Source organism: Cryptomeria japonica, chromosome 8, assembly GCF_030272615.1.
Source record: "Cryptomeria japonica chromosome 8, Sugi_1.0, whole genome shotgun sequence".
Taxonomy (NCBI): domain Eukaryota; kingdom Viridiplantae; phylum Streptophyta; class Pinopsida; order Cupressales; family Cupressaceae; genus Cryptomeria; species Cryptomeria japonica.
The window spans coordinates 30,290,440-30,434,618 of NC_081412.1; the positions used below are offsets into that span (position 1 = coordinate 30,290,440).

The window sequence follows — 144,179 nt, forward strand, 5'->3', positions numbered from 1 at the left end:
CGTGTGCTTCTAAGAGGAGAAATTATGTGTAGGGTTCTTGGATGAATTGCCTACAAAAAATTTCACTTTATTGTTTGTCCTAATATAACTTTGGACCTCCCACTCCTGCTTGTTTGAGCCTTGCATCATCATATGAGCATCTTTTCATTTTTGAACTATGAAATAAATTTTGGAGGTTGAGACCAAGAGAAGGTGGGAAATAAATAAGAATCAACACAAACTAGAAAGGGTGACCAAGACCTAAAAGGGAATTACAAAGTGAAGGGGAGAGAGAAAGGCATAAGTAAAGTGGGAGGGATACAATGAGATATAGGTAGAGACCTAAGTATTCATACACCAAGTAGAAAAATGTGCATGGTATGAAAATATTTTATTGTACCATGTGATGAGGATTTCCCTTTTCTTTGATTTTCAACCCCTACTTCAAACTCAAGGGTATTTTCCTCATTGAAAATGTATGATATAAAAAGATCCCATTTATTAATTGTCTATGGTGAGCACAATACAAAAGCCTATAAAAAGAAAGTGAGATTAGGAGAAGGTGAGAAAGAAATAAGAATCAAGGGAAACTAGAAAGGGTGACTAAGGCCTGAGTAGTCATACTCCAAGTAGTGAAGGAGGGAGAGAGGGAGTGATAGAGAGTTATCTAGGTAGAGTGGGAAGGATAGAGGGAGCCATGGAGGGAGGAAGCGAGAGAGAGAGAGAGAGAGAATGGTTGCGATGGAAAGAGAGAGGGGGGGTGGAAGGCATTAAGGGATGAAGCGAGAGATATCTAGGTAGGATAGGAGAGATAGAGGGAGGGAAAGAGATAGGGGGGAGGGATGGTGATATATTAGAGATTAGGAGGTTGACTAAAGGGGATGAGGATAGGGAGTTAGAGATAGACATAAGGTTGGAGGGAGAGAGAGACTCTAGGAGAGAGAGTATGAGGGGAGGGATCTAGAGGAAGATGTATTTATAGAGACCTTGAGTGAGGGGAGAGAGAGAAGTACAGAGGAATGGTGAGAGAGATACATAGGTAATTTAGGAGGGATAAAGTGAGATATAGGTAGAGAGAGGGCATACGGGAATTATCAATAAATATTTAAGTACAATGGGTAAAGAAGAGAGAGAGAGAGAGAGAGAGAGAGAGAGAGAGAGAGAGAGAGAGAGAGAGAGAGAGAGAGAGAGAGAGAGAATGATAGTAGGAGAGGAGGTGGGTTGGTAGGGAGGGAGTTAAAGATAGAGGTACTAAGGGGAGAGAGAGAGAGAGAGAGAGAGAGAGAGAGAGAGAGAGAATCAAGGGGACAAGGAGAGGTGGTTAGAGATAACAATGGGAGGGGTAGAGAGAGAGAGTGGAGGGCATATGCCCATATAGGGAGATGCATTTATAGAGGTCACGAGTGAGTGGAGTGAGAGAAGTACAAATAGAAGGGGAGAGAGATGTAGCTAAGGTGGGAGGATTAAAGTGAGATATAAGTATCTAGAGAGGGAATGAGGGGAGATAAAGATCTAAGAATAGAGGGAAGGGGAGAGGTAGAGAGAAAGGGAGAAGGACAATAGGATATAAGGAGAGGAGGAAAGTTAGGAGGGAGAGAGGTCAAGATAGAGGTACTATGTAGGTATAGAGAGATGATAAGAGTTGAGTACATATAGGTGGGAGGTGGGAAGGATAGCAAAAGAGGTAAATCTATAGAGAGAGGGAGAGAGTGTCCAAGATGGAGAGTATATGATGAATAGAGGGATGCTTTTATAATATAAAATGTTTTGATTATAACAACAATAAAACAATGGGGCTTACCCTATACAAAGACAAGCTAAAAAGGCAACTTACAACAGGTCAAGAACAAACCATTTACAACACACTAGCAAAACAACTAGCAACCCACATCAAGGGTGGTAGAATTTTTTCTCACAACTCAAGGAAGAGTTTGGGAAGAGGAGGAAGAATGATCTTTTCCTAAATCGATGAACAATAGTCTAAACAATACTATTATTTGGAACACCATCACAAAGGGGACCAAGAGAGAAGTTCCCTTAGTGAGACTATCAACACAAGGAGTAGAATGCTAAATGGGCAACATGTTAGCCACCAAAGGGTGAACCAAAACATGAGCTACAGGTGTCTAGTAGGTGGCATAGGGTCCACAGGCTAGAGGGGGCCACAACAATAGAAAGAGGTAGAGTAGTATCCATATGGCCTAAAGGAGCCACACTGGCACTAGAAGGAAAAACATCATCCTAAAAGGAATCATCAAAAGCCTTTGAAGAGTCATCAGAGGAAGAATAGAAAGCTAGGACAATCAGGTGATCACCATTAACATTCTTTCGCCAAGTGGTAACACCTTTACAATGTGAGAGAGAACAATCTGTGGCCAAATGACTAGAAGCGAATCAACAATGACATCAAAAGGGGAGGCCCTCATAATCCATTGATTAAGTCCATGGTCTATCCCCAACTTTGAGAACCTCTTCCCTAGGAAGAGGTATGTAGATGTCAATATTGATGATAATGAGTGAAAAGGTAGAAAAACCCATAAATGTATAATACAAAATGTTATATCAAGCATATATATAATATTTTTAATATATATTATTGTATGCGGGAAAAGTGGGTCGATAGAACTCAATATGTGAATTAAATAGAGGAATGCGGGTAATTTAATTAAATTGGATTTAATTAAATAGGGAAATGAACATAAAATATTCATTTGGGAATATGGTCATTTTTATACGTCTACAATTATATATTAATATCATAAATTATATCATGTATATATATTTATATATTAAATACTATATAAAATTATATAAGAGATTATAATATATTATATATTATAGACTAACAAATTAATTATAATAAATAAACTAACAAACAATTAAAAAACACACAAAAGTAATAGATATCCATTTCTAATGGATATTGTTACTAACAAATATCCATTTTGAATGGATATATGTTAGGAACAGATATCCAGTAGCAATGAATATCCCTTTTTCTGACAAAAATTTGTAGCCTTAGGACTTCCCTCGAGATTGCTTTGGGAATTGGCTTGGACCTGTGAAACTTGGAAAGTCAACAACAAAAACATGTTTAGAAGTTTTCCTTGCTTTCTCAGACTTCACCCATGTGGCTAACAACTTTTTTTTTTATCCAAATTTGATAAAACAAAAAAGGGTTTATTAGGGAAATTGCCAGATTTCCACTAATACAAGTTATGCCTTAATTTGAATTTTATAAATAATTATTATTGATTTTTTACATGCATTATAACTAAATTTCTAATCGAGAGGCTGATTGAAAAATATTTATAACTTTCAAATGGTTTCACAATTTCAAATCTAAAAGATGCACCTCATGACCCTGCACACACCCAAGTCATATACTTTTTTGTCATATGATAAGGTCACATGTCATGATCTATTTTTATCCTCACCTATGCTTTCTCTAGGGGTTTTTATCCTTTTGTAGGATTTGTTATTATATCATTCATATTTAGCGAGGTTTGCACATTCATAATAATTCATTTTTTTTTTATCAATAGCTCTTAGCCTATATAGCTTTAATTTTTCTCTTTTTGTTGTGATGTGTTTGATTGTATGTGATCCTTAGGATTTTTAGAATTGAGGAAACAAATCCAACACTTTTCCTCTCTTTGTGTCTTCTTATATATTCAATCCTTCACTCCTATCCACTTTGAGAGCACACCCATGTTCTTTTCAAGAACTCACCTATCCTCCTGAAGGGGCATACTAACCTCCTTCCTCATCATCACTCCCATCCTTTCAATGATTTCCAGGGCATCACATCACTAGTCTCATCCCTTTCTAGCTAGTGTGATTTATTATTATTTGAATTTAAATTACTTTGTCTAGTAACAACACCATCTTAAAGAGTATAAAATGTAGAAACCTAATATTGTCCACACCTAACCATGCTCAACATTATCTTATCCTAAGAAATATATAAATAATAATTTATTTAAATAATATATATGTTGTCCCTTAATCTTCACCTTTAATTTAAACAAATTTATATTTATTTAATTAAGTTCAATCTTATAGTCTTAACCCACAATAATTAAATAAAGCCATCATTTTAAACTCTATTTTCCAAATCAATTTTGATTAATAGATGAAATGAATTAATTATCTAAGATAATTCCCTGCATATACCTTAGTATAATTAATCACCCCTAATCCTAATTACCCTAAATAGCTACAACAAAATCTTGACCATCCATTTGGTAAAACAATTCTTATTCTCCATTTAGCCTATGTAACTCTCATACATGTGCGAAAAGTCTCATATCTCTATTCCTTATCCCCATGTAATATCTCTCACATGGGAGAGGATTCACATGTCTCCTTTTATCTTCCCAAAATATCCTCATACATGTGAGAGGACACATCCAAACTTTTCTTCCCAAGGTGTACTCACATATGTGTGAGAGGACACTTTTCTAAAATTCTCTTCCCAAGGTGTCCTCACATGTGCGAGAGGACACTTGTCCTTGGTCCCTCTTCCCCATGCACCCTATCATACATGTGTAAGAGGAATCAATCTCCACACTTCAATTTGGTTAGATAAACCTTAACCCTTGATCATTCATGAATCCTCTCCTCTCCCAAATCCATCAATTTTGTGATACCATTTGAAAAAATCTCATCAACCCTAATCTCCCATGAATCCTCCATCATTGATATTTAGATAAAATCTCATACATCCATCTACCATCCAATAAATCTATAAATCCAATCCTCTCCAAGGCAAAATCAAGAATACTCTCCATTGCAAAGTTATGTTATAAGTTTGAGAAACATCCACACTCCACTATCAACACAAATAACACATTAAGATGAGCCTTGGTTCCAATTAAATGTTTCTCAAGCTTATTTGGGTGCACATTCATTCTCCTTTTACTCAAAAATAGATATGATGAAGAGAAAGGTGTGAGATTCATTTCATTGGTCTAGCTCTTTATTTTTTCCTAAATCCTTTTCATTGTGTACAAGTTTGGTAGAGGTTGTTAATTATGTGTGTTATATATATAATCAGGTTCCTCACCAAGCTATGAAAGGGGTAGCTTATTTTCAAGGTTGGATTAGTCTTAAACTGATAGGGGTTCACCTAGTTTGCTCAACACTTCACCTAGTTGGTGTTGCTCAATTCAACCAACTCTCTACACCTAATTGCATTATAGAACTAAAATTCCTTCTCAATCTCTTCTATCTCTTTCTTCTTAACCATTCCAAGGTGTTTTCTTCAAGTGTTTTAGCTAGGAACCCTACCAAGTTACAATGCTTCCCATGTGCTCAATTATGGCTTTCTTGGCTTCAACTTGTCAAATTGACCTCCTATTGTTGTGAGTTGATGAAAAGTTATGGAGGTGGCTACTAACATGTTTTGAATTCCTTTTGGGTCCATTTTAGGTTTTCAATCTTTTCCCTCCTTACCGATTTCACCATTTTGCCTAGAAAAGGGCTACAAGGAATTAGCCCTATTAGGCCTCCAAAATCCAGTTTTCTAGGGCTTGGAGGAAAATAGTCCAAAAGAGACCCTAGAAAGTTTGGATTTTCTTCAAAGATACACCTAAACTCAAGTTATTTTTGTGGTTTTGGCTCCTTACTCCACCATACAATATGCTAACCCCAAAATGAGGGTTTTGAAGGGTTTCTGGGCCTTCTAGCCGGAAGTGACTCGTCAAGTTGGCGTTTGGGAAACAAAGGATTTTTTCAAGTATTCTCCTTGCATTGGAAACTCTGTCCCAATGTCATGGACCCCTCCAAAATCTTGGATGGTGGTTTGGCATTCACCCCTACACTTTGCACATCAATTTCACCATGTTTCCTCTAGCCGGGTTGCTCCTAGACTCACCTAGAACAAGGTGACAGTCATATTGAAAATCATCTCCAGAATTTTTCCCTGCATATGTACACTATACAATTAGTCTCCCTTCATTTCCCAATAGGCTGTGATGGTAGCATGTGTGGAATTCATGCGGCAACCATTTTACATAAAACTGCTATATACAAGCCAAAACTGGTTGTGTGCAAACCAAAACAAGAAAACACTAATGTAAACTATCTAAAAAGATTGAAATGGAACTAACAACTCTGTAAAACACCAAAGAAACTCAATCCATTGTTGGATTAATGGATTCAATCCATTTGCATTTACAAAAATGAACAAAATAAGCCAAAATGTTGCCAACTAGTCTGAAAATGAGTAGTTTCATATTGTTGAACTTACAAAACCAAGTCTCCAACCTTGGTAACCATGAAAGAGAGGTTTATTATAGAATTTCCCATGTGTGGAGTCTTTCTAGGGCGTTGGACAATCCCTAACTCCATCGCTAATCAAATTAGGACAAAAGTTGCCATGACAACTTTTTGCAACTTTGCACTTTTTCACTTTTTGGCCTTCTCAACCTATGAGACCTATTATAAGTCATCACTCATGACTTTCAACACATTTCTAAGACTAATTTAACCCTCACTAATGCCTATACCAAGTTTTGACACTTTTGACCATCAAGAAGGTCAACTACCTACTCAAACCACTATATATGCACAAAATGAAAACCTAAGAAGAATGAACTCAACCTAGGCCTACATTGACTCTAAACATTAACTCTTGGACCCTCTTGGAGTCCTTATTCACTAATTGACTTGGCTAGGGTTAGTACAAGCCAAAATTGAGAAATCAGTACTAGCCTAAGTCCTAGGTACTCCTGCACCATTCTCCCAAACAAAAGAAAACCACTTCACCTCCTTGGAAATCAGATTCTGATCAATTCCTAGCTTCTTAAACTCTGTCTCAAGAACCCATGTAGCTTCAACATCATCCATACCCTTGCATTTGATTAGGTGCTCCCAATAGGCTTGATGCCTTGTCTTCTTGGCGATCCTTGAACTCAACACCTTCTCGGCCTTTGGACTTGGTTTGGATGGTAATTGAAGGTTGTTCACATCATCTAATACCTCTGAGTGACTACAATCTGAACCTTGAATTGGTCCCTTGTAGGAAACTAAGTCTGCTACGTTGAAAACCGGTGACAATCCTATGTCGCTAGGTAGATCCACCTTGTATGCATTTTCTCCATACTTGGCTAGAATGGCACATGGAACTATCCTTCTCATTTGCAACTTGTTAGGAACTCCTTGGTGTAGCCTTGATTTGTTTAGGTGTACCATGAAAAGATCTCCCACTTGAAATTATAGGTTCTTCCTTCTTTCATCAACTTTTTGCTTGAGTTTGCTTCTGTTTTCTATCAATGCTTGCTTGACTGATTCACGAACCTCCTTCATTGATTGAGAAAAGTCTTCTGCATATCCACTTCTTGATGTTGCACTTCCTAAGTCTCTCAACTTAAAAATACCTCTTGGGTGCACACCATAGACCACTTCAAAAGGGATCTTGCCGGTATTCCTATTCATGGTGTCATTATATGCATATTCAGCTTGTGAGAGTACTTGATCCCATGTATGACCATATTCCTTAGTAAGGCACCTTAATAAGTTTCCCAAGCTTCTATTCACCACTTCGGTTTACCCATCTATTTGAGGATGGTAGGCTGATCCAAAAGAGAGGTTGGTGCCAAGCTTTTGCCAAAGTGTCTTCCAAAAATGACTCATGAACTTTGAGTCCCTATCTAAAACAATGCTCATGGGTAAACCATGTATCCTTACTACCTCTTTGAAGAACAAATGAGCTATTTGGCATGCATCATGAGTAGTCTTGCAAGGCACAAAGTGAGCCATTTTGCTAAATCTGTCCACAATGACATAAATTTTGTCATGTCCCTACTTTGTCCTTGGTAAACCTACTACAAAGTCCATACTAATGCATTCCCATGGTCTACTTGGTATGGGAAGAGGTTGGTATAAACCGGCATTTGTAGAAGTACCTTTGGCCTTTTGGCAAACTATGCAAGTCTCCACATACTTTTTCACATCTTGATTCATCCTTGGCCAATAATAATACCTCTGAACCAACTCTTGAGTCTTATTGACCCGAAAATGTCCACTAAGGCTGCCATTATGCTTCTCTTGTATGAGATTTTCTCTCATTGAGCCTCTAGGCACACAAAGTTGCCCACCTTTAAACAATAGTCCATTTTGCAAAGTAAAATCAAAATACTTACTATGGAAGTGATTTGGATACTCCTTACACACCTTGTAGGCATTTGAGAAGTCTTCATCCTTCGGGTACAAGCCTTTAAAACTGTCAACACCTATGCTCCTTAATTGGATTTCTTGGACTATCCAAAGTCTCCTGCTTAATGCATCAACTACCCGGTTTAACTACCCTTTCTTGTGCTTAATTGTGAATGTGTAGGCCTGCATGTACTCCACCCATTTCATGTGTTTATGACTGAGTTTTTCCTGTGAGTTTAGGAAACTCAATGTTTGGTTGTCCGTATAGACTACAAATTCTTTAGGGAGGAGATAGTGTCTCCACTTCCTCAAAGCCCGCACTAAAGCATATAACTCAAGATCATAAGAGGAGTATTTCCTCTTTGCATCACTTAGCTTCTCACTATGGAAGGTTTCTAGTCTTTCTTCTTGGCTTAGGATAACACCTACTGCAACATTGCTTGCATCACATTCCACTATGAAAAGTTTTTCAAAACTAGGCAACACTAGCACTAGTTGAGTAGCTATCTTCTCCTTCAAGGTTTCAAAACCTTTTTTTGCTTCTTCACCCCACTGAAAATTTTCCTTCATTCCACCTCTAATGGTGTCTAACATTGGTGCACATATTGCACTGAATTTCCTAATGAACTTCTTGTAGTACTGAGCTAGTTCATGGAAGCTTCTCACCTTTGTTACTGACTTAGGAGTAGGCCAATTTACTATGGCTTCAACCTTGCTGGGATCCACCTTGAGGCTCCCTTGGGATAACACAAATCCAAGGTAAACCAACTCCTTAACAAATTCACACTTGTCCAAGTTCATGGTTAGATTTTCATCATACAATCTTTGTAATACATCTTGCAAATGACTAATATGATCAGCCCTATCCTTACTGAAAATGAGAATATCATCTAGGTATACCACCACAAATTTACCTATGAAGTCCTTCATCACCTCATTCATGAGTCTCATGAAGGTGCTTGGAGCATTGGATAAGCCAAATGGCATTACAAGCCACTCATAAAGATCCTCAGTAGTCTTAAATGCAGTTTTGCACACATCACCTTCCTTAATCCTAATTTGGTGATATCCACTTTTCAGGTCAATCTTGGTAAAGTACTTGGCTTCCCCTAAACAATCCATTAGGTCTTCTATTATAGGAACATGGAACCTATATCTGATGGTGATCCTATTTATGGCTCTAGAATCTCCAAGTACACAATCTCCAAGTACCACCTTTCTTTGGGGCTAATACAGTAGGGACAACACAAGGGCTAATGCTTTTCCTAATTAGGCCTTGGTCTAAGAGCTCTTGGATTTGCTTGGCAATCTGAACATTTTGTTGGTGAGTCATCTTATAAGCTGCCTTATTAGGCAAGGATGCTCCGGGAATGAAGTCTATTGTCTTTTCCTCTACTTTAAGGGCAAGTTGATAGGTTTGATGGACTATTTTTGGGCTCATTAAACTAATTTCTTCTTGGATGTTCCACTGTAGACCATTTAGGTACCTAGCAACCTTGAGACTCTCCTCTTCCACTGCATGAGATCTAAGGCTAAGTTTGTGAAACTCTTCCATATAGCTACCAACATCAAGGTCTTTTTGTCTTAAGTTTTGCCTCTTCCTATGAATTTTCACTTCATAGTCATCAGGGAGATAGACTTCTTTGATTTTGACTAACATCCCTTTCCAAGAAGAGATGGGTGCTTTGCCCATTTCCTTCCTCTCATCTTGCACAAATTTCCACCATGTGAGAGCAACTCCTCTCACCCTTGACTTGGCCACTTTGACTCTCTGGACTTTAGTTATGCCTTCACATTCAAAATAGTTCTCCATACCTTCTATCCATTATAGGACTACTTTTGCCTCCATATTACCAGTGAACAATGGCAATCCTTCTAGTGATTTACCACTTAAGGCCTTCAATGCCTTCAGGAAAGCTTCTTGTTCTAGGACAGGGTCAGGTTCAGGTACTTTGTCAATCTCTGATAGCTCTTTACCCTTCCCTTCTACTCCTTCAACCTTTGCCAACACTTCATCTGCCTTGGTTTCAATCTCACCAAGCTTACTCTCCAATTCAAGCAATTTCTCCTTCAGGAGTCTATTTTCTTCCTCCCAATCATCCACTTTCTTTTCCAGCTCTGCATTGGTCACCATTTTGTTATCTCCTACAGATTCCACTGAGGACATCTACTCACCTAGCCCAAATCTTATAGGCTCTGATACCAATTTGATAGGGGTTCACCTAGTTTGCTCAACACTTCACCTAGTTGGTGTTGCTCAATTCCACCAACTCTCGAGGCCTAATTGCATTCTAGACCTCCAAGTCCTTCTCAATATCTTCTGGGGCTTTCTTCTTAACCATTCCAAGGTGTTTTCTTCAAGTGTTTTAGCTAGGAACCCTACCAAGTTACAATGCTTCCCATGTGCTCAATTATGGCTTTCTTGGCTTCAACTTGTCAAATTGACCTCCTACTATTGTGAGTTGATGTAGAGGTGTGGAGGTGGCTAGTAACATGTTTTTAATGCCTTTTGGGTCCATTTGAGATTTGTAATCTTTTCCCTCCTTACCGATTTCACCATTTTGCCTAGAAAAGGGCTACAAGGAATTAGCCCTATTCGGCCTCCAAAATCCGATTTTCTAGGGCTTGGAGGAAAATGGTCCAAAAGACCCCATAGAAAGTTTGGATTTTCTTCAAAGATACACCTATCCTCAAGTGATTTTTGTGGTTTTTTCTCTTTACTCCACCGTACAATATGCTAACCCCAAAATGAGGGTTTTGAAGGGTTTCTAGGCCTTCTAGCCGACAGTGACTGGTCAAGTTGGTGTTTAGGAAACAAATGATTTTGTCAAGGCTTCTCCTTGCATTGAAAACTCTTTCCCAAATTCATGGACCCATCCAAAATCTTGGATGGTGTTTTGGCATTCACCCCTACACTTTGCACATCAATTTCACCATGTTTCCTCTAGCCGGGTTGCTCCTAGACTCGCCTAGAACAAGGTGACAGTCATATTGAAAATAATCTCCAGCACTTGTCCCTGCATATGTACATTGTACAAGTGGTTTCCCTTCATGTCCCAACAGGCCATGATGGTAGCACGTGTGGAATTCATGGGGCAACCATTTTACATAAAATTGCTATATACAAGCCAAAACTGGCTGTGTGCAAACCAAAACAAGAAAACACTAATGTAAACTATCTACAAAGATTGAAATGGAACTAACAAATCTGTAACACACCTAAGAAACTCAATCCATTTATGGATTAATGCATTCAATCCATTTGCATTTACAAAAATGAACAAAACAAGCCAAAATGCTGCTAACTAGTCTGAAAATGAGTAGTTTCAGATTGTTGAACTTACAAAACCAAGTCTCCAACCTTGGTAACCATGCAAGAGAGGGTTATTATAGCATTTACCATGTGTGGATTCTTTCTAGGGCGTTGGCCAATCCCCAACTCCATCGCTAATCAAATTAGGACAAAAGTTGTCATGACAACTTTTTGCAACTTTGCACTTTTCACTTTTTGGCCTTCTCAACCTATGAGGCCTATTCTAAGTCATCACTCATGAATTTTAACACATGTCTAAGACTAATTTAACCCTCACTAATTCCTATACCAAGTTTTGACACTTTTGACCATCAAGAAGGTCAACTACCTACTCAAACCACTATTTATGCACAAAATGTAAACCTAAGAAGAATGAACTCAACCTAGGCCTACATCGACTCTAAACACTAACTCTTGGACCCTCCTAGAGTCCTTATTCACTAACTGACTTGGCTAGGGTCAGTACAAGCCAAAATTGAGAAATCGGTACTAGCCTAGGTCCTAGGTGCTCCTGCACCATAAAGTCATAGATCCATAGAGCAAGCCTTGCAAATTTATTGGATACCTAGATGGTGTCAAAGGCCACATATTTCTCTATCTCACCACTCATGAGTTTTTCATAAAGAGGAGTGTTTGTTTTGAAAATAAATCTTCAAGTTTTTATTCTCTATCCTTCATAACTTTGGAGAACTTCAACATGATGGTATTTCTTTAAATGATTTTAATCCTCCTAGTCTTGAGGAAGAGTCTGGTTCCCCCACTTTTGATGATAACAACAATGATAAAGTGTTATCACTTTCCACACCAAGTCATCATTTAGAGTATATTCTAAATACTCCAAATTCCACAACCACTTGACCATTTTGGGCTAACCAAAAATTACAATTAGTAGGTGATTGCACTGGGGATGTTTTAGAAACTAGATAACACAACCACAATTTTAGCAAGCTCCACATCTCTTCATTGCCTCATATTTTGATTCATAATCATTTCAGGAAGCTTTTGGGATCCTTAATTAGGATATTACTATGCATGAACAATTCAATTCTTATGAAAAAATTGCACTTGGTATTTAGTTCCCCTTCCAAAGGGAAGAGAAACTTTCTCATTGCAAGTGGATTTATTGAAATTTTTTTATAGCAAATGAGATAGTTGATAGGCATAAGGCTTTCTTGGTTGCTAAAGGATTCCCCCAAGTTCCTAGGATTTTCGTCTAAAAATTGTGCACTAGTTTTCACAATGAATTCCATTTGACTTCTTCTTATTATAGCTTCAACCCACCATCGAGAAGTTCATTATATGGATGCGAAAAGTGCATTTTTTCATAATGATTTTTAGGAGAAAATTGACATGGAGGAACCATAGGGGTTCATTTATGATTCCTCACTTCTTTACTAAATTTAGAAGTCTCTCCATGGTCCCAAATAGGTCCCTTAAGCCTAGTATTCGACCCCTTCCTTCTATCATTTGGGTTCATTCGATGTCACTCGAATCTAAATGTTCATATTTTGCAATAGGTTGAGACTCACATTTCCAGTTCTATATGTTGATAACTTGTTGATCATATGGAGTCACTCATCCATCATTCAAGCAAAAAAAAAATTCTTCATGATTTTTTTACTGTTAGACTTGTGTCTTTTACATTACTTCTTGGGGACTGAAATTATCCAATCATCTCTATACTATCTTCATTGCACTACCAAACTATGCACATTATATGCTCTCTATATTTCACACGGCTCATAGTAAGCCAAATTTGACTCCATTTTTGTCAACTATTAAACCTAAGGCTTATTGGACTTCATTGTGGGGGACACTACTTTGTGTTGCCAATTAGTTGGGAGTCTCATACACTTTACTTATACTAGGTCTGGCATTATATATGTCATGGGCATAGTCTCTTGGAGTCTTAACGAGCCATTAATGCTACTATTAATGCCATTTGCTTCATCATATTTTAATTGAGTTTAGCATTCTATTTCAAAATTGTATAGTCATTTTTCTCATAACTATAGTGTAATAAAAATATCATAGAATCTAATTAATCACCAATAGACCAACAACATTGAGATACATATGCACTATATCCTGAAGTTGAATCATATTCACATCATTGATCTTCAACAATGTTTGACATTAAAGTAGATTGAAAGTATCTACACCAAAATCTTCATCAAAAGCAAGTTTCCTTCATTTGGAGCTTTCTTGGGATGTGGTAGGTGTCTTCGTTTGAGTTTCTTCTTAGTCCCCCTTTTCTCTCTTTTGGGAGGAGTTTTATTCCTTTCATTTCTCTGCTTTTCCTTATTTATGAGAGTTTGTTTGTACATGGATATCCAACGCGATTTTCTTGCTAGGACCCATCCTTCTATCTTTGCTTGTTTTATCATCTCCTTAAGTTTCACTCAAGAGCGTTATTAACATTGCACATGCTATTTAAGGTCATTCAATTAATTATTTTTTAATCACTTAAGTTAAGCGAGGAAGGTGAGTTGCACATTCATGGGATTACAAGTTTTTTCCTCATTCTCACAAATATGGATGCTTAGATAAGCAATCCCTCACTTTTTGGTTTTATACCTTATCCTTATCTGCATTGGATTTAGAAACTATAAGACTATAAATTTGTCTCTCCTTCTTACATTTGCTAATAACTAAACACACATTTGTGAACTATTTTGTTTTTCAGAAACTTAATTAAATATGGTAATATAATTTCTATTAAATTAATTTAACCTATTTTCTAAACAAAAGATCCTTCTTAGATTTGTTCATAAAAAATTTGAATCTCACCCTAAAAACAACAATTACAAATTTGAAAATGTAATATTTAAAATTCCAATTATCCTTAAAAATTTATTCCCCTCTCAAAATAAAAAAATAAATAATAAAAATCAAACATTATAAAAATCTAAATAAACTAAATCTGCTGAAATTAAAATCCTTATATTCTATTCTATTCTTATCAAAACTTCCGTCCCATAAAATAGATTCCAAGCCACGTGGGTGGCCTAACGGTTAAAAAATTTTCTCCACGTAAAAGGTATAAAAAGGTTAAAGGAAAAAAAGCTAAAGTTCAGATAACGTTTCCCATAGGATCTGATGAGCACAGTCGATAGAGGATAACAAAAAATAATTAATTCAATCGCGTTGTTTCTCTGTTCTTGTCCACACACTCCTTTACAATCAGAAAATTATCACCTTCAAATTCGAAATCCAGAGTCACTGTGAAATGAGACTTCCTTGTAATGGCCTTTATCAGAAGCAATATTTCCTCGGTAATACCCACATCTGCAATTCTTCTCATATCTAATGCCTCTCCCAGATCCGCAGCTACCTACAAAACCTTAAAATTCTCAATACTGTATAAAACCCCAAAGTTACGAGCTGCCGGGAAAGAGAGCTATGAAAGCAAGGAGACCGAGGTTCGAATCTCGCAAGAATCGAACACCCTTTCCAAGCAGTCTGTATTGCAGAATGAGGACGATTTTTTGAGAAAAGTGTCGGTGGCCAAAGATGCTGAAGAAGTTCTGCATATTTTTGAGGAGAAATTTGAGGGAATTGGCGGCGGGGTTATTAGCGGCGAGGACTGTGCGGCCATCATTAGTGCGGCGCTCGCGCGGAATAATGTGGATTTGGCCTTCTCTATATTGCAGGCCATGCGCTGCAATTTGATTCAGAAGACGCTGGAGAGAAAATTAGGAGGTATTAAAAAAATAATTAAGCAAACTCGTTAATGCTTTGTTTTATGTTGAGTGTCACACGAATATTTTATCCCATGGGTAATTGGGAAATCACCGAGTCCAGACCGGTTATGGCGACTCTCAATGCTCGTATTTATTGGTTTTTCCTACAGCAAAGAGTAATTGGGACATCAACCGGCCCAAGCTGGTTTCTGTTTTATTTTTGAGGCTCATTAGCTTTTTTCCTTGGGACATCACCTTGTGTACACCTGTTACGGTACGAGGACTACCAATCCTCACATTTGATTTTTTTCGCGCAGAGTAATTGAGACATTACCCGGCCCAATGTGGTTTGTATTTCATTATTGAGGATCATTAGCCTTGTTTTTACTTCCCGTACTTGGAACATCACCAGGCCCAGACCGATTATGGACAAACCCAATTCTTACATGTCTTTCAGTCTATTTTTCCTGCGAAGAGTAATTAGGACATCACAAAGGGCACATGACTGCATTAATTGTGAATTAACATCTGTGCTTGGGTGTCCTGCCTCTGTAAGCCACCTTAACGTGATATGAGTACTAGGCTATTAGTGCTTGGGTGTCCTTCCACTGTAAGCCACCTTCACATAGTGTAGGTGCTAGGGGATTTGAATGATCTTTGTGAAAATAAATGTAAAGTTTCTTTCCCTCAATAATTTTGTCAGTTTCAGGAATGCTCCTAAGAAAGTGCCCTGCAATTCTATTAAACTACTTCCCTATTTCATTATAAATCTTTTATTATGAATTCTTTAAGAGTGTGGATTGCCAACACTTTTTATCAAACCTAACTACAGTCAAGGTCCTAGTGTCTCCGAAGGTAAATATCAACCTTTACTTTGATACTATTTTGGAAGATTAGATAGGATATGATTTGAAAGGAAGATCTTACATTGGCTGGTGGGTTTTTGCACTACCATGGATCTTTGACAAAGTAGCTTCATTTAATATTGTTTTTATATTACAAGTTCTGTGTATACTGAATTAATTAGGATGTACCTTCAATTTATTTGATTTTATCGCTTTTCTAGTTCTAATTTAACTTTCATTATTTTTGGTTGTTGGACTTTCCTTTCAGTATTGCTGTTTAGCCATGGTAAGCTACCTCTTTTGAGTCAAGTTGGCCTAATCTCGTTGTTCATGGACATTTATATAGTATTTTTCCTAATTCTCCTTCCCTTCTCTGGAAGTGTGCAGTGCCAATTTGAATAAGAAATACGGGTTTTACATATTGAAGGTCTCACTATGACTGGTCTTTTGTGAGAATGTGCTTGGTATATAAGTGCATAAACATGGACATTGTGTTTTTGGAACTAAAGGCTAGTTTGAACTGTAAAGAGATCGGGACAGAACTGAATTTTTTTTTAATACTTGGTAAGCTGAGTTGAAGGAATATTTTTGAGGAGGCCTCAAAAACATTTAAACCAAAATCTTTGATGTGTTGGGGTAACTGATATTTTAAAAATTTCTTTGTAATTTGAGTAGGACAGAATGTGCTTCAAAGGTTGATAGGCACAAGTTTCCAACACATTTTTTGAGTAGTGTTTCAGTGGTTATTTTGTGAAATTCTGGGATGAAACACACAGTGTGCTTAGCTTCTAAGGTGCTTGCGTTCTAGCATGGCCTGGAAGTAATGCACGTGCTCATAGAATCTCGTGCTTGATACCATGTGATTCCTAGCAGTTCAGAAAACTTTCTTATTTATGGTGCTTGGTGGATGTACCCTTAAGGATGTAAAATGTAGAGAAGGATAGAGGCTCAAAAGAACTACCTCTGTATACACACGTTAGAGGACAGGGTAGTGTCACATTAATGACATTTGTTTGGTACAAAATTTAAGATTTTCTTCACCAGCTGGTCAAGTATTGTTTTGATAAATTAAAATATAAAATTATCAAAAAGGTAAAGGTGCCACTGATTGAACATGAGTATGAGTCACCTCAGACAAATAACAAAGATGCCAATGTCTAATCTATCATTGATGAGAGTTACTGTGTTTAGTCTCTGGGCTATTTGAAAAACTCTATTATAATGGCGGTATTGACACAGATTTAGATTAGAACCAGACAACACCACCACCTTAAACAATGTGCAAGATGATCTGTGATAACTATTGATTGGCATGCAGCTTGACTCAACTGATTTTTTCATTATACATTTTTTATAAGTGGAAAGATGACACTACTGTTAGTTTTAGTGGGTATATAATTAGATGCCAGGACATCATAGGTGTTGACTACAGTTTGTTCATTATATCATCAAGTTTATCACTCTTTGAGGCACTCCTGTCAACCTTACTACCAATAGATTGATGGGACAGAATCCATCAATCTCCTATAGCATTAATGCCCTGCATGACTTCATCCAAAGTGATTATCTTCATTTGGCCCTATTAAAACTTCATTCTTCTTGGTATTCAAATTGGGTGTAAGTGGGTTATGATCGATGCGTTTAAACTTTTAATGAGTAGGTGCTGCTTCTACCACCCAGGGGAAGTTTAAGTCAAATTCAATGCAGCTCTTTGGGGTTTTGCCTTTTAAATTGTTCACTGTCAGTCATGGGCCGCTAATCAACCCTGATGGAACTGCCAACAGTATTGGTGGCTCTCAAACTCTAGAATCCTTTCTAATACCTTTGCTAAATTCATTGTTACACAGAGGCTTATACCCTAATTTCTTGTACACGTATCATATCAGATATTGAACCCTCTCTTGGAGACGTTTATGGTGACGTCTCTAGTAATTAGGAGACTTAAATTGGGAATTGTCTTTCCAAAGTTTATAAGATATATAATATAAATTACATTTTTTTTTCACTATGTTTTACAGGGTTTCCACGACAGGGCAGTAGGAAACACAAGAACATGTTTTCGGGATGGAAGGGGATGGGAGGTCTTTTTTTTTTCTGGGACAGAAGGGGATGACAATTAATGTCATGGGAAAATTTAAAAATTCAAGAAATTTAAATTATTCATATTACAAGGCATACATCATATTCGCTATAGAACCATATTATTATAAGGCATACATCATATTCACTATAGAACCATATCACAAGGCATACATGATTACAACATGTTCACTATAGAACCATATTACATAACATTAGAATTGTATTGAGAATTCACTTGAGACTGAACACACAAATTAACAAAGTCTTATTGTTTTCATTGCCAATGTGCATCTATAATGAGTGAAGCAAAATGCTCAAAGGCAACAACTACAGAATGGGCACATATCTATTTTAAGGGTGGGGGGTAGCCGTAGCAGCTGAAAGGGTGCTTGGCTGCACTTTTATACAGTTGAGCGCCAAATATACTAAACCTGATAAATTTAAATAACATATTATAATTAAGTATGCTATCTTACTGAAAAGATGTTATCAGGGGTTGCAACCATTAATGGTAACCTTTCATGTAAGTAAACTCATTCCCTGTTAGGAGAGCATCAAGCAAGATCAAACTATGTCAATCGATTGCTATTTATTTCTGTTATTTAGATGCATAGCCAATTTGTCGTTGCTATTATATTCTATTATAAAATTATGTTCTGCTGAAACTGCTGTACTTTACTTTGTAAACTAAGTTGTAAAGGAAATACTACGCTATATGTACATTTACAATGAAGATAATGCTCTGGAATCAAGACAAATAAGTTCTCAGATATATCAGATGTACCTTTAATTTGGACAATTATTTGAGAAGAAAAATGATTTTAAGTTGAATGGTTACACAAGTGTGGATTAAGCAGGTTCAGAGAATTATTCGATATCTACTTAAGATATGCTTTCAGGCTACAATTTAGAATGACTTTTTGGATCTACAATGGTATTATGATCTGTTAACCACAGAAACTAATTTACATTTGAAGATGAAAATCTCAGACAATCTGTACCAACAGCATTGAAATGTGACGTCAAAGCACCATCAAACAGATAAAGAATCCAGTCTGTGCTTAGTCCATGCAATTGCAAAGCATATTCAGAACAAAGAGATCAAGTTAGTTTCTTCCCAACTGCCTGGCCATCTAGAGATGTCTGGCCGTCCTTTGGACAGTTGAGGGACGCAAAAGATGTCTCTGGCTGTCTTGGAGATGGCCTCACCTCTTGCCTCCTGGTTGTTTCTGTTCTGGCCAGGGACCTAGGACATTTCCAAAGGGTCCCTGTGTCCACAAAACATGTCGGGGACAGGGATGCCTGGAAAAGACCTTGGGAAGTGTCCTCATGTAACATAGAGTTTTCCTCAAATGCTGATAACTGGTTGAAAATAGATAAGACAACAAAAGAAAAACACTAGTAAACATGTCATTGTCTAATTTTTTGCATGAAAATTTATGAGTCTATTTAGCAGAAAATTTGCTTGTCAAATCCCAGTTGGTACTAATAAGAAGGATTAAGATGTATATTTGTACAGAAGTTTTATCAATAGATTAAGAGATAAGCCATGGTAGTAACTTTGCTAGTAAACTGTATGAAATATATATGAAACATGAACTTGAAAATTCTGAAATTAATATATATAGGGTATTTATATAAGTGTAGTTCATTCAAAACCTAGTTGAACTCTCGTCTCTTATCTCCAAGTTACTATGCCTATAATAATATAGATATAAGGCAATAAAGGATCCTCTTGTCAAAGCATTGATGACATTAGGAATCCTTGTGGAGAGTCAATGGCAAGGATAGAAAACATACAAGTAGCATAGCATTTGTTAAACCATTGGCACCATTTCATAGAGAATTACAACTTCCTATTTAGCTATTATTTTTTCTTTTTCTTCACAAGACATGAATTTAGGAATCCTACAGTCCCCAGAAATTTATCTTGAATCTAATCATGGTTTCTCTGTTCTGCTTATGTTAATGGCTATTTATTATGGCTTTTGTAGAAGTATAATTTTATTGATCTAAGTTTGAATATACTTTTCCAAGGGTTTGTTGTGTAATGATAATGTGGGGAACTCATAAGAGTGTAACCTGGGTTCAATTTTTCTTTACTGCAATAAGTCATCCCATAACTGCAGTAGACATGTGGTGATTATGAGGTACATTCTCGCATGACACAGGTTTGATGAAGTACATTTGAGATGGTCAAGATTTAATGGGTGCATTTGAGTTTGACAGGTAAACACTGCAACATAAATGGGTTCTGTATTCTATGGCATGCAGTTCTTTTTATGTTGCAGTTGTTCTATACATTGTTGTTTAACTTGTTTTATTTGTATTTTTTGTTAATGCATAGAAACTTGACAATATATCCTGCTAATTTTATGAATATGTAGGCCTCAAAGTAGATTACTTTTTTCTTGTTCTTTATTCAAGTTGATAATCACCTTGTGGAGCAGAATGAAACTTTTTCTCAAGCAGGTGCTTAGTATCGTTTTTCTGGGATCAATGTACCAATTTGATCTGTATAAATTTCTTTGTGGCATTTCACCTGTAACAGAAGATTCGATGATGCATTGAGGTTGTTGACTTCAGATTAATAATTAGTATCAAAAGAGTAGTTTGATATATGCAGTTTCATGAAAACCTTGTCATTCGAGCATGCGATTGTGATTTGCTACCTTTCATTCATGCACTGACACAATCATTTTCAAACGTGAATTTTCTGAAGATTTGTGGAATATGGCAACTGCTAGGAAGATTAGTGGGCATAATTAGGAATACGGAACATGATACATTGAAGCTTGATGTGGTTAACCTTGTCATTCGACAGTGCAATTGTGATTGCTAGGTTTCATTCTTGCATTGACACAATCATTTTCAAATTTGAATTTTCTGAAGATGTGTGGAATATGGCAACTTCTAGGAAGTTTGGCCAGCATTATTAGGAATATAAAACACAATATACTGAAGCATTACGTGATTAAGCTGCTGTAGAAATTGTGCTATAACTTGTTAATGCTTTTAATTTTTTAATTGATTAATTGAGGCTGTCACACAATATTTTCTTTGGGCATAAATTTAACTCATTCATATAGTTGGCATGTTTTCTGTAGAAGGCAATCTTAGAGATTCTTCCACTCAGAGATGGAGATGGGCGCAGCCTGACGTGACTACTTATACAACGCTAGTGCGAGGACTGGCTGCATCTTTACGGGTTTCAGATGCCATTCAAACTATTAAAGATATCTCCCGTATTGGTGCTCCTCCAGGAAATGAGGTATCTATGAAGATTTTTATTTTAGGAAATTACTAAAATGTTTTAGGTTTCTTTTAGTGCGTAACATTGAAGAATTTCTCATGACATAACTTGGTTGTTATATCCTTAGTTTTGTACATTGGCAGGTATCAAGGCTTTCTTGAATGAGGAAAAATATATTGTTTGTTGTTTAATCTTATATTTAATGGCCATATTACTCTTTATAGCCTATTTGTGTGTGCCACTTCCTGTGCTTTTTGTTTGTCTCTTAAAAAGATGAACTTATGGGTGATTCAGAGCAGTGCTAGCTAGTGCTGTGGGGCCCTTGACATTATTTAACTTTTGAAGTTCATTGGAGTTGGTCTTCTTGGAGCCATGCAACTACACTTTTATAATAATCTCTTTTTTTTTTCCTGGTACTAATGACATCAGTTAAGATTGCTTTATTAAATAGAACATCTTTTTGTTGTGTTTTAAAATTTATGGGAGTGACAGTCCGAGAAGAGTTAAAAACTTAAATGTGTAGTTCAGCATTAACAGTAAGCCAAAGTACTTTCACAATCAAATATAATCTCCCCGAAATACTTAGAAAAAGCATAATATAGATTCAAGGTATTTTACTTAATAAGGAAATGTGTTGCAGGTACCTTTTGGAAAGGTTGTGAAGTGTCCAAACTGTATGATAGCCTTGGCTGTTGTACAACCACAGCATGGAATCCAGGTTAGGGCTGGGGATTTCATTTTGTAATGTTTTTGTTGAGATAGACAATGTGCATTGGCAAGTTGTATCTAGGCTTGGGAAGTTAGAATGATGTGACAGAATTTATGGATTATCATTTTATTCAGAGGATGATTGATTTTTCTTTGTTGAAGGATTTATGTAAATAGAAGATAATTAATAATAGTTAAGGGCTAGAATTTTAGCCTTCTTTCTTGTTTGACTATTGGAACTATTTGGTTGTGAGGTCCCACATGATACCTTTATATTTGAATAAAATTAGATAGTACTTGCGGGTCCCACATGATACCTTTATATTTGAATAAAATTAGATAGTACTTGCATGCTAATTATGGTCCTAAATGTTGCCAAATCCAGTTTGGTCCTAATTTTTTTTGGACCGACTGGACTGATCTGGTTCTGTCTAGATCACTTTACTTTTACAAGTTTTTTTTTTTAAATGTAACACTGACTATGTTTATAAAACTTTCTATAATCGAACGTTGACTGGAAAATCCTAATGTTGATGAAAAAAATTAAAAAACCTAATAATGATTAATAAAAGCAAGACAAAATGGGTTTTTTCCCATAGTGTGTTGGTTATGTGGTGTTGTTGTTGTGGTCACCAAGGTTCAAGCCCCTGCTGGGCCATTGTGATTTCAGGCTTGTGCTTTTGCTGATCTAATGTGCTTGCGGGTTTGAACCTCAGCTTTGATAAATGGGGATGAGGTCCCCTGTTTGTGACCTCATTGGTTCATAACTCTGGGTCAAAAGCCTTTCACATGAGGCTGGAGGGTGTGTCGTGCCAGAATCACCGGTCAAGTTAAAAAGTTTACCAGGAACTTGAAGCAAGACAAAATCTTGCATGTCTGTGAGAAAGAAGAGAAATAGGAAAAACAGCAATGGTTCTTGACATTGTAGGATACTGTGTAAGTGATACTACTGTAGATGATGCTGGTGTAAATCTGTATGCTGCTGTAAACCTATGTATGCCATTGTAGTTGCTGATCTAAAACTGTATGCTGATGTAGTTGCTGTCCGGTGGGAGTGAAGCACAAAGCAACAGCCATTAACACCTATATGGTGAAGATTAACCTAGTTTTGATTTATAATATGCTTCAAAGTTTTATAAATTATAAATTCAAATATAAATCTATATGGAATTAAATAAAATATGTTCAAATAATACATAGAACATAAACCTATATTTATAGTGTTTCAAAATTAATTCATAAAAGAATTCAATGATCTTTAAATATTTGGTAGTATAAATATAATAATTCTTTATAATTAATTTCATTTATTTATATGATTCAATTCTTTTTTGGTGGTAAATGCTTTTGACTGGAGCTATGAAACGTTGAGGCCACAAACAGGGAACCTCATCCTCAATTTAAACACTAAGCAATAACACCCCAGTAGGGATTTGAACCTTGGTGGCAAGAACCACAAGCCATGATTTAACCATAGTAGCAAAAATCTTTTGGACGAAAAAATCGACAAACCAAAAGTATTAGATTTTATCAAAAAATTGGACAAAATAAGCAAACAGTTTTTTAAAAAATGTTAAAAGGAGAGAACCTACTATTTTTTAATTTAAAGTCATTTTAATAGCGTAGAGTTATAGAGAAAATAAAAATGAGAGTAGGGATCTGTTGTGACCATTTCACACATTGCCCCATTTAAATGGGGACCCCCTCTTTTTGCTTGGTTTTGCCTGTTCTTCTCTTTGCTTTTAGGGTTTTGGGTAAGTGAGTGAGTCGTCTGGACTAGGGTTAAGCCTTAGGGTTTTCATTTTTTGATGTTTTTAAGCCGGAGTCTAGTCCAATTTTGAATGATTATTGAGCATCCTCCTGTGGATTGCAATTTTGAAGTAGGGTGAATTTGTCAAGATGTCAGGTTTGTCCGTCTAGGTCCAGTCGGAATTGTGAAAGCAAGTCCAAGTTTTGCCTAAGTGTTAATGATGGAATTATGAGATTTTGTCCGGGTGAATTTTGACCAAATTTTGGAAATTCTGATAATTGATTCCTGGCCTTGGGGATAACCTAATTTTGCCTTGTGAAGTGACTGAGAGCCTAAATTCTCGATATTTTGGCCTATAAAGGTAAAATCGCTCCTGTCCCTCTGTCAGGGACCAGGGCGAAATTGGTATTTTTATGCATCTTGGTTATTAACTTGTTTCATTTGTCTTGTGCAGGATCGCCAGGAGATGCAGTTGAACATGGATTGAGGATTTTGAAGATTTTTGAACTCAAAAATGACAAGTTTTTCAAGGTTTAAGGTCAAATCGCTCCTGTCCCTCAGCCAGGGACCAGGGCGAAATGGCTTACTTAGGGCATTTTTGGTCTTAGTTGATCAAATTAAAGCATCAAGGACGCAATAAGGGATGAAATCAACATGATGAAGCACCCACACTTAGTCGTTTGCAATGAAAAGTTGAACATTTGGCCTTAAGGACAAAAATCGCTCCTGTCCCTCACTGAAGGACCGGAGCTTGTTTCTTAAAATTGCAGTGTCTTTGCAGGACCAAGATAATTTTTGGATTGGAAGAGATCAAGGAGGACACGTTTTGTCCATTGAATATAATTTGAAGTAATTTGCAAACAAGGAAATATGCCAGAATGACAAAATCGCTCCTGTCCCTCACTGAAGGACCGGAGCTTGAAATCCCAGATCGCCTTATCCTTGCAAGATTTGAACGATTTCATGATTCGAGAAGAACAAGGAAAGTGTGTTTTATCCATTGAATATAACTTGAATGGGCCACCATGGAAAAATCGACCCAAGAAGTCAAGGCGCTCCTGTCCCTCTCCCAGGGACCAGAGCGATTTTCTTAAAGGACAAGTTTTTGGCAAAGGTGAAGTGAGTTTTAAGTTTGAGGCAAATAAAGGAAGGCGTAACCACTCTATTGAAGATAATTTCGAAGATTGCAAAGAGCAAGTGAAACCTATTTTGTCCTAGACGCTCCTGTCCGTCTCCAAGGGACCAGAGCGATTTCCTCATGAGGCAAAATTTCCCACAAAGTTAGAACAAGTTCCATGTTAGAGATGAGTGGGGGAAGCATAATGAATCCATTGAAGATAGTTTTAAACGCTGGCAAAGAATGATTGAGCCTATAATTGCCAAATCGCTCCTGTCCCTCTCCCAGGGACCAGGGCGAAATATAGATTATCAAGACTTCCCTTCCAAGTTTGGTGAATCCAAGCCAAGGCACAAGGTGGCGAAGATGTTGGAGATGCTTCGAAGAAAAGTGAAGTTACAAAGACCACGAAAAAGTGATGGAAATGGTCAAGACGCTCCTGTCCCTCTCCAAGGGACCAGAGCGAAATATCCAAGTGTGCCTAATTCTAAGAAGCCACTTTCGTTTTATACATTCAAGATGGGGCAAGTGATAACATTTTACGCCTTGAAGACAATTTGATATCAATATGATTGAGGATTTGCGCCATGGACTAAAGTTCGCTCCTGTCCTTCAGTCAAGGACCAAAGCGATTTTAAGAGAATCAGTCATTTCCTTCAAAAATCATATCAAGGCAAGGTTACACAAGGTCGAATATGTCTTTAGAAAGATGATGAACAAGGAGCTAACGTCGAAAGTCAACAATTTTGAGCTCAAATACAAAGTTCACTCCTGTCCCTCACCAAGGGACCAGGGCGAAAATCAATTGAATATCGAGTTTGTTTTACAAAGGACGAGTTAAACATGCGCAAGACAAACAAGGATGATCATTCCTTACCTCGCAAATTGATTTGATGATGTAAAAAACGAAGACCAAGGAAGAAAAGCAAAAATCGCTCCTGTCCCTCTGTCAGGGACCAGGGCGAAAATGGCTCAAAGAGGCATTCATTCAAAAATTGAATAGATCAAGCTCAAGGTTCCCAATTAAAATGCTAGTTTGGACGTGAAGGAAGTGACTTTGAACGTAAGAAGCGAAAAATACAAGACCAAAATGCTAAGGCGCTCCTGTCCCTCTCCCAGGGACCAGAGCGATATTGTTAATGTTCCAAAATCCTCCCATGATTAGGCGCCAATATTTTCGAAATGCATTAAATGCTAAAAATCGATAAAACTTGAAATATTTAATTGAATTAGCATTTAAAAATAGCGCATGAGGCATTTAATGATTAATTTAGCCTTTTAAAAAATCGAAATTATTAATTGCAAAGGCATTTAATTAATTAATCATTAAATTAAATAAAAGAGAGCGCTTGGGATTTTATTTTATAGAAGTCGGCCTCCTTTTTGTTTAAATTTTGTTATTATTTGCTTATTTTCAGAAGTCAGCCTATGGGCAAGTAAAGAGGTGAGCGCCTATATAATGAAGGTATGTGAGCATGTTTAAACCATCATTTAATCATTGTTATATGCGATTTGGGGAGGCGAATAAGGAAGTGCGAATTTTAATCCAAGAGAGAGTGCGAATTTGGTTAGAAGTGGAGTGAATTTGCCCTCAAGGTGGTGAAGTTAATAAAAGAGACGTATTTTGCTAGAGGACCACGTTGAAGACTTCAATATTCATTTTACCTAGGCAAATTTCCTTAATTTTGCGTCTTCTCTTAGAGTTAGCTCTCAAAGTGAGGTATGGCGAAGTCTTCCTTGTCTAAATTTTGAATTTTAAAATCGTCCTAGTCTCAGTCTTGAATTTTGAATTTTGAAAATTTGAATTTCCAGTAAGCTCAATCGTATTTAGGAAATGATAACTCAAAGACTTATCATGAAGTTTCCTAAATTCAATCTTTAATCTAATCTATATTTCTACATTGCAAAATCTATTACTTATTATGAAATGTTGTGTAGGTGTTACAATGGCGACCCCGAAAGCAGGAGCATCCACCAGTCGTCCAGCTCTCATGAAGGAAGATCAAAAGAATGAAGAATTGGAGACCAAGATCGTGTCGAAGTGGAGCAACATTGGAGATACCAACTTGGGAAACTTCAGTGTGAAGAAGTTTCGAGAGGTCCCTTACATTGGCAAGCCATCACCTGTCGCCAGGAGGATAATTGAAAGTGGCATCATTAAGGCAGCCGGCTTCCCTCCCGCAATCCAGTGCCATGACTTGATGATTGAGTGTGCTCGCCATTATGATCCACAGTCCAGATCGATCGTGTCTAAGGAGGGAAACACTTTGGCTTACCTTTCAGAGGAGGCTATAAGTGAGGCTTTCCATCTTTCGGAGCACAGGGATATGATCTACAAGAGCCTAGAAGGAGCTAGGTCCATGTACGAAGATGATCCAGACACTTGCCTAAACATCATCAATAAGAACTGGTTACTCAAGAGTCGTCCTCGCTTGAGCAAGATTCCAAACACACCACATAGGATCGACTTCCAGGAGGAGTACAGAGATTTGATAACACTATTCAACCGAGTCACAGGAGCTCCTCAAGCCTTCTATTTTGAGAAGTGGATGTTCTACTTCATCCAAGTGATAGTTCAGGGAAAAGGAACAATTCATTGGGCTAGAATGATTAGCCATTGCTTGGACGTACAGTTAAGGAGACTGAAGGCTACCAAGTCCTTCCACATGAGTTCATACATCATATATGCCTTGATTAGGAGCTTTGAATATGCAGGACTACCTCACAGAGGAGTGATCGGAAGAGGGCCCGGCAAGGTCAGAGTTTGTGATTCCTATGTTCACTTGCATCATCCGCCAGGAAGTAACTACAAGTTAGTCAATGATACCTTCACGATGAACATCACCAGGACATTGCAAGGAGGGATTCACAATAGGCTATCTCAGGATGCACAAGAGCTTGTAAAGAGGTACGGTGCTTGGTTTATCCAATTTCCGAAATTTACATATATTAGAGTTCATGGATGTCCTTCACCTCCCTACATGTTGCCAAGATATCTGACAGACAGAATAGTGTTACTTGAGGTAACTAGACAGTTGGCAGCTTATGCGAAGGCATTCAGACACGGACATGGAAATGGAGTTCCTGTGCCTATCATATTAGGGAATTCAGTTGAGGTATGTCCTAATGCTCTAGCCATGGATGATGCAGAGAAGGAGTTAGCTTTATATTCATTTTCATTCTTTGCCTTGAGAGAGAGATTTGATCCTTATGGGTATATAGAGGAGACAGTCGGTAGGAAATATAAGCATGAGTTTTAGATAGAAGACTTTGTGATGAATCTCTCAGATGCTCTTGAAGTAAAAAGAAAGATGCATTCCAGATTGCCTTTAGACTTCATCAGGAAATGCAAGATTTACAGAGTGGCCGACCAAGCTCGGGACAGTGGTAGACATCTCCAATCATCTTATGATCGAGAAAGCAAATTAGTGAGGCTAGATTGGAATGAACTCGAGATTGTGGATCTAGATGCTTTGATGGCTCCAGTTTTGTCTTGTACTCGCAGATGGGTTGATGTGCAACATCAAAAGTTGAGAGAGCAAGGCATATCTATGACTTTTACTTTGGAGGAAAGACCAGCTGAAGGAGGAGCAACTGTAAGTGAAGGTAATCCTAATCCTAGAAGCACAAGCGAAGGCAACCTTCGAAGCGTAAGTGAGGGCAATCCTCATCCTAGAGGTTCAAAGAGGAAAGAGAGACCTGAGAAAAGAGAATCCTCCAAGAAGAAGCAAGAGGCCAACCGAGATTGTTCATCCGGCACATCTTCTCGACGAGAGAAGAGGACACTTGAAATGGAGGAGTCTATGGAATCAATGGTACAAAACGATAAACAGGAAGAAGGAGAGGCACCTCAAAGATCACCAAGTCAATCTCTCAAAATTAATGAGCTACATGAAGACAAGAACGATAACGAAGTGATATCTCCTCTCAGAGAAGAAGAAACGTTGCCTAAGGAGATACAGGTTAAAGAAACAAGATCTGCCATCTCAGATTGGTTAAAGGAGAGACTAACAAGGGTGATTGTGATCGAGGATGAAGATAATGTGATTGATTTAGAGAGCCTTGTTGGAAATTCTCAGGAAGTAACAGAAAAGAGGAAGGCTACTAAGATGTCCAAGATGATCAGAGATGAGACCGGATCTAGGAAATTGCAGATAGCTACACCGGCAGTGGACAAATATGAAGGTGAGATCCTTGCAGAGGAATATGATGTAGAGACATTTGAGCTCGGTCCACTCACAGTCGAACAGACACTGGATGAGGCCACCGATTCATTTGAAGCACTAAAAGACAAGCTTAGGGAAGAAATGGAGAAAAATAGAAAGCTTGAGAGAGAGGTCGGTGCATGGAAAGGCTATTTTAGCCATCTCAATCAACCTTTGGGACGTCAGGATCCTGCAGTATCACCCGTGCAGGCACTTCCCCTTAAATCAGTTGGTGAGGCAGAGAGAGTCAGGAGTTTGGTCTAGCTTATGAGCTCTTGGATTGACAAATCCCATATAGTTGCTATTGAATTTGCAACAAGGATGATGCAGACCATTCACCGAGCTATCCAGGTTCTTGAGATCATCCACAACCTAATGATAACAGTAGCCGCCTTTGCTCATACTAAAGATGTTATCATTCCTGTCCTGCAAGTAATCAGACAAACATCAAGGAAGGTCCTAGTACAAGAAAAAAATAATGGATGGAGGACCTCATAGTTTACTTCAGTGGTCAACTTTACTCCAGATGAAGGAAGTTCTCTTCGAGGACATCAGTACCAAATGCAATCATGTTGAGGAGGTCATCCACCCAATCCAGGACAGAGTGTTTGAGGTATTATGTACTATTCTTGGCAGGAGGATCGTAGTTGAGACAGATGTGGATTTACAAGAATTGGAAGAAAGAGTCAAGGTCATCTTTTGCAAAGATGCGAATGTTATCACAGATGAGCAACGGGACCAGATGTTTGCTACCATGCTCCTGATTGAGAAGACCAAAGAACTTGAACCTGCATGGGACGCTGCTCTTCTCAAGGCTTTCGATCAGGTCATCCACTTGGAAGAACGAATGAGGAATCTTCCCGAGATTCCAATTGCTGAGATCGAAGGAATCGTGTCCAGGTTCATTGCATATGCTAAAAAGGAGCATTGGAAAGGGAATAAGATTCTAGAAGAAAGGTTGTTATAGATGACATGGCACTTTAATTGTCATTGGTCTATGTCTCCTAGATTTTTGTGCCAAATTTAATATTTGGCTATGCATTTAATTTTGTTCAATAAAAAGGGGACTATTTGTAATAAACCCTAATTAGGGTTTAGGTGTCATAATCTTGGCCATTGATCTTCTTTTGATCTGGACCGTTCATTGTAATTGAGGATGCTATATATACCCTCATTTCTTTTCATTTTGTAATCAGATATTAATAAGAAATTAGAGCATTAGACATTAGTGATTAGAGATTAGAAGTTAAAAGAGAGAGCAAGTTACTTTGTAGCAAGATTGAGCTTTGAAGAAGGAATTTCAAACAATTGTTGTTTATGATGGCTTTGAGATCAATAAAATATTGAAGTTATGGTGTTTTATTGCAATTCTTGTGGCTATTTTCATGGTTGTTCGTTTTCTTGAATCATTCTCAATCAAGGTAGTATTTTAGTTTGAAGGACAAAGTGTTGGACTTGATCTTTGGTGAGATTCACTTTCCAAACCACTAGCTTCTTGCTGATTGTAGGGACGCCTTGTGTGGTCAACTGGAGAAACTTGAATCACTTAAACCTTCAATCGTCATTGAACTTTAGACAGGTGCCTTTGTGGTAGTGTCTATGATCTTTGATGAATTGAAAGATCGTTTATTACCTTAGAAGATCGCATCAATTTTAGTTGAGTTGTTGTTTTATGGCAATATTGAAGTTGGTAGAATCTTACCAAATCTTGTCCGCATTAAGTCATTCTTAGGATTAGACTAGAATTAATCTCTTGCAAGCCCTACTCTTTTGATCTTTTTTGAGAATTTGTTAGTATAGGAAATTCTATTTCGGAACGTAAGGCCCCTTGATGAAACAACAATCACAACGACCACTGGTGCTTATCCACACGTAGAGACCCTACATAAAAGAACATTGGAGTCACCCTGATTGATCCTTTCTTTGCGATATCTTCAGCAATCAGAGACTTTATTCAAGAGAGGATAAGGTACCTTTGGGTATTTTATTCTGTGTATGATTGTGTACAAAATACACGTCAACAGGATCTAGGTTGGCAACCTCTAGCATGGTTGAGGGGCAATGCCTCTCATGGTGGTCTAGGAATAGTGACCACCAACAAGATTGAGGGGTAGTGCTCTTCATGAGTTTTCATGGGTAATGGCCCCTAGTGGGGTCAAGGGGTAGCGCTCTTCATGGGGTTTCATGGGTAATGGCCTCTAGTGGGGTCTGTTGACGTGTTTTTTATGACAGCGTCGAACATAGAATAAAGTTACCAACGGTCACCTTACTCTCTCTTGATCAAAATTAGTCTGTATGCTAAGATTGCACAAAAAGTTCAAACGGCTAACTCCAAGGTTCCTTCAGTGCGTGGATGTGACTAAGTTGATTGATGGGTTTGCTGTTAACCCAAGGGGCCTTACATATTCAATTAAAGAGGATAACAAACTCATGCAAGTTCAAGGATTTCTATGTGAATGATTTGCAATGAAAGCCCTATTTTTGGATTTTCGAAATATGCAGAAGTAAATGAGAATAGGGTAGAGAGAGCTATGCTGACTCTAATCTAATCCTAAGAACAAGAGACATGATCACTCATGCAAAATCAAACCATGCTTCACTTTGCCAATAGAGCACAACTACGTGCAGGCGGTGCAATCTTCAAAGGGGGTGTGTAGAGGTTTTTCAGATCACCAACGTAGACCATCAAATCGAACAATCTCCACTGATAATCGAAGTTAAGCATACACACATAACAAAGGGCTTAGGCTAACTTTGCACAGTATGCAATAATCAACTGCACACCAAAAGTATGAGCTCGGACTTTGCAACAAGTAATCCTATCAAATCCAATTCTTCAAACAACATGAAAGCAAATCTAATCTATAAAGAGAGCAAGACCATGCAGATTGCTAAAATAGAACAAGAATACACCATTGAAATCGAACAATGTATTAAGTAGGCTACTTCATCAATCCCGATGCAACAATCTCAGACAATAATCTCTCCTCTCTTCCAAATGAGGGGGGTCACCCCTTTATATAGGCCTCAGGCCATGATTACACTCGCAAACCCTAATTAGGGTTTCACCCTAGAAGATTCCCCACTCAAGATGCAACAAGGTGGGAATCAGTAATAAATACCCCATTAAGCCCATATACAATTATTCCAAAAACCCCCAAAATGGCGCCCATTAGTGCATTAAATGCACCCCATTACATCGAACATGCCCAAAATACAATAAACATTCCCATGCAAGAAATAAATGCCCATCATTCCTCATGCGACGACGACATGCGCAGAGAATCCTTCATAGAATCATTAATAAGGCGGTTGCATGCAAGAAGATTCCTCATGCATTCAACATGCATTGACCGGACGACCACTTAGTCAAAAATATTCCAGCAGTAAATATGCCACCACTATTCGACTAAAAGATTCTCGTCCAAGAATGGACGACCATTTGCTGATGACTACTTCCAGCTCTCCGATGGAGACACTTGGCACATTTTCGATATCAAATTCCAACAAGGCAATTTCTTCCTCGCTCTTGGAAAATAAGCTTTCCCATTCCGTCATGATTTCCTGTGTCTTCTTCATTATACTGGAAAATGGAGAAACATTTGCAAAATGTTCCTTAGGGAATGAGCCTACAAAGAAGAACTTGTGCAACTGAGATTTCAGGGAGTTCACTGTTATTCCACTATCATTGAGTTTCCTTGTGAACAGTGCCTCAATTGCTTTGATGATTTCCTCCCGCACCCCTCTGATTGAGTCCTTCAAAGTTAAGGACTCCACGTTGAATTTATCGAAGGTGTTCTTTCTTGAACAAACAACGCAGATACATCGAGGAAAGTCATAAACCTTGTTCTCCTGAATTACTTTCCCATTAATTAGAATTTGACTTGGAATCTTTGTCAGAGCCCTAAGCCGCGGAATGGTTAAGTCCTAGTATATGTGCACATCTTCCCACAATCCTTCTGTTGTCTCCAATCTGCTCAGGAGGGCTACAAACTTTGAATGAAGTTGAGCCAGGTCTTCGATGAATTTTCCTGCTTCAGTGTAAACATCCTCTATCCATTCCTTGGAATTCTGTGCCATTTCTCTAATTACTTCCGCATCATCAAGAACTTCCTTAGGAAGGGAAGGAGGAGGAATGAATGAAGGACCTGCCTCCTTGAGTGGCCTTTTAAAACTTTTGATGTACTCGCATAGAGCTCTATTTTCTTCCCTTAGCCTCTTACACTTCGCCTTTGATTTCAGCATCTTTTCCTTCATGGCCAAGGAAGATTCTTCGAAGTCTCCAATTACTTGTCCTGTGGAAGCAGGACCAAGATCAACTTGTCTGATAACATAATCTTCTTTCTTGATTTCGTTCCTGTCTTTACCCACTGCAGGCTCAGCAATGTGTAGGGTCCGGGATCCAGACTCATCCCTCACAACCTTAGAAAATTTCCAGGGAGCCTTCCTTTCTGCTGGCTGTTCCATCTTTTTCAACAATTCTTCTAATTCTCTAGCTGGATCAATTTCTTTTTCTGGTTCCTTCCTTAGCCTTCCTATCAACCAATCTGGAGCGGGAATGGAGTGACCATGGACTTCCATGTGCCGCGGAATGGTTAAGTCCTGGTATATGTGCACATCTTCCCACAATCCTTCCGCTGTCTCCAATCTGCTCAGGAGGGCTACGAACTTTGAATGAAGCTGAGCTAGGTCTTCGATGAATTTTCCTGCTTCAGTGTAAACATCCTCTATCCATTCCTTGGAATTTTGTGCCATTGCTCTAATTACTTCCGCATCATCAACAACTTCCTTAGGAAGGGAAGGAGGAGGAATGAATGAAGGACCTGCCTCCTTGAGTGGCCTTTTAAAACTTTTGATGTACTCGCATAGAGCTCTATTTTCTTCCCTCAGCCTCTTACACTTCACCTTTGATTTCAGCATCTTTTCCTTCATGGCCAAGGAATATTCTTCGAAGTCTCCAATTACTTGTCCTATGGAAGCAGGACCAAGATCAACCTGTTTGATAACATAATCTTCCTGCTTGATTTCGTTCCTGTCTTTACCCACTGTAGGCTCAACAATGTGCAGGGTCCGGTATCCAAACTCATCCCTCACAACCTTAGAAAATTTCCAGGGAGCCTTCCTTTCTGTTGGCTGATCCATCTTTTTCAACAATTCTCTTAATTCTCTAACTGGATCAATTTCTTTTTCTGGTTCCTTCCTCAGCCTTCCTATCAACCAATCTGGAGCAGGAATGGAGTGACCATGGACTTCCATGTGCTCCTGCTCCTGTGATTCTTCTTCCATTTCGCCAAGGATGACTTCCACGAAGCTATCTTGACGAGTCTCTTCCTGGTGTGGAGAACTTTCTTGTCTTTGACCTCTTCGCTGATTGGGTCCGTGTGAAGCATTAATGTTGAGTATATCTGGTGTTGGAGTATTTTCTGGAGGTGGACCTGCTGGATGTGCAAACATCTCTACTTCTTGTACACTTGAGGAACTTGCCGGTGAATGCTCCCTCTCTATCCTTGCTCTCTTTTGCGGAGGTTCTTCCTGTTGCACCTCTTGTTGAACTTCCTACTGGATATCTTTCTTCCTTGCCATCCTTGGTCTCTTTGGGGCACTTTTCCCTTTATCAATCTGGACTTCCCCTTTTGCCTAGGCCTGTGAAGAACCTTCGGTTGCTTCACTATGGCAATCTAGACTTCCCATTAGCTGATATGTCAAATGAACATTTCCTTCCGCCAACTTCCTTATCTGCCGGTCAACCTAGTGCTTAGTGAATTTCAGCATCGGTCTAGCCAAGACATTCAAATCATCGATTTCGAACTCTGACCAGTCTGGCAACTAAATGGGTTGATCTTTCACTTTCTCAAATTCAGGTTGCACCAAATCTGAATCCTCTTTCACCTGATCCGGCACTTGGTAAATTTCACTTATCCTGATGGTGTCAAGGGGCAATCTGGAATGCATTTTCCTCCGGACCTCAAGGTCATCCTCGACACCTACCCAATAATCTGCTAAGTGAAATTTGTGTATGAATTTCACGTCAGCAACCTTCCTGATTTGGCAGCAAGGATCATACTGGGGCCTGAATGTATAAAATGGTAGGCGATAGAATGCCAACTCCTTTGTTGCACTCTCAGCTGCTTCCAAACCTGGGCACATTTCCACGAAGTCACCCAGGACAACTGGGAATTCAATAGACTGCTTCTTCTTCTTCTTCTTCTGTAATTGATCATAAGCTGTCAACTGCCTCATGAGTTCCAGCAATATGAGCTTGTTTGATGGATACCTCGGCAACTTGTATCACTAGAATGAAAATCCCTGTATCCTGATGTAGGTGAATTTAGGAAACTGTAAGAACGTGGCTCCATACCTCTGGACCAAGTCTCTTGCTTGTGGCAACACCCTTACGTGCAATTGCTTCTGCATAAGCTGCGTCAAGTACATAGTGAAGGTGTCATTCGCTAGCCTGTAAGAACTAACATTGTGAAGATGTAGTTGGGGATAACACTCATGCACTTTCAGCTGTGCTGGTCTGCAACCCATGATTCCACTTGCTGGCAGACCATGAAATCCTCCCCTTTGCGCAAGCATATAGATTACGTAGGAGCTCATAAAGAAGGACTGAGACTTTCTTTCTTTTAAGTTCTTTAGCTGTTAGTGCAAGTAATGACTAATCAATCTGGCCCAGTCAACTAGCCCATTTGCATTCATGATCTCACCTATGTAGAAGAACATCCATGTTTCAATGTTCACAGAATGTGAACACCCCATTACTCTACTCAACATCATTATCAGGTCCACATATTCCTGCTTGAACTCAAAGATGGTGAGAGTCTTTGGCATTTTGGAGGCATGCAGCCTAGGCTTCAACAACCACTGTTTATTAATCAAGTCAGCACACCTGGCAAGACCTGCTTCATATATTGCTTTAGCTCTGCTGCTGGTCCTGTACGTCATGGAATGGTGTGAAGGAATTCCAAAAGCCTCACCAATTGACTCCGGAGTCAATGTCGCCAACAGCTTGTCATCTAACGTTGAAATTGTCTTCCGCTCTGGATTATAATGCTTTGCACACTCTAGAATCAAATCTGGACACTGATAGTAGGAGGAAAACCAGCTGCCGCAACAATTCCACTCTTGACAAATTTGGCAGCTGTTGGTGACGGACTATGCCCTGTTGTCCTGAACATTCTGATCTTGAATGCAGCCAGATTGAATGTGCCCAAATTTGTATTGCTGATTTCCTTCCATTTGGAATTCATCTGGGAACGAGGAAGGAAACCTTTCATCTCCGCCTTGATCAATGCTTGCTTGGTGAGGGTAGCTGACTTGCTTGATTCCGCCATCCTGAAAAGCACCCTGGAAATGATGAAAAAAAAGACTAAGTATGACCTCTCTTCACTCCTCCAATTCTTCTTTCTCAAATCCTACACGTGAGAAATGAAATGCCTCTCCATGCTTATATAGAATTCTTCAAATGGTACTGCTAAGTTAGGAGGCATTAATTTGGCAACCGAATTTATTATGCGTCATACTTTCCCAATCATTGCGCCATGCAAAAGAAACTTCCCTTGTGATTGAGTTCGAATTTAGAAGTTTCACTTAATGCACTGTTATGCGTCATACTTGGAAGATTCCCTTCGCCAACTCATTAATTTTCCATTCTTTCAGATTTCAGAGGGAAATTGAAAGATTCTTCAAGATTCGCTTGATTTTCCATTCTTTCAGATTTTGGAGGGAAATTGAAAGATTCTTCAAGATTTGCTTGATTTTCCATTCTAACTTGTCTTTTTCTGCTTCAGAGGGAATTTTCATGCTTCTTCAACATCCCCTATTTTTTAGGGATCCTCCTAAAATTTAGGAGCTAGGTCCATTGGATAGAGAAATTCCTCACGATTCCAAATCTATAAAAATTTTCAGATTCTGATAAGATTCTAAAAATGGAAAATTCAGAATTTTTATTGAGGGGATTTTTACTTCTCATTCCTCCTTGACCCCTTGGACTTTCATGCCTTAGACAAATTTCTTTAGTTTTCAATCCTGAGCATGGAATTCATTTTGCATGGTGGAATTCATCATTTCCATGCCTTAACCATTTTGATATCCCTTTCATTAACCAAGGTGTTGATCCCTCCATTCCTTGGAATCTTGAATTTTCTCCATCTCCATGCCTTGTGTGTTTTGGCGCCTTAATGAACCCTTGGGCGCAAATCCTCCATGGAGGAGGAATTCATGAGTTTGGGCATTCTCCAAGGCATATCAACTTTAGTGCGCTCCCTTAGCTTGGGGAGGATTTTTGCACTGGCCAAGGAATTCAATGATTTTGCATTCCTCCATGACCTCTTGACTTTGGCGCCTTCATGGGGAGTAGGGCGGCACTTTGCTAGGAGGAAGGAATTTTGACCCCTTTTATGAATTCCATGACAGAGTAGTTTTGGCGCCCTTTGACTTCCTAGGGCGTAATTTTGCACTGGAGAGGGAATTCCTTGAATTTTGAATTTTCCATGACTTGCTGACTTTGGCGCCATCCTGAGTGCTTGGGTGGATTTTCACCATGGAGGAGGAATTCAACTAAGGTCAAATTGGAACATAACCAGTTATCTTTCTACTTTATCATTCCTTTTTGACTTCTGTTAATGAGTTTGACAACAAAACATGCAATCTTGAAGGCTTCGGGAAAACTTCAACAATAAAGCCCTCACTTGAATATACATATCAGTCAGGTATGTCTTTATAGACTTTGGCAAGCTGTGCAACATTAACATCTATGTCGACACAATTAGGAGTTACATCCCAATTCCTTGTCATCCCCATGTTGTAATTGGGTTTCTCATGTAACAATAAAATTTCTCACTTGAATGTACTAATGGTCATATGTTTATATAAAGAAGATCATAATTCCTATTCAATTACCTATGCTCACAAAGGTTCTATAATCTCTATGATGAATGCTTTATCAATGCATTTGAATATTTGAAATTTCCTAATTGTTTTAATAGCTGTCCCTTGTCCCATAAAAAGGACAAAAAAAATCCCTGTATAGAAAACATGTCTTGCCCTCCCCTATGAGTATCTTGGAAACTTGGGGGAGCATAGGTTCGAGGTTCAAGTATGTTGGTATGACATTGTTTCCTAACTTGGTTGTGGGTATGGGTTCGTATCTGTATAAAACTATAATTTATAATTTTATATATATTAGAAATATGAAATCATTGATGCTTGTAATTGCCAATAACAAAATTTAATACCCCATAATTTGTAAAAAGAAAAATACTCATAAATTCATAATTTAGTGATTTGTCTAGTGTCAATGCACAATGAATTTTTTTTATATTGCTCTTCATTGAGAGCATCAAAGTCAAAATTTGGTTCAATTTCTAGCTACAATGCCTCTTCCACTAGCCATGTAATATGTAGAAGCTGTTCTTATCTATAGAGACTTCGGCAAGCTGTGCAACATTAACATCTATGTCGACACAATTAGGAGTTAGATCCCAATTCCTTGTCGACCCCACGTTGTGATTGAGTTTCTTATGTGACAAGAGATGCAAGTTGGAGTGCACAAAGACTAAATCCACAACTTATTTTGCACCTAATTTGCTGAGCTTAATTTAGTAGATAAAGGAATGTGTGTGAGTTGTAAGGATGGGGGGATCAAGGGTATATATTTGGGGACGCCAACTAGTGGGGAGCGGAAACACTAGTGGGGTTGATGGGCAATGCCCCTCATTGGGTCTAAGTGTAGTGCCTTCGTTGCGTTTCTTATTGCAATACAAGGTGGGGTTGAGGGGTAGAGCCCTTGTCATCAATCCCAAATTAAGGCCTTTGGAAGCACACAAAAATCTTCATGGTGCATACGATCTTCAAACTTTTATCACTTTAGGTTAAAATTAGGTATTTTGGCACTTTTTTGTTTTTAAAAATGTTAAAAGTAATTATTTCTTTGCTTTTTCTTTTGAGTTGTTTGTGGGTCCACTTGGTTTCAGCTTTGGGTTTTTTGCTATGTTACCTCGAGTTTCCGGGATGGGGGGGATGGGGAGATGGGTTTCCGGGACAGATTTTTTTTTCCCAAAGTAGGGGATGGCAGTGGGGACAGCTATATAAAAAATAGGGAAAATTTAAAATATATAGGGAAATTTGAAATATTCGTATAAAAACATGGATAAAGCATGCTTATATACACTATAAAACCTTAACATATGACGTTTGTGTTAATTAATTTAAATTGAGAGTTTGCATGAGAGTGGAAGTCAAACAAATAATCAAAATTCAATCATTAATTTTATGGGACAGCCGAGTACAGGTTTCCGAAAGTTTCCGAGTTTTCGGGAGGGGTCAAATTATGCCGGAAACGCGTCCCCGGGTAACACTGGTTTTTTGTGGGTCACCATGGGAACTCAAGGTGCAAAAGAATGCCTAGGGAACTGGAGGTTCCTAGGGGGGGGGATCTTGGGAAAACCTCAGGCCATCCCACCCCCGAACTCGACCCATATTGGTTCTTGGGCTTACTGAACCCTACAACATAGACATTAAAATTAAAAATATTTAAATATCCTTTTATTAATTTAAATTATATTTAGTTAAATAAAGCATGCTTTAATAATGGATGTATGAGTAAGCTTTAAAATTCCATAAGTTATAATATATTGAAAGCATATATTTATAAAATTATAATATTAAAATTTACAATATATTTCAATATTTTAATAATGGGTGTTTGACTATGCTTTAAAGTTCCATAAGTTATAATATATTTATTAGATAGTAACCCTTCTCTTCATCCTTTTCACAAAATTTCCAGAAAATTGAGGCTTAATGACCTTCTGATTTTGCCTTCAATATTCTGGAAATGGCACCTTTAAGCTGGGAATTCTTCTGAAATGATGTTTCAAATCTGTAAATGCATAAAATGACGGAAAAATGGCTCAGATCTGTATGTGATTAACTTGTATTTCTTTCCAAATTTACCTCCTTTTTGCTCCCAGCAGCAACACTTAGCTTGGAATCTAATATTCTTGAACAAAATCACACCTCTTCTCATTCAACACTTCTTTCCTTCTTGCTCAACACTAAGGTGCCTTTCGTTTGAATCAAGATCATGAGCCAGAAGAGTTGGGCTTACTGCAGTGGAAAGTGTGAGTTTTTTTTACCGTGTTCACACTAAGGGGGGAATGTTGGAAATCTATTATTAGTGCTCAGATTTGTTATGGTTACGAGTTGTTTTAACAACTCACTAATCTTGGAAGTAGTTAAAACTGTAGAAGGATTATTTAGTCCTTTATATATGTACTGTTCCAAATGTTTTTATAGTGGATAAAATCTATTCTTTTGTGTGCTGCTCTGAAATTTAATAATCACAGCTTGATCATAAATCAACCAAAGAAAAACATAAAGGGTAACAAGTAACTTATTACCCATTAAAGTTCCATAAGTTCCATATGGGTTTGTTCACAGATTATCCATGCATACTCGCAAATCACCTAAAAGGTTAGTGGGTCCACCTAGCCTACCATGTGACCTAGGCATCATGCCCATCTTGTGACATCATGCTTAATAGCACAAAAGTTGACACAATTGACTTTTATTTATGCAGAACATCAATAAATTGAAGTCAAGATATAAGAACACTCCATTTAATATCAACCACATAGAGCATTTACATCATCTCATGACTGTCCATGCAATGCATCTCACAACATCAAACATTTGCAACAACGTACATGCTACTCTGCATCTATCATTTCAAAAGAGTAAAGATAGATCAATCATGCTATCAATACAAGTATAGGATTGGTATGTTCTCCGCAATATATTCCCTTGAACATTCTATCAGTGTTCATCATAAACATGATAGAGGACATCAATATCATATCTTAGGACTAGCAACATAAATCACATAGCTTAGTCAGCACAAGAACGAAAAGAAATATCAAATGGAAAATATCAAATTTATAATTTAAAGTTGCAAAATGTGCACATGGTCAATAGTAAGTAAAAGTGTTTTGAGAGTCACAAATTAAATAAGTGAAAAGCATTGGTGACTAGATTTCCACAAAAAAATTAAAATATTACAGCTAGCCCTTGCAACAATTTGAAATTCATCAATAGTCAAAATAAATTATTTAATTTGAAAAACACTTCAACATAAAATACACGATTGAGGGAGTAAAAGCTACACAATAATTTGGGAGTACCACACTCAAGGTGCATTAGAGAACATGCCCAAGCATATCACAAGACAAGTCTTGAAGACTTCAATGCTATGCGGAGATAAGCATCAATCATTCTAAATCATGAATCCAAACTTGATTTTTGTACACACTTATAAACTTGAATACATTATGATAATACTACTATACAAAGATTCAAATGTACTTTATTTCCATTCTAGGATTAGTCTCATCTCAATCACCACATTTATAGAAAAAATTACAATCATCAAGTCATGATGCACGCATTCAATTAAACTTTCACCTAAAGGGATAAGTAAAGGCATATTCAAGCTCAAAACCATGTTACTTTACTCACTCATTATTTAATAGACAACCATTAATTGTTCATGTAAAGTCAAACTTCATTTGATTAGACAACCAATTTCCATTTGTAGGCACTTTGAGCAACTTATTATGCAAGATGAGATATGTAATGATTGTTTATAATGCCTAAATGAATTTTCATTTCATGCATCGTATTTATGGAAGAATTTAGTCACAATATTATGATATACCCATTTATTTTCAACAATTTTTCACTAATGCAAAGAACGATTATCATTCAATTATGCAATCATAAGAGACATGCATTTTCTCACATCATTCAACACTGTTTCATGCATGTTGGTTGAAAATTTTGTACACTTGGGGAAATATACAAAATTATGGTTTCAACCACAGCACACGAGTAAAAACTCTCCTAATTAAGGGAAGGCTCCCCCTATCTAACTAAAATTGAAATAAAAATAGGATGGTACAACAGTCTTCCTTCTTTCTTCAAGAAAGACAATATCCTTTTCTCTTCACAGAAAAGGATAGCGATTGAATATGAACAACAGTAACTACTTTCAAGTGAAATGAGAGAAAAGAAATGAAGATTCCTGAAAGCGCAAAGACTTCCGTCACTTCCTTCGGGACGGGACAGCAATATCATGCTCAAAGACTTGACTATTGGAAGTCCTATCTACCCTTTGCTATACTAAATTTTACAACGAATAAAAGATAACAGCTCAAAGATTGGAATAATCTTTTCTTTCAACACAAAGACAAGAACTAATGCAAGCTCAAAGACTTGCTGCTATTTCTTATCAAACAGTAATTTTTCCTCAAGAATAGACGCAAGCTCAAAGACTTGTTGCTATTTCTTATCAAACAGTAATTTTTCCTCAAGAATAGATGCAAGCTCAAAGACTTGCTGCTCCTTCAAGGGAGTTTCCTATTTTAATTAATTTTCTCTACTTGCAGCTCAAAGACTTCAAATCAGATTGGACTAAGCTCCTTTAGAAATACTTAGCATAGAAGAAATAAAAAGATTCAAACTCAAACATGTAGCTCAAAGACTCAAAACTTGAGTAACCCTTCTTTATTATTCTTCAAAACCTTCAATTCACATACATAAGCTCAAAGACTTCTTGCTGTAAATTTGGCAGAGTTTTTGCTTGCTTTCCCGAAAGATGATAATTACAATGGATCCTCAAGTATTTATAGAAGAGGAGCCTTGAGAAAAAGGTGGGAGGATCTAACTAACTTGAGAGATTCTCTCAACCACCAAGACTCATTCAATAAATAACTGAGACTTTATTAACTAACTAAGAGTTACTCCAACTAATTAAGACTTATTCCAATTATAGTCTTAATCGGACACAACTTGTAGTTGATTTACATGTAATTACAAAAGTGCAAGTAATGTGTAACTTGCATTTTACAAAAAATACTTTTACATTCAACTTGTCAAAACTAAATTACAACTAAAGATTACAAAAAGGAAAAATCAACTAAGTGTTAAAAAACACTTAAGTTGCATTTCGTGAAGACACAAATCCTTGAAATTTCCGGATGCTCGCTTGTAGTTCCTCGAGATTTGGTTCATGGGTGTTCTTGGCAACAACCATAGTCTTCACAATAGTGTTGTGACAACGGAGGAGCGCGGAATTGTTTTTATCCAAGATAGATTGGATTTCATGCAGAAAGGCTTGGTGTTTCATCAATGCTTGAATCGAAGCTGCCGAGAATTTTTCGCTCCTCCATTCATTATGAATCTTCATCTATAAATCAGCAAGAACTTCTTCTCATGGAATCAGCTCTCCATCCTGACTTACTATGTTGCAAGAGGCCCTTTCACAATGTGAGACAATACCTCAGTAAACTTCACCCCGAAATCTCCTTGCATCACCGATCTCCTCAATGAGGGATTTAAGAACAAGGGTTTTGTTTTCGAGGAGTTCTTCAAATTCCAAGTACATGACCCTGGAAGAGATGATGGCATGCTTCTGCAAAATACTCAGCTGTTGTTGGGGCATGGTACGTCAGATTGTCAGACTTTTCTCAACACTTTCCAGATTCTTTTTGAAAGTGTTAGAAGTCTGATCCAGTTTCTCCTCAATGGTTTCCAACTTAGACATTATTTGAAAAATGTCTTTCATTACTTGTACACATTGATCATGAAGCTGATCAACCCAGGAATCCAGTGCTTGTACTTTCTGAGCAGCCCTTTCCACTCCACGAATTGATTCTTGGGAACCAGAAGAACCTATGGAGTTACTCCCTTCAGCAGCAGGTTTTGTGATTTTATGAATGGCTGCCATAAGCTGTCAGTTTTCCTCTTCTAGCTTGTCTTTCTTCGCAAGAAGATCATCACACCTTTGTACCAATGAAGCAACAAAAAACTGAGCATCATGTTTAATGACCTCATGCATTTGCTTGCCCAACTCTATCCTCGTAACCTTATAATCAGCAGCTAACATTTCATGAAGTGGCTTATCTGCAATAGGTTCCACAATTTCAGCTACTTTCATCTTGTTGCTATCAACAGTTACCCTAGAGATAGTCTTGGCCTTCTTAGCAACTTTGGATCTAGACTGTTTGAGTTGTTGGTAATCAAAGGCATCAGGTGAGATTTCTTGCTTCTTCTTTTTCGGGGTAAAAGAACTAAGCCATGGAGGCAAAGTCATCAACTCCCCTCCAGTCATGGCCGTAGGCAAAGGAGAAGCAGTTTCTGTTTGAATCACCGTGGTCATCCTGGGAGGAATATCTGTTTGGACAGCGACCACGGTTTGCTCAGTTACCAATGGGCATGAAGATTGCCTCATGAATTCTTCAAAACCAGAAGTGGAAGTATCAATTTCTGATAACTAAATGCAAGTAGGAATATTCTCAGGAACTTTCAACACACTCTCTTGTTGATGATTAGGAGATGGCTCGTATGCTGAAATGGGAATTGCATTCTGAGGAGACTCATCCGCAAGCAAATCAAGAGGAGAAAGAGGCGTCTCGATGGAAACTGGAAGGATGACCTTATGAGGCGAGTCTGAAACTGGAGACTTAGGAGCATCATCAGATTGCTGCCCCTCTTCTGGATTATCCAGATCTATCACCTGAACATGGAATCGTGATTTTTCCTTCCCACGAAGAGTCGTCTCCTCAGGAGGGAGCACTACTACACGACTGACTCATAACTTGATCCTTGTGCCCGAAGATGAAGCATCCTCCTTGTTGTCAATCTGAATCTCAGATTTCTGTCCAAGAGCCCCGTAGAATCATCTTCTTTACCAACCTTGATTTTTATAAGTCTAACAGCTTTACTTTTCAGCCATGCGTTAGTGTTGGCCAAGATAGGCTGAAATCTGTCAAGGATGGAGATGCACTCCTTGTGTGACCATTGGATCAAAGGAAGTGGAGCTTCCTCAACCCTCCGTGAAATGTACTCAGGATCAAGTATATGCCATCAATCATCCCTTGTGGGATATCCACCAAGTTCAAATCAACAATTTGCTCAACAGTGAGCCTGCAGTAATCCATCTTCAGAACTTCGGCTTCTGTGCGGAGATCTACCCAAATGTCTTCAATGCGATGAACATGCACAAAGGATTTCTTGATCTTCTCCTTCATACCTCTATAATCATAATCAGCTCTAGGTTTGAACCTTTTAAGCTTGATTTCTTGCAATTCAGCCTCCATGGCCTTAGCCTTCACAGATGTGACAAGGGAGTATCGACCAATTTTCAATGGGTTTGTGGTAGAGATCCCCATTCCAACCTTGTGCTTAGCAGACTGAAAAGTGTGAACAGCCATGATCTGTCTTCCTAACTCCATAAGAATTATCTTATTGGTTGGATATCTTGGAAGCATGTATGGCTGACCATCATAGCATCCTATCCTCATATAGGTGAAGGTGGGAAATTGCAGGAACAAACACCCATACTCAGACACCTTGACCCATGCCTCATGATACTCTTTTGTTCTTGAGATCTCTGTCAAACTGACACATGAAATATCCGAAGAATGCATCTTGGACCCTTCTAAAATGCAGTCTGCTGGGTTTCAATGGCAACTGGTCATAATATTCCCAAACTGGTATAAGCGAGCTATCACCCTTGGTAGAAAGACCTAGAAAGTGTCTAAGTGATGCTGCTAAATATACCAAATAAGAATTCATGAAGAAGGTCATGGTGGTAGGAACTGCTGCAAGTTGTTCGCACAAGGCATCGCTGATGACTTCCCCCCATGAAATGTGATGTGACTGCTGTATGAACATAATGAACTGATACATCCATGGCTCAAAGACATTGGAATGCTCAAGGCCCATCATCCTGCTGAGAAGAGTGATAGTGTCTCCTATCTCCCATTTGAAATCACAACGGTACAACTTTGCCCACCTTGAGAAGGAAGGACGTGGCTCTTGGATCCACCTATTAATGTGCCACTTGCAATCTTTTTCCCTCTTCACGTAATATTCCACTGCACTTTCTTTGGTGATTTCCATATAAACAGGTGCAGGAGGTATTTTGAAGACCTTCTCGATTGTATCTGCATCAAGACGAATTATAGCTTCACCATCATCATTTTTGATGACTCTTGATTCCTTGTCAAAATGATGGGCGCATGCAAGAACAAACTCAAGTTCTAGGGCAGCCATTGGGAAGGAAGATGCATGATGGATATGGCTGTCCAACAGCCGCTGCAAGTTATTATCTTGTGGATCTTCTACCCTGTTGATGAATTCTGCCATATCAACGTGCCCTATCTCTGTCTCTGATGCGATCCAAAGGAGAAGAAACCTGGGAAGGTGCAACCTCATTCTGATATTTGTCATATTTGTATTTCATTTTCTTTGGAGTTGGAGATGCCGACAAATCTGACATTGATTGTGAACCTGGAATGCTGTGATGAAGACTTGAAAGAGTTAAGGCAACATCATAGTCAGCTGCAAATATCATTCTTCCTTCTCCAAATGGGTAAAACTTTGATTCTCGAATTTCATGATTTTGTGAGAGGAAGAGGGGAAATATGTAGAAATGGGAAAATCTTGACTTTGACCAATTTCGGATCTTGGGAGAATTTTCGCAAGTATACAAGTTGGAAAGGACATACATGCAATCGGGGTTTTAAAACCCGAATACAAGTACACTTGTAAATTCGAAAATGGAGAAATGGACGAAAAATGAGATTTTGACTTGCGGGAAATGATGGAAATGGAAAGTACGGATATGGGGAACATGAATGGATGGAAATGGGAAAATTTGGGAAAGTCATTTTCATGAAAATGAGAAGAACTCTTCAACATATAATCCGGTTTTCAAAACCCGAATTTGCAAGGGAGGGGTATTTCACACTTTTTAACTTGGAATTTTAACCAAAAATGGTTAAATTCCTTAACCGTAGGGGAAGAACAAGAATTTCCTGCGAACTTGTAATCGAGATTAAATATCCTGAATACAAGTAAAGAGGGAGTTTTGGGAAGAACAATGCAATTCGAAAATTGCATACAAAGGGGAAAAATCCTCTCACAAAAACCGATTTTTGGGGGAAGAACAACACATATTTACAAAGAAAGCAAGAAAATAGTAAAAAAAAGGAGAGAAAGGAAAGAAGCCATACCTTTCTTGAAAATGCAAATGCTTCTCCAAAAATGCAACAATCCTTGGAATGAAGAAGCAAAATCAATCAATAAACCCAAACCGTAATGCCAAACCTTTTACACGTTTTTGCAAGAATGTCTTATATGAAAAACGTGGCAGCAAGATGCAAACTTGGAGAGGCACAAGAAGAGGTCAAATCTTCCTCAAATCCCAACGCCTTAGCATGGAAAGCAAAAACGATTCATCTTGTCAAAGATTCGTGGCATTAAACCCTTCCAATTTGCAGCCAAAGGGATCACGTTTTTGCAAAAACGTGATATTCAATGCATCATTGATGGATCATTAAATAGCTTAAATCTTATCCCAAACTCCACGCCTAGGTGAGAGAAGGGAAAACGATTTAGGAGAATGCAGATTTGTGGAGTAAAAAATGCCCAAAATGTGGATTGAAGGAACCACGTGTTAGCTGATTTAGCTCAAAAAACCAGTAACAATAAACCCTAAATGGCGAAAAATGTGTTTGTAAATGCATGAGAATAGGATAGAATCCTAAACGCCTTGCATCTCCAACAAATCTCCACAAAAAATCGCTTTGACATCTTCAACAAATCTGTTTTTCTTGCAAATCGGGTTTTGGGAGACAAACAACAAGTTCGAATTGCCATGAAACAATGAAAATCGGGTTTTGGGGAGGAAATAACAAGTTCGAAATTCACTTTTTCCACTTACAAGGCAAAATCGGGATTTTTTAGACAAATGACAAGTTTTATTTTTTACTTTTTCACTTGCCAAGCCAAAATCGGTTTTTTTTGGACAAATGACAAGTTTAAAATTGTCAAAAATGCACTTGCAAGGCAAAATCAGGTTTTTTGGAGCAAACTGCAAGTTTTAATTACTTGCAAAAGGGAAATAAAATCCCTACAACAAGTTAGAAATACTTGCACATATGTAATGGGGATTTAAAATCCCTATTACATGCAAAAACCATTAAAGTAGGGGTTTTTTTACCAAACTGCAAGTTTACTTGTAATTGAGTCAAAAAATCCCTATTTTAACTAAAAAAGACAAAAAAAAAAAAAAAAAGACAAAAACAAGAAAGGGAAATTTAAAACAAATTGCAAGTAACATCTTTTAATAAAGATGCACATGTAATAAGCTAAAAATTCCCCTACAACAACCAAAACAATGAATATCATTAAAACTTGTAGTTTGAAGAAAATTTTCCACCTACAGTCGGGGTTTTAAAACCCGAAATTGAAGGAAAGACATAGCAAACGAACCCAAAATTTGACGAAATTCGAAACGTAGTTCGAGGATAGACTGAGGATTAAGCCAGTCCAAGGATTCGTCAAAATTTTGCCTCGGGAAGCATGCCACAGAGTAAATTTTTTCATTTTTTCACAAAAATTTTAACGTAGTGGTCCTTCATTTTTGGAAACAAAAATAAGGACAACAATGCAACACATAACTCGCATCATCTATGTTTTCCTCCAATATATTGATATGCACACTATGCAAAAGTTGGGTCAACTCTCAACCATGGTCATCAATGCAAAGAATTCTAATGCATTTTCTAATTCACCAAACACGGATTACTTTAATCATGCATATGAGCTCTTTTACAAAGAATCTAATGTCAATTTGGAATCATACTCCTTTTTTCAAATGATCTATCATAAAAGTTCACCTTATTTCTCACATCACACATGCAAAATGCATCCCTACAAGGATTAATACAAGCATTAATCAAAACATCTTAATCTGCATATCATGCATAAGAACTTTTTACTTCAATTGCATCATTCACACATTATAGTTCATATTTTTCATTCAAAAGCTATGAAAATGCAAATTCACTCAAAAGTTGCATAGTCATACAAATAAATAGAGTTCACAAGAATAATCAAGCCAATTCAAGGTTAATCACACTTTACACTTGGTATGTTATAAAATATCAAAAGGTCATTTGAATACAAAAGCACTTCAAGGTTCTAACTAGCTTTAGCAACCCACTTCTATCAAATGAATCAAGCAAGGGCAACTAAGAAATTACACATTCACACGTATATGCTCAAAGTCTCAACCATAACTTATATGCTAGAAGTATTTCCCTGAAAGTGGTTATTTTCATTTCTAAAGGTTCTGAAGCAAAAGACACCTTCCCTTTCCTGTCAGGTGTATCGTGTAACAATATTTAGGAGGTTCACTTCCTCACTACTCAAGTGGACCCACGTTGATTCAACTTCTAACTCAATCTATGAGTACTTAACAAACATGTGCTGAGCACTAGTTGACTGGAGGATTATGTGATCAAGTGTCGCAACTTAGCATAGTGAACTCAAGGCCCTAGTGTGGAAACAGGAGCTTTGATACCATACGTAAGGAATCATTAAATTATTTCACATTAAGCATTAACTACATAGGTATAAAATTGGAAAAATCATTAAAATAGTAATAGATAAGAAGTATGATTGTGACATTATCACACATTTTTGTAGATGTTTTAGAATTTTAACCCATGAGATTTGCTCTAACTTGATTTACATATCATAGTTAAAGATGCATTTTCAATCTTCAGCTTTTAGAGATACTGATTTTTTGTATTCATTTTTTAAATGATTGCTACACCATCTTCTTGACACTATTTGCAACAAATTTTCCCCTTAACTGTGCCAGCAACTGATTTTTCTAACTTGTTTCTCTCCTTCAAAATAAATGTGTATAAATAGAATTAATGGGAACTTGTATTGTATGCAAAATGTTTGTCATACAACCAATAAATACTTACGAGGATTAATTAGAAACAGATTAATCCAAAATTTGTTCTTGTCTTTTGTTTGTGGTTCAATTAATTTATTGTATCATGTGCACATTTTAATGCTAAATTTTCTCCTATGGCAGCTTGTATCCTGTTCAAAGTGCCGTTACCAATATGAGCTTATGTCCGGTGACATTGTTAGTCTTGAGTCAGAATCAATCAGGTAAATCTCATTCTGCACATTTGGTACTAATATTATTAAAATGCTTTCATTTACTTCAATGCAACATATATATTAGAAATTTGATTCATTCCACCGCATTTATATTTTTATGTAGATCACACATGCACACTCACAGAGACATGTAAAAGATAAAGTTCCCTTGGTGCGAGGGAGTTTCATACAGTAAATAGAAAACTTAAAAAGTTATGCCTATTCTATGTATGATTATAATTATGAATTTTTGGTAGGTGATCTTGGCTAAGTTTCCGACTAATGCAAATCTACAGAGGCTAATGCTATAGCATGCATTTATGTAATCTTGTGCTCATTGTAAGCCACAGATATATAGAAAATAACGAATTAGGATAATAAATGTGATTTATGGTTCGGTGTTTCACTTATGAATCTTCAACACTAATATGTTACCATATGCTGTAGCTTTCAATCATATTACTCTGGGGATCTATATGTGGGGCCCCAGCCCAGCAACATTAGAAACAACTGTTATATCAAACAATCCATCATCTGTTAATATATTGAAAGTGTATAAAATAGCTAACATACTAACAAAGCAACCCAAGCTAGAATTAACAGAATATTAAAGCCTATACAGCCGTTCACATACGATAACAAAAATTATGCAGACCTAAAATGCAGTATTAACATTCTCCTGCATATCCAAAAAAAACCTGGAAGAGAAAAGTGCAGAGAACCAGCTCAGAAGGAACCATAAACAGCACAGGGGAAAATGCAGAGATAGATACAGCCCACAGCCGAAGACCAAAACATACTGTACTAGGTGACAGGAGAAAACGTAAACTTACATGCCAGTGCGGGGGGCACAGTAGCCTATCACTTTGAATCCCAATTGTAACTGTCATGCTTCACAATTAATCACAGCATTAAAATCACATGAGACTTGGGAATTGCTCTTACCAGAAAATCACAACATTACAAAACTCAAATTCAATGCCTTTGAACTTATGCAAAGGAAATACAAAGGGCAGCAATTCCTAAAAAGCATTTAGTTAAAATTAAATTAAGAATTAACACAGCATTTAAGGATGGAAGATTGTATCCTTTTAAAGGTGAATAGTGGTGAAAGGTTGTGACTTTCTAGAAGGACAGCATTTGCAAGTAGGTGTATCCTTTCAAGACAAAGAGGTATGACCCTATCTATTATGGAGGATATAAAAGGAAGGAAGCCTCATTTGTAAAAGCCATTGAAGAACAGAACTAAGGCAATCGATCAAGAAGAAACAAGCAGCTTCTGATTTAATAAGAATAGTTGGCAGATTTATAGATTTACAAGTATTGGGTATGATGCATAATGCATAGACCCCAACCTTGCTTATTTGTTATCTTGTCTTCCATGTAGGAATGAATGTAATTAACATATTATTTTTAATATACATTTATATATTTCTATTGTTGCTATTGTGATATTGGGCACAATTAATTATATGGTAGATTCTTTAATACTTTATCTGACAAACTGTCTCATTATGGAAGGTAGAATGGAATACATAATAAGGGATGCAAGTAGCACAAAGTTCCATTCAAGTAGAACAACCCTGGGTGGGGCCAGGAGGCTGAATGGTGGGTGTCATTCCGTGCTCCTGGGCTTGATGGGAAGGAATAAGTTCCACGTGCCTTATATGATGTTCTAGGGGACTCCATAATGAGGATAGGTTGTAGGGGAAGTGTTTTTGAATCTCACATGCACATTGTGTAATGATGATTAGGACTCTCTTTATAATATTGCTGGTTATATTTTTCTTCATCATTTCATAATGATGACTAATCTGGTTGCAGGGTCTAAATAAAGACTTGAAGTGGTAAATTGCACGCACTTAATATAATTTATATCCCATTTGATATTGTTTTGTAAAATCTAGTAATATCCCAATAGGGGACATTACAAAATCTCACTCCTAGTTAACCGAGTGATTCCACCAATGGAGCAAATGGGTCCACTGAAGACACAGAACCATTGAGCTTGATCCCATTGATAACCTTTGTTCTTCACAGTGCCCTTAGTCATAATAATACAGCCCAACTGTGTAGTGCTGTTATAGCAGACCCAAATAGTTATCTTAGACTAAGAAACCAGCTATGGCATGCTATTTGAAGGGATATGTATGATTAACTCCATAATTTCCACATTATTCCAATGTTAGAATATTGCGATTGATGTCCAAGTAGTAATGCCATTGATGCCAAAGAATACAAGGTGTAAATTGCTTAAATACAGAATTGGAAATTGTTGTCATTAATGTCAAATAAAGTAATGTTAGAAGCAAGGTCAACTCTTCCTTAATAGCATCTCCATTGAAGAAATTCGTTGAAGGATAGAAGTAATGATAGGCCGAGCGCTTTCTAGAATCAGTTGTAAAGACTTCAAAACAAAAGAAACCAATCTCCATCAAAACTCACTCCTCTATGGGTGATGAAGAATATGGGCTGTCATACTGAAGTTAAATTAAAATATTTACTTATTTGTTTAGGCTGACTTAACTTAAGCACCAAGAATTAAGTTAAATAAACAATTGTTTATGAGGCCAACTAATATAAAAAGAACAGAAACGTCTCAACTAAGAGAAATGTATGAAGACATGTAAGTTAAAAAAAAGACGTTTCCCTTGGCAAGAGATGCATACTTTCATAAATTGTTGAAGATATGAAAAACATTTGACAAGTGAAGAAAAGACGATGTGTGAGGTTTAAAGAAAAATATCATATCTATAGATCTAAATATGAAAGGTATAAATACAGAATTAATAGAAGCAGTTATTAAGAAAGCTGAAAGACAATCAGCTCTTGAAAGCAACTACATAAAACAGCCAAGCTGCTGCAAAACATAAACACAATTAACAATGTTCAATAGTGTATGAACTAGAGGTAAGGCAAATCTTCGGATCTTGCCCTCAGCATTAATGTTGCTGACAACAATGAAAGACAAAACAGCCTCAAGAAAGGCTGAGCGCAAGCCTCAAATAATTTTTGACAGAGCAGATGTGCCTATCAAACAACATTTCACCCAGTCTTATCCTTTGGCATCCAACAAAACAAGACCAGTTAATCATTCATAATTTCACGTATGACAAGCAGAACACCCTTCAAAATTTCATCATCAATGCCAATCAACTGAACTGGGGTTTTGTATAAAGGAATTACTTGTCATAGAGATAATACAGATCCCAACATCACAAGTGACAGTTCAAACTTGAACTGCTAGGATTTACAAAGCCAAGACACTCACCGGACAAGCATTAATAGAAAACAACGCAATTAAGATCATAGATGTGTGACATGCTTCTAATCCTCATCTTAATATGTGAAAAGATAGCCCTTGCTTCAAAGAGATATCCATCCATGATATTGTGCAAAAATAGGGCCAACCAAATCAGTTTCTTGCAAATACCATTGATGCTATTACAAGATGACCTTGTTTCTTCTCTCAAGAAGATGAGAGAAAACTTGTCTTAAATTACGAACCTCACAAATTTTCAATACCTTGGTTAAGGACAGAAGTGAATTGTGAGATAGATTTTCATAAAAAGAAAGTTAGAAGTTGCAAGCCGTTTCCTTTGAGGAATTAACTCAATCATCCCAATTTAAACTTTGCTTGAGGACAAGCAATCTTGGGAAGGGTGGACTGTCATGCCCCACAATTAAACACAGCATTAAAATCACTTGATGATGAGATTTGGGAATTATTCTCACCAGAAAATCACAGCATTACAAAACTCAAATTTGCTGCGTTTGAACTTGTGCAAAGTAAATACAAAAGGTGGCAATCCATTAATATGTTTGATTAATATTAAATTAAGAGTACCATTGTTAGACACAATGCACAATTGAAAGGGGGGTGAATCAGTGGTTCTCAACTTTTTCTCTCTAACTAACTTATGTGTGTATAGTGTATACCGGTTATGGGATCTAACACAATGCAAACATACCGGTTAGTGGGGAGACTAATCACAAATGCAATCACACATAAGGGGACATCACATAACACTAGCATGTACGAGGAAAACCCAAGATGGGAAAAACCTCAGTGAGCAATGTTGCTGGAGTCTACTGCTCCAATCCAGCCTCACAATGAAATCTGTTACAAAGTTTAGGGCACCAACCCAAGGAGCTACAACCCCTGATTTAGGGCACCAACCTGTTGACGTGTATTTTGTACACAATCATACACAGAATAAAATACCCAAGGGTACCTTATCCTCTCTTGAATAAAGTCTCTGACTGCTGAAGATATCGCAAGAAGGATCAATCAGGGTGACTCCAATGTTCTTTTAAGTAGGGTCTCTACGTGTGGATAAGCACCAGTGGTCGTTGTGATTGCTGTGTCATCAAGGGGCCTTACGTTCCGAAATAGAATTTCCTAAACTGAACAAATTCTCAAAAAAGATCAAAAGAGTAGGGCTTGCAAGAGATTAATTCTAATCTAATCCTAACAATGACTCAATGTGGACGACACTTGGCAAGATTCTACCAACTTCAATATTGCCATAAAATAACAACTCGACTGAAATTGATGCGATCTTCTAAGGTAACAAATGATCTTTCAACTCATCAAGGATCATAGACACTACCACAAAGGCACATATCCAAAATTCAAAGACGATTGAAGGTTTAGGTGATTCAAGTTTCTCCAGTTGACCACGCAAGGCGTTCCTACAATCAGCAAAAAGCTAGTGGTTTGGAAAGTGAATCTCACCAAAGATCAAGTCCAACACTTTGTCCTTCAAACTAAAGCACTACTTTGATTGAGAATGATTCGAGAAAGTAAACAACCATGAGGATAACCACAAGAATTGCAATAAAACACCATAACTTCAATATTTTATTGATCTCAAAGCCATCATGAACAACGATTGTTTGAAATTCCTTCCTTAAAGCTCAATCTTGCTACAAAGTAACTTGCTCTTAGCTAATCTCTAATATCTCTCTAATTCTCTAATTTCTCCTTAATCTCTAGTTACAAAATGAAAAGAAATGAGGGTATATATAGCATCCTCAAGTACAATGAACGGTCCAGATCAAAAAGAAGATCAATGGCCAAGATTATGACACCTAAACCCTAATTAGGGTTTATTACAAATAGTCCCCTTTTTACTGAACAATATTAAATGCATAGCCAAATATTAAATTTGGCACAAAAATCTAGGAGACATAGACCAACGACAATTAAGGTGCCATGTCATCTATAACAATCTTTCTTCTAGAATCTTATTCCCTTTCCAATGCTCCTTTTTAGCATATGCAATGAATCTGGATACGATTCCTTCGATCTCAGCAATTGGAATCTCGGGAAGATTCCTCATTTGTTCTTCCAAGTGGATGACCTGATCAAAAGCCTTGAGAAGAGCAGCGTCCCATCCAGGTTCAAGTTCTTTAGTCTTCTCAATCAGGAGCATGGTAGCAAACATCTGGTCCCGTTGCTCATCTGAGATGACATTCGCATCTTTGCAAAAGATGACCTTGACCCTTTCTTCCAATTCCTGCAAATCCACATCTGTCTCAATTTAGATCCTTCTGCCAAGAATAGTACGTAGTACCTCAAACACTCTATCCTGGATCGGGTGGATAACCTCTTCAACATGATTGCATCTAGTACTGATGTCCTCGAAGAGAACTTCCTTCATCTGGAGTAAAGTTGATCACTGAAGTAAACGATGAGGTCCTCCATCCATTATCTTTTCTTGCACTAGGACCTTCCTTGATGTTTGTCTGATTACTTGCAGGACAGGAATGATAACATCTTTAGTATGAGCAAAGGCGGCTACCCTTATCATTAAGTTGTGGGTGATCTCAAGAACCTGGATAGCTCGGTGAATAGCCTGCATCATCCTTGTTGCAAATTCCATAGCAACTGTATGAGATTTGTCAATCCAAGAGCTCATAAGCTGGACCAAACTCCTGACTCTCTCTGCCTCACCAATTGATTGAAGGGGAAGTGCCTGTACGGGTGATACTGCTGGATCCTGACGTCCCAAAGGCTGATTGAGATGGCTGAAGTAGCTTCTCCATGCACCGACCTCTCTCTCAAGCTTTCTATTTTTCTCCATTTCTTCCCTAAGCTTGTCTTTTAATGCTTCAAATGAATCGGTGGCCTCATCTAGTGTCTACTCGACTGTGAGTGGACCAAGCTCAAATGTCTCTACATCATATTCTTCTGCGAGGATCTCACCTTCATACTTGTCCACTGTCGGTGTAGCTATCTGCAATTTCCTGGATCCTGTCTCATCTCTGATCATCTTGGACATCTTAGTAGCCTTCCTCTTCTCTGTCACTTCCTGAGAATTTCCAACAAGGCTCTCTAAATCAATCACATTGTCTTCATCTTCGATCACAATCACCCTTGTTAGTCTTTCCTTTAACCAATCTGGGATGGCAGATCTTGTGTCTTTAACCTGTATCTCCTTAGGCAATGTTTCTTCTTCTCTGAGAGGAGATGTTACTTCATTATCGTTCTTGTCTTCATGTAGTTCATTAGCTTGGAGAGACCCACTTGGTGACCTTCGAGGTGCTTGTCCTTCTTCCTGTTTATCGTTCTGTACCATTGATTCCATAGACTCTTCCATTTCAAATGTCCTCTTCTCTGGTCGAGAAGATGTGCCGGATGAACGATCTCGGTTGGCCTCCTGCTTCTTCTTGGAAGATTCTCTTTTCTCAGGTCTCTCTTTCCTCTTCGAGCCTCTCAGATGAAGATTGCCCTCACTTACGCTTCGAAGGTTGCCTTCGCTTGCATTTCTGGGATTAGGATTACCTTCACTTATACTTGCCCCACCTTCAGCTGGTCTTTCCTCCAAAGTAAAAGTCATAGATATGCCCTGCTCTCTCAACTTCTGATGTTGCACATCAACCCATCTGCGAGTACAAGACAAAACTGGAGCCATCAAAACATCTAGATCTACAATCTCGGGTTCATTCCAATCTAACCTTACTGCTTTGCTTTCTCGATCATAAGATGATTGAAGATGTCTGCCACTGTCCTGAGCTTGGTCGGCCACTCTGTAAATCTTGCATTTCCTGATGAAGTCTAAAGGCAATCTGGAATGCGTCTTTCTTTTTACTTCAAGATCATCTGAGAGATTCATCATAAAGTCTTCTATCTGAAACTCATGCTTATATTTTCTACCGACTGTCTCCTCTATATATCCATAAGGATCAAAGCTCTCTCTCAAGGCAAAGAATGAAAATGAATATAAAGCTAACTCCTTCTTTGCATCATCCATGGCTAGAGCATTAGGACATACCTCAACTGAATTCCCTAATATGATAGGCACAGGAACTCCATTTCCATGTCTGTGTCTGAATGCCTTCGCATAAGCTGCCAACTGTCTAGTTACCTCAAGTAACACAATTTTGTCTGTCGGATATCTCGGCAACATATATGGAGGCGAAGGACATCCATGAACTCTAATATAAGTAAATTTCGGAAATTGGATAAACCAAGAACCGTACCTCTTTACAAGCTCTTGTGCATCCTGAGATAGCCGATTGTGAATCCCGCCTTGCAACGTCCTGGTGATGTTCATCGTGAAGGTATCATTAACTAACTTGTAGTTACTTCCTGATGGATGATGCAAGTGAACATAGGAATCACAAACTCTGACCTCGCCGGGTCCTCTTCCAATCACTCCTCTGTGAGGTAATCCTACATATTCAAAGCTCCTGATCAAGGCATATATGATGTATGAACTCATGTGGAAGGACTTGGTAGCCTTCAGTCTCCTTAATTGTACATCCAAGCAATGGCTAATCATTCTAGCCCAATGAATTGTTCCTTTTCCCTGAACTATCACTTGGATGAAGTAGAACATCCACTTCTCAAAATAGAAGGCTTGAGGAGCTCCTGTAACTCGGTTGAGTAGTGTTATCAAATCTCTGTACTCCTCCTGGAAGTCGATCCTATGTGGTGTGTTCGGAATCTTGCTCAGGCGAGGACGACTCTTGAGTAACTAGTTCTTGTTGATGATGCTTAGGCAAGTGTCTGGATCATCTTCGTACATGGACCTGGCTCCTTCTATGCCTTTGTAGATCATATCTCTGTGCTCTAGAAGATGGAAAGCCTCACTTATAGCCTCCTCTGAAAGGTAAGCCAAAGTGTTTCCCTCCTTGGACACGATCGATCTTGACTGGGGATCATAATGGCGAGCACACTCGATCATTAACTCATGGCACTAGATTGTTGGAGGGAAGCCGGCCGCCTTAATGATGCCACTTTCAATTATCCTCCTAGCGACAGGTGATGGCTTGCCAATGTAAGGGACCTCTCGAAACTTCTTCGTACTGAAGTTTCCCAAGTTGGTATCTCCAAATGTTGCTCCACTTCGACACGATCTTGGTCTCCAATTCTTCATTCTTTTGATCTTCCTTCATGAGAGCTGGACGACTGGTGGATGCTCCCGTCTTCGGAGTCGCCATCGTAACACCTACACAACATTTCATAATAAGAAATAGATTTTGCAATGCATAAACATAGATTAGATTAAAGATTGAATTTAGGAAACTTCATGATAAGTCTTTGATTTATCATTTCCTAAATACGATTGAGCTACTGGAAATTCAAAATTTCAAAATTCAAAATTTCAAGATTGAGGCTAGGATGACTTTAAAATTCAAAATTTAGACAAGGGAACTTCGCCATACCTCACTTTGAGAGTTAACTCTAACAAAAGAATGCAAAATTAAGGAAGTTCGCCTAGGCAAAAATGAAGTTTGAAGTCTTCAACGTGGTCCTCCTCTAGCGAACGCTTTCCTTGTCAACTCCACCACCTTTGGGGTCTTCAACGTGATGATAGAGAATTCGCTCCACTTGCAACAAAATTCGCACTCCTTTCTTGATGAGATTTTGCACTTTCTCCTATTGCTCTCCAAAATCGCATGCAACAATGATTGAATGATGTTTTGAAATGCCATAACATACCTCTCCTTTATAGGCGCTCACCTCTTTAATTACGTCTAGGCCGACTTTTGGAAATAAGGCAAATAAAAACAAAAAATTAAATAAATTTTAAATAAAAATGGAGGCTGACTTTGTAAAAATATGGAAAATAAAACCCAAGCGCTCCAATTTTATTTAATTAATTAATTAATTAAAATGCCTTTGTAATTGATTTTTAAAAGGCAAAATTAATCAATTAAATGCCTTGTGCGCACCCATTAAATGCCAATTTTAATTAAAAATATCAAGGTTTATCGAAATTTAACATTTAATGCAATTTGAAAATGATGTTGGCGCCTAGGTATGGGAAGAAAAATGAATATTAACCTCATCGCTCTGGTCCCTGGGAGAGGGACAGGAGCGCTTTAGCATTTTGTTCTTGAATTTCTCGCCTTTTACGTTCAAAGTCACTTCCCTTACGTCCAAACTGGCATTTTCATTTGTAACTTGGAGCTTGATTGATTCAATTTTTTGAAATGAATGCCTCCTAGACCATTTTCGCCTTGGTCCCTTGGTGAGGGACAGGAGCGATTTTTGCTTTTACTCCTTGGTCCTTGTTTTCCAAGTTGCCAAATCGATTCGTGAGGTAGGCAATGATCACCTTGTTTGTTTCACACATGCTAAACTCCTTCTTTGCAAAGCAAACTTGACATTCAAGTGATTTTCGCCCTGGTCCTTGACTGAAGGATAGGGGCGAACCTTGTATTTTAGCTCAAATTTGTCAACTTTTAACATTAACTCCTTGTTCACCACCTTTCTAATGACATTTCGGACCTTGCATGGCTTCGCCTTGATATGGTTTTTGAAGGAAATGACTGTTTCAATAGAAATCACCCTGGTCCTTGACTGAAGGACAGGAGCGAACTTTAGTCTTTGGCATAAACATTTGATCGTATGAACTTCCAATTGCCTTCAAAGTGTAAAATAGTATCCCTTATTCCTTCTTAAACGTTTGAAACGGAAGTGACAACTCAAAATTGGACACACTTGCATACTTCGCTCTGGTCCCTAGGAGAGGGACAGGAGCGCCTTGGCTATTTCCATCAAATTCTCATGGTCATTGCAACTTTGTTCTTCTTCGAAGCGTTCCAAACATCATCGCCACCTTGTACCTTGGCCTGGATTCATTAAAATTCGAAGGGGAAGGCTAAATAACCAAGATTTCGCCCTGGTCCTTGACTGAAGGACAGGAGCGAACTTGCACTTATAAGCTCATTTGTGTTTTGCCAACTTTCAAATTTGTCTTCAACGGATTCATTATGCTCCCCTTCACTTATCTTTGACATGAAACTTGCTTAAACTTTGTGAAAAATTCGCCTTAGGAGGAAATCGCTCAGGTCCCTTGGAGAGGGACAGGAGCGCTTGGGACAAAATAGGCCTCACTGGCTCTTTGCAATCTTCAAAATTATCTTCAATAGATTCGTTACATCTCCTTTTACTTGCCTCTAACTTAAAACTTTCTTTACCTTCGCCAAAGACTTGTCCTGTGGAAGAATCGCTCTGGTCCCTGGGAGAGGGACAGGAGCTACCTTTGAAATTCGCCTTGGTCCTTGACTGGAGGACAGGAGTGATTTGACCAATTTGGATAGATTTTCACCATGATGACACTTTCAAATTATATTCAACTGATAAAACACACTTTCTATGTTCTCTTCAAATCGCGAAATCATTAAAATCTTGCAAGGACAAAGCAATCTCGGATTTCAAGCTCCGGTCCTTCAGTGAGGGATAGGAGCGATTTTGTCCTTTTGGCACATTTGCTTGTTTGCAAATTTCTTCAAATTATATTCAATGGACAAAAGATGCCCTCCTTTATCTCTTCCAATCCAAAAATTGTCTTGGTCCTGCAAGGACAGTGAAATTTTGAGAAACAAGCTCCGGTCCTTCAGTGAGGGACAGGAGCGATTTTTGTCCTTGAGGGCAAATGTTCAACTTTTTATTGCAAACGACTAAATCCTGGCGCTCTATCATGTTGATTTCACCTTCCATCGCGTCCTTGATGCTTCAATTTGATCAAAATGAGGCCCAAAATGGTCTAAGTAAGTCATTTCGCCCTGGTCCCTGGCTGAGGGACAGGAGCGATTTGACCTTAAACTTTGAAAATCTTGCCAATTTTAAGTGTCAAAATCTTCAAAACTTTCAATTCGTGTACGACTGCATCTCTTGGCGACCCTGCACAAGACAAATGAAACAAGTCAATGACCAAGATGCATAAAAATATGATTTTTCGCCCTGGTCCTTGACTGAGGGACAGGAGCGATTTTACTTCCATAGGCCAAAATATCAAGGTTTTAAGACTTCAGTCACTTCACAAGGCATAATTAGGCTATTTCCAATGCCTAGGATCAATTATCAAAATTTCCAAAATTTGGTCAAAATCACTCAAACAAAATTTCAAAATTCCAACTGAACCTAGACAGACTTACTTGACATCCTGACAGATTCACCCTATTTCAAAATTGCAACCTACGCGAGGATGCCCAACAGTCACTCAAAATTGGACTGGACACCGGCTTGAAAACATCAAAACGGAAACCCTAAGGCTTAACCCCAGTCCAGACGACTGACTCACTAACCCAAAACCCTAAAAGCAGAGAGAAGGACAGGCAAAACTGAGCAAAAAGAGGGGGTCCCCATTTTAATGGGGCGATGTGTGAAATGGTCACAACACAACCCAAGGAGCATCAATCCCTAACTGATTTATGGGCTACAACCCCTACTAGTTTATGGGCACCAACCCAAAGGAGCTACAACCCCTGCACCGAGCTACAACTCAGTGATCACAATGATAGCATCAAATACAAAAGTAATCATTCTGTTACAAGTGAATCTTGTAACCATTTCATATACCTTACACTACTGGTGAGACACCTTCTCTGCTTCACTGGTTCACCTCTCTCTGTTGCTGCTTTTTGGTTTACACTCTACCGGTTCTCTTTGCTGGTCACCTCTTCTCTCAACTGCTTTGCTGCTCTTCACCACCGGTCTTGATAACTCAGTCAGATATCTGTCATCTGATTCTTGCCGGTTCTCAGCTTCCCTTCTCTGCAATCTGCTATGGCTCTTCTATGCCGATTTAGTCACCACCGGTTTCCTCCTCTGTCAGACTTAATGGCCCATTACCGGTTGCCTTGCTCTTACCGGTTGAACTCTTCAACCTGATTCTCTTTGCCACTCTTACTCTCGATGAGCACTTGACTGATTTTCTCTCTTTTGCAGCAGCAACACTCTCAGCCAGCAACACTTAACAATATCTTTAGCTTGCATATTTATAGTCCAATCTTCCCACCAAAAGCCAATTCAAATCACAGGCGGTTAGGGTTTTCTCCATTGATCACGAGGCACATCAAATCCAATCAAATCTAATTTGATCACAATAGAGAGATGACTGCCTACACATATCCCCCATTTTCGTGCCTTCCAGAACACGCCTTCCTATTTCAGCAACCTGCAATCAATCTGTCAGCACACCCCTTGGTCAATCACTATTAATGGCTCGATGGATTGCTTCAACAACTTTGATCTACATCCAAACAAACTGCATCGATCAGTGCACACCATGGATATGGTCAGATCCGTCCTGCCTCGAGCCGCAACCCCTCTGCAATCATCCCTCGAGCTTTGTAGTCACCATTAATGTTGAACCAACTGCCAACTACCTCATCGTCACTCTACACCGACTTGTGCAAGTTCACCACTTCACTTCCACGTGGCATTACTGTCGGTATCCACCTTGGCACACTACTTTGTCGGTTCAGCTTAGTCACCGACCACCCACATAACCGGTACACACATACTGGTTCACTAACCCTACTGGCACAAATCACCTTGCCGGTTATCCTTCCTACCATCACCTTTTCTATACTGCCGTTGTAACCCTTATGCCTGCACTTCATTGCTCTGCCGATGAAACACCTCTGTGAATATGTTCACTTGTCGGCACCATAGCAACTATCGACAACTCTCCTTATTCTTAAGTTTGTTGTACTCCTCTTTATCATGTGAGAACCTTATCTTCCTTATCTCTTCTTTGATGTTTCACCGGTTGACATAACATGTCAACTATCACCAATGCAGATTCTGGTAGATGTGTCCGCCAGTGGACAACATACTTTCCCTCTTGCCGGTGAGACACATTGATGACACCAAGTCATCACATTCCAACTGTTCTTCATCAACCTTCATCGGCATCCTGGTATCACTGTGTATATTCCTGCAGACTCACTAGCGTCCTTCTTCATCAAACCGGTTCTCCTCTCAACTGGTTTGTTAAGATGACAAACACACCATCTCAACATCTCATTCTTCCTTCAATGTCCCAGTAGTACACCTTGTTTCCACATGCTTATCTGGTGTGTATCTCTGATCACACTCTCTGGAGGCATAACTTGTTCTCAGAGTTTGGAAGCTTTCTCATCTTCCGCTTGTACATCCGGTCTTTGCATTCAATCACCTGCCTATCTCAGGGAATCATTCTGCCGGTACAAGTGTGACTTTATCGAGGGAAGGATACATCTTCAACATGACATATTTCCCGGTGGTTTTCCATATGTCATCCTGCACACAGAGGCAACATAGCTTCTTCATCCGGTGGGAGTCCTGCTAGTTATCCTTACACTAGCAATCTGGTGGCCTGCACAAACTTCACCTCTGGTGTTGATGTGATCCAAATAGCATTCCACCTCTTCAGCACAATCAATACCCATCATGTAGTCTCTTCATTCTGATTGTATGCAACACCATATCAACAACCTTTTTACTGAGTGGTCACTTTACTCCACCTCTAGCATACCGGTACACACCGGTTCTTCCTTCTGCATGAAGATGGTCACCCAGTTGTCACCAATGACAACACATCAACTCTTCTCCCATACCGGTCCATCTTCTATTCCGGTTGACATCAAACTCTAATGGCAACAATGTCTTGTTCACTAGTTGACATCAATGTCAGTGATACCGGTAACATCCTATACTGGTTGACATCAATGACAACACAATGCCAACAACGATGGGCAGCAATTCCTAAAAAGCATTTAGTTAAAAATAAATTAAGAATTAAGACTGCAATTAATGATGGAAGATTGCATCCTTTGAAAGGGGAATAATGGTGAAGGGTTGTGACTTTCTAAAAGGACAACATTTGCAAAAAGGTGTATCCTTTCAAGAAGAAGAGGTATGACCCTATCCATTATGTAGGATATAAAAGGAAGGAAGCCTCATTTGTAAAAGGCATCGAAGAAGAGAAATAAGGCAGTCGATCAAGAAGAAACAAGCAGCTTCTGATTTAATAAGAATATATGGCAGAATTATATACTTAAAAGTATTGGGTAATGGCGCATAACGCATAGACCCTGATCTTGCTGATTTCTTATCTTGTCTTCCATGTAGGAATGAATGTAATTAACATATTATTGTTAATATGTATTTATATATTTCTATCATTGCTATTATGATATTGGGCATAATAAATTATATAGTAGATTCCTTAATACTTCATCCGATCAACCGTCTCATTTGGGAAGGTAGATTGGAATGCATAATAAGGGATGCAAGTAGCACAAGGTTCCATTCAAGTAGAGCAACCCTGGGTGGGGCTAGGAGGCTGAATGACGGGTGTCATTCCTCACTCATGGGCTTGATGGAAAGGAATAAGCTCAAGGCACCTTATATTATGTTCCAGGGGACTCCATAATGAGAATAGGTTGTAGGAAAGTGTTATTGAATCCCACATGCACATTATGTAATGATGATTAGGACTCTCTTTATAATATTGCTGGTTATATGTTTCTTCATCATTCATAATGATAACTAATCTGGTTGCAGAGTCTAAATAAAGACTTGAAGTGGTAAGTTGCACTTCCTTAATATAATTTATACCCCATTTGGTGTTCTTTGGTAAAATCTAGTAATTTCCCAATAGGGGACATTACAAAATCTCCCTCCTAGTTAACAGACTAATTCCACCAATGGAGCAAATGGGTCCATTGCAGACACAGAACCATTAAGCTTGATCCCATTGATAACCTCCGTTCTTCACAGTGCCCTCATAAGCATCCATCCTCCAAAAGTGGCATTGTAAATTCACTTGTGAGCTCAGGTGTTCCATTAAATCCATCCTTAAATCCTTACAGAATGCCTCCAACACCAGATTATCTGCCTGTGCAGCTAATGAAAATCTTGCAATATATTTATGACCTCATCCATAGTATCCCTTCGAGGTTTTTTTTTCCTAAACCAGACAATGGTGCTTTTCTTGGCAACTAAATTTCCTCATCCCGGTCATGAACTCCTCCAGAACAAGAACTTGTAGGATACCATCCCTAACCTAATCATTCACAATGACCAGCTTCAACTTATACTTAAAATCTGCCATTGTCATTGCCCTTGAATACAAATGAACATTATCTGCTAAGCTATCCACTCCTAAAATAGCCTTTACTAGACTAAGATTTCTTTCATCAACATTTTTTTTTTTTCTCAAATGATGGTTTGTAACAAGGCCATGTTGCAATGGGTCACTGGAAGATTCCCTCTGCACCATTGTCATAGAGAAATCCAAACAAACTAACATAAAATCAGAAAGAACACCAACCACCCATAAACAGCATTGCACACAAACCGGAGCAATGCCAGGCTTTAGCACCTTGCCACATGATACCTCATAAAAGTTTCCAAGGCAACTGAATATTGCCATTCTATAAATGTGCAATAGATATACATCAATATAATGCGAGCCTCTTGATTCCACAAAGAGCATTTATTCTTACAACATACGACATCAAATAACAATTATGGTGGTCAGTCCATCTCAATTAGGGATTCCAACCCAATGTTTAACCTCCATACTTTCAATAAATGTCAAGTCCATTTGAAGCACCCTTGATTAAGCATGTAATCTGCTACTTCATATAACACCATAATATGACTAAATTTAAGCCCTCCATTCTAGTACTTCTAAGATTGTTATTAGTTTCCAATTAGGTCAATTGCCTTTAGTAACCACATTGATAACCATCTAGGAATCACCTACTATCTCGACATCTCTATATCCTACCTTATAAGTAGCTTTCATACCTTCAAAAGTTTTCCTATTCCACATTTTTATTGGTGTTGACACCTAGATACTTCGATCTTTCAAGCACAAAGTCTCCTTTATTGTTTCTTAAGATGTATTTTACTGCACTTCTCCTGCCACCTTAATTCTGCCCCACTAATTGTCTTAACTATTAACCTTTGAATAAGGGAAAACTTTGGGGCAAATTATTTGGAAATTTTCGCACCAGCCTGAGCTAGTCAAGGGTAGCTCATAGAGGACGTGGGGCTGGGCTTGGTTCCTTAATATGGTTACACTCAGCCTTACCTCAAGTTGCTCCCATGGTTAAACATAAGGGTGGGTAGGCATCGGTCCATGCGTTGCCATAAGTGTGGTCCCTACCTGTAGATATCTCCATGGGCACTACAAGGGAGCCCTTGACTGGTGGGATTTGAACTTGAGACTATAGTGTGAAACTTCTTGCTACTCACAATTAGACCCAAATCCAACGGCAACTTGGGGGTAAGTTCTCAGAAACTTTTTACAGTAGCCTGAGCACTGGTGAGTTGTAGCTGATAGAGGACATGGGGGTGGGCTTGATTACCATATGCTCTCTTACATTTGTGCTTGCCCTTTTTTTATGACAGCTTGGAAATACCTTAGATATTCCTTTGGTTACTGTATATCAAATATTTCATAGTACATTAACTGCTTTTGCTTATCTGTGGACAATCAATATAATTATTTTCTTTGTCACCCATAAACAGTATACACCATTACTATCTTGAGTGTTGGTAAATTCATGCATGCTTATTCTTAATGTCATCCTTTGATTACCTCCTCCTTTGGGAAGCTGCATCTCAACTAGTAAGTAGTTTTGTAATGAACCAGGGTAAAAGAGCACAAATAACTACCATAATATCCTTTGCCATAGTGGCAGAGGATGGTAAGGATTCGGTTGATTGCATGCTCTAGGATTTCAATGGGTTAGTTGCATCACTTTTTGACAATTGTTTGGGAGAAAAATTAAGCTGTCAGTAAGGCGATCAAATTGCTGACATAATCTTGGGATCTCTTGATTTACAATGATGAAGTATACATGATTTGACAAGGGTACTGCCCCTACCCTATGGAAGCATTGGATCCTTAGGTCCTGAACAACAAAACCACACATGCCTTTCATTGAGATCCCGTCATTCCTTGAAGAGTTCCCTTCAGCAGTGTTCCAAACTTTTTTAATTTTATTGCTAGATTATAAAAGTCAATGTGTGCCTCTTGTATACACCATTTTATATTCAGACATAATCTTTTGTTTTTTACTTAAGATTACGATACTTTTCCCGCTCTTTTGCTAATGAAAAATGAAAGAGGATAATCTTTTTATTCATTTTGCAGTGCTTATTATCAAGAAACTTAAATTGTTTTTCTATGTAAGTTTTACTTAGATTGTTGATTATGCTTGATTTCTGTTTGTTTCTAAGGATCTGCTCACTGGCGAACGCAGCACAAACATTTCAGTGATGGAAAAAGGGATGAGATTCCTCCAAATTATGAAGCGAACCCTTCCTGCTGCTGTTCATTCAATTATGGTAATGCCTTTTGCTTTTGTTCCACATATGCCATTTGGATTTTGGTTAAGTTTGCATACAAGCAGGGTTCATTCAAATAGTTTTCTTGAAAAAATTCCTCATAATACAGGCTGAAATGTTATCATGTAGAAATGGGCCAAATATATATTCAAGGATTAAATGAATTATGAAATATAATATTGTTGTTTGAAATGTTGCAAAGATGGTCAAAGTCAATGTTGCTATTATATTGATCCTAATATGTTCATAAAGTCAGTTTTTACATTTTTTGGGTAGTACTGAATGAAGAATTGAATTTAAATGTATTTGGAGAATTTGTGAGTAAATTTTGTCTCTAGTATTCATTTGGTTCCTCTTAAGATTTCTTTCTTTTGTGTTCCATAACATTGTGTGATAATAGTTCTCATTTTATGCAAAGGGAGAGAACACTTTATTGCCACAGTAGCTGGTTATAGTTTGTTTACAGTAGAACTAAGCTTCCCATAAACACCATAATTTTGCTGAAGAGAAGTAATTTTGTGTGAGATTAAGGTTCTTAGTTCATAAAGTTAATAACTTGAAGTTTCTTCATGTTAAAATCAAGAGAATCAAGCATCATATAAATATGATGTTTTTCTTAATCTGCACATCTTGTGGCTTGTGATGTTCAGCTTATATCTGGCCTTTAAAACTTTTTCAGATTCGTGCTCCAAACGGACTTGCTCGTACGCACAGGTTTGCAACAGATTCTGCTGATCTTCCTGTACAGGAAGGGGAAAGAGCAACGGTTGCATTAGCAGCTCCATCAAATGTTGGAAGGAACATGGGCCCTCTCAGATTAAGTGCAAGGACTCCTGGATGGAGACCTGGTGAGCCCATGTCTATAACAAATCATGTAACTGGACTGGAATTCCGGCTTTTACCAGCTCCTCCCAAATCTGGAAGTTCAGCTTCTTTTGAGGCCTCATTTATTATTCCTGCATTAGCTTTACTTGCTGGTGGAGATGCTGCCACTGCATTTATTGATCCTACATTACCTAAACTCATCTCAACTGTTGCTGTTTCGGCCACTGTTGTAGGTGCTGCTGTTAATGCCTTAGTTTTACCACAATTGAATAAGGTATTGATTGAAAATTTGGTTTTTATGGGCCTATGATGTGCTTAGTAAATATTAATTTCATCATATCCTTGTCACTATAGTTCATGGGTGATATTTTCCTTTGTTTTTGGAGTTGAAAATTTTAAGTAGCTTTTTTTTCTTTTGAAGGAGACATTGTCTGAGCTAATATGATTATTTGCAGGAGTCACTGTTTGGTTGCCAACTTGCAGAATAGGTTAAGAGAATATAGATGTTTATCATTATAGATACTAATTCTTTCCCATGTTTCTATTCTTGATGTTTTTAAGGTGTGAAGATCCAATAAGGTTTGAAGATCCAATAAGGTTTTTATTTTTAATCATTTACATGCTTGGAAATTATTAACTCAAAATACCCTTGTAGATGGGATTTTCACTTTAGCTGTTCTAATGCTCATAGATGTTATCTTGTAGATTGTGATATAAATGTGTGTGAAATAGGGTATGATAGGACAAACATTTTGGAAATTGTCAATAATTTTAATTGCAAATAGTAGGATCTCTGTTGTGACTATGTACATGTGAATACATGTATTGCCGCCTAGTTTTCCTGCCCCAAATGCCTCACTCACATCCTCCATTTCCCTCATCAGGTACTCCTTTAGAAGCCGTCTTCAACCATTTTTGTGAAGGGTCTTGTATCATATACAACAAATGTTTGGGGGAACATTATGGAAAAATCACCTAAATCCTAATTCTCCCGAAGTTTTTGGAAATACCTACTGTATTCCTGCAGTTTTTAGAAATCCCTAGCTGTTTCCTACAGTTTCAGGTTTCAGATGTCATTTTATTGTTAGCTATTTGTTTTTCTCACATTTCACTTCATAAGTTCTGATGTTAAATTTTCATACTCTGAGGCTCTGAGCTCATTAGAATAGTTTTTGACATGCTACAATTGTGGTTCTATTTTCTAATATCATGGTGAAAAAATAAAGTTCTTTCCCCTTTGAGCATGACATGGCTTCGGTGTCAATATGGTTTTTGTGATAGGACTAATTTATTATGAAGGCTCACTCCTTGCTCCACAATTCAATTATTGTTGGCCATACTCGGTTCTTGCCTTTTCCTCATCAGATGAAATTGCACTTCTATTTTACCATATTATTAATTGTAAAATGGTTATGGAAGTTTCAAACTTTCATATTTTTGATTTACTGCTAGCCGTTTCCTATAGTTTTTGATTTCAGATTTCATTTGAATTGATAATGTTTGTTATATCAGTTTCAATTTTAAAATGTATGAGTTTTGAATGTTTTGTTTTGAGTATTGAGTTTTGAATGTTTGTTATGAGTTTTTTTATTTTAAAATAGCTATCAAAGTTCAAACTTATACATTTAAAAAGAAATTAAATATATCATATATATATATATATATTTGCCATATCTATATTCCTAAATCTGGGAAATATATTTTGCCATACCAGAAACTCATTCCATTGTCACAACTACCTGCCTTTGTTCCCAAATAACGTGTAACATAATCAGACACACATAACATTCCCATGTTGTGAAGGTTACATTTGAGTTGAAATCCATGTAGTTTAAGTGGAATTTAATCCTCGCATGAATCTTCAAGTTCTCAATAGACATGCAATTAAATATTTCTTGAGAATTAGTAATTATTTGAAAACATTTCTTATGATAGTTTTATGTGTAATGGGGAACAGGAAAGTAGGACAAACCTTACAATGGAAAAAATGCTGAGGCTGCTACAGCTACACTTTATTTTAAACATCTGTTCTGCCTTACATGGAGGCTTTGAGACAATAGCACAACTATACTAATATTTACCATATGGGCATGAATACATGCACCCAGTATTGCTGTACATCAGTCAACATGCCACATAGCTTTGTTGATTTTCTCATGGAGTTGCTTTCAATGTTAGCAACCTTGATGATTGGGACCTACCCCTGACTACTGGCTTTATAGCTTTAGCTGTTTACTCATCACAACAGTTTGTTTATTAGGATAATTTATTAGTGGTTGTTTCCTTTCTGGGGTTGTTTTTATCTTGATACTTTGACCCTTGGGCTCTGCTCAGTTTGTGTTGAATTAGGATGTGATTCCATTCTGTCCATTCTTTTTTGTGAATAGTATGTGGTTATGTTTTAAAGTAATATATAGATTTATTTCATTAGAAAACAAGGTTCACTCCATGTGGTCATAGCACTCGTGCCCTTGACACATATGGTTGCATTGCTTTTGCATTTGATACGAACCTGTTAATTTATCATAGGATCCAATGCCATTAGGCAACATGTCAGATAGTTTTCCAAATTTTGCATGGAGTCACTTTTGATGTTGGTTTTGTTTGCAGTCAACTAAATTTGCATCTTTCTTGCTTCCCGGACCCAAGGTTTTCTTATACCATGTTTTTTGTTTATTTGTGACGATTGTAGAGCAACACGTATGGTTCCTCCAGACCAATCATGATATGCCATGTGTTTTGCTTGCCATGTGGGCAAGTGGGCCCATGGCCAGGTGACTTGGTTCATATTTTAGATTGCTTTATAATAGTTTTAAAAGATTTGTTAGGGGCCTACATCCAAGGAGAAAATATAATGTTCTATGTGGATGAGCATACGGCTTTATTCCATGTTGACGTGGCATATTAATATATTCTAAATCCTTTGAGGGATGAAATAACCAAATATTGGGCCCACACCTCTTTGTCTAGATAGAGGCACCAGTTTACTATACATCTCGTTCAACAATATGTTGCAGTTTGGTGTTATTTTTGTTCCCTGGGTAGGCTTTGAGATGGTGTGGCATTTCATTGTTCAAAGTGGGCATATTTACAAGCCTCTTATTGCTTCTTGCTGCCATCTCATCATGTATTGTCCTTTGCGTGCCTGTCTATTACTGAAAATGCAATGGAAGGCTAATGTTTCCATTTTATAATATTTAATTTGAGTATATATTTTTAAAATTAATTTTGATATTATAAATATTAATATAATTTCTATACTAGTAACAGACTAATAATAGTGATTGCTGTTTCAAAGTGTCTTGTTGTTGTTGCAACCCCTCTTCTAACATTCTCTGGAGCATATCTTGAAAGTTATATATTCCATGATGGGTCATAGGATCGAAAGTTATGCTTAAGGGTCACTAGTCTTGAGATCTAATGTTCTATAATTTGACTTTGTATGGATGGGCAAGCGAATTGAGACATGATATGTATGTGAAACTCAATATCATAGGATGTGATGTGTAGTGGCCTTGATGCCATTGTTCCAGGGCCTAGGATGGTACTTGGTGAATAGACACATTTAGCAGTTATGGCAAAAACATAAAGTTGACTGGCAGAATCTGAAAACTAAATTAGAGTGCAAATGGGGAGGGGAAGAAGGATCAACTGGAACAAGTAGATACTTAGATAAGAATCGTAATGCGAATTTTTATTATGCAGTAGTCCTGTACATGATTTGGGAAGTCAGATATATTGAATGACTAGGTATTGGTGATGTGCTTGGTGGTAATTGAATTTATCTTAGAGATTCAGTCAAAGTCAAATTTATCTTTGATGGGACTATGTAGGGCTGACAAGTTTGACCACCCATATGAGAAAAAATGACAAAATTGTAACGTCATCTAGGAACTTGACACATATCTCCTTCTTTGATGTGTGGACAATATTATTTTCTCTCTTAATGAACTCATGTACTCATGTTCTAGCATAAATACACCCGTTGTGGTATATATTAAGCATTTCATATTTTTGGAGGCCTTCCTCATTGTGGGGAAAAATTGCTAGAGATAGAATTCTCTTGCATAGAGTTATTGGTAATTAAAGTTAAAAGTCCATTGTCATGGTTCTTGAGGTTGTGTGATCGCTTATAGTCATTGGATTCAAACTAAGACACATTTGGTTTGGATAATGGAAACTTTCCATCTCTATTGATTTGAGTTGTCAGTGTTGTGTATTTTTATCATAGATGTAATGAGCAACAAAGTAAATAATGTAGGATTTGTATTGGTGATTCTTGCAATGGACTATCGTTTGATTTTATCACTGTTGAATGTTAATGCTCTTAGGTTCATAGCTCAATAGAATATAAGATTTTTTATTATAAGATAGTTATAGAAATTTCAAACTTTCATATTTAAAAAAATTGAAATATATATTTGTATATAAAATATTTGTCATTCCAATTTCCTAAATCCAAGATAATTTTTGGTGTACTGGAAACCTGTCCCACCATATCCATCCCCAGAACTCCTTATAACAGAGCAAATATACTAGCTGAAGAGTTGCACCATTGACAAAACATAGTACAGACAAAATCACTTCAAGTCAAAATTTCACTACTTAATAAATAATAGCCCAAAATTCTTTATGATTCTAGAGGGTATGAGGAAATTCGTTTGGAGTTGTGTCAATTTCTCCAACTTTTGAAAAGATCAGCTTTTAATAGTATGAAATTTTGAAGTATGGATATTTTGTAGAGAATATTACATCCAAGATACTTTGAAGGGGTACAAGATAAGTATAAAGTGATGATTACATCCATATAAAATTACAATGCAGTGAATCCTTTGGATGAGGACAGTGGATGTGGCAATTGACTACCTATGCTGGATTACTAATGGAAGCTTCTTCAGGTGGCAGTGCTCTTGAATTGGATTGGGAGTTTAAGCATATTAGAAGTTACCTGGCAGTATACTACATGGATTTCATGCCTAGGAGAATGCTGCCAAAGTTGGAGTAATAGATATTTTCCCAGAGACTGTGTTCAAAAATGCCTGCTTATGTTCTAGTTATTCCTTATGCAAATGGACAGCCATCTGTTTTTACCTTAAGCAATATTGTTTGGCTAGAGTTGGAATCTTGGAACTCAAAAGAGAAAAGTTCAAAAGTGTTAAAATGAATCCAGTATTGATTGTTTCGTTGGATTAGTGGCCTCTACAATTGTTTGCTTTCATTCATTGATTATTATTGATTACCTGGTCTGGTAACAATGGTCGTTAGAGATCAATTCAAAGCATGTTCACTTTGAGCAGGAGAACTCATAGGTACTTGAAGACCATATTGTGAAGTATGTTGTGTGATTCAAAGGAAGAACTAATTTGAGGCCTTTCCTCTTTTCTAATTATTTGATGTTTTTATATAATGTGTGGGAACATTGCTTTCATGTTGGTAATAAATTGTTGCTTCTGTATCAATTTGCATGAAAGATCTGCTAAATATTGCTCTTTGAATCTTCAGTCATCTTTCCAAGTCAGTTCAAATCAAAGAATAAGTTCAAGATTGGTTCGATGGGCTAGATTGGGAAGGCATTGTGAAGAGTTCAGTCCAAAGGATTTTGTCTAAATTTTCAGCTATGGATGCCAAAATCTTGTAGCTTCAAGTGCAGGTTGCCAGTTTTGCCCATATGGTTCTTATACACTCACAATATAATTTCAATAATAATAGGCATTCTCTTCACTTTGCACCATACTGAAAGTCTATGTCAGTACATTTGGAACACTAAAATTTTTAGAATACAGAGGTGAAGAGAATCAATACATACTGACGATATTTAGTGTGCACTCTTTTTACAGAAACTATATTATCTGATAGCCATAGTAATCACTTTGTGTTATAGCAGAAGCAACATAATAGATTTTTACACAAGTCTAATAGGTGTTATTCAAACCACATATGAACTGGTCATTCATAACAGTCTCAACTCTGCAATTGCCATCTATATAATGGATCATTGTATCTTCCCAGTGCGTGTTTTTAGTGTTTTCTTATATTGAATCTTTCTTGCATCATCTTGTCCCTGTTTTACCATCCTTGTTTTCTGTTCACCATGTCGGATAAAGAGAACAGTGCAATTGCTCAATCTATATTTGATAAGTACATTTTTTAATCCATCTTGACAACTAACATGATATTTTATGAATTATTTTCACAATTGCATATGCCTGTTCTATGGAATTATTCACATATCCTTTAATGGCTATGGTAGGTTCTTAATATAAGCCACTGTTATGGTTCTTAAAACCTAAAACTCAGAATGAAATTACACACCTGGCTTCTTCCTATTCCCAATGCTATGCTAGTTTTGAAGTGTCTTCCAATCTTACTGCAGCTTCCTCAGAGGATGGTGGATATAGTCGCTCTCAGACAACAGCTTCTATCACAATATGATCTTATGCAATCCCGTCTTAAGGAACTAATTCAAGATGCAGAAGAAGAGGTAAGTGCTTTGTTTATCCAATTCCTGTAACAAAGGCAGATAAGACAACTAATGATTGTAAATTTGTAATGCATTTCCTTTGTATTGTATACAAGCTTAGAGCTGATATTTGCAACCAGTATGGCATTTACAATGGCTTTTGACTTATCATAGTGTGCTGCAAAATATTGTTAATGTGCTTAGGTATTATTTCAATAAAATATAGACAAAGGTTTAAACACTCAGATATTCAGAGTTACAGACACATAAATACATTAATAATATAACTCTGGTGTAATAGAATATGACATAGATCGATAATAAATCATCACGTGTCACTAGACTATTATGCATTTCCTATTAGCTGGGAACCAACCCTGTTTGTAATCTACTTTCCATTTTGACTAAATGTTGGAAAGAAACGAGAATAATGAATCATCATGTGTCACTTACTGGTTTGCATATCCTATTATGTGGGAACCTACCCTAATTTTTGGATCTGCCTTCCAGTTTAGCTATACACTGCAAATATACAAGATAATTACAATAGAAAATTTACAATGACATCAACCACTTGCCACAAGCATTTTTTTAAAATTTTTGTTTACACCCTGACAAAATTAATATTTCAGCCTGATTAAACCTGTGCAGTTCACTTTGGACTTATTCTTATATTGAAAAAATATGGAATTGAGAAAAAAAAATTAAACAGCGTGAACTGTATGCAAACAAATGAAATAATTAAATTATTAAATCTTATTGAAGAATGCAGAATGGATTTTCAAGGGTCGTTGAAGCCATTTTTGGCTTTGAATGTCATTGTATTCCATTGCATACACTATACAGAGTTTCTTGATTTCTACAAATATTTTTTTAAATAGGTGCATAGCTCTTTGTGCTGTTTCTAAATGTGGAATGACTGTGCAGTGTTTTCCCCCAACTTTTTTCATACTGTATTGCACATGACTTTATCCATGTTTGTGGTTGTTTTCAACCACCTATGGTGCCCTTTGGCCTGTTCTGTAGTTCAATCACAATGATGTATGCTATACTTGCAGCTACTTTTCATAACTTTAGATTTAGGTGTATATTAAATAAATTCAATGTTCGATTGACATTGACATGGATATGCATATGGATGGCACATTAACAGGAGTACATGGTGCTGGAGAATGTGTTGTGGCAGCGTCACTGGTCATGTTAAAAATTTTACCCGGTGCACTGCAGTTTATAAGGGGGGCTACCCAATTCGTGCAGTCTTAAAAAAATTAAAAAAAAATTTATTATAATAAATTTAAAAATATTTTAAATAAACTTAAATTTTATATATTAATTATATTAATAATAAAAAATTTAAGTAAATATTTAGAAATACTAAATGTTAATATATAAAAAACAATCGAAACATTTTAAAATTATATGTATTAAAGTTTATAAAAAAACAAAAAATAAAATAAAGACAAAACCTTAAACAAAAATACGGAAGCAAACTATTATCTGGCCTACTTCACCTGTTGAAGGTACTCCTGCCAAAAGGTTTGATGCTTTGATTTAATGCTGATTCCAAGCTTCAACAATGTACACCATTGCCAAATTTGCCCCACAACAAAATGTTCCCAAACTGACATAGCAGCAACAAATGGTTTTTGTCACAATTACCATGTTATAGAGAGCAGTCAATGATCAAAACTTCCTCTTTCCACAGTGTTTTATACTTGTCCCGAGTCTTACAATATAGAAAAAATTTGAAAAACTATATTGAATTTTGTTTTTTAATTTTATATTTTTATGAAAAATCCCAAGCCCTTTCTCTATATGAATTTAGGACAAATTCCAATGATTTTTTTTCTAGGTTTTTTTTAAAAGCTTGCGGGATTCAAACTTTGTGGATTAAATTATGTGAACCTTGTGACACATTGGATCATCAGTTCTGAATCCCCATACACAGGTTTGTGAGAATTTCCTTGGCTGCAAAAAGAAGACCAAACTTGCAACCTGTGAGTTATATAACATTACGGAGGCCTGTTTGAGACTTATGCTAAAGTTTAAAACCATAAGTTTAGGACTAGACCAAAGCACACCACTAGGAGCAGCTATGCTGGAATTAGCTTTCAAGGCACCATCAAAATAGCGTATGGTAATTTTAAATGAATTTGATTTCTGATGCGTGACAACCAACAATAGCAGTATTAGTGAAACCCCAAAAGGTTCCATTTTCCAACATAGCCAGCTGGGTTTTGTAGATCAGAGTGTTCTTTGGGTTAATTGTATCTTTGAATTTTGTTTTGTTTTTGTCAATCCAAATAAACTACAGACAAAAGAAAGGTAAGGCAGACCATAAAATACTTATGAGGGGCTTGCCTTTGTGCAGGATGTTGTAATAGGAATTCCATTGTTGGGTGCAAAAAACACGGCTCAACCTATTTCAAAAGTGGACCCCAAAATAGAGATAGAGAAAAATCAAAATGGAGGAGGCCTCCTTGCAGTCAAAGAGGAGTGATATTGGGATTCACAGGCTCTGAAACATCTTAAATAGATACATGGCTCCATGATACCCCTCTTAATGAGATTTTCACCAGTGAGAATCTTATTTTGCCTGACAAGCCACAAATTTTTCATGCTTTGGGAGTCAGACTGAAGCTCCATATGCTCTACAAATAGCAATCAATAGGTTCCCCAACAAGGAGAGAATAAGTACCAACCTGACGAGCTGATATTTCCCCAAATTAAATCATCTGCACAATGAGGATCAGTAGGAAGGATGGCCCAAACATTTCTTTCTAATTAGCCGCAACTTGTTTTGATGTTCCTTATAAAGACTATTAAGGTGAGACCATTTCAGCAGACTTCAATCTCACTCAATGAGGTGATCAAGTTTTTCCACCCTGAGCTGCTTCATGGATGAAAGGAGGCCACTTGTGATGAGAGAGCGTAAATGTTTGTGGCTCAGAATTGAATCATCCCAGCATTTGATGCTATGAGCGTTTCTTGAATGCCACAAAGTTTTATTTTTTATTAAATCAGTGGCCTTAAGAACAATCAAGGATTAGATTTTAGAGGTGCCAGGCTCTTGAAGGATGGATTGGAGCAAGCACATGCCATCTTTACCATTGCCATATTTATGAACAAAAATCTGCTTCCAAAGAGTCATTGGAGGTTTGAGGACAGTTCAAACATGGTTAGCTCCCAGGGTAGTGCTCATAATGAGTGCAGGCCTAATTCCCAGGCCTCCTTGGTTTCTCTTTAGAGACTTTATGTAATTCAATAAGGTGAATTTTGTTCCTGAAGGTTTGCTTACCCCCTTGGCATAATAAATCTCTAAATTTTTTGTTTAAAGATAAATTACCAGTTGTGGTTGTGGTTCGAATATTATTTCTTATTAAATTAACAACACAACAATTAGGGACTAGATTTTTGAGGTGCGAGGATTTTGAATGATGGAATCGAGCAAGCACATTCCATCTTTACCATTTCCGTATTTATGAACAAGAATCTGTTTCCAAAGAGTTAATCAAGAATTGAGGAAAGTCCAACAAGCCTAGCTCCCATTTGAATGCTCATAACAAGTACACATCTAATTACCAGGCCTACTTGTTTTTCTCTAGGGACTTTATGCCAGGCAGCAAGGTGCAATTTTTTCCTGTGGGTCTGCTTATCTCCTTGCCGTAAGAAATCTCAGAGTTTTTTGATACACACACACACGCATACACACACACCAAATTCTTATTATATCCTTGAAATATCTTCTCCTAATAAATAAATAAATGATAAATACTTTTCATCAATTTAGTAAGTGTCGGATAAAATAAATCTGTCATGATTTAATAATAATATAGTAAAAAATAAACCCTTAACAATTCAACTAACAAATAGCCTTTTCGATTTAAATTAGAATCTCCTAAAGTAGCCCAAATTTCTTGTCAAAACATATTTATTTCTCTAGAATGCATCTGCACCTCACACAAGGACATTTGAGACACTTTATTGAATGCTGGTAAAAAACAGAGGGGAAACTTAGATGACAGTGGGTTATGAATGGAAACCCCAGCTAATGCTATACCAGCAGCCAATGAAATAGATGAAGGGGATGGATCATGACCCTCCTAAGAGTTCTGGGTCTTGGCATTCAATCTCGATCTATGCTATAGAGTTCAAATTGCGCAGAGGCAACATAGTAGACTAAGGGGGAATGCAACAAATTACAATGTCATTTTCAGACACATAATGAAAGTGAATGTAATGATGCTGTTTCGGAACCATTAAATTTCTGTTGAAATATGTCTCTGTTGGACTTTACACTGCGAAGGACACAAGTTTCACTCCAGACAGTAGCAGATTAGATTGCCCTAAAACAAAACAATATCAGGAAGAGCAGCAATAGATGATTAAATTGCAATCTCTGTGACCATTTATGTAACTTTTTAGTAGGTTGCAGGTATATTATCAATAATAAATGTATATGAATGTGTTCACTATGGGAAATGACTGAGTGCATGGTCATGTGATCCTAAGTAAGATTAGCTTTTGAATATTATTTTAGATGAACATCATTGAGGGACTCTTTCTGACCTCTTCATGTATTGCACAGCCTATGTTTACAGGGATCTATTAGTGACGTTCATTAGGAAGATACCACTATCATCTTCTATTGTTTTCAATGGTTTTTTGGTCTTTTATTTTCATATTTCTTATTGCTTATTGCATTGAATCGTCTTGTTGATTTGCCCATGATGTTTGAAAAATGGCATATGTTTAAATCCTTTATAAAGATCGCTTTGGTAAGGTTACAATGGTTAGCATTAAACACTTGCCACTGAATCCCTAATTACATAACTAGTTAATTGGACATCCTATCTTGGCTACAGATATGGCCACTACAACAAGTGTGCAACATCTCATGCCCATTGAAACTTACTGGTTTCTGATCTCTGATTTTGAAGGTGTGGATGCTGGCCCGCATGTGCCACTTAGAGAACAAAATTGAAGTAGTTGGGGAATCCTCTTACAGGTAGAGCCCTTAACAAATATGTTGAGCAGTATGGAACTTTAAAAATTAAAAATGACCAGATTTTCATACCTTTCACTTTCCAAATGGATTATTCTGATGAATAATCAATGCAGCACATCCCTCTTTTTCGGCATTGAATGTAATTTTTTTTTTTGAGTTTTTCCTTTTGATCTTAATCTAAGTTATTTCTTTTCTTGGTCCAATGTTTGCTTGTCTGCTTGCAGTGCTCGGAGGAGCAGGGTCAAGCATGCTCAAGAAAGTTTGGATGAGGCTCTTGTTGCAAAATTGGAGCTTATTGACAGCTATGCAAAAGTTAGTTGTTTTGAAAGTTATATTTTTTTTTATACGGTGAGTGAGGGACGTGGGGCCCTCACCCTTTTTATATAAATTCAAAATTACACAAAGGCCCGTTTTAAACAGTATGACACCCACATTGAATATTGGATTTGAGAATTAAGACTTGAAGACTATGATAATAACAGTTTGTAAATCTATACATCTATAAATAAACTATTAGGCAACATTTATGTCATTCATCATCCATGATCACAAGGATATTTTGGCATCAGCACCCATTCTGGAGACTTCCCCTGCAACTTCAACTAGCCCAGCACATCGTATCAGAAATATAATGTACTGTTTTGCCCTCTCTGCTCTGGCATTGCTCATGTGGGAGGAGGGAGATTGACATGGAGCAGTTAGTCAAGTTAAATCCACATGAGCAGACAAGCCATATGGTGTTGAATGTTATCAATCACAGCCACCATTGAATGAAATCTGCATTCAAGATCCCTGAAGGAAGCCACTGACACTAAACCTGTAATTGCATGACCAACAACTGGTTAATGTTCCACAGGAAGGGGGTCGAAAACCTCAAGGCCTTTCTCCCTTGCATCTGTGTCTAACTTGAGATCAAACTCTTATCGTTAACAAATTCAAGCAGGTTGGAGATGAATGTTAAAAAGGTATCTGTGTCAAGTGTTAACACAGCTTCTTACTTCAACTTCCAAGTATTTTGATCCAATGATTCTTTGATTGCACTCTCGGCTGTCCTAGACTGAATGAGGAAGATGGATTTCAGCCTCTGGCCAGAGATAGGACCCTTGAAGGACATTTCCCACTTAGCAGAGTATTGGTGAACTTTTGGCTCCATATTACAGACCAGAAAAGCCCTCGAAACCCCAAGTGCAATGAACAAGATCTTTGGTGGTAATAACAATGCATGTACATCACCGTAACCATCCACAAGCTTGTGCCGAAATGCAGGGCATCAAAAAGTGAATTATCACGATTCTAAATTAACTTCAATTGTGTGGGAAGTTTGGCAGCTACTCATGAGGTGGATGAGTAGCTACATCATAACTGCCCCATATCTTATTAGAGTCATTCCACCTTTCTAACATATGTCCAATTTTATATCTTCTCAATGTCAATGCCAAAGTTAGCTAGAAAGTCAGAGAAAAATGTCAATGCATCTAGAAGGCCATTGCCACCCTCAAAACTTTGTCTAACTTCCATATCTTGGATCCATGGTTACAAACTGCATGTAAGATGATCATGGAGTTAGCCCCAATGTAGAGAGAAGAGGTTTAGCTGCTAATTGCAATCCTAGGACAGGAGAAACCATCTCAGCTTCTTTGTTAAGTCCTGATGTTAGTTTTTTAGATGCAGTGACAACCAGATTGCGTGAGCAATCTCTGATCACACAAACTGCTCTTGATGCCCCTAGGATCACTTGAGAAGCACCATCAATATTTGATTTATAAAAGCCACATGGAGGAGAAAGCCACTTAGCTTTTTTCTCTGCTGAGGAGAAGACTGGACTCTCCCAGCTCAAGGAACAGGTTGTTTTAGAAGTACTGCAAAATAAGCTTTCCTGCTAAATATTTGTGTGGCTACTTTCAAGTGATTGATTTCTTTTGAATTGAACAGATAGCTTCACTAATCGAAATCGAGGTGGAGATGGACGTAGATGTTTTTGCTGCAGAAACAGCAACTAATACTGTGAGTGTTAATGCATTTTTGTATTACATCATTAGTTCAGGTCTTTAATTAGTTTTTTGGTATGCGTTGACCAATTGGAAACATAATCACATGGCTTTTCTTTTGTTCATAAAACATTTCTGCATATCTTTTTGATAGATATGTATCTGATGACACAGGCAAGTATAGCTGAACAAATTGAGCGCCTTATGGAACTAGAAGATTTGGAGAAGGTACAAATTTTGAAGCAAATCTCTTTACAGTAACTCTAGCTGGCTTACACAAATGATATTATACTTTTTAACTAACTTCTTCTGTTTGACTACATGTTAATTATGAGTTTTGTTCTTACAGCAATGGCAAATTCAGGCCGAGGCGAATGATGAAATTGAAAGGCTTCTAAGATCTGAACCAGTTTTACCTGATTTTTGAAGCATTATTTAATATCAGGCCAGTGTCATAGTTATGAATTTTTTTTTCACATAGATGGATATGTTGCGTCTTTATGGAGCTTTCTTCAGGGGGAGGGGAAAATATTCATCCTTTCTATGAATTTTGTTTCCAGGAGAGTTGAATTAGGAACTTTTTTATTCCCATCTGGTTTCTGTATTCTGCCTTGTCTTCATATGTTTGTACGGTAATGTATTTGTTTGTAATATATTCATATGTTTGTATCCTTGTTACATAATATCTGGTATTCAAATGTTATCAGTTTGGAATTTCAAGAAATGGAGAGAGATGCTCCAAGCACTTACTCAGGGATTTGTTGGAGAATGAAAGAATAGGACGATGGTCAAGAAATACATGTTCTAGGTTTCAACATTCAGATGAGAAAATGAGGAAATCAGGATACCGATAAATTGGAATTTTGCAGACATTGTTTTGGTGAAATAATATAGTTGTCAAACAATAAATTTTTTCACCAAAATGATAATTGCAAAGAGAAATGAAGTCGGTTGGTAAATGTCATCCTGTATGATAATGAAATCTGGATGTCTTATAAGCAAGCTTGACATACTATTATGAGATTGTAGAGCAGCTTATTAAATAGGCATTACTTGTCTATAAAGCGCGAGTAATATTCTACATAACGTTGGATCCTATGCTCGAAAAATGGAATTTGTTGGCAACGATTGGTAAACATTGAATTTACACGGTGAAAAAGTTGATAAAATATTTGGAATTTGTGGTCAAATACCTCAAATTCTTAAATTGTTAAAACAAAATATGGAAAATAATTAGAACAATGACGGATGTACTAAATTTTAGAACTCCAATGGACATGCAAGAAAGGAGGTTGTAAGCTGAAGCCAACATTATATCAGAGAGAGAACATTGAGAACTTTGAAGAATAAAATGGATCCAATATCTGCAGCAATGACGAAATATTAGTGGACGGCAATTTTTGATGCTATGATTGGTAATAAAGGATGCAAGAAGACATTAAGGACAGCTTTGAAAAATGGCGTAAGGAAAAAGATATAGTAGAAAAGCATCACAAATTTGAAAGATATAGAAAGCTAGCAAGTCACAGAAGAAAAAGGTTAAAAGCCTATAAAGTGTATCCGTTAAACGATCAATGAATTCGTGTAGCTTTACACCCTTATCCAGGCGCTCTAAGTACAAATCGCCTAGATCGCCTAGAAATAAGTTGGTTGACGTATATTTGGCATATAACTCCATAGATGACCTGATATTCGAGTCAAACTACACAAAATAAAAATCTGAAATAAAGTTCAATTTAACTAAATAGCTGAATTTCTTGCCACGAAAAGGACATAAAACTGGTCTATTTATATTTGATGATATAACAGAACAGCATGAGTTATCGTTCATGTTCCAATAACCGTTCACTCCTTGCACACCCAACCTTCTAATAACTAATTTTTAAAAAATCAAAAAATAAATAACTAAAAGCTCATTAATTACTTACACGTGTACCAATAGTTGCTCAATTTAAAGCTTTTTTGAACCATAATTGGTCCATTTGTGCACTTTTATTGGTACCCATAGCACACGACTATTGGGGCATTTGTGTGTAAGTATTGGCAATTTTAAGTGCACAGTTATTGGGGCATCTTTAATCAGGTATCGGGCAACACTTTGAAATGTGTACTTTTTGACCCTTGCACGCATAACGGATCCCACAACTCGCATCGTCACTACCCAGAAGCCAAAAAAATAGCTATAAGTAGTTAAGTCGCATGTAGAGACAACAATTTTTTTTTGTTGTTGTCAAAATCCAATGTACCGTTTACAATCTGTGGGTGCATGAAGTTACCTATAACGGCATCTGGTACGCTTCCCCTAGACCACCAATATTTTGTATATTTTTATCAAAGTGCAAATTTTTTTACATTGTTAGGTATAAATATTCAGCTATTGTTTGTTAATAAAGATAAGGGAAAAGATTAAGCCATCTAAGATGCATGTCATAATTATGTTTCAACAAAACTTATTATCATCCTTATTTATGATTACAATAAGAGGATAAATAGAAAAATCTATGATGCTTTCTTTAGAAAGTAAATTAGACCAATATTCTCAATACATATCAATAGGTTGAAATTTGGAATGAAGTCATCTAATGAAAACAACATTTTTTAAGTGTGATAGTATCCAAGTAACTAATAAGAATGAAAATATGTGAAAAATTGAATAAAAGATACTTAGGATTGGATCTAGAAAAAGTGTATGGGTAGTCATGAAGAGCTTGTTAATAGCTTTCCAATGTTGCAAGAACTACAAAATATGAAGAAATTTGTTAGAAAATAATGTGGTAATAATCAATTTGTTTAATCCATTTCGTACATAACCAATTAGAGAAAAGCATGCATACGAGCTTACATGATAACCATTATGCATAAATCAAATAGAAGAGTCACAAGATAACACATGATATACCTTAGGAAAACACTCAAGAGGGAAAAACCTATCCTCCAAAAGCATCCATACTCCATCTTATTATTCAATAACAAAACAATATATGCACTTATAGAATTGTCTTGAATACTTTTGAAACATCAAGCATCTCCCATGAATCCTCCATGTGTTCAAGCATGAATCCACACATTCCATGTCATGTTTCACATATACACTTCTCATAAAGACTAAATGCTATGCCAACCCAATCACCTAGCCAATCTTAACCACTAAACATGTGTTTTCTTATATAGACATAAGTTCACACAAATACAATTAAGTGGTTAAGTAAAACCATGTGAACACAAAAACCATTGACCCCTCATTTAATATTAGGTACTAAGTTTTCACTTTATTAATAGTTTCTCAATAATTATATTCAAATATCTCAATGTTAGATAGAACACATAAAGTGGTCCCAAGAATGTTAGCTCTTAGTGATGCACATACATCTAGGTCCCCCTAGGTGTATAACACACATAATGATAAAATCAAGATTATAAACATTATGCAATGTGTACAACACCTTATTCAAACACACCTTATTCAAACACCCTCTCACTTGTATACATTGCATAAGGGTCAATCAATGAAATACATCATCAGAGACACATGAAACCACATGAATCTCCAACATGCTCTTGTGTTGCATCAAGTTATCTACAATAAAACCAAAATGACCACTATCTCAAGAAATAACTCTCATCCTCCAACATGCCACATATGGAAGAGTAATGAACAAGCCAACATGAAGATGCACCAATCCAAGAACACAATTATAAAATCCAATGTGATAACAAAGGCTCCAAGCGGCCATCATAAGGCAAAAACCCACATGATCAAAAATGGCATCCGCAACAAATGCCAATACATCCAAACATCCATACCTAAAAGGTATCAATAGCATCACTAAACTCATGCCAACATCAAATGAAACCCATGAACCACAATAAAGCTCCCCGTATCAAACTTGTCAATGAATAACATACATATCCAATAACTCCCATTGTATGGGTAATGTTAAATCTGCAAATAAACTCGAGGCATATCCAGTCTACCAATCAACGTCCATATCGTGGTGTGATAAGTAATCAAAACAATGTAGTGCCAAGAACAAATACAATGATCCACATTTGCAACCCAAATAGCTGCATAATCTCTCACAATATGCCATCATCCTCCTAAATCATTTAATTAATCTCATGAAAGAAAGCATAGAACAAAGAGAGAAAACTAGTAAATTATAAATTGTTCTTCTACCAACATCTCAAGGAAGCAATACTGTCTCAAGTATGATCTCCTTACAACCCCAAATGAAAATCCAATACATCATCCAAACCTATTCAATCTCTTAGATCAAACAAACATATGTATCTTGTGTAATGACAACATGGATGTAAGCCTCTTTGACCAAGAAGATCAAACTCATAATAACAATTCCCTATACAAGAAATCAGCCCAATAAATCATCTCTTGAGATCCTCATAATGACATCATAATATCAACTCAAATGCACAAGGATAAAATCAATGCTAAACATCTCTCAAAATGAATCCTCCATAACTAACCATCCATCCATAGCTCAAGATTCATATCTATGAAAGATAAAGCATAAAGTATAAATCACTTGAAAGAATAATTGGTAAGTATCTTTTCAGATGATAACTGCCGAGAAGACCAGGTACCTTTCCAAATGAGTTTGGATAGGTTCTTACTAATCTGAAAGATATTAAAGCTCCGTTTCATAATTTTTATGAAAACTATTTAGGGAGGATTCTAATTGGCATGATATTCAATTAACATTGAAAGACAAAATCAAGGATCTCCTTCCTAGAAAGGTGTAGTTCAATATAATAGATTTCTTTATCAAAGTCTTTCTATAGAGGATTTAGAACATGATGTATTTTTAGTGGGCCCCTAATCCTAGGATTGATGGGCTATCTATTGAATTTTGCCAAACTATGTGACAACATATTAAGAAAGATTTCTACCTTGTTTATTTGGAAGCTTTGAGATAAGGTTCATTAGGTCCTGATTTTAATGAAGGCTTAATTAAGTTTCTTCCAAAAGGTAAAAACGAGGATTCCATTTTTTTGGATGGCATCCTATCACATTACTTAATACATCTTATAAAATCATTACTAAAGTTTTATCCTCAAGAATCAAACTAGTGGTCAAAGGGATAGTTAAACTTTGCACAAATTGGGTTCCTAGGTGGACATTTTGTTCTTAATAATGTAATTCTTGCATGGGAAACTTGTGAGTGGGCTCAACAATAAGGATATAATGTTTTACTTGTGAAGCTTGATAAGGCCTATGACAAAATGAGGTGGAGAGATGGAGATTTACTATCAAAATGCTGCAATGGATGGGGTTTAGCCCCAAAATTCATAAACACATACTAACATTTTATCAACAATTTTCTAACTGTTTCATTCCCTTGACAACGTTGTATTAGCAAGGGTTGTCCTTTAACACCATTTCTACATGTGCTTGTTGTTGATGCCCTTGATTATGTATTGCAGAAATATACTCTCATGAATCTAACTAGGGGTATTCATATTCGTAACAATGAAGTGTTTCTTAATTCTCATTTTGTTGATGACAATTTGCTCTTTATGTAAAATTTTGAAACAAAAATTAATAATGTTTTGCAAGCTCTTGACTTGTATTGCTTTGTTTCGGGATCAAAATTAGTTCATTAGATAGCTGAATATATCATGATCAAATCTGATCTAGTCCCTCATTGGATCCCTAAAGAATGGAAGTGAATTAGGCATGGAAAATTACTAGATATCTCAACATACTCTTTGGCTTGGGGCTCTATCTTTTTGAAATGTGGAATTGGTTCATAGCTAATTGAAAAACAAGATCTTTGATTGTGAAACATATTTTTTTCATTAGTTGGTAAAATTTAGGTGGTTAATCAATTTTCTTAAAAAATGATGTAGTAATTAGAAAGTACATATCCAAAACCTTATAATCAATGAAGGGAAATAACAATTCCTAAGATGCTATCTAGGCTAGTTAAATAAATGTTATCAGTAAATATATAATTAATCTAAATAGTTGAAAAACAAAAGATGGATTATGATTGCTAATGATTTGTTGATTTAATTCACTACAAAAAAATTGATGACCTTGAAATGTAGATTATCCTTAGGCTTAGTGAAAATCTAAAAAACCTTAAAGTTTAATCTTATTGCTCTAGATCAATTTACCCCAATGTTGATATGTTTTTTAATAAGTTTTTATTTGATACAATGTATACTTTTGTAATTGAGTTTGCTTCGATCTTTACTATTTATTTTGGCATAAGGATAAGTGGTTTCGAAAAATACATCGTGAGATTATTAAATTTGTGAGGCTTGCAAAAAGGTTGTAGCTCAATTGGTGATGATGATGGTATGTGATAAAAAACCCATCCACCAAGGTTCAAACCAAGAAAGGTTCATTTAATCCAAGTTCAACTCCCAAATGACTTTGATGAATTGGATCCCCTTGCATGCAACTTCTTAGTTGAAGTTGACTTTTGGTTTAGATGTATTCTTACTCCAGTTATTATAGTTCACTATATAAAGGTAGAGATATCAACATATTGTAATCTAGTTTAATTCCACAAATAAAAACTTGTGAGGGCTATATTCTCCTCAAATAAACCTCTTGAATGATTGGATTTATGATATTTGAAAATGTGGGTGAATGACAATTAAACATGCAACTAATTAAGATACAAAATCTAATGCAAATCCTTTTAGTGAACATAGCCAAAATTTTGTCTATTGAAGTATACTTTAGTTCTCCAATACTTTGGATTATTTCTTGAATTAAAATAATGCTCAAATGAATGTCTTTAAGTACCAAGATGATACACTATTAATCATATATTGTGCATAGGGTTAGACCGTTAATCCTATATTGTGGATAGGGTTATGAGTAATTGCTTGTGGCAAGCTTAACTCTAACTTAAATTATATGATCATTATTATATTTTTATTTATATATTTAGCTCATCCTAGGAGTTTATATAGTTATTTAAGCCAATCTGGGTGTTGTCCAAGGCATAAGTGTTGGAATCACCACTGTCGTTGGACCAAAAGCTCGAGCTATCAACGAACGCCACAGTGGCCAGAGTTAAGGATCCATAGGAAGCGGGAGGAAGCCATGTCATGAAACCCAAGGAGGTGCTGACCAACTGGCCAACAATCCCCCCCTCAACACCAACTGAGGGTTCTGCGAACTTCTTTTAAGGAATCATCGTTGCTCTGATACCTCTTGGAATTCAAACCCATGACCTAGCGCTCTGATACCACTTGTTGGAATCACCGTTGCTGTTATGCCAAAAGCTCGAGCTGTCAATGAACGCCACAATGACCAGAGTTAATGAGGCGGGAGGCGGGAGGAAGCCATGTTGTGAACCCCGAGGAGGTGCTGGCCAACTTTCCAACAATAAGTAGGGTATTAATAGGTGCGATTAGTTAGCTTATTATCATCATATTGTAATTTGTGTTCTTATTGAAGAATTTTGGAGGTTTTCTCCTTGAAGTGGCTAATTATTCTAAAAAATTATCCAGTATTTGGAATTATATTTCATCGTTTATGAAATTTGTTTCATTACAAGTGGCATTGGATCATCACAAAGGCAACAAGCATGGCAATTTTTTTAAATTTTGGAGGTCATTTTGGGAAGCAAGTATCTCTCTTATTTAATATTTTTTTCCTAATTTTAAAGAGTTTTTCAAGTACATATTCAATCTTTTACAATACAAATTTGAGGCTATCTAGTGGAAAATTCAAGGAGTTAATACGAATTAGGATTCTAAAAACAATAACTCCTAGGGTAGTAAGGTTGAATGAGATCAATTTATTCGCTTTTACTCTTGATTTGGAAACAAAAAGAGTGTTTTTTTTAATTACAATTTTTTTCCGTCAAATTTTTAGTTGAGGCTACAAAACAACAAATTTATTAGATATTTTTCTAAAAGGAAAGACCTAGGCCCAACTAGGTTATAGTTAAAATTTTAGATCTTTTGGATTTTTTTTGTGATTTATTACAAGATTTATTTTTTCCATCATGGTAGGGATTGCAATAACTTGGGCAAAAAGAATTTTGTCACACTTGCAAAATCTCTAGGTAATGAGGATATTATTGATGAGGAGATTGGTCCTATAGATAGTAAATCTATAAGGGAAGAAAATAATAGTATGAAGGAAGAAATACTTTCAAAAAATAGGATGGCAAGATAGGTCCCAAGTGATGATTGGACAAATATCTTTTAGACAAGGTTCTAGAGGTTTCAAACATATGAAGCCACAAAACAAGACTTGGGAAGAAAATGGATCACTTAAGGGGGATGAATCTTTTGTATAATTTGAATTAGAAATTAAGATAGTTGGCTACTCAATAAGTTATATGGCTATTAATTTAACACCAAATATGTATATGAGAAAGTTTGATGACAATGGTCTAACTAATTTAATTTGCCAAATGCAGTATCTCTTTGATAATCATGGTCCATATCAACAAATAGTTGCAATGAAATACTTATACTTGGAACCTGACCGATACATTTGGTATCATTGGCTATGTGAGGAGAAGAAAAACAAGAGATGTGTTTTCACATGGTCTATTTTCGAAGAGGAAATTATTACACACTATGGTGGAAATGTTATGGTTAGCTACCTTAGTTAGCTTAACAAATTAAATAAATTAGGTATGGTCAATAATTATATCCATCAATTCCAAAATTTGTATATAAGAATGGAGAATGTTGTAGAGGAAAGTTTGAAGGAATTATTCCTATGGAGTTTATAGGAACACAATAAATATTAGGTACACATGTTTCATCCAATTTTTATGTCTCAAGTGATGATTATTGCAAGACAATAAAGGAGATTTTTATGGCTAATAGAAGGAAAGGTTTGGTAAGTATAAGAGAGAAAATCTCTCCTACATAGTCATTTCCTCAAACTAGGAGGATTACTCCAAAAAAATTGAAGAGAAGAGAGAAAAAGGGTTATTTTTTACTTGTGATAGAAAATACAATCAAGAACATAAATGCACTTAAAATAAATTATTCTATATTGAAGGGTTGATAGAGGGAGAAGAGGAGGAACTATTATAAAAGGGTGAAAATGAGTTATATGAGGAATTAAGAGGTACCCAACCAACCATTTCTTGTTAAATACTTATCGTTGGAGTTAGCATCCCACATAATCTCAAGGTGGTGGATTTCTTGAAGAAAGAGAGTTACAATACCATAGATTTGAGAAGCATTTGCAATTTTATTCATAAGAAATTAGTTACTTGTTTGAATTATTCTATATATCCTAGTCTGTGATGTTAGTCCAAGTTGTAGATGGGGTACTACCAATTGTTTGGAAAATGTAGTAGAATTAAATTGACCATGGATAGAGTATCATCTTGATTGCCCAATGTTTTCTATTCTCGTGGTTTCAATATATAGAATGTTGGGAGTAGAGTAAACCACTGCAATAGGGACGATTGGGATGAAATCCATGAGATTTATTTCAGAAATAAGGATAGTAGAATTAAGAGGGTTGTGTGTAAATCCCCGTAGATTGTAAGCTATCATCACAAAAGATTTTCAATAAAGGGGCTAATTGATTTATGACCTACTTTTTTCATTACAAGGCTACTCATCCAATGCTTCTACCCACCTATATTTGTACAAAATTATAAATAATGACTCAATGATTTTTGAGATATGCCTAAAAGATTTTCCCCTAAAAGGAATTGAGATCATGCCATTCAGTTATTACCAAGGATCTGATGCCTCAACATTTGTCCTTACAAGTATCCATATATACAAAAAAGGAGATTGATAAGATGGTTTTGGAGATACCACATGCATATAATATTAGGAATAGATAGAGTGCTTAGTCCTATCCCATGGTGATAGTGCATAAGATGGATGACACTTGGTGCATGTGTTTAGACTATAGAGAGCTTAACAAGTACACCATCAAAGATAAGTTCCTTAGTTTAGTCATAGATGATATACTAGATGAGTTTAATGAAGCTATATGTTTACAAAAATTCATCTTAGGTTACTAGTGATGCCATTGGTCTTACTAATGTTCCAAATACATTTTAAAGTTTGAAGAATGCTATCTTTAACCCATTTTTTAGGAGCCTTTTTATTAGTATTCTTTGATGATATATTGATTAATAATGAGACATGGGAAGACAATTTGTATCATGTAGATCAAGCATTACAAGTTCTCAACATCACTAGCTTTATGCTTAACCTTCTAAGTGTGCTTTTGATCTCCAAGAGGTGGAATAATTGGGCCACCTAGTGTCTCATGATAGAGTAAAGGTTGAGGATTATAGAATTAAGGCTATGAAATTGAATGTTCTATTCCTAACACCTTTAAGAAATTGAGGGGTTTCCTAGGAATCACTAGATAATATAGGAGATTTATGAAGAACCACGACCACACAATATCACCCTCACAACTCTAGTGAAGAAGGATTCTTTTCAATGGAATAAGTTAGATAATACAAGATTTGAGAGATTGAATGAGTCTTTGTGTATCATTCCATTTATAGCCACTCCAGAATTTACTAAGGATTTATTGTGGAGTGTGATGCTTTAGGAAATGATACAGGAGTAGCTCTAATGTAGGAAGATAGGCCCATTAATTTTAAAAGTAGTAAATTGAGGGGTAAGGATAAAATAAAACCCATTTATGATAAATAAATTCTAGGCATTTTTCATGAAGTGAAATAATAGATGCCATATTTGATGGTTAGATGCTTCAAAGTTAAGACATATCATGATAGTCTAATATTTTTTTGAATCAATGATTTTGTTTTGAAGAGAAAGAAAAATGGGTCACTAAGATGTTGGGGCGTGACTTTGAGATTGTATATAAGAAAGGGAAGGAAAATATTATGTTTGATGTACCATCTAGGAAGGGTGAGAAGGATGTGGCATTATTTTGCACTATTTTAATGTTAGAAGTAGATTGGGTTGAAGCAAACAAAGATGAGTGACATAATGATGTGGATATGAAGAATCTCATTCGATTGTTGTAAAATGGAAGGGAGAATCTTTGTGGTATTAAGAGAAAATATATCTATCCAATAATTCCACCCTCAAACCTAAGATTCTTGAAGAGCCTCATATTTCTCTAATTGGGGTTTGTTTAGGATTTTTGAAAAATTACCATTCAATCAAGTAGGAATTATTTTGGGCAAAGGCTTAAAGGTGATGTTAAAAATTTGTGGTAGAATTTTTGGTATATCAAATAAATAAAGGGGAGACAATATAGATCTTTAGTTATTCTTAGCTGACAATGGAAAGAGGTTTCCATGGATTTCATTATAAGCCTTTCAAGATTTAAGGATAAGAGAGTCATCATTGTAGTGGTGGATCACTTCATCAAATATGAATATTTTATTTTATTATCCCATCCTTTACAATAAGTATAGTGGCAAAATAATTTATGGAGAATGTAAAAAATTTACATTGTATCTTAATGATTATTGTTAGTAATCATGATCTTATCTTCACTAGTAAGCTTTGGAAAAAAATATCCTCTTGTTTGGGTGCTCAATTTTCTCATAGCTCTCCATCCTTAATTAGATGGACAAATTGAGGTCATTAGTAAGTTCTTCGAAGAGTATCTATATTGTTTAACTTCAAACAAGTAGTCTCAATGGATGGATTCTCTACCATTAATAAAACACTGGTATAACACTTCCTTTCATAGTTCTTTAAAAATGTGTCCTTCATGAAATTATATGGATACCATCCTCTATCTATGACATAATCATTGAAGGTAAAACTAAGAGTTCAAGTCGTGGAAGATCACATGAATTATCAACAATAGGTGATTCCTATATGCACTTGTAAGAATCAAGGAAATTTTGATTTTAACATGAAATATAAAAAAATAACAAGTTGACCAACAATGTATTGAAAGAAGTGTTGAAGTAGGTGATAGGGTTTTCATAAGATTGTTGTTGGCATTATATTGTCATTGATGTCAACTGGTAAGTATGTCAACCAGTATGCAAGATATTGTTACTGACATTGGAGATTGTTGGCATGTTGATGTCAACCGGTAAGTCTACCAACCAGTAAGAAAGCAAACCCGGTAAGTGCAGTCCGATATAACATGACCTAACTGACAGAATAGTGAGGTGCACGATATGAAGGTTAATCGGTTAGTGTATATCAGTAGCATGTTAAGTCGGTGACCAAAGTTGAACCGACACAATCAAGTGAGCTGGATGTTGATAGAGATGTTGGGTGGACTCCAAGTGGCAAACATGCATTGGATAGGTGAATGGTGCGTCGATGAGGTAGTTGCCGACTAAGTCCGTATCAAAGTCAACTGCGAAAATCACAGATTAGTTGCAGAGGATGGCGATTCAAAGCAAATCGAAGGGCAAAGATTTGATTCTTTGAAATCATGATCGAAGAAGGATATTTGATCGACTTGCTGATCTGGAGAAGAAAACTGATAAATCATTTATTGATTGACAAAATCAAGACTGATGAATAGAGTCGAGTTTGCTAAATATAGTAAACGTTCATAGGAAGAATAAAAAAGATGACATAGCTTTTTATTGTACTCTTTCAGGCTGTTGATTCAGGAAAGGTGAGATCCGATCTGATTTGGATCGAGGTCGATGAAGAAAATCCTAAGCACGTGAAGTTTGAATTCCTTTTTGGCGAGAAAGCCTGAATATAAATATGTAGATTGAAGATCTAAGTCAGCACTGTTGTTGATGTCGGAAAAGAGAAGGTGATTGTTGAGAGCAAAAGAGTGACCAGTCTGAGTGCAAGAGAGAAGTACAGAAGTGACTAATTGCAAAAGAACCGGTAAGAGAGGTGTAACCGACAAGGGTTTAAGCTACCGATAAACTGTCACAGAACACAACAATCTGTTAAATCAACAGTATCTGAACCGGTAAGACTGAAGCAAAGAAGCAGTGAAGAGATAAACCGACAGAGAGAATTGTTTGTAGGAGTTACAAAACTCATTTGTAACATGTGTTTATCATTGTACTTCACTAAGTAGGTGCTCAGTGCAGGGGTTGGTGGTCCTTGAGTTGGTGCTTAGAATAGATTAGGGGTTGGTGGTCCTTGAGTTGGTGCTCATAATAAAATAGGGGTTGGTTCTCCTTTGGGTAGGTGCCCATAAATTGCTAGGGGTTGGTGCCCTAAACATTGTAAACTGTTATTTCATTGTGAGGCTGAATTGGAGCAGTAGATCTCCAACAACTTTTCTCACCGAGGTTTTTCCCACATTGGGTTCTCCTTGTATTCCAGTGTTATGTGATGTGCTCTCATGTGTGATTTCTTGTTAGTGCTTTCATTATCCTACCGGTTGCACACATTGTTTGAATTTGTTATAATCACTAATTCACCCCCCCTCTCAGTGATATCTTGTGTTCTACAATTGCAGCCTTATAAGAAAATATCCTCAAAGAAACAAACTAATAATAAAGTTCTCACTAAAATATTATGGTCCATACTACATTGTGTAGAAGATAGGTAGTGTAGTATACAATCTTAAGTTACCTCCAACAAAAAGGACACATCCCATTTTCCATGTTTCCTTTTTAAAGAGTTGGTGATTGGTCAACTGATCTCTATATAGATAATAAATTACTAGATCTAGACTTAGTGTGGCTACCTTAACACTTACTTAAGCTACATAATCATTATTATATTCTTAATTAGATATTTAGGTTATTCTAGGTGTTATATTTAGGTATATAAGTTGTCTCAGGTGTCCTCCAACAATATAAGTAGGTTATATATAGGAGCTAGTGGTTAGTTTATTATCATCATATTGCAATGTGTGCGCTTGACGAATTTTAGGTATTCACCCCTCAAAGTGGCTTATTATTCTCAAGTATTACCTAGTATTTATGATATTTTTCCTCTTTTATGCAATTTGCTTCATTATGCAAGACATAACAAATCACCTTACAAACATGCATCGAGTTGATTCTCAACTGCTATAACAAAAGGGTAAGATTCAAATTTTGGTTTAAATTTGTGTTGTACAAGATTCATCCTATACATTAGAAAAATGACCTAGGATATGGGAATGCAAATTTCAAGGTAGAGATTAGGCATGTGAGGATGACTTTTAATAATGATGTAAATCTGTGGGGATTGGTGTAGATAAGGTAGAGATAAATTCAAACTACTAGAAATATGTAAAAAGACTAAATTAGAGTGGACAATGATTAAGGAGTGGGTTGGACTCAACATAAAAGTATGTCGCATATCACTATGTAATCCTATTAAAATATCTTTTCAAAATAAATCCAAAACTAAATTATAATTAACATAAATATACATTTTGTATGTGTCTGTACACACATTGGCACAAATACACATACACATATATAATAAGGAAATGTGTGTGTGTGTGTGCACACGCGCGCGCGTGTGTGTTTTAACTTTGAAACAAAACAAAAGACTACATCTCATAACATATTTCTATACATTACTCAAGAAGTTTCCCACTTGTAGACCCTCATTGAGCATTGCACTAATGCCCCTTGTGTAGTTTCTATTTTGCTACTTTCTCTTTTCATTAGAAATGCTTCACCATAGGCTGTGCCTCTCTACCACATGTATATCATGGTCACAATCATCACTTTGATTGTAGCTTGCATTGTTCTCCCCATCATAGACATCGTGGTTGGTTTCCTTGGCCATGCAAACATTCTTCTACATCTCAACATGGTCATACTGGTTGGTTTGGTAGTGAGAAGTTTTTGTACTTGGACCTTGCAATTTCTCCTATGAATGTTGCTCCTATTCAAGAAGGTAAACAAAAATGATTCCTTTGTGAGTTGGAAACCCATTTTTTATGGTCAAAATCTAGATAGTTGAAGTTGTCCTAACAAGAATCCCACCTTGTCTTGCTCATATCATCTTGATGACTTAACAATTTGACGACTTTAAAATATGATTTCATTCTACTTACTTTTATATAGAAACTTCATTATACTTCTATTTTTATTATATAAAAAATATATATTACTATTCATCATAAAAATATGAATATATGTAAAAGATGCAAGGGAAAAAACCTTAAAATGAAAGACATTAATTATTCCAAAAGGCTTTGGAACAAAACCAAAGTGTACGTTACTTTAGCCCACCACCACACAAACAGAGATCTTTGCTCTTTTAGTGGTTTCGACCAGGCTTGGAATTTGACAGGCAAAATGACCGTTTTTTCACTTTTGAACCGTATTTGACAGCTTAAAGAATTAGTAGAACGAATGCATTGACATGCTATTTTTTTCTAAAACCGCATAGATGACACTTCAAATTATAAATAAACTGTAAAAAAATATAGTAGGTAATATATATATTAGTTTAGAATGTTTATTATAAAAATACAAATTTATTTAGAATATTTTGAAATGGAAGGATTTAGAATATGGAAGGATGTAGTTGTTTCTAATTTTATAATATTTTAATATGATTTTTTATAATAGTTTTATTTTTTCATATGAATTTAGAAACTTGTCATAATTGAAATGATAGAATATATTTGATAAAATATTTTAATATGAATTTTTACAATATATTCTATTTTTTTATATATGAATTTAGAAACTTAGTCAATTTAATTTTTTAAATATATTTAATAAGATTGTTATAGAAACTTGTCATAATATATATAATTTTAAAATTTAAATGTTTATTATTACTAAATTAGTAATTATTAATTGATTATCATTTAATGTTAATATATAATATATATTAGTATATTAATGTATTAATTTAGAAACTTATTTAGTAAATTTAAGATTTTTGCACGTATTACTAATTTATCATTATTTTCTCATTAAGATAATGATTTTCATTTCTTCCCAAGAAAGGTGTGCATTGATTTTATATTTTTTGACAGTTAATATTTTTCTTAAAACGTCAAATGAAAGGCATTGAAATGACTAAAACGTCATCAAAAATTCATATGACAGGTAGGGGTGACTGTCAAATTCCCGGCCTGGTTTCGACCCATTTGCTTCTATCGGTTTGTTCGAATATTTCTTTCAGCAAAAACCCCTTTTTTCATTTTCTCTCTCGCATTTGTCCTCGGTAGATTAACCAACTAAAGAAAGGGAACATCTACTTTTGAATAGCGTGGTCGGCAAAATATAGAAGATAAGTAGAGGTCTCTCTCAATTTTGCCTTGCCCTTATATGCAAGGAATATTTTTTGGTCTGCTTGGATAACTAGATTCTGTGTGAAGTCATCATCACAGAGGAAGGAAGAAGTTTCCTTCAAAGACCGGATTATTATATATAGACCTTAGTTTTCCTTGTTAATTCATCTTCACACTCTACCTCTTATTGCTAAAATCCTTCATAGAAATCATCTTCATACTCTAACTCTTGTTGCTAGAATCTTTCACAGCAAAACTTCAATTTCATACTAGAAAATGAAGGTAACTACTGAATCCTTTTTTCTTTCCTCCTTTCAATTCCTTCTGTAATGTAGAATTCCACTAACAGAGATATGGGTGTTTGCAGAAAATTGTGTTGAAAACAGAAATGAATAGTGAGAAATGCAAGAGAAAGGTGTTGCAAACTATTGCTGGGATCCAAGGTAAGCACACCCACATTGTCATACTTTGTAATGAGTTTTTTTTAACCCCCTTTTTCTTGAAAGGGATGAACTAAATAATGTCTTTATTGATTTGGTGCAGGAGTTGACTCTGTAAGTGTGGATTTAAAGGAGAAAAGGATAACTGTGATAGGAGATGCAGACCCTGTGGTGTTAACAAATAAGCTAAGAAAGTGCAGATTTACAGAACTGGTTAGTGTGAGTGCCTTCAGAGAAGAGCAAGTGAGATATTCTGATGAGATAGGTGGGAGTCATGTCTATGGTAGACGCCCTTATTCAAATTCATATACTCCACCAGGAGGATTCCATGCTCTCACTGATGGAGATCATTATTCTTACTGATTGACAGCTCTGTGCAGAGTACATATTGTATAGAACAACATGATTTGTGATATTGGGTTAAGTGAAAAAAACCCAATTCATGAGATTGCTCTTTGGAGTGAAGTTTTTATGTTTTACTTCGGCCTCCATCTTCTTTTAGTGATCCATGGCTGGAGCATACCAGCTTAGAGTTGAGTTTCTATGTCAAATGTTCATGCTGTTGTAAATATTCAAAATCAATTCATTTTTTTTTGTTCCAATTCATCAATCCATTGAAATGAGAAGGGAAAAAAATACTTTTTTGTTTTAAGGGCTGTTGTATGGTCGGTGGCTCATTCCTGAAGCTGTTTGATTAGAATTTTTAAAAATAAATACACAGTTATTTGGTTTACTCCACACCTTGAGTCCTGATCATATCCCATTTAATATTGGCAGAGTTTAGAAAGCAGAATAACAATCATACCGTAAAGTTCAGAAGGCTAATTAACAATCACATGGACATAGTTCATAAAGTTGATAAACTGATAGTTCGGTTGTGACAATGTCAGAAATAGGCTGAAAATGAGCTATGAGGTACACTAAAACAAGGTTCAAAAAGGAGTGTAAAAATATAAAATAGTTAAAAGTGGCTTTATTTTTAAAGAATCAAAAGGAGTAAAAATTTATTAAAAAGAAAAGAGTTATAAAGCAAAGCCAGCAGGTCAATAGAGAACAATCAATCATCATACTAACATGTACGATCAATCATCATACAAACATGTATCGAGTTGACTCTCAACCTATGTTACCAGAAAAGAGAAACGAGAAACGCAACGACAACGGCAACGTGACGAGAAACGGAAGTTTAAAAGGTTGCGTATAAGAAACAGATTTTTAATATATATATATAAATAATTTTAAAAATAAAAATTATAAAACATATATCTCTATAAAAAATTTAAACATTCTTTGATTTCATTCTTTCATTTTAAAGTAATTTTTATAAAACATTTCACACAATAAGTATAATAAAATGAGGAGGACAAAAATAAATTTGTGTGATACTTAACTGGGCTTACAAAAATTGCAAATTAATGTAAACTCCAGCTTAGACTTTATTGACATTTATAAACTAATGTAAACTCCACCTCGAAATTGGAGAAAAGATAAAAATTTGTAATTTTTTATTTAAATTTTAACTGTAACTGTTAGAAAAATGAAAATCACAGCTGAAACGACCGTCGGCAACGAGAAACCCGTTTCCGCCGTCGAAACGCGAAACGGAAGTCTCCCGTTGCATTTCTGGTAACTAGGCTCTCAACTACTATAACAAAAGGGTAAGATTCAAAATTTGGGTTAAAATTTTGTTGTACAAGATTAGTCTTATACAATACCAAAATGACCTAGGACAAGGTAATGCAAATGTCAGGGCACCAGGGATGTGTAGATCAATTTTAATAATGATGTTCATGGGTAGGGATTGGTGTAGACTAGGTAGATAAATTCAAATGTAGAGAAATATATAAAAATAATAAATTAAAGTGGACAAAGATTAAAGAGTGAGTTGAACTCAACATTAAATTGTGTAAATATTTTTAATTAATATAAATTGATGCATTTATTCATCAAAAATATCTTTTCAAAATAAATCCAAAACTAAATAATAATTTTAATATAAATGTACATAAATATATATGTATGTGTACACACAGACAAGAAGAAAATGTGCGTGTGTGTGTTATAACTTTGAAACAAAACCAAAGACTACATCCCATACCATATTTTTGCACATCACTCTAGAAGTTTCTCACTTGTAGACTCTTATTGAGCATTGGACTAATGCCTCTAGTATAGTTGCTTTTGTGCCACTTTCTCTTTCCATCAAGGAAGCTTCTCCACCATAGGGCGTGCTTCTCTACCACATAAACAGCATGGTTGCAATCATCGTTTTAATTGTAGCTCACATGGTTCTCACCATCACAAACATTATGGTTGGTTTCCCTGTTCATGTGGATGTTCATCCACATCTCAACATGGTCATAGTGGTTGGTTTTATAGAGAGAAATTTTTGTATTTGCGCCTTGCGATTTCTCTTATACATGGTGATCTTATTAAAAAAAAAGATAAATAAAAATGATTTCATTATGAATTGGTACCCTATTTTTGATGGGCCAAAATCTTCAAGATTATTGAAGCTGTCCTAACAAGAACCCCACCTTCTCTTGCTCATATAACCTTGATGGCTTAATAATTTGACCACTTTAAAACCTGATTTCATTCCACTCACTTTTTGTATAGACAGTTCATTATACTTTTATTTTTATAATATAAAAAATATAACAGAGTTCATCTTTTTCCAAGGGAAAAATCCTTTAAAACTTAAAATAAAAGACATTACTTCATCCAAAAGTAAAACTTTGGAACAAAACCAAAGTGTACGTCACTTCAGCCCACCACCACACAGACAGAAATCTTTGTTCTTTTAGTGTTTTCAACCCATTTGCTTCTATCGGTTTGTTCGAGTATTTCTTTCAGCAAAAACCCCTTTTTCATTCTCTCTCTGATTTGTCCTCTGTAGATTGACCAACTAAAGAAAGGGAACATCTACTTTTGAAATTTCAATAGCGTGGTCGGCAAAATATAGAAGATGAGTAAGGGTCTCAATCAATTTTGCCTTGCCCTTATATGCAAGGAATATTTTTGGTCTGCTTGGATAACTAGATTTTGTGTGAAGTCATATCACAGAGGAAGGAAGAAGTTTCATTCAAAGACCAGATTAGTATTTATAGACCTTAGTTTTCCTTGTTAAATCATCTTCATACTCTACCTCTTATTGCTAAAATCCTTCATACACCTTTGTTTTTCTTGTTAAATCATCTTCATACTCTACTTCTTGGTGCTAAAATCCTCCATAGACATTTGTTTTGCTTGTTAATCATCTTCATACTTTACCAGGTACCTCTTGTTGCTAAAATCTTTCACAGCAAAACTTCAATTTCATTCTAGAAAATGAAGGTAACCACTGAATCCTTTTTCTTTTCCACCTTTCAGTTCCTTCTGTAATGTAGAATTCCACTAACAGAGATGTGGGTGTCCTTTGTGTTTGCAGAAAATTGTGTTGAAAACAGAAATGAATAGTGAGAAATGCAAGAGAAAGGTGTTGCAAACTATTGCTGGGATCCAAGGTAAGCGCACCCACATTGTCATACTTTGTAATGAGTTTTTTTTAACCCCCTTTTCTTGAAAGGGATGAACTAAATAATGTCTTCATTGATTTGGTGCAGGGGTTGACTCTGTAAGTGTGGATTTAAAGGAGAAAAGGATAACTGTGATAGGAGATGCAGACCCTGTGATGTTAACAAATAAGCTAAGAAAGTGCAGATTTACAGAACTGGTTAGTGTGAGTGCATTCAGAGAAGAGCAATTGAGATATTCTGATGAGATGGATGGGAGTCATGCGTATAGTCCTCATCATAGAAGCCCTTATTCAAATTCATATACACCACCAGGAGGATTTTATGCTCTCACTGATGGAGATCATTATTCTTACTGATTGACTGTTTTGTGCAGAGTACATATTGTATAGAACAGCAGGATTTGTGTTATTGGGTTAAGGAAAGAAAACCCAATTCATGAGCTTGCTCTTTGGAGTGAAGTTTTTATGTTTTACTCCGACCTCCTTCTTTTAGTGATCCATGGCTGGAGCAGACCAGCTTAGAATTGAGTTTCTATGTCAAATGTTCATGCTGTTGTAAATATTCAAAATCTTTTCTTTTTTGTGCCGATTTATCAATCCATTGAAATCAAAAAGGAAAAAATTACTTGTTTGTTTTAAGGGCTGTCGTATGGTCCGTGGCTCATTCTTGAAGTTGTCTGAATTGATTTTTTTTCTTTAAACATGTCAGCATCTCTGTCTTCATATAGTGAATTTGGTTCGAATACACTTTCAGGGGTTTGAAAACAAGGTGGGTGGCTTCTATATCTCTTTTCATCATCATCATTCTTATCAATTGTGCACAACGAATTGAGCTCCAACCTTTTGACATTTGATTGAAATTCTTAAAAATAAATACATACTGATTTGTTGTACTGGTCATATTCCATTCAATATTCTCATATATTTTCTTAATGTCTCAATGACTCTTGTCTATATTTTTATAATTAAATATTTATTTATTACTTAATTGAAATGCGTCCATCATGAATATCTAGTAATTATGCTTCTTATTATATAATTTTGTAATTATAAAATTTGCATATTCGTGTCTTTATATTTTGGGTTCATCTTGATTATAGTATTTTTATTTATGATAAGTTTACAAGTATATTTTTGTGCGAAATTTGGTTAATGGCTTTATTCTTTCTTGTTCCTATCATCAATCATTCTCAAAAATTAGTTCTAACTCTTAGATTTTTTTCCCACCTTAATTTAAATCTACAAATATAGAATTAACTAAAATAACTTCTTTGTGTGTAGATATGGACCTCGAACACAAACATTCATAATAATCTCCATTGCTTACTTGAAAAAATGATGATTACAACTTGTACACTCAGCCTCCTTATAAGTAGTTACTAGCTAGTAATTTGAATAAATAAATCCACACATGAAAATGTTTACACAATGTACCATTACAATATTATGTTATATGTGTGGGATAAGTCCTTATAATGCAATTTGAATATTCCACATTCGTCCTTACTATGAAATTAGAGGGTTTAGAACATATTTAGTGCAACACAAGTAGCACAAAGACAAAAAAAACCAAAAAAGAAGAGAATTTCATGATAATATTCCCTTCTCATGACAAAAAAAAATTTAAAAGAAGAAAAATTGTGAACTAAAGTGCATTAGCTAAACAAATTTTTACTACTTTGAAATCATAATTGAGTTAGTTTGCTATTGTTTAACAAATTAATGTACAATTTTAAAAATATTTTAAATATATATTTGTAAATTATTAAAGCATGAAAACAAGAAATGACTACTTTATAGAAACTACAAGAATCACGCATAGATTTTTATTATAGAACGAAAAAAAATGGGGAAGAAAGGAACTTGGTGTCAAATTTAGAAGCTCAAACTAGTGTATTACATGTCATACTATCATCCATATGACTAGAATACTAGAGAAATGTCATAATTTAAATTTGTCTTAAACAATGAACTTTGTTTGCACAAAAAGCAAAACAAGGAAATACCAAATACATGACAAATAATAACATGAATGAAAATGATAAATATTTATCTAATTTATTTAACAAAAATAAAGAAATGACAAGGGAAAGAAGAGGAAGAGAAAAATATCACCAATCTCCCAGGTGGTTGGATATGATCTTGACTTAAAGAACCTTATATCTACAAAGAATGATAAAATTGTTGGGACTAGTTAGTGGTTTTCTTTAAGGTCAAATACCTATTTTGGTATTTCTAACTCCAAAACATCTAAAGTAGATAGATAGAAAAATAGCGTGTAAAATTACTCCTATCCCAATTGTGTTTAAGAATGGTTAGAGCTATAATTGCATGATAGTGTAAACTAATAAAATGAAAGAAATATTAGAGATGTGAGAATCTCAAAGTGATTAGGGGCACAACAACACAAGAGTTACAATAATAGTAAAAAGAAACAATATCACTTGAGAGAGCTTGAGGAAGCCAAGAATACAAGAAAGATTAAAAAATAATCTTGTAGGAGTGCCTTAGTGATCTTTCAAGATTAACATATTTGTGTAAGTGCGAGAGAGAGGTAATATGAGAGCCTAAATGTGTGTGTGTGTGTGTGTGTGTGTGTGTGTGTGCGTGTGTGTGCGTGTGTGTGTGTGTGTGTGTGTGTGTGTGTGTGTGTGTGTGAGAGAGAGAGAGAGAGAGAGAGAGAGAGAGAGAGAGAGAGAGAGAGAGAGAGAGAGAGAGAGAGAGAGAGAGATGTCCAAAATGCAAGATAATTTTAGGATGAGAAGAAATTGTAAGAAGAAAAAGGCTAACAAGCCATTTGGATTCATCCAAAGATTTCTTCACTAACTTAGGAAGGTTACAAGTGTTGAAATGCTTAGAAATGACTACCAAATGAGAGATATCATGGGACACTAGTACATTATGTATAATTTTGTGTCTCATGATAGTGTATAGATAATTTAAGATCTAAAGATTAGACACTAGAAAATATTTAAGATAACTCAAATATTCACAAAAAAAAAAATATAATAAACAAGGCCTAAGAACCATGGGAGGGAAAAAGGGTAATTCAAGGAATAAAATGAGCCTAAAAGGAGTATTCAATTTGTGATGTTACATTTTGCCCCTACTTTAGTGCGCTTACGATACTATGTAAATATGCATGCTAAATTAAAAAGGAAATAACATCATAACCCTAAAAGGGATAATATAGAGGACATAGAGATCTATTTGACTTGAGGAACCATGTCACCAAATTGAAAACCTACAAAATAAATATGTTAGACAAAAAACTATTTTATAATATAAGAAACATTAAAAAAACATAAACTTACAAAGCCACACATACACACAAACAAACAACTATATGCAAAGGAGTAAACACTTAATGAACAAACAAACAAAATTTTGTGTTTGTAGAGTGAGACATTAATGTCGGAGGTTGTCTCAATATTATATGTTATCCTCAAAGCATATAAAAGGAAAAAAAAAGGAATTATTACATGAAGAGAAGAATGTAATGACTCAATCAATTTCTGCATAGAGAGACTACACTCAAATAGATAGTGAAGCAATCAACATGAATGGAATAGTACATGACTCGGACACTAGCTTTCTCTATCACTAGGGATCATGCATTGCTCTAGTAGAAATTTAGAATCAATTAGATGGCATTGACACAAGTAGAGATGAAAATATGAAAAATTAAAAATTTTGAAGGCCTTCATAGTGGAATTTGGGGTCAAAACTATCATTGATCCCCAAAAATTATTAGCCAAACACAATTTTTTTAGGGAAAATTGTTGGAGATCTTTTCAACGATGTAAACATATTCAAATTTCATTGATAGAGCTGAAAGTTATGACTACACCAAGTTGGGGTAGTAAAAATGCATGTTCTTCTAAAAAATGAACCTATTATTATTTTATTCACGCTCAACTATCTATTTCAAATTCCAAAGAGATGTGATGACTCGTGGAATTATGTTCAAACTATATAAATTGAGATCTCAAGTATCTTTTTGGAGATGCATACATTTGTTTTGAAGTTTGTTGTTATACAAATTATTTTATAAAATTTTACAATACTACGGGTTGTACACTAGGCATTGTCATTTGAATTCATAGTTCAAATTAGTGGTATCAGAGATAATTTATCTCTTATATGTTCCATCATGTACACGATCATCAATCAAAGGCTCAATTTGAAAACAAGAGATCCATTAGACTACCTTCCTTTGAGATGTACACATTTGTAGATGGCTACAAAATAAAGTGAAGGATCTGGTGATCCTTATAAGGTGTTGGTTGAAGATGCATTGAAAGTAAAATTTGAGGAGATGATGAAACAAATTTCTTAGATGTAAAATCAAGGTTCACAAATAAATCCAACGAATCTATGGTTTGGTGGTCATACCGCATTCAAGGTGCAAGTAAATTTTAACATCCAAACTTTTGAAGGGAAAATTGAACAAATTGTTGTTGATAATTGGTTACCAAAGCTTGAAAGCTATTTTTTTGTGAATCATTTATCAGATGCTAAGAAAATCACTTTTTCTCTTCTTAAAGCCTAGAGTCATGTGAAGCAAGCATGGAAAATCATATAGGAGTAGAGTATTTTCATAATTATAAAAAATTGTATAATCATGTCTTTATATTTTGGGTTCATTTTATTGGAGTATCTTTATGTATAATAAGTTTTTAAAGTATATTCTTGTATGAAATTTGGTTCATGACTTTTTTCTTCTTGTTCCTATCACCACTTATTCTCAAAAATTATTTTTGATTCTTAGATAAATTTTTTTACCACTTTAGATTAAATCTATAAATATAAAATTGACTAGAATTACTTATTTATGCATTATATGAACCTTAAACATTTAAATTCAAAACCTATGTTGTGAGAGGATAGAATGCATGATAGAACACAAACATTCATTATATTTACATTAGGTATCTTCATTGCTTAGTTGATAACATGATGATTACAACTTATACTCCAACCTCCTTATAAATGGTTACTAGCTAGTAATTTCAATAAATACAACCAATGTGAGATAAATCCAAACATGTAAATGTCTACGCAATGTATCATTATAATATTATGTTATATAGGTGGGATAAATCCTCATTATGCAATTTTAACATTCCAACATTCATCCTTACTATGAAATTAGAGGACTTACAACGTATTTAGTTGAACACAAGTAGCACAAAGACAAGAAATAGAATTCCATGATAATAACCCATCTTCACGACAAGCTCCTTGTGTTTAAAAAGAAAAGAAAAAATGTGATTTAGCCAAAGTGCATTAGCTAAACAAATTTTCACTACTTCCAAATTAAAATTGAGTTAGCTTGTTACTATTTAACAAATCAATGCTACAGTTCATACAATATATTAAATGTATTTTTTTAAATGATTAGAGTGTGAAAATAAGAAATGACTCATTTATGGAAACTACAAAAAATATGTTTAGATTTTTAGTACAGGATTAGAAAAAATGGGGAAGAAACAAACTTGGTGACAAATATAGAAGCTCACAATAGTGTGTTGTACGATCATCCATGTGACTAGAATACTAGAGAATTGTCATAATTTTAATTTGTCTTAAAAAATGAACTTTGTTTACACAAAAAAACAAAACAAAGAAATACAAAATAGATGCTAGATAATAACATGAGTGAAAATGATAAATATATATTTAATTTATTTAACAAAAATTAAAAAATGACAAGGGAAGAGAAGAGGAAGATATCAACAATCTCTCAAGTGGTTGGATATCTTCACTTAAAGGACCTTATATCTAAAAAGAAGAATTTTTTTTTGAAGATAGTTAGGGGGTTTCCTTTAGGTCAAATATATATTTTACTATTTCTACCTACAAAATATCCATAATAGATAGATAGAAAAATACTGTGTAAAAGTACTTCTATCCCAAGTGTCTTTGGGAATGGTTAGAGCTATGAATGTGTAGTAATCTAAACTGAAAAAATGAAAGAAATATTAGAGATGTGAGGATCTCAAAGTTCTTAGGGGAAAAACAAAAGAGAGTTACAATAATAATAAAAAACAATATCATTTGAGAGGGCTCAAAGAATTCAAGAAGATAAGAGAGCTTGAAAATAATCTCATATGAGTGCCTTAGAATGTAAGGATTAAAGTATCTCAACTTTTGAGTTCTTGCATTTAATATTTGGATTATATTTTATGGAAATATTGTATTATATTCAAAGGGTTAACTTTAATAGTTGTCATATCACTTTGTTGGACCTGTATAGAAGGTCAATTCTACATGCAATGTGAGGAAATCTCAATGGATTGTCACTTGTCAATTGGGAACTCATTTGGAGAGAGGACTTTGTAAAAACTTCTCAAAGGTGCACTTTGGTGACATGTGTTGCAACATTGTTAAGTTGGCTATTTTAGGATCCTATCATTTATAAAACCCCCTCAAGTACGATAAGCATAAGTTGATCTAAGCTTATCATTTTTTAAATTTATTTTTTAAGTAAAAAGAATGTGTGTAATTTGTTTTTCAAAAAATTAAAAATAGAAAAAATAATCTCATTAAGAAAAATATTACATATTTGAAATCTACATAGTCTCATTTATAATGGGTTTTGAAATCATTATTTTTTTTTGCAAAAAATGTCTTCAGATGTATGTAGCTCAAACCAAGTCCAAAGCTAGGGTCGGCTCGCCAAGCCTCTTTTTGAATTGAAATCCAAAGCAAAAATTGTTGTTGGATTTTAATTTTTTTAAAATGGGATCTCATTTCAAAAACAAAATGGGATCATGTTTCATAAATAATATCCCATTTTTTTTATATTTTTTTTTTTATATATATTGAAAAAGACCTATATACATGAAATATAACATTTAAGTATAAGTCACATTTATACATATTGGCATGTGACTTATGTATTGTAAGTTATATTTCATGTGTATATTGACAAGATGTTTGAGAGTGGTTTTAGATCTCTAGGAGTTATAATGTAGATTTTAGATTTTAAAAGATCTTATAATTTTTTAGACAGTCAAATTTCAATAATAAACAATCTCCTATAAACAGTTTCTCATTCTCTCTCTATATCTCTCTTTATCTCCTTCAATCTCTAGACCTATCTCTCTCTGTATCACTCTTCCTCTAGTCCCTCTCTACCTCTCTCTATCTCACTCTCTCCCAAAATCTAGACTTATATTTGTACCTCTCTGACATCCTTAACTATATACCCTTTGTCTCCTCTCTCTCTCTCTCTCTCTCTCTCTCTCTCTCTCTCTCTCTCTCTCTCTCTCTCTCTCTCTCTCTCTCTCTCTCTCTCTCTCTCTCTACTTATTTATATCTCCCATCTCCATCTCTCTATCCATCTATCTCCCCACTCACTCTCTCTTTAATATCTCCCCTTTACCTACCCCTCCCTTCTTCCCTCTCTACTTTTCCAATTTTCTTGTAGCACATGACTACTTATTTTGAAATTTCTAAATGTGGGCTTGTTGAAATCAACCACCCTCCTCGAATTGGTATTCATTGTTACAACATCCTTCTCTAGCCTTTTAATTCCATCATGTCATTTTGAAATTTACTCCTTTAGTTTTCATACTTCCTAAAAAACATCCTTATCAACTATTAACATTATTATCAACTCATTTTATTTAACACAATAAAGGACCATTTTTTAATCTTATGTTATGTGTTGATATCCTTGCTTATTTCATTGGATTCATTAATCAACAAGTTGATAATAAAAGCCACAACTTCAAGAGAAGAGGAAGGGAAAGAAATATTAGTAAGTAAATCAGAAGGGCTAGGGAAAAGGCCCTTGAGATTTGGGATATTAGCTTAAACATATAGATATCCCATCTCTTTCACTTTCCCTTTACCTTTTTTACCATAAGTAAATTGAATTTGTCTTTATATTGCTAGTTCTACACCATGAGATCCTTTCCCCTCCCCATTCTACTTTTTACCCTAGAAACTATTTTGATTCTTCCTCTATTAGCTCTAGCACCAACAAACAATATCCCATGAGCCTTATGGTTGGAGGGAGTAAAGGCAAGATTGGTAAGATTATCCTAATAAGGAGGGCCAAATTCAAGAAAATAGGAAAATATTGTTCTTGAGAGGGAGAGGGTGGGTGATGTTATTTCTTGTAGTGACATTCTTGTGATGGAAGTGTAGAAATAAGGATTATGTAGGGGTGAATTCACAAAGCTGGTTCCCACTTTTGCCAAAGAAGGAATTTGGCGAAAGTGGGAACTTCGATTTTTCATGTGTTCGAGCGAAATAGGGGTGTTTGCTCGAACTACCCCTTGGAGTTCGCTCTAACCACGTTGCGGACCTGGGTTCGCTCGAACTGTGGGTGACTTTTGGGTTCGAGTGAACCCCCCATTCGCTCGAACCCTTTTTCAGTTAAGGTTTTTAAAAACATTTATAAAAAGCGAAAGTGACAGTTAAAGGGTCATTATCAAAGTTGTATTTTTCTGTCTGGTGGGGGTTAGATCAAACTAGTCGTCAGCATCACGTCACCGAGCTTTGTCTGCAGCAGCTAGCGTCTTTCATATTTCAATTTTCGACCTTTATTATATCAGGTGCACAAAATAACCCTTTGTTTGGTTTAATAATGTCTTTTTTTATTAAATTAATAAATAATTTGTTTGTTAATTTATTTTTTTAATTAAATAATTGTATATAGTTATTTTTTTTTTAACATTTTAGAAAAATGTTTGATAATTTAATTTTTTGACTGAAATGTGTCAATTTGTTTTTAAAATTACATAATTGTATATATGTATATTTTTTTCAACATTTTAAAAAATTGTTATGAAAAACATAGAAAACTAAGGTAGTAAATCAGAACTTAGAAAAACATTAGCAAAAAAAAAAAATTAGAAAAATGTTGCAAACGTAAATATAATAAATTAAACTTTAGAAAAATTAATAAATTTTAATTTAAATAAACATTAGAAAATTTGGATAACAAATTTAAACAAATTAGACAAAATAAATCCTCTACAATGTGACCCATTTTCACATCATATTACACGCACAACATGACCCCTTAAGATCACATATGCTCTGATGACACTATACGTTCCCTTAGGAGGTCATAGAGGATCACATATAACATACTAGTGTACATATGACACTCCCTTTAGGGTCACATAGTGTCCAAGGGGTCATACATGGTCCTAAGAGGTCACACATGTGTTAGAACACATGTGTGACCCCTTAGAACCGCATATGACCCCTTATAAAATTGTAGTGTGAACGACATACCCCTTGGTCCATCAAATAGTGTCTTAACACATGCGTGACCCATTAGAACCGCATATGACCCTTTATAAAATCCTAGTGTGAACGACATACCCCTTCTAGTCCATCACATAGTGTCTTAAGGGGTCGTATGTGGTCCTAAAGGGTCACACATGCATTAACACATGTGTGACCCCTTAGTAGGTCACATAGGACCCCTTATAACATCCTACTGTACATATGACATTCCCGTTAGGATCACATAGTGTCCTAAGGGGTCATATGTGGTCCTGAGGAGTCATACATGTGTTATAACATATGCATGACCCCTTAGAACCGCATATGATGTCATACCCCTTATTCCATACCCCTTAGTGTGAACGTCATACCCCTTAGTCCATCACATAGTTTCTTAAGGGGTCGTATGTGGTCCTAAGGGGTCATGCATGCGTGACCCCTTAGTAAGTCACATATGACCCCTTATAACATCCTACTGTACATATGACATTCCCCCTAGGATCATATAGTGTCCTAAGGGGTCATATGTGGTCCTGACCCATTAGAACCGCATATGACCCCTTATAAAATCCTAGTGTGAACGACATACCCCTTAGTTCATCACATAGTGTCTTAAGGGGTCGTATGTGGTCCTAAGGGGTCACACATGTGTTATAACACATGCGTGACCCCTTAGTAGGTCACATATGACCCCTTATAACATCCTACTATACATATGACATTCCCCTTAGGATCATATAGTGTCCTAAGGGGTCATATGTGGTCCTGGCCCATTAGAACTGCATATGACCCCTTATAAAATCCTAGTGTGAATGACATACCCCTTAGTTCATCACATAGTGTCTTAAGGGGTCGTATGTGGTCCTAAGGGGTCATGCATGCATTGACACATGCGTGACCCCTTAGTAGGTCACATATGACCCCTTTATAACATCCTACTGTACATATGACACTCCCCTTAGGATCATATAGTGTCCTAACATATGCATGATCCCTTAGAACCGCATATGACCCCTTATAAAATCCTAGTGTGAACATAATACCCCTTAGTCCATCACATAGTGTCTTAAGGGGTCGTATGTGGTCCTAAGGGGTCACGCATGTATTGACACATGTGTGACCCCTTAGTAGGTCACATATGACCCCTTATAACATCCTACTATACATATGACATTTCCTATGTGTCCTAAGGGGTCATATGACCCCTTATAACATCCTACTGTACATATGACATTCCCCTTAGGATCATATAGTGTCCTAACATATGCATGACCCCTTAGAACCGCATATGACCCCTTATAAAATCCTAGTGTGAATGAATGTATACCCCTTAGTCCATCACATAGTGTCTTAAGGGGTCGTATTGCATTCCCGTTAAGATCACATATTGCAGATTTAATACTTTTATAATCATATGGGCCCAAATATAATCATATCCAGGCCCAAATGTTATATATCATGTTCTTGAATTTTTTATGTATGTCAAAGATTTATTTATATACACATGTTAGATCTCTCTATCTCTCTGAAATATATGTTATCTCTAGATCTGAAATATATGTTATCTCTCTCTCTCACTGAAATATTTGAAATTTTTACATGTATTTTTTGAAAATGAAAATGATCTCTCTCTCTCTCTCATGAAGATCTATATGTATAATCTCTCTCTCTCTCTCTGCTTACGTATTTATTTTAACTTTATGACATGTACCTAGATACATGGCATCCTAGGATATACCTTCGCAGGCTCCACATCAGGAGCCACACATTGATGATGTTGATCCTCCACAGCAAGATCCCCCCTTGCCCGACATTGCTACTATTTTTCAGTACAGTGATCGGGAGTTGCATAGGTTGAGGGCCATATTAGATGATCCTCGTACTGGTGGCGTGTACAAGAGTACATGCACATCCATTTTTGATAGTTTGCAGACATTGAGGGATCGCTTAGTTTCTCATACCTCATTCTCACCTGAGGCTATAGAGGATATATATAGACAGTTGAGGAGTGAGGTGAGGGGTCCTCATTCTTTTTCTAATGTGGTGGGGGTGGTCTCAAAGGAGACCATCAAGGAGAGATGCTTTCCACAATATCAAGAGAAAAGTAAGGTGAGGGGATATCAAGTTACCAGATGTATCGACCCACAGGTTGCATCACTGATTTACCCACACTTCTTAGCTGCCCATGGTCGTTATCCTAGTAACGATCAAATACCATTATACTTTGCACAGCAGGTATTTGCTAAGGTTCATTGTTAGATGAAACCAAACAACCTTGATATTCCAGGATATTATGGACAGGGGAGGGACAGGATTGTTGATAGAGATGCATATCGTAGGTGTGATAGAGCTCCGCCTAGAAACAGGGACCTTGTTGGCCAGAGATTTCCTGTAGTAGTCCCAGCCATGGCACCCATAGTGGATCACGTTGTGATTGCTTCTCAAAGAGAAGTGATGCTCTGCAAAAAGGATTAGAAAATCTGTTTGATGGCAACACACACAAGAGCACAAGAAACAAACATTAGTGTTAGCAACAAAAGATTATCCTAAACAGGCATATCAAGAGAGATATTAAGCATGAAATAGAAAGCATATAAACATAGAATAAAATAGCTAATCAAGATGCTCATAGTTGCTCCTCCCTTGTTCCTCTCCTCTCCAAGTCCCAAATGAGTGTAGCTCTCAGCAGCTTTTTGCACTATGGATGCTTATGGAGGATTGAGATTTAATATTAAGCTTCAAATATGAAATGAAAAGCTAAATACTATGCTATTGATGCTAAAATGATTGATTTTACCAAAAAGACAAGATTTTAGTTATGCTATGCTAAATGCTCTCTAAAAATGTCTATAGCCTGAATGCATACAAGTTTTCAGGATCTGGATTATGAAGGAATGGGCTCTATTTATAGGAAAAATGGAGCAATGGATGGCCAGGATTGAAAGGTTTAATCAAGGGTCAAGCTTGAAAGTTGGGGATCCATGTGCACAATTTGCACCAATGAAATGGTGACAAGTGTCAACATAAGATTGGGTTGAGAGAAGAGGTTGGAGGCATTAAATGCCTGAGGAGACCTCATGGTTATCTAGAAGGTAAGGGTCAAGCCTAAATTAGGATTACCCACTGGATTAGGAGTTAATGCAAGGATAAACCTTTGTGCAAATGATTAAGAGATAATCATGGTCAAAGCATTAAAGGCTTGATGAGACCCTTGGGTTGGGTAGAGGTTGAGTCAAAACAAATGTTTTAACCATGTAGGAGGGTTTGGGTTAACCATTAATGGTTTTTGAAGACTTTGTGGATTAAGTGGTTGAAGGTTGGAAGCTTTCAAAGGTTATCCAAGACTTTGAGACATTTAGTGGTTGAAGGTTGGAAGCCTTTAATGGTTATCAAAGACTTTTAGGCTTTGAGAAGTGACTCCATTTTGCTTAGGAATGTGACAATAATTAGGGGATGGATTAGGCTAATTAGGAAGGGGTTAGAAGAATCTAGAAGGGGATTAGATTTTGCAAGTGGATTTGGTGGGTGAGGGAAAATAGGATTTTATTTAAAATAAAAATTCATTTATTTCAATAAATGTGTGCAAGTTGTATTTGGATAAATATTCAAATAAATATTAATTTATTTAAATGAAAAAAAGGAAGATAAAGCATTAAAATGCTTGAAGACTTTGAGGGGAACCATTAAAGGCTTGAAGACTTTAAGGAAAACCATTAAAGTCTTAAGAAGACTATAGAAGGAAGCCATCAAGTTTGAAGACTTTAAAGCCATCAAGTTTGAATACTTTAAGGGAAACCATTAAAGGCTTCAAGTGGGTGAGGATAAATAGGATTTTAAATAAATAATTTATTTAAAATAGTTGTGCAACTTGCTTTTGTAGGAAAATACAAGTGGGTGGAGGATAAAGGTGATTTAAATAAATGATTTATTTATTTAAATGTGAGAGGTGGGATTTTGGGGGATTTAAATAAATATTAATTTATTTAAATGTGAGAGGTGGGATTTTGGGGGATTTAAATAAATATTAATTTATTTAAATGTGAGAGAAGATTTAATTAAACAAATATGATTTATTTATTTAATTAATGGTATGAATTTGGTTAAGTGAATTAAATCAAATAAATTGAATAATTTATTTAATTAATAGGAGAAGAGGGTTAAGATGAATTAATTAAATATTAATTTAATTAATTATTAATTGATGGTTAAATAATCAAATAAATACTAAGTATTCATTTAATTAAGTGGACAGATTTATGTGACTACAAGAAGCAATTGATAGGATTGGACATATTGCATCAGCAACAGCCACCATATCTTCTAACAGGGTGGGCAGATATATGATGACTCGACCACGTTCATGATTATCCACAAATCATGCATCTTCTAGTCGTGGGGGGGATTTAGATTCAGATGATTGGTATATTTCTGCTGGCATCCCCTCCCCAGATGAGGTAGCAGCTATAGTCGGAGGTAGTAGACATGTACATATGTCACAGTATTTAGCCGAGGACCTACTACATTCTTATAGTTTTATTTCATCTCGACTTGGGATACCATTGGCTGATGTTAGAGAGGAGATTCTCAGAGATGGTCAGGTTACAGTGGTATCGACGCATACCCCGAGGCAATCATAACATTCTCATCAGTTTACGCATGCTCCAGGAACTAACCCACCTACAGATCACTCTGTTGCTGTAGAGGAGGAGCTACGAGCTAATCAGGTCCATATCACAAATGAGGGCCGCTTGGATTCATTTGAGGAGGAGATACAAGTTGATCAGGTCCATATCACAGATGAGGGTTTGGACTCATTTGAGGATCAGCTGAGAGATTTGAGCCATATTGGATTTATGGACATGCTACTACAGTCAAACACTTCATCCACGATGCCCACTCATCTAGTTAGCCCCTTGCACTCCTCAGTGATACGTACAATATCCATGGGCGATTATCTATACTCATGACACAATGCAAAGATCTTGTCCTCTCCATGCTCTTGCATCCATATATTGATTTCCTATCCACATCTGCAAAATGTACATGTGTACAAGAATGTACATGTAGATCAAGTTGTTAAATTGAAACATTTGAACTAGGAACATTTTTTTAAAAATTAAATAAAATACTAAAAGAGAACATGTACCGGTTATCTCCCAAAACACTCTATATGGAATGGGTTTGTATGTTCTCGATGATGATTCCCCAAGATAATTAGGTTGCACAAAGTGTTTCTTAGACCATTCGACAACATCATGTGCATCTTCTATATGTTCTCCTATGTACTTTATTTGATGCTTTCTTAGAGCACGTTTGATACAAGCTCATGCACCATCATGTTCACCCTTTCCATGACCACTCTCAAAAAAACTCCAAACATGTGGTATTTTGTCATTTCGATGATATCTACATAGTGCATAAAATGACCTCAAAGATTTGAATTGTGCCGCACATCCATTAGACCAAACAAAATGTTTAACTATTGTTATGCCTCTATCTTTCAAATATTCAAAAAACTTCTTAAAGCAATGTTGTACAAAAAGTGTGTCATGCTCCTTATCATCACTGATATAGAAGTGGTAATCTTTCTTAATGACACAATTTTCAAATGTACTATCAACACCATCCAAATTCATCTGTGCATGCCGATAACACACATGCACCAAAATAGTGATTTTCTTTGAAAAGTAATACTCTAATTGAATCTCTTTTTGATGTGCAAAAGAGTAATTCTCCGCAAAGTCAACTACAGATAGAATAGTTCCAAGTGGGAAAGTGTATCTTAATCTTTTAAATTGTTCTGCTTGCCACTTGGAAAAAAAACCATGGCATATGTATGGTTTTATCAACTTACAAAAATTTTCCATAAATGTTCCAATAGGTATTTCCTCTTCTAAATAATCTAGCCTTGTAGATTCCTTTCCAAATTTTGTTTCAAATTTTTTGTAGTTGTAACTCTTGCAATTTACCATCTTCCTCATGTCAGTATCTTCATCTCTCAAAGGCAATTTAGCCAAGTCATCACATGTTCCACAAATTCCTCTTATGCAATTTATTTGACTGGTTGCATTATCATCTGATTTATCACATAAGATGGATGCTATGAATTGACTTGTTCGTTTAGGAGCATTTTCAAAACCATCACTATCTTCTCTAATCTTTCAAAACACCTGATAGTACAAGTCAAATTCGATGTGATAATGACAACAACAAGTTTCGAAAACTTTGTTTAACTTCACATAGTATGGCCTTAACCGTTCAAACATGGTTTGTCCAATCTTTATATGAGGGTTTGTTTTAGTAAACAATACATACAATTCATGTTTTGTTGTGTCTATCAAATGTTTTACATGGAGATCATAATGATCAAGACCAATCCTTTGCTTGATAACATCTCTACTATTTGATGAAGGACGAGTATTATCATTCCAAAAACTTGTCACAAAGTTCCTAACAACATCTTCAATTCTATCAGAATGAGGAACTCTACACATAATTGCCCAATTCCCTTCTGAGGTAGTATCATCCAAAATCTTTCTCCTTTTAACATATTTAGATATTGTCCTTCTACTAAAACCAAACTCAGATGATAGTGAAGAGATTTGTCTTTTTTGAGACAATCTTTCATTTACTAAAGATGTCAACATCACTCTTCTTGAAATGGTCTTATCTAGTTTTTGAGATTTTTTACCAATGTTCACCAAACCTTTCTTAACGTTATCAACAATATATTTTTGTAGGTGAGAAGTTTTCCTCTTTTGACTTCTTGTATCTATACCCAACAATTTCATTGGATCTATTAAGTCTTTATGAGTAAGTACAATTGATAACAATTGAGCTTTTTCTAGTGTAGTATCAAGACTGTTGAAATGAGACATTATTTCTTTTCCACTTTTATTCATTGACCTCCTTTTAGTATGTCTAGGTTCTTCACTGAGACGTTTCAACTCATCCACATCCATTTCAAGTAAATGATCTAAATTTTTATAAGAAATATTTCTCTTCACCTGTTTAGGTAGATCCACAATATGCTCATCCATATCAGTGGTAGGAGGTAAGGACCCTGACCCCTCTCCTTCAAAGGTCTCCATTGGTTCAACTTGGACAATCTCCTACCTATGTTCATTAACTATATTGTGCTCTTCAACGGGTTCATTTGCCTTGACTCTTGCTTCAGAACTCCCTTCTTCTCGAGCCCGTTCTGAACATAATTTAAGAGTTTGTGTAAGGTTCTTGAATTAATCAGAGATTATTCAATTAGGTTTAAGAATAGGGGTGACCTCATGTATTAATTTGTTATGGACCATAATGTAGGTGGACTATAATTTGTCACATCTGTGGATATTTAAGACCTATTATTGCATAATAGACCTCTTAATCTAAAATGTTTTTGCATGTACGTGAAGTCATATAAATAGTTCACCTAAATTATTCAACATGTTTAATAGACCTTATAAATTTATGTCACATTTAAGACCTATAATGAATGTAATAGTCCTAATAGGCCTTATTATTAAAATCAATATGACCACGTATGAAAAAACATTTCACAATTAATATACTTAACTCCCCTTAAGATAGATATATTATGTGATATTAAAGGACCTATCACATGAAATTACTTGTACATGTAGATTAAATTATATATATATATATATATATATATATATATAAATTTAGAACTTAGAAATTATGACATAATAGGTCTTATCTATTATAAATGGACTTAATTATATAGGAGAAAAATGCAATTACACAACAAGCAAGTTGATGGAATTTGAAATTTGCAAATACACATGTATTATCTCAAATTAATTATGCTTTCCAATTAAAACAAGATTATTTTTAATCCTATTATTTCCAATTAATTTAATTAAGATTTTTTAAATTAATTTTCATTAAAAATATTAGATTAAAAATATTGAACTAATTACTTGTTATGTAATACATATTAAATTAAATAGAAATAAAATTAAAAATACATACTTGCTTCAAGATATCTTTGTCTTCTTTGTTCTCGATATCTTTCTTCCGTTTCGGGAGAATAATTCCTTGAAGTCTTATTTTGCCTTCTCTTCTTGTTCCCCATGCTTTTACAAAAAACCTTCAAATTATTGCCCTCAAAATAATTTTCAAATGTCTTCTATCATCCAAAAATGTGAATTATTTTAATCATTTGTGTGATAAAAAATGAAAAAAATTATGGACATTTATATGACTCCACAAATGAAAAAAAAATGAAAAATGCGTCGGCCAGAGTTCAAACGAAACCCGACAGTTAAAAATGGTCGGGTTCGTTCAAACATGACCGTTACAAAAAAGTATGGGCCAAAATCAAGCCCATTGGTTCGAGCAAATGGGGGTTCGCTCGAACCCCTTATGGTTCGAGCGAACCCCATTCGCTCGAAATACTGTTCATTCAAACCCTCCAATTAGAAGTTTTTCCCAAAAATTTTCAGAGTTCTGAAGAATTAATGACTTCGGAGCTCTGGTTCAAAGCACGAATGAAATAATCTTGATAACCCAAAAATATTAGATGGTAGTACTCAGAGCAAGCTTTCCAATGAGTATAATTTTGTTATATTTTGAATTTATTATGTTCTTATTTTTTTAATTTTATGGAAAATTGGTTTTTCACCGAACATGAACTTCTCTGTTCAACGCATTGGGAAAAATAAGAAACTAATTCAAAAAAATTCTGAAAAATATCTATGCCCCTGGTATTGACGTCTTCTTTCTAACAATAAAAAAAATATTGAATTTTGATTTATATAGAAAAAGTTATGTGTTCAAACGTAAACCTATGTCTGAATTATGACCAGTTGGACTTCAAAACTTTATAAAATGAAAAATATTGAACATATCACTATAAAACCAAATGCAAGCCCTTGATATTGATGTTACAAACCAAAATTCGAAAGAAGTGAGTTTTTATCATTTATAGAAAAAAAAAACTTATGCATTTCGGGAGGCACGTCACTCTTAAAAAATGTAGTTTGTTGTAAAAAACTACTTTTCGAGGGAGATGGAATTTTTTTTTTTAAATCCTTCAAAAAAATTTGAAAAAAATGTATATAGAATCTACAAACAAAATGCTAGAAATCACTAATTTACATCATCTTCAAATTTTTAATAGTTTAAAAGTTATAGTTCTTGGAAGTTGAAGATTATTTTAAAAATGTACATCTTAGTGTCAAAAGTGGCAAAAAAGTGGGAACCATTATTGTGAATTCACCTGTAGGAATCTAACTATTGGTCTGAACAATAGGTTGGAGTTTTTTGCAGTTTCATGGATCAAACATGCCTGATTAATAGAAAGATTAAATATTGCTACAAAGGGGTCACCTTAATACTTGTTTTGAATTCAAGAATAGAGTAATTAAATGAAGATACTAAGAAAAATAAAACTAGATAACTATGGTGACAATTGATTAATAACATGAAATGATTAGAATAGATAGCTTGGAAGTGGCCTTATAGTGTCACATATATCATGATTTGAGACAATTACTACAACCAAATAAACTTGAAGGTGGACGATTAAATATTATGGATAATATACGAGTAGAAATATAATTCATTAATAAAGGGAAAACTAATATTAACATAGGTTCTAGCAAAGACCAAGTATTTGTTATATCTCATAACTAGATCAATTGTCATTGATTGCTCACCAAATGGTTTCATAATCCAAAATACTACTCTCTTCATAGTACTCCATGACAAGCCTAGAGAGCCACACCTATATTGATTCCATACTAATATTTTTGTTTCATGGATCAAAGTTTGAGAACCATTTTTTGAGAAAAATAGTTGACTTGCACAAGAACTAAGTACCACCAATAAGAATACTTCCAATATACTCTTGGAAAGAGAATGAAAATAAGAAGAATACCTTAGGTAAATATCTATAATTCCATATTCTCTTAATATCCCATTTTTTTAATGCTCAAATCTAACAACATCAATTTTTGGGCTTTGCCCTGATTTTTGTCCTTCCAAATGATTATCTATCTTTATAGTCAACCTCTCAACCATAAAATATAGATTATGGAGAAATTTTTCCTCGAAATTATGCCTTTTTAAATAGATATTAGTGGGTCTAAGGCACAACCTTTACCTCTTTGAGCATCTAACCCCCACATAGCTATATGCTACCTCGAGGAGGTCTACCTCGGATTTATGAATTGGATTACCACAAGAGCCCACGAGACCCTTAACAAATATTTTTTTACAATAATATTTAGAAAAAGGCATATCCACCTCATATTAATGTGTCTTATTCTTCACTTGGGGATAAATTTCATGAGAAATAATTTGATCACCTCCATTTTCTCCTCTACATCAAATATTGTCTTACCCAAACTCATAGAGCATTTTGTATAGAAATTTTGAAACATGTATCTTCTCATCCATCTCTATCTTCCCACACATTTTCAATAAAATAAACTAGCATGTGAATTTTAATTTTACTTTTGAAGGAAGGGAGAGGTATGCCAAGAGAGAGAGAGAGGAGATAGAGGTAAAAGTGAGGGAAGGAGAGAGAGTATGGATGGAAGGTGGTAGAGAATGAGGTCAAGAAGTACATTCTACAGACTATTCATGTGAGATCAAAAACTACATTCTACAGACTATATCTGTAGTAAATGTCATGACAAATCATAAACTAATTAGTATTGATGAAGGAATATATACATTCTTCACTGTGGAAGACTCCACATTCTAACTTAGACACTACTACTATACCCTTTTCCAAAGAGACTAGGATTCCCTCCAAAAAATTCTCTTAATTACATCCTTGGAATTTCTTTTATAAGAGTAAGGAATGCAACAAGCTTTGGGTTGTATACAACTGCCATATTCTCATTTGACATATGTTTGTTTTATATGCATGGAAATGATATATTCCCAATATGAAACCTAAAATAGATCAGGATAACTTATCAAACCATATGACTAAAACTATCACGAAACTATCATGGACCACAGTGAAGAATAAAATACTATTGAAATTCAACTACTTGAGCTGCACCACCATCGCATTGTTGATAACTTTATGGATGCAAGATTCTAACTATAAAAACTAGAGGATTAGTTTTATGGATGCAAGATTCTAGCTATAAAAACTAGTGGATGAGCTCCACAAAAACTATTGGATGAGCTCCAGAGATGGGTATTGTAATGAGAACAAGGGTCCAACTTTAGTTATCAATTTTAAGTAAACAAGCTCTTTGCTAGAGCCGACTCTTCCCTATCCTCATGGTTCTCCTCCCCGCTCCCTCTCGCTCTTAGGATTCAGGAGACAAGGGGGTGAATGTAAGAAGCCGGGGAAAGGCCATCTACAACTGTAGATGACCTTTGAAAATCCCTTCAGCTACCTCCTCTGATTTGAAAGTCCCTTTAGCTACAAAGCAATCTGTTGTACTACTATAAACACATCCTTCCTGAAATATTCTCCACACGGTGTCATTAAACCTATATCTTATGAACACACATGAAACATCTACATATGGGCATTCCATTTTTGATACTATTCTTGAATAAGTGTAGAGGGAAATATTTATAATGCTCCTTGATCAACTCAACTGCTGCCAATTTATGAAAAACCTCGAAGCTCTAAATTTAGAAGTTCTAAATATTCCTTTTCACCTTTTTTCCTTTCCAAAGAATCACAACTCTCTATGCTGGCATGCAACTCTTCATGCCACCTAAGGAAAGGATCAAAACTCACTAGTCTGTTATAATCATTTAACTGCCAATTCATTATTTTATTCAAGAGCAAGCTAACATTCATACCCATGCAACTCTTCATCCAAATGACAAGCATAAATTCCTCTGACGGGAGGAGTGTTTTCTATGCGAAAAGATTGCTTAGAATATGAGATGAAGATTTCATATGTGCTAAAAAGTACGTTTCTAATTTCAATGGATATGCAATACACTTTCTATATGGGTTATTTTCCAAAAAAAATGTGAAAAATGTGCCTTAATTATTCTACATTTAATTGGACTTTGATTTTGATGTATTTATGAAACAAAAGAAATTGCACTTTTATTTTGATGTATTTCTGAAACAGATCTTGGAGTCAAATATGAGATCAAGAATGCAAACCCAAGCAACAGATAATTTCATAATAATGTCACTTGAGCATTAATGCCTAGCGTTAACACAAATTCATGTGTAGTTGCACAAATTATTCTTATAGATCCATTACATTACTCTAGACTTACAGTAACTTGCAAATAGAATGTAATTCCTTCCTTGAAGGAAATATAAATTCACACTACACAGTCAAACATTGACAATGAAATTTCCAAGACAAATCAAAATATCCTTAATATTATGATTCACCATTCATGTAATATCTAAAAGTACAAATGAAGACAATGTTAGCAACAATAATAAATATAGTAGTCTATTCATGAACTAATTGAAAAACTCCCCAAAGAAAGTGTACATTCTTTCACCATGAAACCATCCTACACACTAGATAAGACAAAGCCCCATTTCTAGTTCTACTCTCCCCGGAGATGAGAAAATTATAGAATCCTTCTTTACGGCCTTGATATTCCTTTTATAATCATAAGGAATGCAACAAGCTACCAACCTTTAATACAAGAATGTGTAACATGTATTGCAATGTCATAGAACCTCCAAGCCAGTATTCATGAAAGCTTTTATTTAGAGACACAAAAAGCTTCCATGAATGTGAACTACCTTATGAGCCATGCTACTATCGCACATTTGTGGTTATTGATGCAGAGAATACCAGGATACAAGATTCTCATTACATTTCTTGGTAGGGGAGAACTTTGAGAGTTTTGATCAAGTAGGGATGCTTGACTCCAAAACTGCATCTCCTGTGTCTTCACCCATCTTTGTCTTTGCATTCTACACATTATAAGAGGGACATGGTGGTTGCTAGAGAGATCATAATTATTTGCAACTACAGACGAAGCATGTAGTTGCACTCGAGCCTTTTAATAACCCTCTAGTTATCTTTGCTATTTTAATAACCCTCTGGCTACAAGGCAAGTCATCAATTTTCTTTACTTCATGGTATCTACAAACCTTCATCCATAACTCCTTATGCTAGAATTCAGTTGCACCTTCTATGCACTTTATTTTAAAACCTTTGCAAGCAAAACAATAACACTTCCTAAAAACTTATCTCTAGAAAATGTCTCTCTTCTACATTCTAAAATGTAGCATGCAAATGATATAACTTCTATCTTCTACATTATGAAATGTTGCATGCAAATAATGACCCTATTTCTTGATTTGAGAAGTGGTAACAATTGACTGTCAGGTCTATACTTTGGATTATTTCATATACTATATTAATCTGTGTGAGATGCACTTTTCTCTCATTCCACAAGAAAACTTTCATTCCAATAGTCCTAACACCTGTACATGACTTACAAACCTCAACATAGATTAATACTGGTAGCTTCTCATTGAATATTAAATATATGCTATCCTCTGTATTTTTCTTTCTCTAACACATGTAGTGTTTTGAGTTTTCTATGAAAAAGGATAGCAGAGAATCCTCGATCAAGATTTCATACGTGCCAAAAAACAGCTTTCTAAAATATTTCATACGGATATGTAGGATACTTACAACTAAGATGTGATGTGTTTGCTATATTAGTTTTTTTCTCCAATTAGTAATGAAAGATTAGCCTTAATTATTCTACAATTTTTATGTGATTCAAAAACATTCGCCAATGTAATTATTAGTTTCCCCCCAAAATAATGAATGATTCACCTTAATTTTTCCACATTTTTCATGCAATATGAACAAAATCGCCAATGTAATTATTATTTTTCCCCCAAAATAATGAAATATTTGCCTTAATTTTAAAAAAAATTCATGCAAAAGAAAAAGATTTGCCAATAAAATTAATATTTTTTCCCAAAAAGAATGGAAAATTCGCCTTAATTTTCGTACAATTCTTATGCAACTAATAAAAATTCGCCAATGCAATTTAATATTTTCCCCTATTAAAAAAAATTGCCAAAAAAAATTAATATTTTCCCCCAAAATATTGAAAGATTCGCTAGGATTTTACACCTTTACCTTGGGAAAGGGGGGGGTGGGGGTTCTTAAAGTAGAGAGATAGGTCTATATTTTGGGAGAGATTGGAGAGAGTGGGATATAGAGATGGAGAGGGGATAAATGAAGAGTGTTATGAAGAGAGATAGGTCTAGAGCTCGAGGGAGATAAAAGAGAGCAAAACAATGTTGATAGAACCTTGTTGGTTATTAAAATTTGATTGTCTAAAAATATATAAGATCTTATTAAATCTATAATTTGCATTATAACTCCTAGAGATCTAAAACCACTCTTAAACATCGGGTCAATATATACATGAAATGTAACTTAAAGTATAAGCAAATAAAAAGGCATATTGAAATGTGAAACAAGATCCCATTTCATAGATTTAGGCTCGATTGCCCGCCACAAAATGGGATCTTGTTTCAAATTTTGGCTCGAGACCTTGAAGCATAATGAGATCCCATTTCGAAAAAATTGGGTCTCATTTCATTCAGTGCATTTTCACGTTTTTGGCTAAGTCTGAAACTTCCACACTAAGTGGACTCAACTTCATGCATTTACCCAGGTATGGATGGTTGGATGTATTGGCATGTGTTGTGTATGTCATTTTTTATCATGTGGATTTTTACTTTATGATAGCAACTTGGAGGCTTTGTTATCATATTGGATTTCATGCTTGTGTTCATGGATTGGTGCATCTTCACCTTGGCTTGTTCTTTTTCTTCCATAGGTAGCATGTTGGAGGATGAGAGGATTTCTTAATTGAGATGGTTGTCATTAGGTTTTATTGTAGGTATCTTGATGGATCACGAGAGCATGGTGGAGATTCATGTGGTTACATGTATGGCTTTGATGATGTATTTCATTGATTGACCCTTATGAAATGTATACAACAAGTGAGAGAATGTTGGGAAATAAGGTGTTGTACAACTTGCATAATAGCATTTATAACTGTAATATTTTATTTATTGTGTGAGTTGCACATGGACGTGTAACATGTAGAGATTCTATTGGAATATGAACTGAGGGTCATTCTAATGTTGTAACAAGTAACATTGTAATATTATATTATAATTATTTAATATTGGGGAAAGATATTTAAAAAGATAAAACTTAGTACCCAGTATTAAATGTGGGGTTAGTGGTTCGGTAGCAAATGGTTTTAGTCACATGGTTTTACTTTACCACTAGTTGCATTTGTGTGAGCTTTTGTCTACAAAAAAAAACACATGTTTAATGGTTAAGTTAGGTTGGTGGTTTGGGTTGTCATTTTATTGAGTCCTTTGGAGGATTGCATTTGTGGAGCATGGCATGAGATACATGGATTCATACTTGGACACATGGGAATGAATTGAAGGGCTTAGTTGTTCAAGGATATTCATTATAATTGCGTAAGTGCTTTGTATTGCTTTATGGCTAAATAATACATGGAGTATGGATGCTTTTGGAAGTTGGTGCTTTTCCCTCGTGAGGATTTTCCCAAGGTATATCTTGTGTTATCTTGTGGCTTGTCTATTTGATCTTTGCGTAATGGTGATTTTGTAATCTTGTATGCATTCTTATGTCTCATGGGTTATGTAGGAAATCGATTAAATGTACGTGGGAAAGAAGCATTATTTCCCAACACCTTTCTTCCATCTTCTCACAAATTTTGCTTCTTCTGGCATTAAGTTCAACATCTTGATCAACATCATCTTCCGCTTTCTCACTAGCTTTGAATAAAACTTCCTTCTTAGGGTTATCCAATTCAAATTCTCCCATCTCAAACGTAGTGAGAGCACCGTATAGTTGATCCATAGTATATTTGTCCAAATCCTTACATTCCTCAATAGTAGATACTTTTGAATTATAAGATTTGAGTGAGTTTGACATTGAAAATGTTGGTCATAAAGCAATAAAAGGACAAGTCGTGACAGATTAACTAGTATATTCTCTCCACACATCAACTCATCCTCTAGTGTCAATTTTTTTTAGTGAGGCGGTGTTTTTAATAGAATCATCCATAACATGGAAGTTATATTTTGATGGATCCTATAACCAACATGGTTCTAGAGCTCACATTCTTGTCATTACACCTCAAGGGGGTTGCATCTATAAACTTTATAGAATAGCCTTTCCATTCATCAACAATATTGTTGAATATGAAGCTTTGGTCATAAGAATTAGGACAACAGTTAAATGAAAAATAAAAAATCTCCATGTCTATGGTGATTCCTAGTTGGCCATCCATCAAGTTAGTGATGACTATGTAACAAAAGATGAAAAACTCATGCCTTACAAGAGAATGGTCAATGAATTCAAACCATATTTTTACAACACCACATTCAACCAATTTCCCATGATACAAAACAAATCAGATGATGTCATGACTACAATTGGGCCTCTTCTTGACATGCCTTATAATGTACAACAATGTGAGTTCTTGGTGGAACAACTTTTGATTCCCAATTTTCATGTTACTGAGTCCGAGATCGTTTGTGAAATTTTTGGTCCCAATTCACCCTAGTACAAAGACATTTATAATTAGCTTCATGACCAACTTTTACCTCTTGATTTATCCAATAACTAACAAAAAAAAAATTCGCCAAACCTCTAAATATGTTATCATCGGTGAAACCTTAAACTAACATAGTTTAGATAATACTCTTCTTATATTTCTTGACTCAAAAGAAGCACAAATGAATTTACGCAAGGTACGTGACAACATATTTGGAGGGAGCCCATTCTTGTGGTTTGCTAAAAAGCTCATTGGATATGATTGGCCTACTATGGAAGGTGATGCTTACCACTTTGTTAAAAAGTGTCACCAATGCTAGATTCATAAAGACCTTATTCATGCACCAACATAGGAACTTCAACCTATCACATCTCCTTGTCTTTTGTCTTAATGGGGACTTGACCTTATAGGGAAGATCCATCCCACCTTTGAAAATGGCCATAAATTTATCATCACTACCATTCAGTATTTCACGAAGTGGATTGAAGCCATTCCCATGACCTACATCACTGATAAGAAAATTGTGATGTTTATCCAAGTTAATTATATCATATGTCAATATGGTGATCGCCATTCCATCATTATTGATAACTATCGTCCTTTCAAGAACTAGGATGTCTATGAGCTTTGTAGAAAAATTCACATCCAACATCACTCCGCTACCCCATATTATCCGCAAAGCAACTGTCAAGTCAAGACATGTAACAAAACCATTGTCAAAATCCTAAAGAAGATTGTCAATGATGTTGGTCATGACTGACACATACAACTAAACCCAGCCTTATGGGCTTAATTCACAAGTATTTGCACTCCCTTAGGTGCCACACCATATCCCTTAGTCTTTGGTCCTGAAGCCATCTTTCCCATCAAGGTCGAGTTACCATCCTTAAGAGTTTCTATGCAATGCTTTGTTGATGAAAAAGAATACAAAGTATACAGGTTACATGAGTGAGAGCTACTAGATGAGAGACATCAAACTACATTAATCCATCTTCAAGTTTATCAAAATCATCTTCTTTGTAGTTACAAAAAGAGAGTCCTCGTTCGACACTTCGACATTGGTGACTTAATCTTGATGGAAAATCAGAAAAACCAACTTGACAGAGTGAAACCTGTAGACACCTAAAAGTTGCATAATAAATTAAGTGAATTTTATTCATTTAAATTACTCTTAAAATTCTTCTAATTAATTAAATTAAGATTTAATTAATATACCCTTCTTCTATCTAAGCCATTTAATTAAATTTACATTTAATTAAAATCCCCCTTCTAGCCCATTTAATTAAAATCCCCCTTCTAGCCCATTTAATTAAAATCCCCCTTCTAGCGCACTTAATCAAATTTACATTTAAATAAATAGTTCCCCCCCCCCCCCCAAATTGAATAAATCTAATTTATTCAAATTACCAAGTTGCAACCAAATTAAAATAGAACAATTTATTTTAATTAAATCCTATTATTTCTCACCCACTTGCATTTTCCTACATCTCCCACTTGCATCCTAAATCCCCTTCCTAAAATCTTCTAGATTCTTTTAATCCTAATCAATTAACCCGAAACTATTCATTATCCCCTTTTCCTAAATTTGAGGAGGTCACTTCTCAAATTTGGAGGAAAGTCTTCCAAATGCATTGAAGCCTTTATCCATTCAACAAGATAACTTGTTGAAAGCCCCCAAATTTGGAAGGACTCTTACAAATTTGTCCCCAAAGTCTTCAAACCATTAATGGTTAACTAACCCTTAGTGGCATGGTTAGAGACTTTTTGCTTAAACTAACCTCCATCTAACCCAAGGGTCTCATCAAGCATTTATTGCTTTGACCATGGTTATCCTTTTAACCTTTTCACAAGAGTTTATCCTTTGGGTAAAAGCTTTATCCAATGAATAACCTTGACCTAACCTTAACCCTTACCTCCTAGGGTAACCATGAGGTCTTCTCAAGCATTTAATGCCTCCTACCTCTCCTCTCAACCAACCTTATGTTGACAATTGTCACCATTTCATTGGTGAAAATTGTAAACATGGATTGACAACTTTCAATCCTAACCCTTGATTAACTCTTTCAATCTTAACCATCCATTGCCCTATTTTTGCTATAAATAGAGCTCTCCTTCCTCCATTTTAAGGATCCAAAGATTCAAGTTTCATGCATCCAAGCTATAGTCATTTTAATCTAGCATTTTAAACTCTCTTTGAATAAGAATCATCTTAATAAGCATTTTAAGAAACATTTCCATTATCATAAGAAATACATGTTAGACTAGTATTTATGCTAACCTTGCCATCTTATAATCTAGTTTATTACATCTTGTAGAATCAAGTATAAATAAGAATGCATTCATACTAAATCAAATTAAAAAGCATCCCTCGTTCTTGCATTTGTCATCCCTAAACCACTTTGCTCAGTGATATGAGAGCAAAGGCATTGGTTTGAGGGATCTTGTGAGATAGAGAACCATGGAACCATCCTTGGGAAGTTGAGTCATTCTTCATGACTCCATAACTTGCACCAAGAAGTCCCGTGGGTGTGTGAGCAAGCCTCTTTGAGCTCCACTTTTCACGTTTTGAGTTTCATTGACCCACTTTTCCCGCATACATTTTTGGTGCCCACCGTAGGGCTCAAACCCACGACCCCATTAATCAAATCGGTTTTAAAAAATAAGCACTTTTGCAGGTATGCGAGAAGCAAGAATCAACGCGTGGAGAATATTATTTAGCGCATCTCGCTAACATTATAGCGCATCACATACACTATTTAGTGCATGGGGTTCATACTCTAGCACGTCAAGTCCTTAGCTTAGTGCATCATCTTAACTGAACTTTTCCTGTAGGTCTCGGCGCATCCAGAAAACAGAGCAGCGCATCCGGAAAACAGAGCAACACATTTGGAAAATAGAGCCATGCATCGGGTCTGTTTGATAGCGCATCCCACTCATCCTGTAGCGCGTACAGTCTATCCTGTAGCGCACAACAAACAGAAAACAAAAATGAAATTTTAACCGAACTTAAATTTAGACTTGTATAAGTCCACCAAAACCCGAATTTTTCTAATTGTTTGATTGGAACTTTTGCAGGACTTTGACAATTTCTTGCAGGTAGAGCTAGATTTTATTTGTAAAATTAAAATAGTTTTAAATTTTACTAACTTAGTTAAGTTAGTTAAAATTTAGAGTCATTTTAATTTTTGTTAGATAAAATTGAACTCACCTTACTTTGGGCTATAAAATGAACCACAACAACAATCATTTCTTGTTTTTTCTAGGAGAAAAATTCTCAATTTGGGTTCTAATAAGAACAAAACAATCTTTATTTTTGCAAAAAAAAAAAATGGGGGCTAAAAAGAATCTCACCATCCTTTGGTGCATAAAAGGATCATTTTTACATTTTGCAAGAAAAAGGAACCAAATCAAAGAGGGAAGGTCTTCCCCTTAGATCGATTTCTTTTGTTGACCAAGCATCGATGTGTTGCTTTGTTGACCCAATTTTTTTCCTAGATTAGAAAATCATTGCTTTAAAGGAAATAAAAGGAACACCATGTTTTTGTGGAGCAACATCTCCATATATCTTAGAAAATCATTGACTTGAAAGGTAAAAAGAACCTTGTTTGCCTTGTCTCGAAAGTGGAAGGTATATGCTCTCCCCTTAACTGGGTGATCAAAAAGCCAAACCACTCTTATACTTTTTGCACTTCAAGCATTTTAAATCCTTTAGCAGGCTTGCCTTCTCGAGGGATTGAAAAACTCTTAAAGCCATTTTTGGCCGGTGTGAAGGGAACGACCTAAGTGGGAAACGACTTTGACACCAAGTACTCCAACCCACTATAGTCAAATGTGGAAAGTGGCGAAAGTTCTTTTCAATGGTTGCATACAGTGATTAGCCTTCCCCCAGTATCCTTGAGATACGTAAAGTTTGTTCTAAAGGTTGGGAAGCCTCTTGAGGGAGTTTATCACTGAAGACCGAACAAGAAGCTTGATTACGAACCTTAGCATAGAAACTTTGAGCCGAGTCAGTAACCAGACATTTGTAATATCATAGTGCAAGGGTGGAGAAGAATTTGCCCCCAAGATCGCTCACCATATATCTCCCAAGATAACTACTCAATTGTGAAGCAATTCACTTTGAGTTAATTTCTAGCAAAAGGCAAAAAAATGAGCGCCCTCTAGGGGGTGACACGGCTGTTTGAGCTGACAGAGTATCGAGACTAGTGGGATATGGTATTACTTATGACCCTTGAATAAAGAGTCTTTTTGAAGTGTATTCTTTGTATCCAAACCTGTTAAAACATTGGGGATTTGAACACATCCTCGCAAAACATACATTTTTTGTTTATATTAGGCAAAAATGGTTATTTCTTTGGTGTTGTGTCTTCATTTGTTACTTCAGAAAATCATCCATCAGCATTAAAAGCTTAAAGAGAAACACCAAAATTACATAAAAAAATCAAGTCAGGGCAGTTTAGCGCATAAGAGCAACATCTTAGAGCGTATCAACCATATCCTAGCACATCTAATCTTATCATTAGCGCGTTAAGAATTCACAGTAGCGCTTCACCGAAATTTAGAATCAGCAGTAGCAGTTAGCGCATTCTAAAAATAGCTTAGCACGTCGAAGTCAACCCTTAGCGCGTAGAGTATAAACATTAGCACGTCAGCGACTCATATTAGCGCATGATATTTTGAAACTAGATTTGAAACAAAATTTACTGTCAGAAACTGTTAGCACGTAGACCGGGGTAGCATAGCATGTGGGGTATTTTCCTTAGCACTTTGAGAAAATTTTGCAATGCATAGGGTCTCTATTTTAGGGCGTGGTCAAAACCAGAAAAACAGTGGGCAAAACAGAGGTAAATTTAGAAAATTTTGAAAACATTTTTGAAAACCTCCTTTCATTAGCCTGCACTTCGTCAAATCAGAATACCAAAAGTAGAGTATTGAAAGCTATTTCTAAAGCAAGTTTCTAATCAAACAAAAGTTGTCTAGAATCTGAAAACTAGTCACACAATAAACATATCTATCCTATCAAAATTAGGAAACATCATCACAAGTGGCAAATAGGTCCTTTTTATCTCACGAATTTTATCCCAAAAACACACTTGTTTTTAAAACTCCAAGTTGTCAAATCAAGTTTCCATACCAGGAAGGCTCTATTATATATCATTTGACACACTTTGTCGTGAGGGGGCATCTAAACCTTCACTTTGATAAAAGTAAAACTTGAGTTTCCAAAACAAGATAAACTGAGTCCAAAACAATGCAAAGGAAACCATTGATCGCTTGTGCATGACTAATCCTCATATTCTGAGAAGAAAGAATATTTATCCTAGCACTAAGTTGATGAAACAACAACCAAGTTCTTCAAAATTTTCCAAAAGAAATAATTTTTTATACATCAATCGTCAACTCTTCAAATCTCATCGAACATTCTTTCGTCACGTACGACTCTATATTCTGAACAAATCAAACAAATTTGACAAGGAACTTGTGAAGACTAGTGCATTCTGTCAAAAGTCTGTGTTCAATCAAAAAATAAATTGTGGAGGAAAGATCAATCCAACATTCTTTCCTGACAAGTGCATCACTTACAACATACCCCGATTTGAACCACCAACCCCTGAGCAACATATCGAAGAGGATTTTATCCCCTTTGTCACAGAAAGTTTCTACTAGATGCCTACTATTACTCCCTCTAAACAAAACAAACAAAGCGAAGCACCACCAGAATCAAGCATGAATCGAAGGTGATCTAATCCCTTTGAAGGTCCGCATCTAGAGGACATTGAAATTTCTAAAGAACTTCTTCAAGAATGTCAGGAAAGCACTTCCTTTCAAAAACTTGTGGAAAGACTCATGGAAAATGACAAAGAAAAATATTTGCTCATGCTCACAAGCAAAGGAGTTAAAATTCCAGAGCACTTAGACACAAACATTTTTAGAACTAGCTCTCGACAGTATGAATATCAAGAACAACAAAGAGAAGAAGAAGCACGTGACCCTGAGAAAAACATCCCAGAGCAAAACATCCCCGAGCCAAACATACCGTTCCATGCACCATTTCAACCTAGGATTAATGCAAGGGAAGAACTCTTTCCTCGGCAAAATAATGCACATTTGGTTGCTCTTACTCAACAAATGCAAATGTTACAAAGACAAATGCAAGACATGCAACAAGGAACAATAGTACGGTATTCATTAAATGAAATTTGTCCTTATCCATTTGACCGAAGATTGAACATGGTGCATTTTCCTCCAAACTCAAACGTTCCCAAATTTGACAAGTATGATGGGAAAAGAGATCCCCATGATCATGTTCAATAATTTTGCATAATGAGTCTTGAATTTTCTCATGATGACACCTATTTGATGAAGTTATTCCCAAGAAGCTTGGGAGGACAAACAATGGAATGGTTATCCAAAATCACACCTCCTGTCAGATCATTTGATGAACTAGTCAACAAATTTATAACTCAATATTCCTATAATATTCAACATGCTATCACCATGCTAGACGTCTGTAACACCAAATAGAAAAACAATGAAACATTCATGGTATTCCTTCAACATTGGCGGCGTATGGTTTCACGATATCCCTGAAAAGGAGAAAATGGAAATTTTCATTGACAACTTGAATGGTGAGATGAGTTACAGGCTCAAACTCCAATGCATACCATCTTTCGCTAAATTGATTGAGAATGGCATTCAAGTAGAAGAAGCATGTGTCAAGAAAGGAACACTAAAATTCTTCAAAGAAGGAACAAGCTCATCAAACTACAATAACCAAAACAACAATAACTTAGACAAATCCAGATTCTGGACTAGAAACAAAAACAATGGAAACGAAGGAGGCAATGGATCACATGATCCAAAATCTAAATAGCCCATGCTTGCGTTATCAAGAAATCCTCAAGCTACAAAGAATCCCAAAGGTGCTAACCCAGACACTAACACTTACGCGCTAAATACCAATCAAGGTCAACACAACACCAACAACACCAACAATGCTCAAAACAATCAAACAAATCGAGGGCCTAATAACAATTCACGAGGTAACACCAACAATTTCCAAAAATGTGTCTACACACCACTAGGACAATCATTGGAATCAGCATTCAGAGAACTCTGGGCAAACAAAATTATCTCATTACCAATAATCAACAACTATGAACCACAAATCAAACTACCTTGGTGGAATGACTCGCACTTTTGTGATTTTCATCGCAACAAAGGTCATCAAACAAATGATTGCATGCGACTGAAAAACATTGTCCAGGACATGATTGATAGAGGTGATTTAACGGTGGATGGTCTCAAGACAAATGGTGACCATGGAGCCTTTAAGAATCCTCTTCCAAACTATAACAAAGATGGAGCTTCAACCTCAAATGATACACGTGGGGCTCGTATCAATCACATCTACAATAACACTATCAATCATATATCCGTTGTAGACAATCATGTAAACGTCATCACAATCCAAGATCAACATGATCATGAATCCGTCAACGTGACAACCAAAGCTCAAAAATATGTCTTGAAGGGACACATGTCAACAGCAAACACCGTACCCAAAATTCAATATGATCTAGTCAGCCAACTGCGCAAAACTCTCGCTCAAATATCTATTTTGGAGTTGCTAAAACTTTCGCCAAAACACAAAGACATATTGGAACAAGCATTATTAGAAATGAATGTACCTCAAGATCTGGATGCTGACAAATTACAAACCATGGTGGCTCATGTGATAGGACCTCATAACCTCACTTTTTCTAAGCATGATAATATCTCATTGAGCCATCCACATAATACTCCTCTCCATATTGAAGTCATAGTCTATAAACACCAAGTAAAATGAGTATTAATAGATGGAGGAGCTGGACTTAATATTTGTACCTTAAAACTTATCCGTGCATTAGGCTTTTCTAAAGAGTCTATTGATCCATGCAAGAAGATCACCATAAAAGCATATGATGATAAAGAAAGATCATCTAAAGGAACCGTGATGTTGCCTATTTAGGTAGGACTGATACAAAAGGATACTATGTGCCAGGTCTTAGACATAGACCTCACATGCAATATCTTATTAGGTCGACCCTGGATACATGAAATGCAAGCAGTGCCTTCTAGTATCACCGGTGTGTCAAATTTCCCTATAATGGCCAAGAGGTTTCTATATCAGCTGATCATAATCCATTTCAACATTGTAATGCAATGGGGGCAGCCCAAGATAGCTTGGTCCCACATAATAGAGAAAAGAAAAATTCCTTAACACCAGATCTTCAACAGGAAAAGTCTAGAGATTTCAAGCAAAAACTGAAAAATCAAAGAGCAAGGCATGGGGGAATACTCTTTGGAACCCATGTGTTTGGCCAACTTGCCAACATCACCTAGATCTCATGGATTACCTACAGTATCAACACATCAAGCAACTCGGCCCATCACCAAGTTTGATGGTACATTCATCCAACTCGGCACTCTAGCACATGAATCAGAGGAAAAGGACATCCTTAGCTGGCTATACAAAGATGAAGAAGAAGACAGAGTAGCTACTGTAGAGGTAGCTATACCAACACATTTGTATGGGAAAGGTTACTTAATCATACAACAAATGGGATACAATGGCAAAGGACCTATTGACAAGCGTCAAGAAGGCGTCACAGAACCATTAGATCTTCCTTCACAATTCAGTAAAGACAAAAAGGGATTGGGCTTTGAACTCACTCTACTACCAAGAAGGATACCATACAAATATCAAAAACCTCAGTGGAAAGCAAAGAAGAAGTACAAAGAAGAATCCTGGCAAGAAGCACTATTTGAGTCAGTAGAGACAATCCGTAAGGAACGTGAACATCAAGAAAGGAAGCCACATCAAGGGGAGCCCATCATTCACAAGAAGACAACATCTATGGAAGTAGATCTTATTCAAGAACCAATATCCAACAAAACAAAATCATCTCCTGATAACATCATTCCTCCCCAAGGAGGGACAGTATATGAACAAATACAAAAGGTAGAAGCAGGATCTGACAAAGAATCAGAGAAAACTATTAGACTTGTATCCATCATTAAAGACCTATTCTCACCATACAACATACTAGTTCACAACACTAATAGAATCTGGGATGATACCTTTGAGACTGATTCCAATGAATATGAATGGGGCAGCTGTTCTAATGCTACTGAAGATGTTGCTGAAAATAGTAGTCATACACCCTTTTCGTAAGAAGCACGCAACACAGAGTATAGAACACTTGAATTTGGTCCATAAAATATCTATGATGCCAAGGAGAAGGAACAACATCATTATGAACAAGTCTATGTGGAAAATGATACCATCGAAGACCTCGATGAAATCCTTAACTTATTTAACACCCAGTCCAACCACGAAGATACCTCAATCCTAACACTTATAACAGCAGAACTTGATCCGCTAAACGATTCCTTACCACTTGTCTTTCTTGACCTCATAGACTAGGACGAAGCTGAAATACCTAATATACCAATTTTCCTGAATGACGAATCCATTATCTATTACTTATGTACCGTTAATCTGGAAGTAGACTCTACCAACAAACAAAGTAACGATGCCTACAATCCAGGGAGTGCCAAGTCTCTCAGTCGCAAAATTGAATCAAATAAAGGATCTATTGCTGAAAACCAGTCAATGGCAGTAATGGATCACAAAAAACTAAAAATAAAGGACGCATCTAAGGGTGAAAACCTTTTTAAGGCACCTAACGATGGGAGACTTGACACTCTTCAGAACATTACCATGAGCGATCACCCATATTGATTGAGCCCACTCAATCAATTAACATTGGTACTACAGAAGCAGCCAAAAACATACATCTGGCAGAATCTCTAATAGAGGAAGAAAGATCAGAATTTATAAAAAAATTTAAAGAAAAACAAATCAACTTTGCTTGGTCATATGTAGATATGCCCGAAATTGATCCCCAATTAATCATGCATCACTTGTCCATTACTCCAAGAGCTAAGCCAGTTAAGCAAAAACTGCGAAATATGAATCCACATGTGGCACTCATGGTCAAAGTTGAACTAAAGAAACTACTAGATGTCAGATTCATTCGACCTATCGACTATGCTGAATGGATTTCAAACATTGTGCTAGTTTCCTATCAACTATTTTGAATGGATTTCCAACATTGTGCCAGTATCAAAACTAGATGGTAGTATCAGAATATGCACTGATTTTAGAGATGTCAACAAAGCCTGTCCAAAGGATGACTTTCCTTTGCCCAGTATCGACATAATTGTAGACCTCACAACAAGACATGCAACGCTATCCCTAATGGATAGTTTTTCAGGTTATAATCAAATCAAGATAGCCCCAGAAGATCAAGATAGAACAACGTTTACCTGTCCTTGGGGAACATATTATTGGAATGTCATGCCCTTTGGCTTAAAGAATGTAGGAGCTACTTACCAATGAGCAATGACAATAATCTTTCATGACATGATGCATACCTTCATGGAAGACTATGTGGATGATTTACTAGCTAAATCCTTCACCAGAGCAGAACACCTAAGCATCTTAGAAAAGATTTTTGATCGATTGGAGAAATTCCAAGTCAGGCTCAACCCTAAGAAGTGTGTCTTCGGGGTTACATCAAGCAAGTTACTAGGCTACATAGTTTCAGCTAAGGGTATTGAAGTAGATCCAGTAAAGGTACAAGTCATTATGGAGATGCCACCCCTAAAGAATATCAGTCAACTCAGATCTCTACAAGGATGACTCCAATCAATCAGGTGATTCATTGCTCAAATAGCAAATAAAAGTCTATCATTCAATCATCTGCTACATAAGAATGTACCATTCAAATGGGAAACCAAATGTGCAGAATCTTTTTATCAAATCAAACAGTACCTAATGAGCCCACCAGCTCTAGTACCACCAATAGCAGGAAAGCCACTCATTCTATACATTTTAACAATAGATATATCACTGGGGGCACTATTATCACAAGAAGATCAATAAGGAAAGGAACGGGCTATAACTACATCAGCAGGACATTGAACGGATATGAACTCAACTATACATTCATTGAGAAGGCTTGTCTAATAGTAGTATTCGCATCTCAAAAGTTCTGACATTATATGCTAGCACACACCATTAAGCTAGTTGCAAAAATTAATCCTCTCAAATATCTACTCAACAAGGCAGCTCTTACAGGCAGATTGGCTAAATGGGTCATGATTCTCAGTGAATTTGATATCCACTACATAGAACGAAGAGCTATCAAAGGACAAGCAATTGCAGATCAACTGGTTGAAGCACCACTACCGGGAAAACAAACTATGGAGATTGAATTTCCGAACAAGGACGTTCTTGCTATTTCTACCAAACAATGGACCCTATACTTTGACGGATCCTACACACAACATGGCTTAGGTGGTGGCATTCTATTCATCACTCCTAAAGGACACACTATACCAAGATCATATAGGCTTATGTTCCCATGCACAAATAATGTGGCTGAATATGAGGCGTTGGTTATAGGCATCAAAATGGCCATAGAATGGAAAATCACAGAGTTAAAGGTCTATGGAGACTCACAACTAGTTGTCAATCAAATCAACAATGACTATCAGACAAAAGATGACAAGCTGCTACCCTACAAGCAAATTGTGGATGACTTCAAGCAATATTTTATACATTTCACCTTCGAGAAAATACCAAGGTTGGACAACAAAGCAGCCGATGCAATGGCTACTATCGCTTCATTACTACAAATTCCAGAGCAATAGAGTCGTTACGAGTTTTTGGTAGAGCAACTATTCTCCCCAACCTATGACCACTTTGAATCCCATGTTGTCTATGCCTTGACTGGTTCGGATTCTCCTCTATATGGACTGATATACGACTATCTTAAGAACAACATCTTACCCATTGACCTATCCCAAAACCAAAAGCGTAACTTTATTCGGCAAGCCGCCCATTATACCCTTATTGCTGATACTTTGTACTGTCGAGGTCTAGATGGTACTCTTTTTCATTGCCTTGATCGTAATGAATCTGACTCCGCTTTACACAAGCTTCACAAAGGTATTTGTGGCACATATTCAAGTGGGACTACTCTTGCTAAAGCTTTTGAGAATGGGATATTACTGGTCGACAATGGAAAAAGACTCTTATCACTTTGCAAAAGAGTGTCCTAAATGCCAGATCCATGGCAATCTTATACATGCACCAGCACAGGAACTGCAACCATTCACAACATCCTGGCCCTTTTGTCAGTGGGGACTAGACTTGGTCGGCAAGATTCATCCTTCATCTTCAAATGGACACAAGTTCATTATAACTGCAACAGAATACTTTACCAAGTGCATAGAAGCAGTCCCCATGACCACAGTGACTGGGAAACAAATTACCTCTTTTATCTTTAATTATCTAATCTGCAGATATGGTATTCTGAGTTCCATCATCACAGATAATGGATGACCTTTTAAGAACCAAGATGTACAAGAACTATGTGAAAAATTCAAAATCCAACATCGTTTCTCTACACCTTACTACCCATAGGGGAATGGTCAAGCAGAAGCATCCAACAAGACAATATTGAAAATCCTAAAGAAAATAGTGAATGATGCAGGCAAAGATTGGCATGCACAGCTTAAGCACTTTAGGCATATAGAACAAACATTCGCACACCTATAGGAGCTACACCATATTCATTGGTATATGGATCAGAAGCTATTTTACCCTTAGAAGTAGAAATTCGATCTCTCAGAGTCTCTCTGAAAGGTTTAATTCCCGATAAAGAGTATTGAGTTAACCGACTATAAGAAGTTGAACTGCTAGATGAAAGACGCCAACGTGCCTACACTCATCTCAAAGGATATCAGCAACGCATGTGCAGAAGCTACAACCACAAGGTCATTCCCAGAAATTTTAAAGTCAGTGACCTAGTACTCAAGGAAAATCCTAAAAATTAGCAAGATCGGGAAAAGAAAGGTAAATTTGAGCCTAACTGGTTAGGTCCCTATGTCATCATATCAGCCTATGGATCAGGCACTTGTCAACTAACAACTTCAGAAGGAGATGTGTTTGACGAACCAACTAACATCATCCATCTGAAGAAATACTACACTTGAAGAGTCTAATGCACGGAAAAATCAAAAAATCAAAAAATCAAGAAAAAACAAATAAAAAGGGTACAATAAAAGCAACTGGTGAAAACCTGGCAACAAGCGCTATTGTGAGAGGACAGCTCCTCTATCTATATCCATATCATTATATCCACAATAAAGCACTATCGGCCATCGCCCAACATTTTTATCCCAAAATCCATTCAGGACATACTTAACATAGTCACTATCCTGGTTTATCCACATACACCTTCACCATATCTCACTATGGCTTGTTAATCACTGTACATATCCACATCAAGAGGTACACTTAGCTAGGGGCAATAATCATCAAAACTTACAAGCACATTCAAACTGTCAAAACTAGAAGCAAACTGAGAACATCATGTGCAAAACTCAAACAAATCGCACAACAAAACATTGATCGCTCAACAAAATCCACAAGCGTTGATGGATGATTTTCTGAAGTATCAAATGTTGCATCTTGCATAAAGTTTTGACTATTTTACACTTGAACTTTTTGAATTTTTGGATACTCTCAATTTTCTCCCCAAAGCTTCAAAGTTGGAGAACATAGGGAAACTCCAATATTTTCTTAGCTTTCTGTCTGTGAGGTGATCATTTGTACTGTTTAAATTCTTGTCTCGAGACGTGATTCACATCACTGAAGACATGAATCCACTTTACGCATACAAATAGTTCAATCTTGTCTGTTTATACGCAATTTGCACTCAGGTCGTCTTGGTTCAATTATACCTTGATGCTTGTGCTATCTTGCAAAATCAAACATCATGTAAATTTTTCTCAAGTCATTGTGGTTCAAATATAGCATTATGCTTGTATAAATTTTCAACATATTCCAAACAAATCAATGCTCAATGATGATACATACAAAGAAAGCAAACAACATGTGGCTACACAGGGATGACAAATGCAGAACGAGGATGCTCAAAAAAACAATTAGTTGCATATCATTTTACAATTAATTGCATATCATTTTACAATTAGTTGCATATCATCTTACAATTAGCTACACATCATTATCATATTAATCTTTCATTTAGTTGCATAGCATATCATTATCATACATCTCATTTTCAAGATACATCTCACAACATATCATTATCATACATCTCATTTCCAAGATACATCTCGCAAACGTCCTGCAAATATCACATCACATACATTTATCTAAGCATTTGCATCATCATAGAATAATCAAAAGCATATAGAAAACATAATCCATATTACATCACATGAGGATCAAAGAAAATGGTGTCATATATATATATATATATCTCAAAAAATGATCAATGTACAAAATATGTCATGTCTGTGCCAAATACAATACAATGATCAAAATACAAAGGAGACAACATCTCTCAGGTATGACTATCTCTTGAAGGCGATGGTCTCGCTGCAGATGTCCCAGCACCTGGATCTCCAGGTGGATCCTGCCTATGAGGCCCTGTCACGCCTCTACTCTCTGTCCTCGACCTAGTCTCTCGGGATCGACTAGATCTTGACTGAGTGAAACTCTGCACCCGGCGTTCCCTGGGCACCACATCCTCGTAATGTCTCCTATAATACTCTGCCTCCTTAGCCCTCAAGGCCAACTCTCTCAAGGTGTCTCTCATTGGACCACCTGCAGCCGCTCTCTCCACCGCCTCTTCTCGAGCTTCGGCTCGACCCAACCGCTCCAAAGCAGTATCCTGCTCTATGGTTAGCTGTGTAATCTGACGCTATTGCACCAACATTTGTGCCTGCAAATGCTGCACTGACAACTACAACGATCTAATATGTGCATCCTCCACATGCATAGGAATTTGCATCTGCAAGGGCACCTGTGAAGGAGTACCCCCTGTCCCCTTACCTGTCCTCGGTGCTGGTGGAGGTAACACATCTGACCTCCTCCTCTGGGTCAGTCATCGCACATCCTCATAACCTCCCACTGCCACTATCACCTCCCCAACATGCTCCTCTCCCCCAACTCTTATCGCCAACCCTCCTCTACCTCTATCTACTACCACCTACCACACAGCTCTCTCTCCCTGTATCCCCTTCTCTCCACCCCTATCTCCTCTCCTCCCTAACTCCAATCTCCCTCTAACTCCTCGCCAACCTCAGCCACCTCCTCCACCATCTCCACCATCCCCTCCTCCACCATTTCCGCTATCCCCTCCTCCTCCATCACCGCCTCCCTCATCTATCTCCGCGTCATCATCAAAAGCTGGGTTCGATATCCTAGCCACTGCACATGCTACGAAGAGTGTTGCAAACTCATGAGTCAGCCCTACATCCATGATCTCTGGGGCATAATCCCAAATCTGACCAGCTAAGTGAAAGAACTCCTCCACTGCTGTTGTGCTGTCAATAGTAGGCCCCTAATCTGGGATGTCCTATCTTCATCGAGCATAAAAGCATGCTCCCTGTGGTATCCCCTGTTGTTGACCATACTGTCGTAGCACCTGGCCATGCAAAAACCTCTCTATCACGAAGGGCATCCGCCCTATCAGATACCTAGAACTAAAAACGTGAGGCATCTCCATCCCATCCTCAGCCCATACCTCACACCCTGTATACAGTCGCCAGACGACCGTATTAATGTCATCCAGCACTCTCCTCCAATGCTCTAGTTTTCCCAGCTTACGCTGGACAACTATCCCCCTATATCCATACACATACGTGCCTCCAACAGGCCTATCTCTATCTACCAATGGCCTAGCTACGGGGATATGCTCCCATGCCCACACCTGCAACAGTGTCACTCCAGCTGATAAACTGTTGTATCCCAAGTACACTACCTCATGCAAATCCCTGTATAAATGAGCCAGCATCGCTGACCCCCATGCAAACCGACGACCCTGCATCACCATGTCCTCCAACACCAATCCCCATCCCATTGACAGTCCCTTCAACCTCCGATCGGGACATAAGAATCCGCCTATAAAACCTGCTAGAACAGAAGGTAGAGGCACGTAATCCAAATCCAAAAACTCCTGCCAAGGGATCTCATACTCGCAAATGGTGTCATCTGATAAATCCAGTGCAGAGCCTCCATCCCACCCTCCTCTGTCTGCTCATAGGGTAGTAGTGCACCTACTACAAGAATCCATAGAATCTTATAACAATCCTCTGGGGTCACTGTAATCTCCCTTGTAGCCAAATGAAAGGTGTTTGTATCGCTATGCCACCTCTCCGCCAATGTTGT

General features: G+C 36.2%; 3 protein-coding genes across 11 annotated transcripts; all 3 read left to right on the forward strand.

The window, feature by feature from the left end:
• The first annotated feature begins 14,526 nt into the window (after positions 1-14,526).
• LOC131034612 (uncharacterized) lies at positions 14,527-82,682 on the forward strand. 9 transcript variants are annotated; one of them, XM_057966156.2, is made up of 13 exons: positions 14,528-15,154; positions 21,152-21,333; positions 21,956-22,033; positions 50,055-50,134; positions 67,634-67,718; positions 68,398-68,566; positions 68,777-68,817; positions 74,917-75,024; positions 79,944-80,011; positions 80,236-80,359; positions 81,944-82,015; positions 82,174-82,227; positions 82,349-82,682. In XM_057966156.2, exons 1-13 carry the CDS (start codon positions 14,698-14,700, stop codon positions 82,424-82,426), a joined length of 1,596 nt encoding a protein of 531 aa, XP_057822139.2. In that variant the 5' UTR covers positions 14,528-14,697; the 3' UTR covers positions 82,427-82,682. The 9 variants fall into 9 exon arrangements, with proteins under 9 accessions (XP_057822140.2, XP_057822139.2, XP_057822137.2 ...); XM_057966157.2 differs by lacking the exon at positions 74,917-75,024 and having other exon boundaries at positions 14,527-15,154; XM_057966149.2 differs by having other exon boundaries at positions 14,529-15,154; positions 68,398-68,817.
• Positions 82,683-97,943: 15,261 nt separating this feature from the next.
• On the forward strand, positions 97,944-99,083 carry LOC131034598 (heavy metal-associated isoprenylated plant protein 39). Its single transcript, XM_057966137.2, has 3 exons — positions 97,944-98,380; positions 98,466-98,541; positions 98,642-99,083. The coding sequence occupies exons 1-3, from the start codon at positions 98,375-98,377 to the stop codon at positions 98,899-98,901; spliced, it is 342 nt and encodes a 113-aa protein (XP_057822120.2). The 5' UTR covers positions 97,944-98,374; the 3' UTR covers positions 98,902-99,083.
• A 2,572-nt stretch (positions 99,084-101,655) lies between these two features.
• On the forward strand, positions 101,656-102,630 carry LOC131034599 (heavy metal-associated isoprenylated plant protein 39-like). Its single transcript, XM_057966138.2, has 3 exons — positions 101,656-101,874; positions 101,969-102,044; positions 102,144-102,630. The coding sequence occupies exons 1-3, from the start codon at positions 101,869-101,871 to the stop codon at positions 102,410-102,412; spliced, it is 351 nt and encodes a 116-aa protein (XP_057822121.2). The 5' UTR covers positions 101,656-101,868; the 3' UTR covers positions 102,413-102,630.
• Positions 102,631-144,179: the final 41,549 nt, after the last annotated feature.

What these genes read in the sequence shown, in the direction of transcription:
- LOC131034612 (XM_057966149.2), top strand. Translation starts at nt 14,698, where the DNA reads ATGGCCTTTATCAGAAGCAATATTTCCTCGGTAATACCCACATCTGCA. An exon ending in GCTGGAGAGAAAATTAGGAG is followed by an intron (nt 15,155 to 21,151) that starts GTATTAAAAAAA and finishes TCATTCATATAG; the next exon opens with TTGGCATGTTTTCTGTAGAA. An exon ending in CTTGAGTCAGAATCAATCAG is followed by an intron (nt 50,135 to 67,633) that starts GTAAATCTCATT and finishes TGGCGAACGCAG; the next exon opens with CACAAACATTTCAGTGATGG.
- LOC131034598 (XM_057966137.2), top strand. An exon ending in AACTATTGCTGGGATCCAAG is followed by an intron (nt 98,542 to 98,641) that starts GTAAGCACACCC and finishes GATTTGGTGCAG; the next exon opens with GAGTTGACTCTGTAAGTGTG.
- LOC131034599 (XM_057966138.2), top strand. An exon ending in AACTATTGCTGGGATCCAAG is followed by an intron (nt 102,045 to 102,143) that starts GTAAGCGCACCC and finishes GATTTGGTGCAG; the next exon opens with GGGTTGACTCTGTAAGTGTG.